Below are 144,179 nucleotides of genomic sequence, written 5' to 3'. Positions count from 1 at the left end.
GCTGTTCCCTGTCTATCAAAACACCCAGGCTGGGGCTCATATACACAATGTAACAGTATGGGAAAACAGGGCTTTTAGGAAAATTAATGGACCAGATCAAATATAAGAATATTGAGTGAAGTGTTGAGAGTATGGCAGGAAGGTGTGTTTATATATACATGTTTATAACATAGCAAATGATGAAAAATAGGAGCTATAGTGTATTCCTGCAGAGGCAGCAGTATGTTAAGTAGGTTGATCTAAATGTAAACCTGGCCGTGCAAGAAGAAAGATTGCAGCGTCCCTTGTAAGGCAATAAGGATAGTTTTGGATGAGCTATGCTTGTATCCAGTAACCAAGTTGAACAGTATATAAAGGTGCCTGCTTGCCATCAGTCTGCAGGAGCCGGCCACGGAAGAAGGACAGAATGCTGGTTGGGGTGGCAGAGTCCTTTGCCCCCCACCCTCAAGATTAAAGTTTGTTATCCTTGCAAGATAAAGACTCTTGGCCTTAATTTCCTAGAGGGGTGCATTTACTATGGTGTGAGCGTGATCAGGGGTACCCCAATATATTTATGAGGTACCCCTGTAAATTGGCGTTCACTTTCAGTGGTGACTTTCACAATGTGATCTTAGTTTGCCCCAATACTTTGCGAAGCCCCAGGCCAGTCAGCTACACCCATCTATAGTGACCGGTCCCCTAAATCAAAACAAAAACAAAAGCCATTTTAAAAGAAATCCTCTCCGCACTGAAGCAGGGTATGGCTCCAGAAAGATAGGCATGGGGACTTCATAACGGAAGAAAGAACTCAAGTGAACAACGCCTACATGAGTAGACTCTTGCAAGTGATAACAAAATGGGAACATGTATGAATGATATTATGGTGATATGAACAAAATATTTGGTGATGTGAAATATACTATGGTCAGGTCAATGGAATAGATGGAATAGGACTTTTTGGTGATGTATTATGGAATAGGACTTTTTGGTGATAAGGAATAGATTGGATAAGATAGATTGGATTTGATTTCAGGTGATGTGTTAAGGAATAGAGTGGATAGGAGGTGGGTTATGTATTGTGTAAAAAGCTGAAGCATGCAATAGGGTGTACGTGAAGTATTAGGGACGCGCACAACATTATGGAGAAAGAAACTCCAATAAAACACATGCATAGGGTTCTGCCACTGTATTGGGACAGAATAAATAAACAATTGATAGTAGAAACAAAGGAAGGGGAGACGTCCTGCTCCGGGCCAGAGCAGGGCTCCCATAACAGAAACATGCTAGAAAAAATGTCCATCTTTGTAGCAACAAAATATAATGGGAACTCGTCCAGAAAAAGAAAAGAGATTCTAGATCTCTGGCAATAGTTGAGGATATGGAAGATCAGGAAGGTGGAAAAGAGATCCAATGTAAGGGGATATACCCTGTAACGCCTAAACTTGCAGTAGGGTATAAAAACCCAGGCTAGGAGCCTCCAGTGGTAGAGAGAGTGTCACTGGATTATCAGGATTAGCAACTAAGGGGGGAGTCAAGAGCTTTTGCACCTCCATATAACCCACCCACAAGCGCTAATATGTCTGTAGCATTGGTGTACCCACAGGGTCCACAAGTAGACATAGACAACGAGTTAAGAGCATTGCAGGAAAGGTTGGTCAGGTAACAAGAACCTGAAGAAGTATCTCCAGAAATAAGTGTTCCGGTACAGACAATAGTAGATTGAAAGTCAGGGGATTTTTTGTTTAGATTCAACCCAGGGGCAATAAGAAATGTTTGTGTTGAAAAAGATAATGGGTATAGGGTATGGATGGCCCTGGGACAAGAAGTAGAACAAACAAGGAAAAATGGAGGGGAAGGTCAAGGTGGTAGAAATAATGAAAAGGCAGGGCAAGGAGGAGATCAAGGAGAAGAGGTGGCGAGAAACCCTTCCCTGCCACAAGAGGCAGTAGGGAGGGACAGACCAAGAAATAGACCAGATGTAATCATGGTAGTTCAAGATCAGAATATTAAAGGGGTAGAAAACAACAGCTATGCAGATGCCTCTAATAAATAAAGGAGTAGGGATAACGCAGTATGTGCCATGCGCTAAAATGGACAAGAATACTTTGATTAAAGCTCTCCCCCAGCTTATAGGCACAGCTAGTAAATGGATCGATGAATTTGAAAAACAAACAGCAGGGGTAGCCTTAGCACTAGGAGATTTTAAGAGTCTACTGGTCACCATAGTTGGGGACCAGGCTGGGGACATATGGGCAAGGGCTGGGGTAAGTCTTGCAGATAATGAACATGATGGAGCAGCCTTTGATGAGGTAAGGGCAAGGGTATGGGCTGCCCTATGAAGGATGTACCCAGATACCCCTGACTTAAATTCTTTAATGCAGTGCACAATGGGTGATGATGAGGACCCAGTTATGTTTATTCCTAAGTTACAGGAAATGTGGAGAGTTGAGACAGTACCATTTTTCTATTTTATTGGGGGGACTACCAAAAGAGGTCCAGAAGGCACTAGAAATAATTGTGGGAATTGAAGCCAAAGGGTGGGCAGAGGTACAAAGTATAATAGTCCACAATTGTAAGAGAATCAAGGAGCGGGGCTGGGAGACAGCCCAGAAGCAGAAACCAGATGAGGCAAAACTAGTGGAATAGAAACTAAATAAGGTTGTCGTCCAAACACCGGTGAGGGCATTGGCACAGGGGGAAAGGACAAGAGATAGAAACAAATTGGGAATGCCACAATTGCGGCACTATGGGGTGAAGGAGGACAGGGACAATGGGGTGGGGGGACCGTACCCCAACTCACAGTGGCAGTATGAAAAAGCACCAAGGGGAAAAGAAGGATTTCAAGGAGCAAGAGCAGGAGGCTTTGGGAGGATAGGGTTCCCGGAGAGGAGGATTGGGAACATCACAGTGCTGGTGTTGCAGGAAATGGGGGCATTTCCCAAGGGAATGTAGGAACATGCCTGGGATGAGATTTAATTATGGGCATCACATCCAGGGCAGGGATTCCAAGAGTCTCAAGGAAGGAGACAACAGCAAATTGGGTGAGGGGGTCACAATCAGATCCCTTATGGGGCTGACAACAAGGGCAACGTGGGCAACAAATACAGCAGGGTGAGGGAAAACAGTTTACAGGATAGCTGGGGGAACAGGCGCCCCATTCCAAGGAGTTACAATGACGGGGGTGGCTCTGTTCCATTCCCCAGGACAAATACATATTCTGATTAGGACAGCCCACAGAAAGCACTTGCATGTCGAATCTTATTGATAACCGCACGCCCTGAAGAGGAGCCCTTGGTGGAGGTGGAGGTGGTGGTGGAAATAGGAAACAGGCAATTTATTTTTATGGTGGATTCAGGTGCCACCAAATCATGCATCATGGAGGGGAACTTTCCATTATCGGGTAAAACACTTGGCATGCAAGGATTCTCTGGGGCTATTTCTACAGTTCCATACACTGAGGAGCTGAATATAAAAGTGGGGGCGGGGGTAGTAAGAGCCCCCTAGTTATATTCAGAGAGTTACCCTGTGAACTTGTTGGGTAGGGATCTGCTCAGTACAATACATATAACTATATCAATATTATGCATAGACCCGATAGTACAATTAAAGAAAATGACTGATGAGTTATTTGAGGACAGTAGGCAAAATGGGGAGATTGTTTGGGAAATCCTGCATCCCCTGTGATATCATGATGCAGTATAGGGAGGTACATTGCCCCCTGATGGCAGTGGTGACACAGTCGTTTTATTCTTTGAGGAGGACTTGCGATATACGTGCCAGCATAATTATGGACTGTTAATCCACATGATGTTGGGTTACTGAGAGATGTGACCCCGGTACAGATTACATTAAAGTCAGGTGCTTAGCACAGTCATCCAGTATGTGGATGATTGGTTGGTATGCAATGAAAATGAACATCAGTGCAGGAGGGGTTCTGTTGCATTATTGTAATTGCTGGCTCACAAAGGGTACAAGGCAGAGAAAAAGAAGCTATAATACAGCCAACAGGAGGTACTATACTTGGGTGTTACTCACCGGAATGGAGAGTACGTAAACAGGCCGGACCTCTATTGCTGGGGAGTTGCTTGAAGGAGCAAGGGTTGGAGCCTCCACCCAAGCCTCCTCTCTGTGAGGGAATGAACTCTTTAAACCGATATGACCACCTGCTGAACTGTACAGACAAGGGGACCGATCGATCAAAAGAGCGGGGAGAACAGACCGTCTCAAACCCAGGCTGTAAAGGAAAGGATAACAAGTTAAACAATCTGCCAATACTGAATCTGGTTTTCCCAAGACTATTCCCCTTCAGTAGTACCTGGTTTAATCTCCCCTTAAGCCAAAAGAACCGGACCAACCTATAAAGTAAAGAGGCTTTATTATATGGCTAAAGGTGTAACTCTTTAGTATTGAAAACCAAGAAAACTATACTTTACCCCTGATGGAAATAGGATTGATGTAAAGAGTCCTGGGAAACAACGAAAGTATAAAATAAAAAAAAGGGAGGTTAGTAAGGCAGCTATCCCCGAGCGGAACGAGGGTCGCACTGGTTTCTGGATGGTGCACCACAGCAAAGCGTTCAAAAAGATGCACTTAGGAATGAAGCCAAAATCCACAGAAAATGGGATTCCAATTGGAGTCGTTCTTACCGGAGTAGTTACTATCCCAGAGTCCAGGAAGCAGGCAAGGGGTCTGTTACACGGGCGGTCAAGAAACACAGCAGAATCAGTGTCCAAGAGTTCAGGAAGCAGGCAAGGGGTCTGGTACACGGGCGGTCAGAAACACAGCAGAATCAGTGTCCAAGAGTTCAGGAAGCAGGCAAGGGGTCTGGTACACGGGTGGTCAGAAAACAGTTCAATCGAGGATTCAGAAGAAGGAGTCCGTGTGCAGGCAGGGTTGGTACACGGGAAAAACAAGGACTTCACAATTCAAGATACAGGGAGAGCACTTCGGAAAGTATGCCGGTTGTAACTTTAAACAGAAGCAGCGTTCTGTATGCCGCTGTGGAATAAGTAACAACAAAGAGGCGTACCGTTTGAAAAAGAGGCTTCCATCTCAACGCCGAGAACTACAACTCTTAACAGGTTTTCTGGATACTGTAGTTCGTGTAGCAATTTTCCACGGCAGCTGCCAGCGCGATAAGAAGGGCGCATGCCGGCGCCGTAACCCTTTATGAAGGGCGATCACTTTCCTGTCCCTTATTCTGGTGTTACCTGGAATTCCCCAATTGTTCTTGCGTATACGAGAGCAACGAGGCAGAACCCGGGGAACGTGGTGTGGCTGAGGGCGAGGTGTAACATTGGGACAATTCATTTTTACAATGGAGAAAAACTATTACCAGATAGGGCGTCAGATGTAGGGACCACCCCTAGGCCCAGTACTGTGAAGATAATGTAGCAGTTTTTTGGGATTTTATAATTATTTTAGGGCATGGATCCTAGACTACGCAGTCTACACAAGGCCACTGTTACAAAGTCTCAGGGAAGGACAGAGGACTTAAAAGTACATTTTAATGGACTGACAAAATGACTAGACAATTTGAGGACTTAAGCTATTTGCACGGCCCCTGTTTTCGCAACTCCGGATTATATACAGGAGTTTTATTTATTTTCCCACTCTGATGAAGGAGACATATTATATGTTGATGGGTCATAAATAATTGACCAGGGTACGGGACAGAAGCACACAGGGATGGTAGTGGCGTGCGGCAAAGGGGGGGGGGAGAAATAGTGACCACCCCTGTAGAAAGTGAGACCACAGTTCCATACACAGCATTGCCCATATTACAACTGGACCATAATTACCTGGGGAACTGATCAGCCCCAGGTTTAAAGGTCCATATGAGTGGTGTTCTGTACTCCTCTCGCTGTCCGCATGAAGGAGATAGATATTGGGTGCATCTCTCGAATGTCCGAAGAGCACCTGAGACAAGGCAAAGTCTAGTAAGGACATAGTAATGGAAGAGACATTTTTGAGGAGCCATGCCATACAACAGTCCCTAGAGATAAGGGCTCAATGCTAAATTCTATATTTAATGTCAAGGTCAAATTTTGGCTGCACAGAGTGAATGATCTGTTATTTATTTTTTATTTTTTAATTTGGCTTTATTGGTTTTAACAAAGAAACAAACAAGATGGAATACCTGTTAGACATAAGACCATTGTAAGCATATGATTGTATGAGAAAGACAATATACATTATATCAAAAGATATTCGCAACATATGTCGTTATGCTTATATCAGGCTATGTCCATCACGACATATGATACCCCGCCCTCCTCCCCCCCCTCCCTTCCTTGATTGAGCACTCATCTTTTTATTAGTACGCTTCCTTAGAGTGCGCTTCCGGTATTCCTTTTCAGAATTTTAAATCAAACAAAGAAACATCTTTGATCCATTATACACATCTTTGTTTTTTTATTTCCTTTCAAACAGAATTATTTTCTTCAAATAATTATATCCATTCAGTCTCTCAACACGTGTTTCTCCACGTTTAACACACGTGGTTCATCAGGAGAGTTTTCTATTTACAAAACAAAACAAGACAAAAAACACATTTTTTTCTCCTTAGCTATATAAACTACAGTGTATTGTTTGTATACAACAAATTTGGTGGTCGAGGCCAGCCACCAATATACATTTATCATACTCACCAATTATTTCAATTTTTTCTTTCCCTTTAGTTTAATAAACAATTGTCCATTCTTAATATCCAGAACAATTTTATGGGATTCCTATGAAAACCAGGAGTAAATACAATTTTTTAGGCTAGGGTAAAGTTTAGGTAATCCCTATCTTTTCGGTGACATACAGTATCCCTTAGTTTACTCGCCTCACCTTATTTATCCCGGTACGATTGCCTTCAGTCCTTCTCAATCCATGCTACAATGAAAAGTGTTTTGAGTCCTCTTATATACAACCAATAATTCATTTCATTATCTGAATTTAGTCCTGTATTGCAAGTATACAGAATACAAATCCATTTTGCTTCCCTTCTTCTCAATTGTAATTCTCTGTTACCTCCTCTTTCCATGCTTCAATTTTTTCTATGCCCAAAAACTTGATACCCTTAATATCCGTTGCTTTATGTTCTTGGTCAAAATGGGTTGCCATGGGATATCTTGTGTCCTTATTTTTGATGGCTCTAATATGTTCTTGTAATCTAATTTTCAATACTCTAATAGTACTTCCGACATATTTTTTATTGCATATACATGTGATTGTATAAATCACATATTTAGTGTTACAATTGATAAATTGCTTCAATTTGTGAATTTTTCCATTTGGTAGCCTTATCTCTTTTACACCACTTTCCATTTGGTCACAGATTCCACAACTCCCACACTTATGGGTTCCTATTGGTGCTGGTACTTGTAAAAATTGACTTAGCACTTCGATTTTTTCTTCTTTCATGTGACTTGGACTGATTTTTTGCTTTATTGTCGGTGCCCTTCTGTAAATTATCCTAGGTTTTGCTTCAATGTACTCTTTCAACATTTCATCACTTTGCAAAATGTTCCAATGTTTTTTCAATGATTTTTTCAAAAGGTGAGCTTCACTATTAAAAGTCGTTATGACGTTTTTTGCTTTATTGTCGGTGCCCTTCTGTAAATTATCCTAGGTTTTGCTTCTATGTACTCTTTCAACATTTCATCACTTTGCAAAATGTTCCAATGTTTTGTCAATGATTTTTTCAAAAGGTGAGCTTCACTATTAAAAGTCGTTATGACGTCTACCTTTTTTTCATTTTTCTTCACCATTCTTAATTTGTCTTTTAGTAATTCAGTTCTAGGTACTTTTTCTGCTTTATAGAAAGCTTTGTCTACATCTTGATCTTTGTAACCTCTCTGAATGAATTTTTCTTTAAGCAATTTGACATGATCCTCGTTTTTTTCTTTTGAACTACAATTACGTTTTGTTCTCAGAATTTCACCATATGGTATATTTTTAATTATATGCTTGGCGTGATTGCTTTCAGCATGTAGAACTTTATTGACTGAAGTTGGCTTTATATATAAATCTGTTAGGATCTTTTCCCCATCTGTGTAAATTAACAAATCCAAAAATTCAATTTTCTCAGAGCTTATTTTTTCAGTGAATTTGATATTATATTCATTCACATTTAGATATCTAATGTAATCAAAAAGTTCTTTTTTGTCTCCATTCCATATCATAGGAATATCATCGATATATCTTCCCCAATAGGTTATGTATCCATTAATGAATGCTGTATGTTGCCATGCATGATTGATTTCAAAATGTCCCATAAATAAATTAGCATATGCCGGTGCTAACTTGGCCCCCATTGCTGTGCCTCGTTCTTGTCTATAGATTTGTTTGTTGAACAAAAAGATGTTGTTTGTTAAAGCAAAATTCAACATTTCTAAAATCATTAAATTTTGTTGAAAAAACGAAATTTATCTTGTTTTCAAAAAGAACTCTGTTGTTTCAAGCCCTTTCAGATGTTCAATACTAGTGTATAATGATACCACGTCCATGGTTACAAAAAGAAAATTTTCTTCCCAAGGTATTTCTTCTAGTTGTTGGATGACATGTTTACTGTCTCTCAAGTATGATGACAAATTGGTGGTGAGAGGTTGAAGATGTAGATCTATATATTGGGAAACTCTTTCTGTTAATGAACCTATGCCATTGATAATTGGTCTACATGTTGGAAATTGTTCAAATGTTTTATGAATCTTTGGCAAAAAGTATATAATTGGCATAATTGGATGAGTGTTATTCAGATAGTGATATTCATCTTCAGAGAGTAAGCCGATTTCTTCCCAATTTTTTATCATACTGTGCCATTCCGACTGTAAGTCCATCATTGGATTCTTCTGTAGCGGACAGTAGCAATTCCTATCATTCAGTTGTCTGTTACCTTCTTTAATATAATCTTTTCTTTGCATCAAAACAATATTGCCTCCTTTATCTGCACTCTTAATTATCCATTGTGTATTTTTTGATAGGGACTCAATAGCCAACGATTCTTTTCGTGAAAGATTGTGTTTCATTTTTGTTTGTTTATTTTTGAGATAGTTGTGTCTTAGATCTGCACTCACCATTTTTTGAAAGACATCAATTGCGTTGTTTTCTGCCATTTTTGGAATGAACTTAGATTTTAGTTTTAAGTTTGATTCTTCTGATAGACAAGGATCAATGTTTTGTTCATCTAGGAACATTTCTGTCATATAATTATCTTCTGTAAGATTCATAATATGTATTGCCTTTTCCACAATTTCTACTGACAATGGTGAAATATCCTGAATCATCTTCTTTTGTTTCTCAAATATTGACTCGGCAAAGTATTTTTTCAATTTTAATTTTCTGCAAAATTTGAATAGATCTACATTAGTGTGGAAGTAATCTGCTTTGTTTGATGGACTGAAATTTAGTCCTTTATTTAGTACTTTTTTAGTTGTTAAATCGACTTCTTGTCCAGTTAGATTCACGACTAAATTTACTTCATCCTCTTGTCTTGAGATCTGGTTTGCATTCCCCCTTGTCCGCTTCCTTTGTTTTTGCGTTCCTCCTCTTTTTCCTCTCTTGTTTTTGATGTGTTGATTAATATACCTTTGTTTATGCCAGGTCTTATGTCCCTTGTGTTGATGGTACTTTGTTGATAATTCGATTTCGTGATCGACTTGTGCCTTCGAAATTCTGCTAAAAAATCGAATTCTCGTGTTTTATCTGATGTACTTGGTTCTATTTCTCTTTCTACTTCACTAACCGTTTCTGTATCAGAAGATTGAGTAGTTGAAGATGGTATGTTCACATTTTTTGCCTTAGAATAAGATTTAGAGATGGGAGTAGTTCTTCCTTTAATGTCATACTTTCTCTGATATGTGTATACTCTTCCAATTTTATAATCAATTTCGTCTCTTAGAAATGCTTTTTGTTTTTTGGATTTCAATTCCTCAGTGAATTTATTTAAATAATCATCTAATATTTGATAATTTTTAAACGTTATCTCAGGTAAGTTTAATTTCTCAATTGCTTCTTTTAATATCTAAATTTCTTCCAATGCTTTCTCATGGGCTATCGCTGAATGATTAATTATTCTGACCATCATATCTTTAGAAGTTTTTGTGAGGAGAGCCTCCCAATTTTTCAAATCTTCTATGTCTTCATCTTCGAAGGAAGGGAAAATACATATTCTTAGTCCTCGTGGAATTCTTTCCATATCCATATACATTCTCAGAGTTTTCATTTCCCACCACTTGGCTAACTCTTTTTTCGAAACCATTTCCAATCTTTCAAATAAATTTCTCAATGACGTCGATGTCTGAGATGAACGTACATCTCCAGGTGTCTGTCTATGTCTCAAGAAAAGTTCTTCAGCTTCTGCCTCTCTTTTTTCGAATATATCCGACATCTTTACTTTTTTTATCCTTTTTTAATTTGTTCTAATTTACTCTTGGGTTCAATTGATTCTATGCACGAAGTCTGCCTATTGGAAAGCCTATGAACAAGATTTTTGTATAGAATTTTTGCAGTCCTTTGCGGCTTTGGTTTCCTAAATTGGCGATTTCTAACTGTGCAGTAATAAATGATTTGTTTGTTACCTGGATGCTGCACCTGTTGAAGTGTATATTGTGGCTGCTGCAATATAGAACAAACTATTCTTTTTATTAGTATGCTTCCTTAGAGTGCGCTTCCGGTATTCCTTTTCAGAATTTTAAATCAAACAAAGAAACATCTTTGATCCATTATACACATCTTTGTTTTTTTATTTCCTTTTAAACAGAATTATTTTCTTCAAATAATTATATCCATTCAGTCTCTCAACACGTGTTTCTCCACGTTTAACGCACGTGGTTCATCAGGAGAGTTTTCTATTTACAAAACAAAACAAGACAAAAAACACATTTTTTTCTCCTTAGCTCTATAAACTACAGTGTATTGTTTGTATACAACAAATTTGGTGGTCGAGGCCAGCCACCAATATACATTTATCATACTCACCAATTATTTCAATTTTTTCTTTCCCTTTAGTTTAATAAACAATTGTCCATTCTTAATATCCAGAACAATTTTATGGGATTCCTATGAAAACCAGGAGTAAATACAATTTTTTAGGCTAGGGTAAAGTTTAGGTAATCCCTATCTTTTCGGTGACATACAGTATCCCTTAGTTTACTCGCCTCACCTTATTTATCCCGGTACGATTGCCTTCAGTCCTTCTCAATCCATGCTACAATGAAAAGTGTTTTGAGTCCTCTTATTTGTACTTGCGGGCCCGCTACGCGTGACATCATCACACCGTGCAACGCGATAACGTCATGCGTTACGTTGCGTAATGATGTCACATGTTTCCTACACGATCGGAGATCATCTTGTTGGTCGAAAAAACTATGTTTTTTACTTAATTTCAAACAGACTAATTTAAGATCTTAGCACTTTATCACAAATGAATTCCAATTTTACTTTTCACCATACCTGCAATTATTATAGATTTAAATAAACATTCACAGAATTTCAAAAAAAACAAAAAAACAAATCATTACAACCAATAATTCATTTCATTATCTGAATTTAGTCCTGTATTGCAAGTATACAGAATACAAATCCATTTTGCTTCCCTTCTTCTCAATTGTAATTCTCTGTTACCTCCTCTTTCCATGCTTCAATTTTTTCTATGCCCAAAAACTTGATACCCTTAATATCCGTTGCTTTATGTTCTTGGTCAAAATGAGTTGCCATGGGATATCTTGTGTCCTTATTTTTGATGGCTCTAATATGTTCTTGTAATCTAATTTTCAATACTCTAATAGTACTTCCGACATATTTTTTATTGCATATACATGTGATTGTATAAATCACATATTTAGTGTTACAATTGATAAATTGCTTCAATTTGTGAATTTTTCCATTTGGTAGCCTTATCTCTTTTACACCACTTTCCATTTGGTCACAGATTCCACAACTCCCACACTTATGGGTTCCTATTGGTGCTGGTACTTGTAAAAATTGACTTAGCACTTCGATTTTTTCTTCTTTCATGTGACTTGGACTGATTTTTTGCTTTATTGTCGGTGCCCTTCTGTAAATTATCCTAGGTTTTGCTTCAATGTACTCTTTCAACATTTCATCACTTTGCAAAATGTTCCAATGTTTTTTCAATGATTTTTTCAAAAGGTGAGCTTCACTATTAAAAGTCGTTATGACGTTTTTTGCTTTATTGTCGGTGCCCTTCTGTAAATTATCCTAGGTTTTGCTTCTATGTACTCTTTCAACATTTCATCACTTTGCAAAATGTTCCAATGTTTTGTCAATGATTTTTTCAAAAGGTGAGCTTCACTATTAAAAGTCGTTATGACGTCTACCTTTTTTTCATTTTTCTTCACCATTCTTAATTTGTCTTTTAGTAATTCAGTTCTAGGTACTTTTTCTGCTTTATAGAAAGCTTTGTCTACATCTTGATCTTTGTAACCTCTCTGAATGAATTTTTCTTTAAGCAATTTGACATGATCCTCGTTTTTTTCTTTTGAACTACAATTACGTTTTGTTCTCAGAATTTCACCATATGGTATATTTTTAATTATATGCTTGGCGTGATTGCTTTCAGCATGTAGAACTTTATTGACTGAAGTTGGCTTTATATATAAATCTGTTAGGATCTTTTCCCCATCTGTGTAAATTAACAAATCCAAAAATTCAATTTTCTCAGAGCTTATTTTTTCAGTGAATTTGATATTATATTCATTCACATTTAGATATCTAATGTAATCAAAAAGTTCTTTTTTGTCTCCATTCCATATCATAGGAATATCATTGATATATCTTCCCCAATAGGTTATGTATCCATTAATGAATGCTGTATGTTGCCATGCATGATTGATTTCAAAATGTCCCATAAATAAATTAGCATATGCCGGTGCTAACTTGGCCCCCATTGCTGTGCCTCGTTCTTGTCTATAGATTTGTTTGTTGAACAAAAAGATGTTGTTTGTTAAAGCAAAATTCAACATTTCTAAAATCATTAAATTTTGTTGAAAAAACGAAATTTATCTTGTTTTCAAAAAGAACTCTGTTGTTTCAAGCCCTTTCAGATGTTCAATACTAGTGTATAATGATACCACGTCCATGGTTACAAAAAGAAAATGTTCTTCCCAAGGTATTTCTTCTAGTTGTTGGATGACATGTTTACTGTCTCTCAAGTATGATGACAAATTGGTGGTGAGAGGTTGAAGATGTAGATCTATATATTGGGAAACTCTTTCTGTTAATGAACCTATGCCATTGATAATTGGTCTACATGTTGGAAATTGTTCAAATGTTTTATGAATCTTTGGCAAAAAGTATATAATTGGCATAATTGGATGAGTGTTATTCAGATAGTGATATTCATCTTCAGAGAGTAAGCCGATTTCTTCCCAATTTTTTATCATACTGTGCCATTCCGACTGTAAGTCCATCATTGGATTCTTCTGTAGCGGACAGTAGCAATTCCTATCATTCAGTTGTCTGTTACCTTCTTTAATATAATCTTTTCTTTGCATCAGAACAATATTGCCTCCTTTATCTGCACTCTTAATTATCCATTGTGTATTTTTTGATAGGGACTCAATAGCCAACGATTCTTTTCGTGAAAGATTGTGTTTCATTTTTGTTTGTTTATTTTTGAGATAGTTGTGTCTTAGATCTGCACTCACCATTTTTTGAAAGACATCAATTGCGTTGTTTTCTGCCATTTTTGGAATGAACTTAGATTTTAGTTTTAAGTTTTATTCTTCTGATAGACAAGGATCAATGTTTTGTTCATCTAGGAACATTTCTGTCATATAATTATCTTCTGTAAGATTCATAATATGTATTGCCTTTTCCACAATTTCTACTGACAATGGTGAAATATCCTGAATCATCTTCTTTTGTTTCTCAAATATTGACTCGGCAAAGTATTTTTTCAATTTTAATTTTCTGCAAAATTTGAATAGATCTACATTAGTGTGGAAGTAATCTGCTTTGTTTGATGGACTGAAATTTAGTCCTTTATTTAGTACTTTTTTAGTTGTTAAATCGACTTCTTGTCCAGTTAGATTCATGACTAAATTTACTTCATCCTCTTGTCTTGAGATCTGGTTTGCATTCCCCCTTGTCCGCTTCCTTTGTTTTTGCGTTCCTCCTCTTTTTCCTCTCTTGTTTTTGATGTGTTGATTAATATACCTTTGTTTATGCCAGGTCTTATGTCCCTTGTGTTGATGGTACTTTGTTGATAATTCGATTTCGTGATCGACTTGTGCCTTCGAAATTCTGCTAAAAAATCGAATTCTCGTGTTTTATCTGATGTACTTGGTTCTATTTCTCTTTCTACTTCACTAACCGTTTCTGTATCAGAAGATTGAGTAGTTGAAGATGGTATGTTCACATTTTTTGCCTTAGAATAAGATTTAGAGATGGGAGTAGTTCTTCCTTTAATGTCATACTTTCTCTGATATGTGTATACTCTTCCAATTTTATAATCAATTTCGTCTCTTAGAAATGCTTTTTGTTTTTTGGATTTCAATTCCTCAGTGAATTTATTTAAATAATCATCTAATATTTGATAATTTTTAAACGTTATCTCAGGTAAGTTTAATTTCTCAATTGCTTCTTTTAATATCTAAATTTCTTCCAATGCTTTCTCATGGGCTATCGCTGAATGATTAATTATTCTGACCATCATATCTTTAGAAGTTTTTGTGAGGAGAGCCTCCCAATTTTTCAAATCTTCTATGTCTTCATCTTCGAAGGAAGGGAAAATACATATTCTTAGTCCTCGTGGAATTCTTTCCATATCCATATACATTCTCAGAGTTTTCATTTCCCACCACTTGGCTAACTCTTTTTTCGAAACCATTTCCAATCTTTCAAATAAATTTCTCAATGACGTCGATGTCTGAGACGAACGTACATCTCCAGGTGTCTGTCTATGTCTCAACAAAAGTTCTTCAGCTTCTGCCTCTCTTTTTTCGAATATATCCGACATCTTTACTTTTTTTATCCTTTTTTAATTTGTTCTAATTTACTCTTGGGTTCAATTGATTCTATGCACGAAGTCTGCCTATTGGAAAGCCTATGAACAAGATTTTTGTATAGAATTTGTGCAGTCCTTTGCGGCTTTGGTTTCCTAAATTGGCGATTTCTAACTGTGCAGTAATAAATGATTTGTTTGTTACCTGGATGCTGCACCTGTTGAAGTGTATATTGTGGCTGCTGCAATATAGAACAAACTATTCTTTTTATTAGTATGCTTCCTTAGAGTGCGCTTCCGGTATTCCTTTTCAGAATTTTAAATCAAACAAAGAAACATCTTTGATCCATTATACACATCTTTGTTTTTTTATTTCCTTTCAAACAGAATTATTTTCTTCAAATAATTATATCCATTCAGTCTCTCAACACGTGTTTCTCCACGTTTAACGCACGTGGTTCATCAGGAGAGTTTTCTATTTACAAAACAAAACAAGACAAAAAACACATTTTTTTCTCCTTAGCTATATAAACTACAGTGTATTGTTTGTATACAACAAATTTGGTGGTCGAGGCCAGCCACCAATATACATTTATCATACTCACCAATTATTTCAATTTTTTCTTTCCCTTTAGTTTAATAAACAATTGTCCATTCTTAATATCCAGAACAATTTTATGGGATTCCTATGAAAACCAGGAGTAAATAAAATTTTTTAGGCTAGGGTAAAGTTTAGGTAATCCCTATCTTTTCGGTGACATACAGTATCCCTTAGTTTACTCTCCTCACCTTATTTATCCCGGTACGATTGCCTTCAGTCCTTCTCAATCCATGCTACAATGAAAAGTGTTTTGAGTCCTCTTATTGGTACTTGCGGGCCCGCTACGCGTGACATCATCACACCGCGCAACGCGATAACGTCATGCGTTACGTTGCGTAATGATGTCACGTGTTTCCTACACGATCGGAGATCATCTTGTTGGTCGAAAAAACTATGTTTTTTACTTAATTTCAAACAGACTAATTTAAGATCTTAGCACTTTATCACAAATGAATTCCAATTTTACTTTTCACCATACCTGCAATTATTATAGATTTAAATAAACATTCACAGAATTTCAAAAAAAACAAAAAAACAAATCATTACAACCAATAATTCATTTCATTATCTGAATTTAGTCCTGTATTGCAAGTATCCAGAATACAAATCCATTTCGCTTCCCTTCTTCTCAATTGTAATTCTCTGTTACCTCCTCTTTCCATGCTTTCAATTTTTTCTATGCCCAAAAACTTGATACCCTTAATTTCCGTTGCTTTATGTTCTTGGTCAAAATGAGTTGCCATGGGATATCTTGTGTCCTTATTTTTGATGGCTCTAATATGTTCTTGTAATCTAATTTTCAATACTCTAATAGTACTTCCAACATATTTTTTATTGCATATGCATGTGATTGTATAAATCACATATTTAGTGTTACAATTGATAAATTGCTTCAATTTGTGAATTTTTCCATTTGGTAGCCTTATCTCTTTTACACCACTTTCCATTTGGTCACAGATTCCTATTGGTGCTGGTACTTGTAGAAATTGACTTAGCACTTCGATTTTTTCTTCTTTCATGTGACTTGGACTGATTTTTTGCTTTATTGTCGGTGCCCTTCTGTAAATTATCCTAGGTTTTGCTTCTATGTACTCTTTTAAACATTTCATCACTTTGCAAAATGTTCCAATGTTTTGTGAATGATTTTTTCAAAAGGTGAGCTTCACTATTAAAAGTCGTTATGACGTCTACCTTTTTTTCATTTTTCTTCACCATTCTTAATTTGTCTTTTAGTTATTCAGTTCTAGGTACTTTTTCTGCTTTATAGATAGCTTTGTCTACATCTTGATCTTTGTAACCTCTCTGAATTAATTTTTCTTTAAGCAATTTGACATGATCCTCGAATTTTTCTTTTGAACTACAGTTACGTTTTGTTCTCAGAATTTCACCATATGGTATATTTTTAATTATATGCTTGGCGTGATTGCTTTCAGCATGTAGAACTTTATTGACTGAAGTTGGCTTTATATATAAATCTGTTAGGATCTTTTCCCCATCTGTGTAAATTAACAAATCCAAAAATTCAATTTTCTCAGAGCTTATTTTTTCAGTGAATTTGATATTATATTCATTCACATTTAGATATCTAATGTAATCAAAAAGTTATTTTTTGTCTCCATTCCATATCATAAGAATATCATCGATATATCTTCCCCAATAGGTTATGTATCCATTAATGAATGCTGTATGTTGCCATGCATGATTGATTTCAAAATGTCCCATAAATAAATTAGCATATGACGGTGCAAACTTGGCCCCCATTGCTGAGCACTCATCTGTTGAATGTTATAAAAGCGTAGGGACTTCAAAAGTATTTTATTCACATTTCAATTGAGTGATTGGTCTGGAGCCACCTATTGCGAGATCTTCTTCCAACGGTTTCCATCAAGGATGCCTTTTCATCATGACCCGGCAGAGTCGTCCGCTCGGGACTCTGAGTCTGTTGTGAGATGTTTATTTTTAAAGTCCATCCATAGGGCTTCACATTGTGAGGCTTTGCCATGAAGAGAGGCGGTTATTGTCTCCATTAGGTAGATGTTTGTGGCCAGATTGATCCATTCTTTTTTACCGTCGTAGACTTCCACTTAATCACCAGAAGAGCCCTGGCCACTAGGAGTTGGTGGGGGGCCAAGCCCTTCACTCTGGTCCAGTCATCATCGTCTCTTTCCAGGCCAAAGAGTATCAAGTAGGGATCAGCGTCTCTTTGAATCCCCTCTATCTCCTTAATCCACCCCAGGACCTCATTCCAGAATATCTTGATGCGCTGGCAGCCCCACCACATGTGCCAATAGTTGGCTATTTCCCCGCATTTCCTCCAGCATGTTGGGCTCATTGTTTGGGACATTTTGGAAAGTCGGAAGGGGTCATATTGCCATTTGTGTAGGAGTTTGATGGCATGGAGCTTGTATTGGCTGGATATAGATGTTGTGGAAGCCGCTCTACACATTGTTTCCCATAGGTCGGGATGTATCTCTTCCCCAAAGTCTTTTTCCCACCTTGTTCGTAGGGCTTCCGTTGAGCCATCACCCGCCGCTATTAATTCCTGATACATTGCAGATATGAGGCCTTTCATCTCAGATTTAGAGTCCAGGAGTTTCTCAAATGGGGTAAGGTCTCTATTCAATTTGTCTCTCCATTTTGCCTGCATTAAGACCCCTTTCAGTTGGATGTACTGGAATGTGGATAGGGTGCCTATACCCAAGGCGTCTGTCAGATATGGTAGCGTAATAAACAAGTCTTTCTTCTGGAGCTGTCCCACTCTCTCCAGGCCCGCTTCATACCATGCCTGAAACCTATCCACGTTAGGCATATGGTTGTTCATGCCGGGTGACCATAGGTGACTGTGCGGGGATGGCCAGGTAGTGATTTTGCACATTTCCTTTCCTGTGCACCATATGCTCCATATAGTGATCAAGATAGGGTGGACTTTGATTTTTCGTTGTACCCTTTTGTGTGGGGTCCATAGCCATTCCGATACCGTAGCTGGAGAGAGATAGTGATTGTCCATTTGGACCCATTGGAGGTTTTTCTGGTCCCTAAGGTGTGGGATCAGGACGCGCAGCTGGGCGGCTTTATAGTAAGTCCACAGATCAGGGAGTCCAACCCCTCCTTTGTCTTTGGGGAGCGTTAGCGTATCGTATGGAATTCTTGCTTTCTTCTTCTGCCATATGAATCTCACGATACCTTTTTAGCTTTATTAAAGTACTCTTTTGGTATCTCCACCGGGAGCATTTGGAAGGGATACAAAAAACGGGGTAGGCATACCATCTTAACTGCATTAACTTGGCCGAGCCATGAGATTGTGAGTTTTTCCCATTTTTTAGGATCGGCCGCGAACCGCTGGTGGAGTGTGGGAAAGTTGGCTTCAAAGAGGTCACTCAGGGTTTTAGTGATTTTTATGCCCAGGTATTGTAATGTGGCATGTTCGAGCTTAAGGCCCAGCGGAAGAAACCTGGCGTCATTCACCTCTACAGTACCTTGAAGGGGGAACAAGATGGACTTGGTCCTATTCACTTTAAAGCCAGAGAATTGGCCATATTCATCCATTAGCTTCAGCGCTTGAGGGACGGACTCTGAGGGGTTAGTTAGGTGGAGGAGGATGTCATCTGCATAGAGAGCTACCTTGTATTCTGTTGGCCTTAGTTTCATCCCCTCTATCAGGGGGTCCTCTCTCATCTTTTGTGCCAGGGGTTCTAACAAAAGTGCAAACAGGATTGCAGAGAGGGGGCATCCCTGTCTAGTCCCACGTTTCAGTTCAAACCATCTGGAGTATTCTCCATTGACAAATACTGATGCTTTAGGGGACGAATATATTGCTCGTATTGCCTTTCTAGTTCTTGGGCCTATTCCAACCTTCTGCAAGACTGCTCCCAGAAAATCCCACTCAACTCTATCAAAGGCCTTCTCTGCATCTATTGACAATAGAACAGGGTTGTTGGGGAGGTTATGGGCTGCATGGATGAGGTGTAATGTTTTACGCATGGAGTCAGATCCCTGTCTCCCCAGTATAAACCCGACCTGGTCTGGGTAGATTAGGCGGGGCATTCATGTTTCCATTCTGGCAGCTAGTACCCTAGCGTAGATTTTGGCATCAATGTTGAGGAGGGATATAGGGCGGTACGATCCACAACACTTAGGGTCTCTCCCCTCCTTAGGGATTACTGTTATCAGTGCTTTTTTAAAGGAGTCTGGTGCTACGCCTGTCTTCATTATTTCATTAAATAGTTCCGTTAGGAAGGGTGTCAATTGTTTAGCAAAGGTTTTATAGAACCCAGCAGTGTAACCATCCTCCCCGGGGACTTGCCCAGTGTCAACCTTTTAATTGCCTCCTGGATCTCATGTTCAATATTTGGGTAATCGAGGAGCTCGGATTCTGCATGGGTTATAGTAGGCATGAGGATCGGGGCTAAGTAAGAGTTTATATCTAACTGGCCAGAGATTATTTCAGAGGTATATAGATTTTCATAAAAGCTGGCAAAGGATTCGGGGTTGGTACAGGAGGTTGGGGCAGAAGGGACAGAATCTTGACGTATTTCGTTAACCTTGCGCTCTGCTCTTTGTTCTCTGAGCCTAGCTGCTAATAGGGCATCAGCCTCCTTTTTCGTATAATTTCTGTTTTAGAAACTGCAGTTTGCGTACTACTTGGTCACGTTCCAGCAACCGTAGTTCTTCCCGTTTGAGTTGGGCTATTTTCGTTCTGTCCAGGTCTACCTCTGGGTCTTTCGTTATCTCCGCCTCGAAATGACATATTTCGGTCCGTAACCTTTGTTCTATGATCTTCCGTTCCCTTTTCTTGAACGACCCCTCTCTTATCAAAATACCCCTCCATGTGGCCTTCCCCGCCTCCCAGATTATTTGTTTATAGACCTCACCATCGTTATTCATTTTGAAATATTCGTCAATTTCTGTCTCCATGGTAGTTTTGAAAACCAGGTAATTCCAAAGAGTCTTGTTACACCGCCACTTCCCTCTGTGAACAGGTAGGTCAGCCCAGTTGATATCGACCAGCACCATGTCGTGGTCGGACCAAGTTATCGTGATGATGTTTGAATGATGTGTAGTGGTAGTGAGATCACTTGTGAGGTATATGTAATCAATACGCGTGAATGTTTGGTGAGGGTTTGAATAGAAGGTATAACCACTTTCGGTGGGGTGCATAATTCTCCACACATCCTTCATGTCATAGAGTTCCATCATTGTAGCCAGTTCAGTGCGTTCGCTCGTGTATTGGTGTTTCGTTCCAGGCCTGCCCAGTTTCCAATCTTTATTCGAGTCGGACCATTGATTGAAATCTCCCCCCAGGATGACATGTCCTGTGGCTTCTTACATTATCTTGGGGATCACCTTCTCAAAGAATGCGACCTGTCCAGTGTTAGGAGCATATAGAGTGGCAATGGTTACCTGTAGTTTTGCTATTTTCCCGGTTATGAGGAGAGTACGGCCTCCAACGATAACCATGTATTATCTACTTCAAATTTGATTCCTTTCCTGATTAGGATTCCAACACCACCCCTCCTGAGCGGACCCGAACCCCAGAACTCCAGTCCTCCTCTTTTCCCTAGGATGCTCCGCTCTTCGCCCTTAGCATATTTGGTCTTCTGAAGGAGGAGTATGTCAATGTTGGATCTGCGAAATTCTCTGAGGACCAAGGATCTTTTGGTTTGTGAGTTCAAGCATTTCACATTAATAGTCCCAACCCTGAGCGAGACCCCTGGGCCGTGGTGATCAGGGGTTGCCATGGTTGGGTATATTTGGTGGGTCGCTCACTTCGGATGGCCAGACCAATATTCGATTTTTTTGTCCTCCGCTGTCTATGATATTGTAAATTCGTTCAGATGTTAGTGCTACTATTTTTGAGATTCTCATTCCACTTACCCCCCTTGTCCCCTCTCCCTGAGTCGGTGGTGTTCAAGCGAACCCAAGAACTGAAGGTGTGCCATTTTCAGCACCTTGATGGCGTCCGATCCGGACTTGGTGGAAATGTTCAGTCCAGTACCAGACCACCAGCGGAGACCATTAACTCATGGTCCCATTCGCATATACTATCGTAACATATAAATGAGCCCCTCTTTCCTGTTCCCCCTTTCCCCCCAATATCATATATTGCAACATTAATCATAAAGAGAAAACAAAGGTGTAACGTTACGTGCGCCCTCCGGCCCTTTCTTCGGATGTTCGTTTCCCCCCTCCTTCAGGAGGGGATTTTGCAGCCGGGAGCTGTCATCATGCCAATGATCCTATCGCCCTGCGGCCGTGAGTACCTATTCTCGGACTCCTCAGGCGCAGGTTTCAATCAATTGGTCTGCAAGGTTTGTAAGGGATTCATTCATTTTCCTTTTTCAGGCGTGTTGTTTGGTCGTCTATATTTTCTTGATCCTTTCACCCGTCTTCTTTTAGGGCCCTGGAGCTCCCACTGCATTCCCGCCTGTTCAGAGTCGTTTCCGTCACCCCCTTCTGGGGCCACTCCGAGAATGTCAGCGATGCAATCGTTGATCTCTTGCTCAGACCGGAGGATTATCTTTGTGCTGCCATGTTCAAATGTGAGGGAAAAGGGATATCCCCACCTGTATCTTGTGCCCTGTTGCTTCAGCCACTTAGTCAGGGGGCTGCAAAGGCGCCTCAGCGCCAGCGTGAGCGAGGATAGATCCTGGAAGATAGTGATTTGGGCATCTCCTTATGTGAGTCTTCAGACCTGGCCTTGGCCAGGATCCTGTTCCTATCCTGGTATCGGTGGAATCTTGCGAGGACAGAGCGCGGTCCACCAGGAGGCCCACCCGCCCTGTGGATCCGCTCCGTTTTGGGTTTGTCTATCTCCTCATCTGCCATTAGGATTTTTTATAATGTTGTGTATTGTTTGTTTGTTTTGTTTGTTTGTTTTTATTACTTATATTGCGCACCAGACCCAGGGGTAACCGGGCGCATTTTATAAGACAGCTCAAAACTTAGTTACAAGATCACAAGGCAAATAGAGCAACTATTTAGAATAATATACAACAAAGTATACAGGGATATACATCAAGTAGAAAGTGTAAAAGCATGTATTTATAGTTCTGAAACAGAGATTCCTAGGCTTGAATAAAATCCAGGCAGTAGATGATCTATAGTGTGGCTGCATTTTTGATCCACGTTGTAAGGTTGTGTCGGAAGGTGAGGTAGGGTTGGTCAGTCTTCAAGGTGGATGGTAGGGAGTTCCAGAGTTGAGCTGCTTTCACCTGAAAGCTGCAGCCACCGACTTTAGTCAGTTTGACTCTGGGTTTTAGTCTAGTGAATCTAGCGGATAGGTACTGTGGTGCGGTGTTGTTAAGGCATTTGTGGACCAAAGAGGCAGCTTTTAGTTGGATTTTCTCCTGAGTAGAGAGCCAGTTGTTAGCTCGTCTGAGTGCGGTGATGTGAGCTCTCCTGGGGATGCACAGTGCTGCTCTAAGCGCGTTGATCTGCAGAGTTTGAATTCTTTTGATGACTTCCTTGGTAGCCCCAATATAGAGCGCATTGCAATAGTCCAGTTTTGATAACACTAGCGCTCTAGCGAGTGTGATGCAGCTATCGTTAGATAGGAAATGTTTGCCTGCTCTTATCAATTTACAGGTGTAGGCGGTTGCCGAAGCCATCGCATTGACCTGCTTGTTGAAAGAAAGGGTGGAGTCCAGGTAGAAGCCCAGAGTTTTGACCGCGTGGGCAGTTGTGATTTGGTTGTTGTCGATGTTAAAGGAGGAGTAGTTGGGGCCCAGTTTTTTGAGGGTGGGGGGAGTGCCCAAGATGATGATTTCAGTTTTGTCATCATTCAGGCATAGACCGTGTGTGGCCATCCATGCCTGGATGATGAGATACACTCTGTTCACCAAGGCCAAATCCTTGTCGTAATCACTGGTAAGTGGTAGGAGAATCTGGGTATCATCTGCATAATTAGTGTAGGTGATACCGAGAAGGTCTAGATCATCGAAAAGGGGCTTAGTAAAGATGTTGTAGAGTGTAGACGAGACACAAGATCCTTGTGGCACACCACATGTGATGGGGATGGCGTCTGCTGCCGCGGTGGTGGAGAAGACTCTCATTGTCCTGTTGTTGAGGAACGATTGGATCAATTTTGTGGCTTCTTCTGAGAAGTGCGCGGTTATATCCAGGTGCCTGCAAAAGACCTTGTGGTCAACAAGGTCAAATGCGGCAGATAGGTCCAGGAGGAGGAGTAAGGCTGGTTTGCCTTGATCCCTTAGCTCATCAATTTGCGCCTTAAGGTCTAAAAGGGCAGTTTCGGTTCCATGCTGAGGACGGAAGCCGGACTGCCGTACTCCTAGTAAATTGTTGTTTTCAAGGTGTTTCTGAATGTGTGAGTATGCCACTTTATCTATGATTTTTAAGAGAAATGGCACAGTGGTGATTGGGTGGTAGTTCGTGGGTATGGCAGGGTCTAGCGTTTGTTTTTTAAGCAAAGGGAGTACCCAAGATTCTTTTAGGTTACTCGGTATGGACCCTGTAGCGAATGAGGCGTTAATGAGTTTAGAGATAAAGGGAGCCAGGTCTCTAGCTGCGTCCTTTATCAGTTGGGGTGGACATTGATCCCCCTGGCAGTTAGATGGTTTGAGTGACAATATGATTTTATTTTTCTGTCTCAATAATAGATTCTTTAGAGAATTTGAAGCGAGGGAAGTTGCTGTTGTTTTTAGGAGGGTTGCTGTTGTTTTTAGGAGGGGTGGTAGCTGTTTTGGGCTTGGTGTCGAGATTGAGCGAGGATTTTTTCATGGCAATTTTAGATTGGAGAGTTGTTACTTTATTAGCTAGGGCTTGCTGAATGTTGGTGCACCATATTTTATCTTTGACACAGTTGTCAGGCACTGGAATGGGGGATTCTATTTCCTTAAGGATAATGAAGAGTTCTTTCATGCTAGAGTTGGCTTGGGCTATTCTAGTGTTGTAGGTTTCCCGTTTAGCTGACAGTATTTCCTTTTTGTAGAGGGTAGATATATCTCTCAGGGTGCTCTTATTTTCTTCCGATGGTTGTAGTTTCCATGCGACCTCACATTGTCTTTTTTTGGTGCAAAGAGTTTTTAGATGGGGGTGTACCAGGAGTTGAGGTGGGCTTCGGGTTTGCTACGTCTCACTTTTAGAGGTGCAATTAAGTCCAAGGCAGAGGACATAACTTTGTTGTACTCGTTCACTAGTGTTTCAGGGTCCAAGTTGTCAGGTAGTGAGTTAAGTGTGGGGAGGATGAGTGGGAGAAGGTTATCTGGGGTGATGTTTTTCTTGTTTCTGGTAGGGATGGATGGTGCTGGCTGGACTGAGGTGGTGATAGGTCTGATCATTTCAAGAGCAAATGTTATAAGGAGATGGTCTGTCCAAATTAGTGGGGAGATCGATTGGATGGAGGCATTGCAGTTATGGTCTGCCACCCAATCGAGTATTCTACCTTTGTTGTGGGTCGGGTGGAGTACTTTTTGTGTGAAGCCTAGTTCAGAGAGTAGGTTGGCTACTCTGCTTGCCTGTGGGTCATTTTGGTCATTGAAGCCTAGGTTAAGATCCCCTAGCAGGATGACTTGTGATGATTGTTTTAGGTTATGCGATAGGATGGTAGAGATGTCCTCCTCAAAGGTTCCAATAGGGCCTGGAGGACTATAAATAAGGTGGATAGTAAGGGTTTGGGAGTTGTTAATAGCTAGTTTAGCTGTTAGGCTTTCGCATGATGTAGTGTCATTTGAGGGCGCTAGCCTGATGGATAGGTTGGATTTGAAAATAAGGGCTATGCCCCCTCCGCGGGCTTCGCCTCTGTCTGCCCTTAGGATGGTGTAGCCGTTAGGGATTGCTAGCATGATGGCTGGTCCTGTAGCCAGGATTCTGTGATGGCCAGGAAGTCAAAGTTTTCGGTCTGGATAAGATCAGCAATCTCAATGGCATGAGCAATCACGGACCTAGCATTAACTAGTGCACCTTTTAGAAGTGGGCGGGTGGGTGGGGGTGAGCATGTCTTTTCCTGGGTTGTGGAAGAAGTGTGCATACGTGCATTCTGTGTCTGTGGGTATAGGCTGTGTGGTTTTTCTATGCCCTTATTGGGTGTGGGTTTGCTGCGGTTGGATGCGGTCAGTGTTCTGGCGCGTGGTTCATATAGTTTTGCAAGTCTGGCTCGGAGTGTAGCATTTCTAGATATGGCATTGCATGGTTTAGATGCAAAGGTTCTATGTTGTTGAGGTTCTTCAGTTTGGTCATTGCGCCTCTTTAATGGTTGGGGTAGAGTCTATGTCATGGCAGGGGAGTGGGCTGAGCGTTGGCGGGTGGTGTATTCAGTGGTGGGGGTGGGTCTAGGTATGTGGACTAGGAGTGTAGTTAAAGTGAGAAGGGCTGATGTAGCATATAAGGTTTGCATCTTGTGACGTCACCGTGGGGGGTGGCAGATTGAATTTTGAATAAAGCTGTGTAATCCGGCCTGATCAGGGTTGGGCATGTAGGGATAAGGCAGATAGCTCAGGTATAGTAGATGACGTCTAGGTTTGGGACGGTGGCAGTTGACTAAAAATGCAATTGGCAGTACAGTTGACTCCGAGGCAGTAGGCTGCATAAATGAGTCAAGTGGCTCAGAGCAATGGGCAGTTAACTTAGATGGGACAACTGCGTATGATGTTGTAGCAATAGACTAAGAGTGAATGCAGCTGTCATGGGCAGGCTAATACAGTTATCATAGGTAGGCTAGATGCAACTTTCAAAAGGCAGCTTACAAAGGCAGGCTAAATGTAGCTATCATAGGCTGGGTGCAGATTATCATAGGTAGGCATTCAAAAATACAATTTTCAATAGGCAGGCTAGATGCAGCTAACATGGGCTGGCTGAATGCAACATAATATCGAAGGTGGACTGAGTTCAGCATTCAAAAAATACAGTTTTCAATAGGCAGGCTAGATGCAGCTAACATGGGCTGGCTGAATGCAACATAATATCAGAGGTGTGCTGAGTTCAGCATTCAAAGTGCAGCTTTCAATGTTCAGGCTAAATGCTGATATAATAGTTGGGCAGATGCAGTGTTCGACATACAACTTAAAGAGGACATGTTGAGTGTAGCTATCATAGGCCGGCTGGATGCTGTTGTCAAAATATAGAATATTAAATGGCAAGCTGATGCAACATTCAAGGCAGTATACTTTAACGTTTCAGTTCAGCTATTCTAAGTGCAGATTGCAGATTGCAGAGAGCAGTGTGCAAGTAGGTGGGGACAGCACTAGGGGGGCAACAGGGGGGCGCAAGGGCTCGGAGCGGGACACCGGCTTCGGCGCGCTCCCACGGGGAGGGCCTACGAACCCACCCAGATGCGGCCTGGGCCCGACGGGGAACTGAGGTCTGGTGTCGCTCCACCTCTCACCTTTTATGATCCCTTGCTCGTCTGTGGCTGTGGGGAGGCGGGCGGGTGGCCCAGAGCAGGCCGTGCTGGTGCGCGGGTCACTGCGTACAGTCCTGTGGCCGGGCCTCTCGTCGCTCCGCCGGACACCGCAACTCTTCTTCTTCCCGCGTGTGTCGTGGCGGGGGGAGGCACCGAACGGCGGACCGTTCTCAATGAAGGACTGTCCGTTTTTCCCCAGAATTTTGCTTAGCCAGTGGGGGGCCGTGTTATGCTGCTGTGCATCAGTCTTTTCACCCTGGGGGGGCCTCAAACCGCTTCTTTGGGACCGTGAGACAGGAGCTCACACGGAAGAGTTCCGCATCAGAGCGCCCCCTGGTGGCCAGTAATGATCTGTTATTTATATAGTGCTTTACCAAATCACTGTGCATAGAACATATTTATGTATGATTATCACCCAACCGAGGCAGTGGTTGAAGTTTACAAAAATAAGTGGTGGAAATATGGTCCCAGCTCGTCTGCCCTGGCTCCCCTCAAACCCCATTGCCATGCCCCCTCTGACCCCCCCCCCCCCCAAACACATGTGCCTGCTGTTTAAGGGAACTTTCAATGCAGTGCACTAAAGTGCAAGTTTCAACTTCTTCCTACACTTTTATTTTAAAAACAAAATCATTCCGGAATGGTTTCTTTTTAAAATCAAAATATAGTAACTCAAAAACTTAACCCAACCGCTCTCACCCACTTTGACCACTGAACTAAGGTTGTTACTCATTTATCAACTTCGAAAGGATGAAAAGCTGAGTTGGCCTTGCCGGGTTTCGTACCTGCTAACTGAAGATCATGCACAGATTGCAGCAGCAAGCACTCAACCTGCTGAGTTATCTTGCTGACTAGCATCCTTCAGACGTAGGTAAACTGACTATGGACTGAGGTATAATAATCACATTGCTTAGCAGTTGGACAAACCATGCATGAAGCGCTACATACAAAAGTTAAATACCTATCTGGATTATCACTACAGAGACAGGTTTTGCTGTGTTTCTATTTCAATTACAAATGTTAACAGTTTCATTTCAGAGTTTGGTTTTGAACGTTTTAACTGTGGTCTTGAACATTTGAAAGAGGGTGTGACCCCCGTGATCGAGTACTCTGATGCCACTGACCATTTATAGTAATTTACCCATTGACTGCAAGTTAAGGTTGAATGGATGTAACTAGGCATTGAATACTTATCAGTGCCCGCTTAAGGTTTTGGGGTGGGCGTATTTTGCATACTGTTTTTATGGTGTAAATTAAATGATCAGAGTACAAATAATTTGCCCCTGCAAGAGTCTAAAAAGTATGCAACGGTCAACCAACACACAACAGAACTTGAAAATGAATAGGGCCCATTAGAAACAAAACAACTGTTCAGTAACAATGTCTGGTGTCAAACAATGTATAACCTTTGTAGAAAGCCTTCTCCGGCACAATTATGTGCAATGAACACACCATATAGATGCATCTTGATGATAAATGCACACAGCACATGAATTCTGAAAAATACTTTTATGCAATACAGGTTTGATTTCACTGAAAAAACCAATTTGTTCCACAAGATCATTCTCAATTGTAACCCAGTTTTCCATCTTATTAATCATATGATCCTAAAGTGCGAGGAAAATAAATGTGCATGTCACATTTATTTGCTCTGAGAGCATCTTGACACAAAACACATCAGAAGCTGAACAGAAATAAACAATTCCTTATGTCTTTGTCGATACATGGTTAATAACAACAGGTGTGGTCTCCTGGTGCTGTTAGATCTGTCAGCAGCATTCAAAGGGTTGGACCACAACATCATCCTCCAATCACTTGAAAATGTTCGCAGATGCTCACATAAGGCAAAATAATGGATCCACTCCTTTTTAGCTGATAGGTCCTCCACCTTGCACTGGGGCGATTACCACTCCACTCCAGTCACCATCGGCTGTGGGGTCCCCCAGGGACCCTGCCTGTCACTGGCACTTTTCGACATGTGCACCAGCCCACTGTGTGATTTACTGGTTGAGACAAGTGCTCAATACTCAAATTACGCAGATGATACCCAATTCTTACTGACCGTGGATGGCAACTACGACCATGGCTCCTCCAAATTAAATACCATCGATCACAAGGTCAAGGAATGGGTGACCACACATTTGATGTGTTTGAATAACGAAAAGACCAAGCTCCTGCTTTTTTGGCCCCCAACATGCCAGATCCAAACTAGACACGTGTTACGCCAACTTTAAGAATGACAACTGCACCATTCCTGACATGAGTAAGGTTAAAACCTTGGGGATCCATCTAGATTCCTCTTTGAGCTCCGACTCCCAGGTTAATCACATGGTGAAGACCTAAAGTTATTATCTAAACATTGTGAAACTTTGGCTAGAGAAACCATCCTCTGCGATCTCGACTATTGCAATGCACTCCCGGCGGGTGCTACCAAAGGCAATATTGCAAAACTACATATAGTGCAGAACAATGCAATTCGCATCATCAAAAATGTGAGCCATGGCGCACATATCATGGAACATAGGAAAATCCTCCACAGGCTCCCAGTAAACTCAAGACTCCACTTTAAAACTCGTACCATGATACACAAGAGTATTCATGGCCGAGCCCACTCATACTTAAAGGAGAAACTCGAAAACTACTGCCCCCAACTAAAGACTACCTTATTTGAGTAGGAGTAGTCCCCTCTTTCTATTTTCACTGCCCTGTGTCTTTGTTGTCTCCATGAGTTCTTGTCCCACACCGTGAAGCAGGTTCGTAATAAATAAACAAATGAATAGACTGTGTTCTGTTTCTTTCTGAAAGGCTTTGGAAAAAGATATGTCTGTTCCAGAAACTTTTCTCCATGGCTTGAAATGACATCCATATAGGTAAAAATCAAAAAAGCGTTCTGGTTTCTGTCAAGTAACCTAACCTTTGCACTGTCCTCTGCTCTATACCTGTGTGTGAATGTATGTAGGAAAATAATAAAGCTGTCGTACTTACATGATTTGAATGTGTAAAAAAGGCCCGGTACGGTGCTCTTAGAACAAAAACTGGTAACTGCAAACAAGATAAGAGAAGACCCACAGTCTCGGGTAAAATATTAACAGCAGTTTATTTGCTTCAAGCGGATTCAGGTTCATCTGCAACATAGTCCAGTCATAGTGAAGGGAGCAATTTGCTACAAGATCTCTTCACCTCTTCTACACTTGACTTGCTAAGGTTATCATTTCCCAGACAGTTTATGGTTTCCTGCAAATTACTACGAAAACACACACAAACATACATTACTCAACAGTATTGTAATTGCATACTGTAACCTTCTCAGAGTTCAGGCTGTTCCCAGCGCCAGGACACATTGTCACCCACCTAATCTGTTTGCCCGACCAAAGGTCACTGTGCATCTGTGCTTCTGCAGTTTGTTTAGTATACCTTTTTCCTGGTATGCACAGAACGTCTCCTGCATTGTTAATCATTGGCACATAGATCTTGAAACCCACACAATTAGCAGACAGAGATGGGGAAGGCATATATTATCTCCTATCTCACTTGGGCCTGGCTTTTCAAGGTTCAAGGCTGAACAAACACTCAGCTAAGCATTTATGTGCCATCACATCATTCTCACGCCGCAAACATATTTAGTTTAAGGAGAAAATATAGGAGACACAAAATGGAGTCTGTTTTGTGGACAAAATGGAGGGCTTAGGCTAACTAAAATTGGACGCAGTTTCACAAACCCTACTTTTAGCCTAAGCTGAGCCAAGTTGTGCTAACATCATCGTAATCATGTATATTAATGGCCATATATTTCTGGATCTCCATATCCTGCATAATCAGTGCATTAGTCACATTGGCAGGGTACCAGCGCTCAGGCTGTAGCTTTTCCAGAGACCTAGAACAACATTACACAGCATGTACCCCAAAACTGGCAGACACTGTATGCAGCAACATCAGAATAAAATAATTCCAACAAATATTACAGGTGCAGAGAAGATTTTTAAACCCCAGGCTGTAAACGCATTCGAAGCCCAGGTCCCAAAGCCCCAACTACCCTCATCAACATGCAGTATTAGTATGATCAGCAGAACAATTCATTCATGTAACAGTATAACTGACTGTCCCAGGGGCCTTAATCACCCATTCACCCTCTTCTGTGCATTGTACAAACTGATATAAAGACTATTGCAGCAGCTAGAAGTCAGATTGAAGGATAAGCGCTTTTCCTTTCAGAACCTAAAAAGAGTCTCCATGTCCTTTGGTAACTAACCTAGGTAGCCTGGGTTGTTTATTTCTCCTTACCAGTGTGTCCTATGCAAGTGTTAATGTTCACAACCTGTATAGCCAATAGAAAAAAGGGCAGCTGCAGTCTACCATCAGTGGCAACCAATCTGCCAGTGACCGGTCAAAAAAAAGTATTTTTTTAAAATTATTTATTTATTTATTTGTATACAGTATTGAAACGTTTACAAACATTCAAATGTCACATTAAAATACTACAAGAATTATTATAATACAAATAAAATCACAAATAATATATTCGATAAGCTGCCTTATGTGCCCCAGAAGATAACTTGCTCTTGATCGCAGGAGCGCCATGGAATTAGCTTGGCAGGGCTGTTCTTTGTCTTGTCAGGTGGCCATAACACAGGGGTTTAACGCATGAAAGGTTGGATTCCCCTGTCGCTGAGTTATGGCGGCTCTGCTATTCTTGAGGTGTTTTCTTCAGATTTAAACTGGTTCTTAACCTGCCAATGGGCCCGTATGATGAATGTAGGCCGGCTCTCGAGGTAGGGTTAGGTACAATGAATGACCCCACAGAGGCAGTTCGGGTCCAGAGGAGCGAGTGGCAGCTATAATCCCCAGCTTGCTTTTGAAGCAGGACTCCTATACGTGGAAGTATTTCTTGACTCTTCTCGGGCAGCAAGGTTGCACCTCGGTTAACAATCCCAGTGTGAAGGGCCCACAGGAGGTTAATACTGGGCACCGATTATTTATTTAGCAATAGGCTTACAAGGCTGTGACAAAGTAAAATCTGGTGGCAGGGATGATATATAGGGTATGACTCATTTTTTTTCACAACACAGGAGTGTCTGGAAAAGGAGGATTCGCCCATTCTCTGTCGACCGCTACTATATTACACAATGCTTTATAACTCCTTCCTAAATAAAACACCAACAAGTGAACTATAAAAGACTGTCACATGTTATTTTACTTGAGTTCATAGAAAGATAACATCCCCTCTGGGTTCATTTGCCATAAATATATTACTGAGCGCAAGCCAGGAGAACATTACCACCAGGCCCGGCCTTAGGGGGGTGAGCCGGGCGACCGTCCGGGGCCCCGTGCCCCCCAGGACGCCATTAGCCCCCGCCACACCAGCCCGGGGAATCTTTCAAGGGCTCCGCTGAGCTGGCGTAGTGTGAGAAGGCGCAGCAGGCGGGAGCATTCAATGTCAATTGGGTGCTCACCAAATACACCCCTCCGCCGCGAGCACCTTCACCAACAAAAGGCACCGTTAGATTGTCACCAAATACACCCCTTCGCCGCAAGCACCTTCACCAACAAAAGGCACCGTTGGACCCCCACCACGCCAGTTCGGGGGAGTCTTTCAAGGGCTCCCCCGAGCTGGCATAGTGGTGGCAGGCGCCTCATTGTTAGTCAATGCGCCCACGGCAGCGGAGTGCATTTAGGAACAATAGGGCGCTGATGCACCTTATTCATAGAATTACCTCCTCGCCAGAGTTTAAAAAAAAAAAAAGTGACACTCCGTGGCCACGCCCCCTGTTGACCAGGGGCACGCGGGGAAGGGGGTGCCAATTCGTCCAGGGCGCTGCTGCCCCTAAGGCCGGCCCTGATTACCACTGACCTACCTCGGATTATAAACGTAGACTGAAGTAAGAAATGCGAGCCCAGAGCTCACACTCGGACATCCTAATCAAAAGATGCTCTGGATTTACTCCACATGACCACTGCAAGTCTTTAGAGTTTCTTTATTTCAGCTTTTCTTATATTCGCTTGTTTAACTTCTGGCTAGTGCTTTCAAGTACTGACAAACTACCCTCAGCACAACTGATAAGTAGGGCATTCATGCCCCCGCGGGTTAATTATTTTAAAGACAGACAGATTAAACTTGGCTCCCAGGCAGAAGTATGTTATGTCTGCAGTTTTCACTCTGAGGTCATTTTCCAGGTAGTCACCCATATCGGACATGCATACATTGAAAAGACAGGGTGCCAACACACAGCCTTGTCTCAGGCCTGTAAAAGTTGTCATATCTTTGGTAGCGGTGCGCTCTAAATTCAATCTTATGCATGTTTTAGTCTCTTTGTGGATTGCCGTCAATACTTCTACATGCATGCCAACATTCTTTTGCGCATGGGAGGGAGAAGTACTTAAAGAAAGTGGCAGGACTGAATTTTCACATTGGATAGTATTGGGCTTATAATTATTTTAGGAGGGAGAAAGAAAAAAAGTGCAAAATTTTTGAGAGAAAAGTTGGTAGTCACCCGCCTAAATCGGGAGGGTTTGCATGTATGTCCCTAGCAATCCTTCAGGTATTTGCCATTTTCTCAATTTATGCCACATTTTCATCAGATTCACAGTATGAAATGCTGGCGACATGTATATATACATCCTATAATGGGGAGAGGGGGGTATTTCCCCCCATGCTGTTTGTATTAAGGCGCCGATCAAGAAACCGTTCAATGTGGTCCATGTTATTTTTCAATAGCGTGTGCGCATGCGCGAGCCTCGTTCAGGCCCACGCATGCGCGTGTTTAATAAACGCGTCCCGAACGGCAGTTGCCGCCGGGACTTCATGAGCACCAGACGCGTCTCTGCGTATCTTTGTATGTGAGTGTGTATGCGTGTGAGTGAGGCAGCCTGAGGCACAGGCCCACACCCAACATATGCGACAAGGGCGGCTGCCAGGAGAAGGCTCATAGTTGAGCGCGAGTGCAACTACCACATGTCCTTCCTCCGACGCACCTGGACCCGACACGATAACGGGCGGCCATTTTGAATTCGGCTTGTGGCGCAGTTGCGGCCCGCGTGGGTGCTCGTGCGCTGCCTACGGGCTAGAAAAAAAAGACTAATTTTTGGAACCCTTGTGGTTCTCCAGTCTGGAGAGACGCGATTTTGGCCTGTAAGACCTATTCTTCTCTGCATAATGGAGAGCCAACATCCCAAGCCCAAGGGCCCGACTATGTTGATTCACTGAAGGTGGAGCCTGCTGGATAACAAAGTCTACGCGCCCAGGTCAGTGGTTCACAACGAGGGACACTCGTAAAGAACAGGTTTGCGGCCTCAATCTTGTAGTGAGGTGCCTGTGCGACCTGTGAATAGGGGTGACAGCGATGGTGAGACTGCAGCATCGGCGATAGTGGCACAGGTGACAGCATGGCTCGTGGTGCCTATGCAGATGGTCGACACATCTGGCCCACCCTCTAAGTTGGGGACAAGTGGCTCATATGGATTAATAAGCTGGACATGTTCTTCAGAGCGACAGGGGAGGATGATGATGATGCGAAGGTCGCTACGCTGCTATACTCCGCAGGTACGGAGGTGTTGCGCATCTATGAGTCTCTGAACATTCAGGTGGTGACTTATGCTGCCGTCAAAACTGCGCTCCAGATTCATTTTATCCCACTGTCGAATGTAGACTTTGACAGGTTTGTGATGTGTGGGGAAAAAACAACACAATGACGAGTCTCTGGACCAGCTCTGCGCACGACTGCATCAACTGTCGAGCACGTGCAGGTGGGACAATGAGGAGGTGATGGTCAGGAACCAGTAGATACAAGGATGTAGCTCCAGCAAGTTAAATAGGCAAATCCTGCGAGAGCCAGGCATGACATTAGCACAAATGTTGGTCAATGGCAGGGTATACGAGCTTGCTGAAGGCAGGGGAGCGAAAATTGATGCGGCTGTATGCCCGAGCAAAGGGGAAGAAGCATTCACCATAGGGAAATCTACCCCATCGAAAGCCCGCTGGAGCCAGAAGCAACAGGATGCACCTCCTACACAGGGTTCTCCAGCGGTATGCCAATACTGCTGGTACGATCTGCCACACGCTGAAGACTGCCGGGCGAAGTCAAGGGTATGTGGGAGGTGCAACACACCAGGCCACTACGCAAGGATGTGCCGTGCGGTGGCTCCCGTGACGACACACAGGGGACCCGCAAGGGCGAGTGGGAGCAATTCCAGGAGGCCGCGGAGCATAGCCACACTGGAACAGGAAGCACAGAGACTAAACATTGCGGAGGAGGAGGAAGATGATGAAGAGATCTTCTTTATTTCAAACATTGCCACGGGAGCCAAGAGAAGGAGGCAACCCACATGTGTCATGGACATTAAGGGCGCCCCTACACCAGTACTTATTGACACAGGGGCCTCAGTGTGTGGAATGGCCATTGAGCACTACATGGCAATCCCGGGCCCACCGCAGCTAGACCAATCCAAGGCGAGAATTTACACATTCGGTGGCGACACATCCTTGCAAATACAAGGAGTATTCGTCGCACCAGTGACACACGGCCCAAATGCAATCAAGGCTCGTTTCTACATGACCGACGTAAGTCCCCACTCGCTTCTGAGCTGCGCCGCATCGGAGGCCCTTAACATTGTACATTTTACGCTGGCAGTGTATCAGGCGGACATTGAACAGCTCCTGAGCAGGTTTGCAAACATTTTTCAAGGGGTGGGCAAACTCAAAGCGGCTCTGGTTCGCCTACATATTGATGAGATGATAAGGCCTACCGCGCTCAAACACCGGAGGATACCCTTTCACCTCAGACCGCAAGTGGAGAAAGAGCTGCAGACACTAATCGAGATGGACATCATCGAGAAAGTCGAGGGGCCCATGCCCTGGATATCGCCCATCATAGTAGCGCCCAAGCCAAAGCAACTAGGAGCTGTCCGCATCTGTGTGGACAGCGGCTCCCTAATGCCGCCATAAAGGGAGAACGCCACATCACGCGTACATTGGACAATATTGTAAGCGAGTTGCAGGGGGCCAAGGTCTTTTCAAAGCTAGACCTGCGGTCCGGGTACCATCAACTCGAGCTCCACCCGGACTCGCGGTACATAACCACGTTCACCACCCACGAAGGACTCTATCAATTCAAGCGACTCAGCTTTGGCGTGTCTTCTGCCGCCGAAGTGTTTCAGAACACGATAAGAGGTGCGCTTGCAGGCCTTAGGGGAGTGCTCAACATGAGCAATGACATTCTGGTGTTTGCGTCGTCGCAAATGGAACATATGAAGCGGCTGGAACTGACCCTGCAGAGACTGAACGAGCTAGACCTAACACTACATTGCGGCAAGAGCAAGTTCTTTCGGGATCGCATTGAATTTTTTGGATTCATCTTTCATGCAAAAGGGATATTTCCGGACCCGGAAAAAGTCTGCGACATTCGGGAGGCCTCTGCGCCCAAATCACCTGCAGAGGTGCGCAGCTTCCTCGGAATGGTGAACTACTGCGAATGTTTCATAAAAGGCCTTGCTTCACTCTCAGAACTGCACGCGCTTGACAAAGAATGATGTGCCGTGTACGCGGGGCAAAAAGGAACAAGTGGCGTTCCAGGACACATAGCTCTCAACTCACCCGCTTTTGGCGGGTGTCACCCGCCTTGAAAGCTGATGAATCACCCGCCAAGCCCCTCCTACGCCCATTCACTTCTATGGGCCTCTCACCCGCCAAAAAGAAAATCGTGTGTTTTCACCCGCCTTAGTGACACAAAAGGTTGGGAGCTATGAGCACATCAAGAAGGCGCTGTCAGATCAGGACACCATGGCATATTTCGATCCCACAGCGGAATCTGAGATAGTTGTGGATGCCAGCCCGGTGGGGCTAGGGGCTGTACTGATGCAGGCGGATGCCAGGGAAAGCATGCGCCCAATCGCATATGCAAGTAAGGCCCTGACAGATACTGAAAGACGTTATTCCCAAATCGAAAGGGAGGCACTTGCAATATTGTGGGGCTGCCGGAACTTTCGCCTCTACATCCTAGGGAAACCGGTGGTTGTATTAACCGACCACAAACCGCTGATACCAATCCTGGCTGGAGTGTCATCGAAGCCCCCTCTACTCTAACGCTGGATGCTCTCCCTCATTGAGTATGGGGTGAAACTGGTGTACAGGCCGGGGACTAACAACCCCGCAGACTACCTGTCCCGCCACCCGACCAGCAGAAGGGATCAAGGTCAAGGGGAGATTGTGGCGTGTCAAGAGATCATTCATAATATTGTGGAAGTGGCCATGCCGGTGGCACTGTCAAGGGAGGTTGTCGCCAGGGAGGAAATCTTCAAAGTAATTCAGTCGGCCATACGGAGTGGTGAATGGAAGGAGGTCCTGAATAACAACACAAGGCGAGAGGAGAGAGCGCAGAGAGATCTGCAGACATTGTGGAAGGTGAGAGATGAACTCTCGATCTCAGAAGAGGGCCTACTCCTCCGAGGACGACAAATAGTCATTCCACGTGCACTGGTACCCCGAGTACCGGAACTGGCGCACACTGGTCATCAGGGAGTCGCGAAAAACGAAAGCGCGGTTGAGACCAAAGGTGTGGTTTCCCGACCTCGAGGACCAGGTGGAAGGGCATGTGCGAAGAAGTTTGCTGTGTCAAGCGGCAAGCCTGGCAGAAAGGGCACCTCCCATAAAGTCCATGGATAGGAGCGAACTCCCATGGGGAACAGTCCACGCGGACTAACACCGCTATGGCCCAGGGCGAATGGAGAAGCGGAGAGATTCATGAGAACATTGAATAAAATATCCGCATCTCAGTGAACGGGGGGGGGTGAACTGAGAAGAAACCTGTTTGAGTTCTTACGAGAGTATAGAACCGCTCCCCACCAATCAACGGGAGTCGCCCCAGCTGAAGCCTTGTTTGGACATTGCCCGAAGGGGCTACTTCCAAAAATAGAGGGACGTGCGCCGGGCGTGATGGACGATGCCAGGGCTCGGCAAGAGAGAGCGGCCAGGAACGTGAAGGAGAGTGAGAGGAGAGGCCTACTGGAAAAGGAGGTATCTGTGGTGGACTCAGTGCTGGTCAAGAACCGCAGTCCGGAGGGGAAACTGTCACTCACGTAAGAGCCGCAACCCTGGACAGTCACCCACGTAAAAGGAGCGATGGTAACAGCGGCCAGTGAAAGAGGAACGGTAACCCGAAACAAATCCTTCTTCAAGAAAGTGGATGTGAGTCCCAGGGAGAGAGTGCCAGATGAGACTTCAAGACCAGAGGCGAGTGCAGACATCCCAGAAGCGGACATGCCGGCGGACATCCCGCCAAACGACGTCGTACTGCTGCAGACCCAAGGGAGCAGCAGACGGTACCCGGCGAGACAGGGGCGTCAACCCGCAGTGCGGTTCAAGGACTACATCATGGTCTCAGGAGACTGAGCCGATACCACACCCTGATGAATGACTCACGTTGAGTCCTGTTTGAGTTAATTTGTTATTAATTGTTTCTGTTTAAAGAAAAGGAGGGATGTTACGTGCCTCGTTCGGGCCCACGCATGCGCGTGTTGAATAAACGCGTCCCGAACGGCAGTTGCCGCCAGGACTTCATGTGCACCAGATGCGTCTCTGTGTATCTCTGTATGCGAGTGTGTATGCGTGTGAGGCGGCCCGAGGCACAGGCCCACACCCAACAGTCCACACCCCCTTCCTAAAGCCAGTCTGGCATTTGGAAAGTCGGTTATTACAGAGGCACAATTTTCCAATTTTCAGGATTAATGTTGTAGTGTCCCAATGATGCAAAGATGTTACTGTCTGCATCTAATCATGCAGTGGCCTTATAAATGGACATTCTTTTGTCTGCTTTTTTTTTAATATATAGGTATAATGTGTGCCAATGTCCAACTATCTGGGATTGTTTTTCTCCATGAAATTCGTAAAGTTGATATGTGATGTGGTGGAACACACTTCTGTGGCTTTCTAAAAGCAATGTTGCTGAGTCCATTGGGTCCCGCGCCCTTTGATTTCGAATGTTTCTTGATAACTGTGTCTATTGATGTTTATTGTGGAACGTGTAGCTCTTTTTAGTGCGCATGCGCTGCTGAACAGTGTCTCCTGTTCTGCGCAGCCTCAGTGCAGCGCCGGGATCCGTGATCACGCGGGGAGCGGAAGGGTGTGCTTCCGGTTCCGGGCACTTCCGCCCTCACCATTGTTCTGAATCGTCGGTGGAGAGAGGAGTCACCTGCAACATCCCTGCGGAGAAATCTACCCCACGATCGCTGTGGAAAGATCCACCAATGATCACTGGAGAGAAATACGTCAAAGATCAGGAGCATGAACCCCCTTAATATCCCTGGAGTGACGTCTACCCGCGAGCCCTGGGAGGAAATGCCCGGACAGGCCCCAGATGAGGTGAGTGGCCCCTGGTGAGGGATCCCGTGCCATGCCCCCCCCTGCAGCCTTGCCTGACCTTCTAGCCAAGAACGCATTGGATTCTGGGAATTTAAATTTTACGTGTCCCATCAAATATGGCCTGTAAGGGCTGCTAGAGGTAAATGGGGCAAGTTGGCAACAATGCTGCGCTTTTATAACAGAAATACTGTAGCTAAGTAACCATAGCGGAGCAATGCCTTAACAAGGCGCTTTATATTTTTAGTGAATAGTGAGCAGGAAATTGCTCCCACTCTCATCCCCAATTCCCCACAACTACTTCTCTCCACGTCAGACTCTCCTCTATTCCCATCCCTGACCCCTTCATCTCTCTGCGCCCTTTAATCCTGTTGATCACCCCACGTGCACTGCCGACATGCCCCAGGGCCCCCAACTCCACCCCCTTCCCATGCTGTCAATCCCTCCCACCCTCCTACATGCCCCCACTCCACACCCTGCCCATGCATTCCATCGCTCCCACTCTCACCCCACCCTCCTACATGCCCCCACTCCACACCCTGCCCATGCATTCCATCGCTCCCACTCTCACCCCACCCGCCTACATGCCCCCACTCCACACCCTCCACATGCTGTCAATCCCTCCACCCTCCCATACCCACTCTCACCCCACCCTCCTACATGCCCCACTCCACACCCTGCCCATCCCACTCTCACCCTCCTACATGCCCCCACTCTACACCTTGCCCATGCTTTCCATCCCTCCACCCGCACACATGCCCCCACTCCACACCCTCCACATGCTGTCAATCCCTCCACCCTCCCATACCCACTCTCACCCCACCCTCCTACATGCCCCCACTCCACACCCTGCCCATGCTGTCCATCCCACTCACCCTCCTACATGCCCCTACTCCACACCCTTCCCATGCTGTCCATCCCTCCCACTCTAACCCCACCCTCCTACATGCCCCTACTTCACACCCTTCCCATGCTGTCCATCCCTCCCACTCTCACCCCACCCTCCAACATGCCCCCACTCCACACCCTCCTCATGCTTTCCACCCCCCCTCCCAATCTCAACCCACCCTCCTACATGCCCCCACTCCACACCCGCTCCATGCTGTCAATCCCTCCCCCACCCACTCCACACCCTCCCCATGCTGCACACACTCTCTAACGGGGACCTCTGAGGCTCTGCCCATGCATGGCTGGATCTCCTCCTACCTCTGACTGGATGGGAACACCAGCAGCTCCACCCCTCTCCCAGTGGGGGTTTCCACGGGATCTGTTTTAGTGGAGTGGTAGATTAGGTGTGGACTAACTTTGCATCTGTACTGTGGGCTGATCTTGGCAGTCACGTCAGTAGAGGGGTTCTATGTGGTTTTGCTGGTGAAATACTTTGAGAGAATACATTGTGGAATGTTTTCTGTCCTTTATTGGGAGGGGGAGGTCCCCCCATGCTTCCCTAGCCAAGCCTGCCTGCCCGCCCTATCTGTGGCCAGGTGTTCTGGCGTGCTTTACTCCTGATCTCACCTGGTTCTTTATCAAGGTCTTCAGTATCTGTAGAAGCAGAGTCACAGTCCTTTTTCTTGCTCTTCTTCCTGGCAAGTGAGCTCTTCTTTGACGAAAAATGGGCGCCACCGTGCCAGCCTACTGGGGGAAAAGGCGGCTGCCGGAAAAACCCCAAGCAGAGAGGTGGAATCCGGACTGTGCTGGTATTTCGTATCCTGTGTTTTCAATGAATCCAATGAAGTTGTAATGCAGATAATTCTGTGGTGTGAGGCAGCAATAGCGTTTGGAAGCTGAAGCGAAAGCAGAACAAAAGAGCTGGAAGATATAAAAGGAGCAGTGAAGCTGGCCTCGTAAATGGGGGGGGGGGAGAATGAAAACTGGAGGGGGAGCAATGGCAGAATAAAGAGTCGTAGCAGAAGTGGGAAGCAACTTGCACCAGTGTCGGTACCCGTGGAAAACAGCTTGGTTGCAACGCAGCGAGTGCTGGGGCTTCCACCAATGTGAGGGAAGACTAGAGCGCTACAGGCGCTAGTTTCCTGAACGTGCTGGTACTGTTGAGTGTATCCATCTCCACCTCTGCCTTATCGAATAGCGCAGTGTTATGACACCAGGAGGATAGCTCAGGGGCAACACGCTTGTCTTGGAAGCAAGACGACTAAGAGCAACACATGTTCGAACCCCGTGACCACGTGCTTAAAAACCTCTTTAATTAATTGTGTTGTAAAAAAATTATTAGGATATAATAATCTCTTCACACACCCTGTACCCTATACCCATAAAGGTAGAACTACCTTTTTTTTTTTTTTAACCACTACAGGGTAACTTTGGAAAAGTAAATTACTGCAATGCAATTTACTTTGGTGAAAAGCAGTGTACACAATAGAGATCTTGAATGGATGAAACTGTTTAGACACAAAAAATAACCCTGGGTTGCGAGACATGGGAGAGGATGGGGGAATGATGTTGGTGAGTGCTGGATGAGTGAGGGTTTTGCGTGGGGAGATGCCTTAGAGGAGTTAAGCTTTAGGCACTAAAGTGCTAGTCAGTGACGGGTGGCAGTCAGACAGGTATACAGGGCTCACATAAAACCTTAAGAGGCGTTTACCACTCCCCAGAGTACCCCTTCACCTGCTTTGCCTTTTGACCAATTTCATAAGTAGCCCGGCGCAAGCAAATATTTTTCTGGCTACGATTGCATAGCTCTTAAGAACGAATTTGTCACAGGGCAACATTGTGTGACTGAGAATGTCGAGAAATGTGAATCGAGTTTACACTTGTGTGATCAAGGGTATTTCTTTGAGTTGTCAGTTACTTCAACGTTAGGGTAGGATAAAGGCCTAAGTGAAGGGGTAAATCAATAAAGAACATCTGCTTGAAATAGTGTCAAGAATGGGAACACAATTAGTAGGCTTCTTCTGGGAAATCTCCTCCAGGAAGTGCTCACAATGCTGACCTCTCCAAGGTCTGTCATTTCTCAGAACAGACATGCTCTTTATCTTCTGCAGGGTCCCCATCTTCTCCAGACCTTCCCACGGCCTGTCATCATTTCTCAGAACAGTGGGTTTCAAGGAGGGAAGGTTTTTGACACCATATATTTTAAATGTTGGGGGTTAGATGCAGGGTCAAGGATTGGGATGAATCTTGTTATTTTCCAGACTCAGGCTGCAAGTCGGGTCACTTCTAGGGCAGTGATGTACTGCGGAAGATAAACGATACAGTGTTTGTTCTGATACTTGTTAGTGTCTGGTTGCTCATGAGAACGGGCCTTCAGCGGATCTGCCATGGGGTGGAGGCGCGGGGGGGAAGTGCATAGCTCCCTATGCGCAGTGAGTGGGGGCACAGCTACAGTTTTCGCATGCAGGCTATTCCGCTTGGGCTCTGGTCGGTACATCTAAAATGGAGTCTTGGTGTCTATGATATGTTACGGGGCGTGTCGTGTGGCCCTGTGTGTCGATCACCCGGGCCTGGGTGCATGGGGGGCCGCTGATGAGTCACGAACCTTACGAGGTGGGGAATGTGGGGGAGGGGGTCCTACAGACCTATCCTCCCATACAACATCAACATGGTCTTTATCTTCTCCAGGCTTTTCCATGGTCTCTAATCACCCCATATATCATTCTCTTCTCCAGACCACCCCAAGGTGTCATTTCTCGGAACAGCTCCATGTTCTTCAGCTTCTCCAAGGTCTCTCCTCTTCTTCTCTAGACGTCTCCATGGTCTTTATCTTCTCCTGGCTTCCCAAGGTCTGTCATTTCCCAGAACAGCTCCATGGTCTTCATCTTCTCCAGACGCCTCCACAGTCTTTCTTGTCTCCAACCCTCTCACGACGAGGAGTAGTGATCCATAACTCAGTGACTGACATGACAGGAAGATGAGGTGGAAGGAGTCATAGTAGTCAGTTTGGAAAGAGGTGTTGTTGTAGAATAATTGGGTATTTTGTAGGCCGAGGGTTCTAGTAATAAGGGGCAAGGTTTAAGAAGAGGTAGGAAGGAGGGTTGCTGCTAGTATGCGTTGAGGGGCAATGAGTAGGTTATGGGAGTTGAATTGGACTAAGTGCCTTTTGTAAGTGTGTAGAAGTATTTCAATGGGGTCAGAGGGTGGATAGGGATGGGCAACTCAGAGAACCATATATAAGAGTATATGTAATTCTAAATCAAACGTTGGAGAGAGAGAGAGAGCAGTGAGGAGTATGGTATAAATGTGAAGTCGAATTATAATGGAATGCCCGTAACTAGTGCAGCTTTGGGGCCGGTTGTGACCAACTCCAAGGTCTTTCTTTTCCCTAGACCTTTCAATCGCCTTTCCCTTCATCTGGGTCTCTCGTTGCTCTGTTACTTTTCTGGACCTTTCCGTGGATTTTCTCTTTTGCCATGTGTCACCAGTGTTACTCTTTTCCAGACCTTTCCATGGTCTCTCTTCTTAAAGGTCTATGTAGGGACTGTCTCCTTCCCATTTCTTTCCACACACTTTCCATTTCGCCTGATCACTCCAATGTTTTTCTCCTCTTCAGACCTTTCTACTTCTTCCAGACCAACTTCCAGTACTGCAACCCAGCTGAGGGCTCTACCTCCAGCCCATTTCTGTTCCTCTCATCTTATTTTATGCTGTATATCTAGCAGAGCTTCTGCTGTTTGGCTGTCAGCAGATGGGCTGCCAGATTACAGGTCTGCCTGTTTACCTATGGAGCAGTGAGTAGCATCTCTGCTTCCTTTCCGTCTGCACCCTTAACTGCCTTTTCCCCCCAGAGTGAGGGAACTGGGGGGTTGCAAGCTTGTTTGGGATTAGTTTTGATATTGGGTGATTTCTTGGGTTCCCTGATTTTGTCCCTCTTCCATTGTCTCCCTCCCTTATGCAGTTATTGTTATCCCCTTATGCAGTTATTGTTATCCCCTTCATATTGTGTAAGATGTGAATTAGTCTTCTTATTTTCGGTTGTCAGTTCTGCGACTTTAAGTATTCCCACTGACATCAGCGCCATATTGAATTTCTTTTGTGTCTTTGTGGCTCCATGGTGGTCCGCTTTTTTCTGGCTTCTCCGGCTGAGTGGGGACATGGCCTCACTGGACCGGGTGGTCTGAAATCTATGCTCTTCAAAATGTGGGTATACAGGCTCTATTAAGCACTTGTGGCTTAGGACTGAGCTCAGTGATCTATTCTGGTCCAGGACAGTGGCTGCTGATTCCATCGCTGTCTTGAGGTGTTGGTGTCCGCAAAGTCTTACTGCATCTCGGAGGGGGTGATGAGCGCAGGGAATCCTGCTTCATCCACCCTCTGTAAGGTACATCAGGTAGCAGACAGACCAAAGGATGGAGAGTGCCTCTAACTTCACACAGGGACATCATTGATTTTCCCGGTGGCACTGCATGCACATGCAATAAACATGAGAATACCATGATGGTGGCGATGGATGTATCCAGTGCTGTAAACTGGGATGTCTGCATGGCCAACAACAGCTTTCACGCTTTAAAAGAAGCTTTTGCCAATTTGGTCTTTGAAAGGTAGGGTTGGTTGCCTGCAGTATGAGTCACCCTTCTACAGAAAGGTAGCTGTATATAAGGAACAAAGGGACCAGAAGTAATATTTCAATTTATTAAGGAAGAGCTCTGTATGTAAAGTTTGGCAAAATATCCTTCAATTGGTTGCCCATTCATTAAAGTGGGAATGGGAGGCTGCGAATAAATGTCTTTATTGATCCAAATTTGAAGAAACAATGTATTGTTTCCCGATTTAATGCCCCTTGTACAATGACAGGGCTTATCGACCGCAAATTACATAATAGACTGGCGGTGACCAACAAATTTATCACTGGTGACTTCCGACCAGGTAATTAAGTTCAGCAGGATGGTAGCAGCTCAAACATTTAAATAATAGGGGGCAGCAACCAAACCAATAAAAGGCTTGTAGTGGGTAAATAATTAAATACAGGCAGGTAGCAAGCCACAATCCAGCACAGTAGGCCAGTAGAAATCAAAAAAAGAACAGGGTCAAAGTGACCAAAAACTAAATGAGCAGCCGTTACCGAGCATTCAGATTGGGTGGTGATCAAAGTTTGCAGTATTTCAGGTGGAAGGTGGTGGTCAGGGATTGTAGTAGTGTTTGGCCAACCTACTGGGCCCTTGCTCAGTGTTGTGGGGGAATCCCCAGCGATGGTCCATGAGTCCCTGGCCTCCCCCCGCATCAGAGACTCACATTGGCGACATGCGTCAGGCTCGGGCTCCCCGGTCGCACTGCCGCGGCCAGGAATGCCCCTTTTATTTATAGTGCACGCGGCTGAGTGCAACGCCACTCCACCGCGTGCTGATCCCTTAAAGGGGCAGCACCACACTCCTCCTTTTTCATAAGGACAACAAATAACAAAATACAACTTGGTATAACTACAGTTAACCCTCGCAGCACACTAATACTCTAACCCAAACCACACGTACCCAATGAGCCCCTTTATTCACAGCCACCCACTGGCCACCCCACGCCTAGCAGACCCGTCTGGGGTTGAGCCCATCATGGCTACAAAACGTAGTCACTGAAACAAGCAGGTTTCCCTCGCCCTGTCCTCAGTGGGTACCTCCTGCTCTCCTCAGGGATGCAAGTTCCACTGTCGGCCGGCGTGCTCCCAGGAGACCGAGGGAGGGGTTCCGAGCCCCCACCCTCATCGGGTATGTCCACAGCATCTGGATCCAGGGGGGGCTCAGTCCTGGGCTCCCCCAGCTTCTTGAAGCAACTGCCGTTCCTTGTGACCGAGGCAGTCACCATGGACCTCTTGACTGCTATCACGTCCAGCGGCTCCGGTTCATATGTTAACGAAAGCTTCCCGCAGGGTTGCCTGTTTCTTATTGGCACCTCGTCCCTGGGCACAAGTTGTTGAAGCCGGAGGCCTCTCCTCGCATTCTCCTGCTCAATCCGGAGTCGCCGTTCCTGCTCCACCTGTTGGTCATTGATGACTTTGTCTCTTTTTCACCAACATCCGGCAACAGCCCTCTTGGGCACCGCTTGAGCAGGGCTTCCGCCGGGGCCACCCCCCTCGTGGTTTGCAGGGTTGTCCGGTAGACCCACAAGAACTGATAGAGATCCCTCTCCAAGCACTGTCCTTGACCTTGCGCAATACGGAAGACTTTGTTCAACATGCGCATCAACCTCTCGGTCTCTCCATTGGCCCATGGCCAGAGCGGGGTGATCCTCCTATGTTGCACCCCATAGTTGTCCATCAGGCAGCGAACCGCTCACCCTAGAAGGGAGCCCCACTGTCATAGCAGAGTGTTGTGGGTAGGCCATGAGCAGCGAACACCTCCACCACCACGCGTTCGAAGGCCACCGACTGGATGAACACCACCTCCAGGTACCTCGAATACTCAGCCACCACCACCAGGAAGTGAGTTCCTTGCGATGTGGACCCAAAGTCACAACCGCGTGGACAACCTCCCAGGGATGCGTGCCGCGGGGCATGACTTCAATGTCGGGCTCCCTCTGGGCTGCGAGGCTGCCTGGCACCACACATGAGGCTACGTATTCGTCCACACGTCTCTCTAGTTCGGGGAACCACACTTTTGGCGTAGTCGGGCTTTGGTCTTTGCAGCGCCCTGATGACCTTGATGGGCTAGGCCAATCACCTCCTGGACTTTGGCCTGCGGGACCACAATCCGATCGCCTCTTTTTCTGAGAATGACAGTTCTTCCTGTACCCGCCACAGCTGCTCGAGCACCACCTTCGCCTCCTGCGTGCGCCCTGTAAACGACTCCAGTACACTCTTCCACGACCCTTGTTGTAATGCTGCTCTGAGGATGCAGAAACACTTGTCATGTTCAGCTGCCACCTCCAGTTCTTGGAGAGTCAGGGCATTTGGGGTGGCCGCCTCAACCACCAACTGTATTTGATCGTTGGCCTCCTCCGCGCAGGCATCAGCCGCGCCGTCTTGGTGACCACCCGGATGGCGAGAGAGGTAGTCGGCGGCGTTGTTGGCTCCAGGCCGATAAACCAGTGAGACACCATATTTTCGAGAAGAGCCAGCATCCACCTCTCGATCCTCGCCAGTGGTTTTGAGGAGGATCCGGCTAAGACAGGCAGCAGGGGCTTGGGGTCTGTCACTACGGTCACCGGCCTCCCCAAGATGTACAGCCGGAAGTGCATGCACCCCCAGAGAATGGCCAGCACCTCTCACTCTATCTGAGAGTAATGCTGCTCTGTCTCGGACAGAGCCTGGCTGGCAGGGTCAAAAAAGGCCATGGTGTCTTCCTCAGTGAGGGCACTTTTAATGTCCTCGAATGCTGCCTGCTCCAACGGTCCCTACTGCACACTGTCTCTTTCTTAGTGAGGGCCCGTAAGGGCTCAGACCTGGACGCCAGATTTTTGATGAAGCAGCCACAATATGTGACCATGCCCAGGAAGCTTCGAATTTCAGACACATTCTCGGGAGGTCTTGGGTCCTTAATGTCTTTTACTTTCCTGGGGTCTGGCGGCACTCCTCCCTCGTTGAATCCGAAGAACTCGATGTTCGTCCTTAGGAACTCACATTTTTCATGGTGGAGCATCATGCCTAATGATTGAAGTCTCTCCAATGTCTTGGCAAGTCTCTGCAGGTGGTCGACCTCTGATCTGGCGAACACAAGGATGTTGTCGCTGATGTTCAGCACGTCCTCTGGGTCTGCCAGTGCACCCCTGATGATGTTCTGAAAGACCTCAGCCGCGGAGGACACTCAGAAGCTGAGTCGCTTGTACTGGTACAGACCCCCAGTGAGTCGTTAATGTTGTAATAAATCTCAATTCTGGGTGCAAGAGGACTTGGTGATATCCAGCCCTGAGATAAAGCTTCGAAAAGATGCGAGCCCCTTGCAGCTCTGCAATGATGTCATCAATAGTTGGTATGAGATGGCACTCCCTCCTGATTGCCTTGTTGGGGAGCCCCATGTCTACACAGATTCTTACCGAATCTGGTTGCTTGGGTGTCCTGGGGACCACAATTGGGGACACCCAGTTTGCCGGACCTTCCACCTTCTCGATGATGTCGAGGTTTTTCAAATTGTCCAACTACTTGTCCACCAATTCCCTCAGGTGGAAGGGCACCCTGCGGTGCTTGAGGGCAATGGGGTGCACAGACTCATCGATGTGCAGCCTCACCGGGTCACCAGCCATGTGTCCAATTCCTTGGAATAGTCTTGCAGTTTGTATGTCCTCCACATACACGGAGTATGCAAAACTCACTAGTCCGAGGGCTTCAGCCGCCGCGCAGCTTAGTATGGTGTTGGTGCTGATGAGCGTCACATAAAACGTGCTTTGATCTTTGAGCTTCCATGCCCCACATGAGCTACAAATGCACCGTCCATGAGAATAGGATGTGAGCCCCCAAATGTGAAAATGCGAGCCTTCGGGGGTGATAATTTGGGAGGCAGGGCATGGCGTCATAATGTTCACAGGCCATGACATTGACTGATGCCCCCGTATCCACCAGCACCGACACAGGAGAGTCATTGACTGCCACGATGCACTTCGGCTGTCTTCGGCCCTTGGACTGGAGGGCGTCAATACTGGACAAGAAGATGTTTTCCTCCACCTCCCCATCTGGTTGGGTGCCTTCCTCCCCTTGGTCTACCTGGGTGACATTGTGAGGGCGAGACTGTCTAAAGAACCCAGACTTCACTGTGCCCCTGGGCACCATTACCAGCCGGGAAGCTCTGCACACCCGAAGTGGTCTGCCAGGCTGCACCTCCCGCACGTTCTCCCTGCTGCTGGGCATAGGTGGGGCAGATCGTACCCACACTTTTGACATGCCTCTCCCGGCTTTCCAACCCTGTCGCAGAACTTGCCAGCCAGCCTCCTGGCACTCCTGCTGCCACACGCCACAGCGTAGACGACCTCCGATATGGTGGTGCGTGAGCCCGCCTCCATCCTTGATGCATGTACCTCGGATATCTCCTGGCAACGGCCCAGCTCCAAGATGCGAGGAAGGGGGATCCCTGGTTCTCTCAGCACCTGTCTCCTTATTTTTCCTGAGGAACACCCTTGGATGAGCTTATCGTTGGGGTTGTCCCATGCGCATGCCACTGACAGCCTCCTCAGACGGCCATAGAAAGTGTCCAGTGTTTCATCTTCTTTCTGTCGAGTGGATAGCATGACGAACCTCTCATAGTCCAAATTGGCCAGGGGAAGGAAGTAATTGTGCAGAGCGGTCTTCGATGCGGCATAGGTTCCATCTGCAGACTGGAGGGAGTCAAAAATCTCATGCGCGGCCGGCCCTGCAGCGCACAACAACAACGTGGCCAGTTTGCTGTCATCACTGGTTTCCATCATTGCCCGAAAGTACATGTCAAGGCGATCAACCCATCGCCGCCATCTAGGCCCCAGGCTGGATGGGGGGGCAGACACATCAAACTCTGGTATGGCTGCCGGGCCCTCATCTGGACCATTGCTGGAGGTGGGGGGCACTCCTTGCTGTTGTGCAGCTGCCAGGCTCCCCGTCCTGGTTCGCTGCACCACTCATGGGTCAAGAGCAAAGCACCCCTTCTGGATGGCACAGGGGCCGCAACTCACCCGGTTTGCTTCTTCTCCTCAAAGCCACCTTGATCTTCCAGCTTCCACACCAGGACCACAGCCTTGCAGGCCTCATTGATCTTCACAAATCCCCATCAGTGCCCACCAGAAATTTCAGTGAGGTTATTTGTCCAGTGACAAGTCACCAAGCTTGCCAGTCCAATGAGGAGTGTCCAAAAATTGAGCCAGGGAGGCCCAGGGTAGATGTCTCAGAATAGCCAGTCTCCCCCCAGTGCCTCAGTGATTTATACCTCAGAATTGCAAAAATATGTAACTTCCAGGTATGTCCATGAAGGAGCAGCAGTCAGCTACTCCGGTGTCCAAAGATTCTGCCTGGATGGCATTCACGGGTCCCTCCACAGCGCTGTGAAAATTTGCGTGATGAGGGACAAAATGACGGCCTCAGTGTTGGCCGCACCCTCCCCCAAGCGTGGAACGAGAGGATTCCTTCCATTGTTCATGTGAAAAATGTGAATAATCAATTCGAAAGGCGTTGGATGCTTATATGGATGAGCGTAACCATGGGCTACCCCAACAATTAACGAAGTCAACCACTGATATTTCATCAAAATCAGTATCTTGGTCTTCTCCGGTGGCTCAACAAGCAAAATCAACAAATTTTGCGACCCACGATGCAACGCACGTCCCTATACGCCCTTCGTGCCTGACTCCCTTGACTTCAAAATACATCCCGGAACGCCATACACATACACGCTTTGCTAATGGCTTGAAGCCCAATAAAAATATCCTTTCAAGGCACTCGATCTCTAAGGCCTCTACTTGTCATACCCTGATTTTGCAGTGCCGTGAAGGTGATTATCCAATCTACAATCTAAACAGACAAAGTGTACTTAATATCTTTAGTGATGTCCGAGAATTAGAAGACTTGACATCCCAGGACATCGCTCAAGTGGAATATTTGAATGACGAAACCACAGCTATTGTAAGGCTTTGGATTCCTTCAGGCATTGTTTTGAACACGATTTGGCTAGCCAAGAGGACCCTTTTTAACATGGGATTCTTATTGGCGCAAGACCCAGCCCGTTTAAAAAAAATGTGTTGAGGATCCTTCACACCACTTACCACAAATACATCACAGTCCTGGTGATGACCTTCAATCTCCTACTTATTAACCACCAACTGTACCCCAATCTCATGTCATCAAAATAGCCTCTTGGAATACCCGAGGCCACACTCATTTACACATTTCTGTACAATCCTTGTCAGACTATGCTATAATTGCACTGCAGGAGACCTGGTATCTGGTCCCCCCTACATGGGACAACTTTGATGTTATTTTGTTACCAGCAAAGATGGGACTACGTGGTCGCCCTTCATCGGGCTTAATGGTTGCAGTCAATAAAAAACTTGGCCTTAAAATTGAGGCGTGGTCAAATGTTAATATTTTTTTGCAATTAGTAAAGATCACCCATTGTGACCACACCATAGCCCTTATTAACATCTATCGTAATCCGGCAGGTTTATCTGACATAGCCTTCTTTGCGGGGTTAATGGTCTTGCTAGATGAAATTTCAGCAACTCCTGGTAGCATCGACACTCTGATTATGGGCGATTTAAATATGGACTGCTTATCCCCTGGTAACCAAAACCAGACAAGGGCCTTATCTACATGGCAACGGGGTCAGAGTCAAAGTATCATTGATTACATGTACATTGACCAGTCTATGTTCAGTAGTGTTATTTCATTTGAAATAATTGCACAAGCTGCAAGTGATCATCAGTTTTTTTCTTTACATCTTAATTGGGCAGGCACCCCCCCCATTAAACAATGGACGACCCAACATCTAACGGTTAACAACGCAAAAAAACGCCTAAAATGGTCTGAGAAAACCCTTACACAGTTCTCAAATGCACTATTTGCAATTGATAACTCAAAGGATTTAATTGAGTATACCGATCTTCTAGAACCATATCGGAATACAATTGTACCAAATCCAACGATAAAAAAACATAAACACCTTTATGATCCGGTAATTAAAGCACGCAGGGCCGAATATCGCAAAGAAAGGAGACTCATTTTGAAGTTAAACTATACTGACACTCATAGTGCATTAAGATCTGCTGAGTGTAAATATTCGAATTGGATTTGCGGACGTCGAGCATGGATGTTTCAACAAGATAGCGAAGCCATGCTGCGCTCAATCGAGTCCAAGAACTCGGCCGAAACATGGCGCCTTCTTAATTCGAATTCTAACCCATCACAGGCATATTCCCAAACTGGTGTGGTTACCGAAGCTGCTTGGATCGCACACTTCTCAGTTTTATACTGTGATCCGCTTTTTGATCATAATGCATATAAGCCTCAACCTAAAGCTCAGTGGAATCTAACCTGCTCCCCGGCACTACTGGAAGAGCTGATCATAAAGCTGAACTCTTCTCGTGCCGCTGGACCTGACGGCCTACACAATGCCATCTTGAAAGAAAACCCGAGGCTCTGGGCAAAAAACCTTCATGCTATTTTTTACGAAATCATGAAACATCGTATTTTGCCAACTTCGTGGCTATGCTCGGTCATAGTCCCGATTTATAAGAAGGGTGATCGAGCTGACCCTTGTAATTACCGCCCTATTGCCCTTCTGGACGTCCCGGGCAAACTTTTTGCTAAATTGGTTCTAAATGAATTTAATCTCTGGACAGACCTCGCTGCCAAGCGAGATCGGCAACAAACGGGATTTGTAGCAGGTATGGGTACCTGTATAAATTTGTTAACTCTAAATGTAATAAAAGCCCATAGTCAGTTCCACAAACAATCCATTTACTTTGCATTTATTGATCTACATGCTGCCTTTGACTCCGTCTCACGTGCCCTGCTTATGAAGAAACTAACAAGAGACAATTGCCCCCCAGATCTTCATGACATTATCCACGCATTTCATGCAGCCACTTCGATTCGTGTAAGGCTCACTTTAGATGGCTTGTTGTCTGCCCCAATTAAGACAGCCCGGGGCCTAAAGCAAGGCTGCTTATTAGCTGCAGCAATTTTTAACTATTTCATCCATGACCTAACTTCAATTTTTCAACAGATCGCCTCCGATGCTCCTGTCCTTAAAGGACAAAAAGTTACTAACTTAAACTATGCGGATGATATAGTCCTCATCTCAAAAACGCCTCGGGGCTTACAGAACCTCATTGATGCCTTAAATGTGTATCTAATTGAGCATCAACTGATAATCAACACTAAAAAAACCCAGATTGTAGTTTACAAGGCAAATCGACTACATAAATTCAATCCCGGGTGGTCATTTAACTGTACTCCTTTAGAAATCGTGCAGTCATATACATATCTGGGTTGTGAATTTAGTGGCTCGGCCAAACCGCACCAACATATTATTCGCATGGAGGCAAAATTGGTTTCAGCAATTTCGCAATCTAAAATCATCCTGCACAAATTCGGTAAATTTACAATTCAACCAGTAATAACTTACTGGTCAATGAAAGCAATCCCTTCTATTCTGTATGGTGCTGAAACCCTAATGAATTTCAACCGTGTGAGCCTGGGGAGCTTTGAGGGAAAGTTTTGGAGGGCTGTGCTCAACCTCCCGCATTGTGTTCCAAGTGCTTGGTTGCGATATGAAGTAGGTCTTGTCTCCATACACGCGATCTATACTTGGCGATGTTGTATGTTATTTCGTAAATGTCTTATGGCAAATCAAAAAATGAATATGTTATCTGTAATAGGTGCCTATATGCTAACAACCGATAAGAACTTTGTAAAATTGTGGATTAATCTGTGTTTGGAAGCATTAGCATCTGCTAACATTTCAATTTACAAATTGATAGCCAATCCTGTAGGTTCCAAAACAGCATTTTACCATCTAGATTGGTCAAACACCATCGATAATTGTCAAAAGTATCGTCAACCATGTAAGTTTCGCTTTTGGCCCAAAGCTATGAAATGCCCCGAATCTTATCTTCTAAAATTCCCTTCTGTTAAACTAAGAGCAGGCTTCTTGAGAGCGCGATTCGATTTATGGCCTACTTACCAGGTTCAGGCAAGGCGAAACCTCCGATCGCGAGCTCTGCAAGCATGTCGATTCTGTATGCAAAATAACACAATCGAATCATTGGAACACTTAGTTTGTCACTGTCCCAAATTGAATGCTCGAAGGTCAATACATTTTTTGAAAGTTTTGCCTTGCATAGAAACTGTTAATCAAGATATGAGATGGACCTTTTTACTATGCTCTAATATTTATCTAGTGCAGATTGCACTAACCAACTTTTTACTATCTTTATGCTTAGAAAAGAGTTAAATGAGATGTAATTAAAGTCTCAAGCAGCTTGAAATCTAAAAGTTAAGGAAACAAGGACATTCCTCCTTTCCTTTTTAATTTATTTTATGATGTCAATGAAGTATTCATCTCTGAAGTATATCTAATCTGTTTGAATTTGTTTGAATTTTTATTTTATTAGGTACTAGTTAAATGTCTGTATATTTGTTAGATGATGGGCAACAACAGTTGTGCTGCTTGAGTCTGTACATCCTATCATGAAATTTTCTAAAATTGAGTAATTTTTTTATGACTTTAAATCAAATTTTATGTTTGTGTATTGAAAAGTTGTTTCAACAGCTAAATCAATAAAAAAAAAAAAAAGAATAACCGATTCACTGCCGGGTCCGGGCATGTCCTTGGCCTCGTCGCCACTGCTGTCGGGGAATCCCTGACCCCCTCACCCCACAGCGATGGTCTGTGAGCCCCCGGCCTCCCCACGCATCAGCGACTCACAGCAGAGACATGCGTCAGGCTCGGGCTCCCCGGTCGCACTGCCGCGGCTGGGAACGCCCCTTTTTATTCATAGTGCATGCAGCGGAGTGAACGTCACTCTGCCGCGTGCTGATCCCTTAAAGGGGCAGCACCACACTCAGGGAGGGGTGTCTCACATGTATTCTCATCTTCTGGTCCAGATATTTCACCGTCTGGTCAGGTCGCATTTCTCAGCCCTTGTGCAGGGAGAGAGTCTTGCAGGTCTTCTAGGTCTCCACGTTTCCTCCATACTCGGCTAAGAGTTCGCCTAGCTTCGAGCAATCACAGTGAAGCAAACTTTTACCGCACTGGAACTCTTGAATCTCACCTTACAATTAATTAAGGGTGCGTTTACTTGAATATTGAACATGATTACTAGTCAATCATTAAATTCTGATGCAGAACCAAAAATACCAACGTGATAACAAATCTGTGTGATATAATCTTTGATCATAAGCAAATTGAACTTTATTTTCACCTATGTGGAACAACAAAGTTAAACTCTAACAGAATGTAAAAATCACAAAAACAAACCAGTCAAGTAGTCAATTACCCTCCTGAGGAACCAATACAAAGCCATTGGAGAAACACATGTCGAGGGAATTAGGGAATAAGGACCTTACTATGAAGTAATACTAAGGATCCCAACCCTGAGGATACAAGTAGCAACAAGGACCCCTTCTTTTGAAGCAATACTAAGGACTTTACTCTTTGCTCAAGCAATTAAAGCCGACTCAACCGAGCACAATCCTTATTTGGTCTATGGATGTTAGCATTCTTCCCATTCCCACTGAGCCCTATGGGGGCTCAAATGGGAATGGGGACGTACCGTGTCTGGGTTCTTTGAATGGGGAAATACCGGGCCCGGTATCCGGTATGGGGCTACCTCCATACTTGTAATGAGGAGAGAATGAAATCCCAAGTGTCACCTGCTCATCTCTCAGAGGGGCCATCTAAGTAAAGCTGCCCTCTTCCTAAGCCGCTGTATTATCCTTTTCTGATGATAATGAGGCTGACTAGGAACTGTGCAGCCAGAGCAAAGACACATACCGAGCACGAGCCGCAGGTTCAGAGACAGCCAATCACTGCTGCAGCACCCCAGCCCAAAGGAAATATTGCTCTCACTCTGCCAGCAGCTCGTGCATTGCAGAGGCGTGAAGACTCCGAAACACGCAATGAGCGTACAGGTGGGACAAATTACAGACCAAGAGAAAGCTCTACAGCGCTCAGCCAATGCAAAGCCTTGTTAGGAAAACAGAATCACACCGCAGCCTACACAAAGTGGGAAGAAAACATACCAAGTGTGTCAATTAAAATGTACTGGAGGAGAGGCCGAGCAGAAGAGGTCCAGGAGGGTTGAGATGCCCAACAGAGACAAGAGAGCTGAGACAATGTAGATGTCTAAAAGAGCATGCAACTGCGAAATCTGAGTCGGAGAGCTGAACAAGCTGAGAATCTGGAGAGAGCAGATAACTGAGAAAGCACAGCTGAGGAGTGTTAGAGGGCTGGAAGAGCTGGACAAGCGGAGAGAGCGGTGGGAAGAGAGGGAGAGAAACGGAGAGAGAGGGGGCCAAGAAACCCAAGGGGAGCTTAGAGTCTGGATGCAGCAGAACACTGCAATGATTGAGAAAGCTGCACAAGCTGAGCAAGCAGAGAGGCATGAGAGAGCAGAGAGGCTGGAGCCAGCAGAGAACAAAGGAAGCTGAGGGGACAGAGAGAGATGGGGAGATTAACAAGCTAAGAATGCTGAGAGAGCTGCCAAGACTGGGGAGACCAGACAAGAAACGTGGGAGACCTGTAAGACCTGCAAGACCCTCTCCCTGCACAAGGGCTGAGAAATGCGACCTGACCAGCATAACATCAGGAAACAATACATTGTTTCTTCAAATTTGGATCAATAAAAACATTTGTTTGCAGCCTCCCATTCCCATTTTGCTGAATTGGCAGCCAATGGAAGGAAATTTTGACAAAATTATACACAGAGATTTTCCTTAAATAAATTGACATATTTCTTCTGGTCCCTCAGTTTCCTTATATACAGATACCTTTCTGTAGAAGGGTGATTACCGCAGGCAACCCTATCTTTCAATGACCAAATTGGCAAAGGCCTCTTTTAAAGTGTGAAAGCTGTCGCTTTCCAGTTTACGGCACTGGACACATCTATTGCCACCATCATGGTCTTCGCGTGTTAATTGCATGTGCATGCAGTGCCATGGGAAAAATCAATGATGTAACTGTGTGAAGTTAGTGGAACATTCCATCCATTGCTAGGAGGGGGCCGAGCCCCAGGTGTGGCCGCTACTTGATGTGCCTCCTTAAGAGGGTGGATGAAGCAGGATTCTTTGCGCTCATCGAGCGCTTAATAGAACCTGTATACCCACATTTTGAAGAGCATAGATTTCAGACCACCCGGTCCAGTGAGGACATGTCCCCATTCACCCTGAGAAGCCAGAAAAAAGCGGAACACCATGGAGACACACAAGAAATTCAATATGGTGCTGATGTCAGTGGGAATACTTAAAGTCGCAGAACTGACAACCGAAAATAAGAAGACTAATTTACATCTTACACAATATGAAGGGGAGAACAATAACTGCATAAGGGAGGGAGACAATGGAAGAGGGACAAAATCAGGGAACCCAAGAAATCACCCAATATCAAAACTAATCCCAAACAAGCTTGCAACCCCCACCCCCCGTCCCCTCACTCTAGGGGAAAAAGGCAGTTAAGGGTGCAGACTGAAAAGAAGCAGAGATGCTACTCACTGCTCCATAGGTAAACAGGCAGACCTGTAATCTGGCAGCCCATCTGCTGACGGCCAAACAGCAGATATAGCAAAATATAAGATGAGAGGAACAGAAGTGGGCTGGATGTAGAGTCCTCAGCTGGGTTGCAGTACTGGAAGTTGTTCTGGAAGAAGTAGAAAGGTCTGAAGAAGAGAAAAACATTGGAGTGATCAGGCAAAAGTGAGTGTGTGGAAAGAAATGGGAAGGACACAGACCCTACATAGACCTTTAAGAAGAGAGACCATGGAAAGGTCTGGAAAAGAGAAACACTGGTGACACACGGCAAAAGAGAAAATCCAATGAAAGGTCCAGAAAAGTGACAGACCAACGAGAGACCCAGATGAAGGGAAAGGCGATGGAAAGGTCTAGGGAAAAAGACCTTGGAGTTGGTCACAACCGGCCCCGAAGCTGCACTAGTTACGGCCATTCCATTATAATTCAACTTCATATTTACACCATACCCCTCACCGCTCTCTCTCTCTAATTTTTGATTTAGAATTACATACACTCTCATATATGGTTCTCGCCAACATCCTTTCCCCATCCTCCTCTCCCATCTACCATGTCTCGCAACCCAGGGTTACTTTTTGTGTCTGCAAACATAGTTTCATCAAGTCAAGATCTCTATTGTGTACACTGCTTTTCATCAAAGTAAATCGCATTGCAGTGATTTAGTTTTCCAAAGTTACCTTTTGGTGGGAAAAAAGGTATGTCTATCTTTATGGATATAGGATAGAGGTTGTATGAAGAACATGTGTTGCTCTTCGTCGTCTTGCTTCCAACGAGTGTGTTGCCCCTGAGCTATCCTCCTGGTGTCATGACACTGCGCTATTCGATAAGGCAGAGGTGGATATGGATACACTCAACAGTGCCAGCACGGTCAGGAAACGAGTGTCTGAAGCGCTCTAGTCTTCCCTCAAGATGGTGGACAGTACTTTAGGCTACAAGCCACAGCACTCTCCTGCACTCCCTGCGTTGCAACCCAGCTGCTTTCCACGGTTACCGACACTAGTGTAAGTTGCTTCCCACTTTTGCTACAACTCTTTCTTCTGCAATTGCTCCCCCCTCCAGTTTTCATTATGTTCCTCCCCCATCTATGAGGCCAGCTTCAGGGCTCCTTTTATATCTTCCTGCTCTTTTGTTCTGCTTTCACTTCAGCTTTCGAACGCTATTACTGCCTCACACCGCAGAATTATCTGCATTACAACTTCATTGGGTTCATTGAAAACACAGGCTGCAAAATACCAGCACAGTCCGGATTCCACCTCTCCGCTTGGGGTTTTTCCAGCAGTGCCTTTTCCCCAAGTAACGGACGTTCCTTTCTGCAGCCACCAGTGCAGGCTGGTAACAGTAGGCTGGCGTGGTGGCTGTAGAGAGGGGCACCCATTTTTCGTCAAGGAGAGCTCACTTGCCAGGAAGAAGAGCAAGAAAAAGGACTGACTCTGCTTCTACAGATCCTGAAGACCTTGATAAGGATTGTCCCAGGTCTGCTCGACCTGGGGAAGGCAAAGGGACAAAACGGCCAAAGGACAGAACAAAGGCCCTCGTGGCCTGGCCATTGTCCTGGACCGAACGCGGTTAATGTGGTTTGGACTATAGAAAAGAGTAAAAAATGCTTTAAAAGTAACCGCTGCCACCAGCTTCGTCCTGGGGACACTTGTACGTTCACCAAAAATTCTTTGAGGGTGTTTAGGGCCTTACAAATGAAAGAGAACCCAGTGCTCTGTACTGGAAGGTAAAGTGTGCACTGATAAAAAGTTGCCAAGAAATTGCAACAAAGTGAAAGAGTAGGGGGGAACAAAGTCTCCCAGTATGGACAGTCTGAAGGGCATGTCGGTTTCCCCTAAACAAGATGAGCAAAAGCCGAGCGTAGTACAGCAGAAGGCTGGACTCCACTGGTAAAAGTCAGGCTAGGAGGTTCAGACAAAAGCACAACATTGGGGGGCTCACAACTGGAGGGAAAATTACACATACATGGAAATCCTTCCTAACAGTGACCTGGACCGACATCAAGAGCCATCTCCACCCCAGTGCTGAGCGCGGCCATCAAACTCTGACACACTCAGGCACTGAGCAATGGACTGAATATTATGAGATCCCAAACAGCCACACAGAGGGCCTCATTGGGAGGCTGGCGGAATAGGTTTAATGGCGGCGGTAATGGTGCCGGGGCCATTAAACCCATTCCGCCCTATTACGAGGTTCCCTTGCGGGACCCGCTCTGGACAGACCAGACGTCCTTTGCGGGTCCCGCAAGGGGGCCAGGGAGTGACCAACGGGCCTGTTGTTAGCTCCCTCCCCATTCCAGTTGAGCCCCATAGGGGCTGAAATGGGAATGGGGATGGTCTGGGTCCGGGTTCCCTGAATGGGGAAATACCGGGCCTTCCAAAGTCGGAATGGCCTGGTATTTCCCCATTCAGGGAACCCAGACCTGAGTTTGGAGGCAGCCATGCCCTTAGCAAGGGCATGGCTGCCTCCAAACTCGGAATGAGGCCCAGAGTGTAACCTGCAATAGTGGCATGACCCTGTCGACCCCCAATTATCCGCTGGTTGCATAAAGGTGTATACTCACTACCCTCTCTGTCGTTGGTCTCTGTGAGTGCAGATTGATAGGGGGTGTCCTCTTCCCTGACTCCGCTAGGACCCAGGACCTGTCTAGTTCTGCCACTCATGAGGCTAGGGTTGGAGTGACCCCCTCCTCATGCAAACCCTCCATGGCCAGCATCTCCTGTGGGTTGCGGCCCGTGGTCCCCAGGGTGTCCAGAGTTTATCACAGACCTCCAGTTCTATGGAGCTCATCTTCCTGGTCAGCTGTGGCATGTCTTTGGAGCTCATCTTCCTGGGCAGCAGTGGCATGTCTATGGAGATCATTCCCATCTGGCGAGCTGCAGGTAAGTGCTGACTTTGTGGCTGTACCGTGCCCTGATTAGCCTTTTTTAAAAAAAAAATTCTTTTGGAGGCCCCGGCGTCCTTCCTTGCCCCCACGCTGCCTGTGTTGCTTCCTGTCCCTTCCCCTCCCTGCTCCCGCCTCTCAAACCCACCCTCCTCCCCTGATTGGTCCTCCATCTGCAGGCCATTGGCTTCTGGTCTAGCAACCCGCTATCTGGCACCTGCTTCTTTCCCACCTAACGAAGCAGTTGAGTGGAGCCCTTGCCCCTGCTCCTCCATTAGAGGCTATTCTATAGAAAATTTCAGGCCAAGCCCACCCCTCTGATTGGCAGACTGACCTGGTCTTAACTGACTATCCCAGGGCAGCTCTCTGCCCAACAGCCCCTTCGGCTAAGGGCCTGAGGCAAAGGGCAGCTCCAACCGAGGTGGCCCTAGAAAGTGTCAGCAGGTGTCTGCAGGGGAAGCCAGTGAAGTCAGCAACCTGCAGCAACCAAAAAAGTAAGTGTGGCATGGGTGGGGAGTAGAACGATTACTCCTACTTCGGAAAACCCTGCCACTCACCAGTACCTTACCGCAGAATTGTGAATGTCACCAATGCCGCACTTAGTTACAACTTGAATATTAGCTTGAATGGTAGCATGTTCCAAACATAGGTAGAATTGTGATTGGTGCATCACAATGGTAGCATGATGAATAGTAGCATGTAACCCACTTAAACATCAGGGATTCCTTCCTTTCGCCTGCATTGCTTCTAGATAGGATTGTGAATGTTAGCAATACCACACTTGGTCATAACTGTGAATATTAGACTATGCCGACCCTGACAGGATTGTGAATGTTAGCAATGCCACACTTGGCTAGAATTATGAACACTAGCTTGCATCGCATCTAGATACAATTATGAATGTTAGCAATACCACACTACGTTAGAACTGTGAATATTAGACTATGCCAGACCCAGACAGGATTGTGAATGTTAGAACTGCCACACTTGGTTAGAATTATGAACACTAGCCTGCGTCGCATCTAAATAGGATTGTGAGTATGCACAATGCCACACTTGGTTGGAGTTTCCATCTTCTCTGGACCTACAGGATGCTTATTTCCATGTTCCAATCTCCTGTCGCTGTAAACCCAGTCCCTGTGTCTGTGTGTTGCTCTGTTCCCTGCCATCCTGTTCACGTGCTTGGTCTCGGGCGCTCTAAAGATAACCATCATATCACACCACTACGCTTACTCTCTATAATACACAGTCTTTCAACTAGAACACAGCTATACCCCTGTTAATTTGGCCTAGCTGTTCACATACAAATACGACCCCACTAACACCTCATCACCCTAATAAACGCCGCTAGCCGAGCACATTCCGGCCCTGTTGCTCATATAGGCGTCGCTGCTAACGCAGCCAGAGCCCAGTCTTGGTGTCTACCCACCAAGACTGCACACGTCCAACTGATATCTTCAGCACCACACCTAACACTAGGATGCAGCTACCATCCGGCAATTACATTAGCTGCATGCAAATCTGGTGCACACACGCCCCCTACGACTCTATCTCTCTACTGACCAGAACTACGGTTCCCGAGGGCGTTAACCTACCAGCTCTTTGAGGTCATACCAATAATTTATAAAGCGCTATATAAATGCCAAGTAACATAACATCATCTTCCTGGGAAACTGTGGCATGTCTATGGAGCTCCTCTTCCTGGGCAGCTGTGGCATGTCTTTTCAGAAAGTTGACATTTGTCCAGAGACACCTCTGTCGATGTTCGATTGTAAGAGTTCATAGCTGTAGGGCCAAAAAACACAGCGGAATGCAGTGGTTGGTTCCCTTGTTCCACACTATCCACATTAGCCGTGCATGGTGAGTAAGTAACTGGAAGTGGTGGCCTGGGTGATAATACTTTAGGCCTCCTACTACTCACTTGATGGCTAAGCATTTCAGCTCAATTTTTCCATAGTTCACTTTTCTAGGAAATTGCTTAATGCTGATATAAAGCATGGGGTTTTCCCTACCCTCCCAGTCTTGTGAACGCACCCACATAGCTAGCTAGTGCTTGTGGGATCTTTTGTGCCGAGCTGCATGTTTTGGGGGGTAAGGCAGGGAGATGTTCCACTGAGGACGGAGCTACACGTGAACACTCCAGGTCACAGGAGTGTACAGATTCAAAATAGTGGACCAAGTACCCAATGCTACAGTCTGTGGCTCTGCAGGGAAAGACCTTCCCAGTTGAATCTAGTGGGCAGGTAAGCTGCTCAGAACCTCTGACCCATTCAAACCGCACATGAAAGCTATGACTGGATTAGAGACCTTGTTACTGGCCTCACTTGAGTACAAAAGGGGGAGGGAAAACTCTCTCAATGTGGGAGATTGGAGAGGGAGCAGGACAACGTTTGGGGCAAGTTGCAGAACAGAGAATAAGCAGAGGGAAAAGTTGGAGGAAGGAGCAAAGGAGATGTGGAGGAAAAGTTTGGAGGAAGCAGGTATAGAAATAGAGGAGGGGAGGAGGAACACCAGCATTGGTAAGTAGGAGATGAAAAGAAACCAAGTAAAAGAGTTGGGGAACATGAATATTTGGGAGGAAGAGTTGAACATAATTGAAGGGTCAAAGAGGAGGAGGAAGAACACAGGTTTTGTGAAGGAGGAAGAAAATGGAGGGGAGGAACATCAGTGTCAGGAAGGAGCGGCAACGAGCTACAGAGAGGAGTGATGGTGGAACACCAGAGAATGTACAGAAGAAGAGCAAGTTGGAGAAAGGGCTCTGTCAGGGCTCCAGGAAATGGAGAGAATGAGTAGGGTGTACTCTCAGTCAAACAACAATTAGTCTGGGAATGGTGGAGCCAAGAGCATTTGGAGAAGCATTAGGAGGTGCAGGAGGGGGATCAGAGGAAACGGGAGTGATACGGACAGGTCCCCTAAGTAATGAGCACATTGCAGACATCGAAGAGAGGGAAAGTAGTGTGATTGGCAGTTGCACCAATACTCTAAAATGGAGGTGGTGAGAGCCAAAGACAAACAATGAAAGCTCTGAGGTCTCCTTTGTGTGCTGGACACTCCTTTTGCTAAGAACCCATGTGGCAGCACACAGCTGCTACCAGTCAGGACTTGAGCAGGGGTCCTGCTTCATACTCCATCAACAAAAGACCATCCAGGAACAATCTAGATCTGCACCAGGCCATGGCCCATAGAGACTGGGGCCCATTTTGCAAGTTTGTCAGTGAGGTATAACTTGGCAGTAGTTCTGTTACTGACACTTTTGTGGATGTAATGAACGTACGTCCACTTTTCATGCACCTCAAAATTATACATTTGTCTATGAAGTGGTGGCAGATTTGCGGCCAAAAATCAGCAGAATTACCGCTCATGGAAGAGAATCAAAGTCTTCAGGACTCCAAAAATGGGGATTAACGGTGCCTCGCCACTACTCCTAATCCTGTGGCCAAGCCACAGGATGAAGTGATGGTAGCGGCAAACGGGTTTTGAAATAATTCTACAAAACTGAATCGGCTGGTAAGACGTTCCTTAGTTGTAAAGACGCTTTGACTACAGCACCGAACATTATCAACCACCGGCTGTTATTCTAAAGCCTGCCCTAGCACTTGCTCACCGCCCATAATGTCAATGCCGCACCCACACCTTGCCTCACACGCATACGATCATTTCACTCGTTTAAATATAACCATGCGTACCAGTTACTGAATGTTCCTCCTCTGCAGCACCTCTTGAATCAAAAACATCTCTAACCTTCCCCAATGGTATACACTTAGAGCTACTAGTGTACGTTACTACAAATGAACCGTAGCATATAACGCCTAAACTGTATGATATAACTGTTGTTACCCAGCAGGTCACAATTTTTAAATTATGTTATAACTAAACAGTAACTATTGTGCATTATATTGACAAACTGAAACTTGGCTACTATGCCGTAATTGCATTATACTATATGATTCACTGTGCATTATCACCAGAAAACGAACTAGCCTACAGTGCCTGGCTGCTTTGTACTCCTGGCTTATTGTGCTCTATGTTTGAAAACTGTAACTAGTTCACTGTACATCAATTGCCTACACACTATTGCTTAGTATGTGTATGACCTTTAGAAACTGAAACTAGCCTATAAAGCCTAGCTGCTTTATACTTTCTGCTTACTGTGCACTATCTTGAAACATCGCATCCAGCCTACTGCACTGCATTATTCTGCATCATTGTGCATCATCTCCAGAAATTCAGAATCCAGTCTACAATGGTTCAACTGCACTATATTCCAATGCGCACTGTGCATCAGTTAAAAACCAAATCTAGCCTTTTGTGCTTCTTGTCGTAGCATACCTCTCCTGTTTTCTAGCCGCCTGTGCCTTACTCCAAACATGACTAAGAGAAACACCCTTCAAACTTCTCTAGCAATTACTACTATAATAATTATCCACCAGACCATCACTAACTGCCTCACAACAGGTCCCTTATCTGCGACCATGGCCAGCATCAGATCCTTACCTTGGCCAGTCATAGAAAAGAACAAACAAACTTCAAGCTAGGTTACCACGACTCCATGAACCACGAGCGGGATTCTACTTAACCAGGACCACTATCCAAACAATAGCCGATCCAAATCCTATCTTGATAAACTAGCCCCAACTACAACACAGAAACTAGCCAAAACTAAATCCAGCCGACCTAAATCTACAAACACCAGCACCATTGTCGACCTTAACATGGCCCTAATCAACGCCAGATCTATGGTAGCGCATGCTACAGACATAGCCGGCCTAATCACCTTAAATAACCTCAACCTCTTAGCAGTCACTGAGTCATGTCTACATGACGCAGCAGGCCCTGCCCTTGCTCTAGCGGTCCCGGAAAACTACCAAATACTCAGCGCAGACAGAACTAATGCGAGAGGAGGAGGTATCGCCATCATTGTCAAAACACATCTTCGCAATTAGACTTATACCACCACCTCCAATCACATCCTTTGAAATTCTCATAGCGAAAATACCAATATCTAATTCTAAGACACTAACAATCTATCTAGTGTACAGGCCTCCAGGACCCATTGGATCCTTCGAGCATGACATCTCAAGTATCCTCTCAGATAATACTAAAGAAACTTCTCAGGTACTCCTACTGGGGGATTTCAACCTTGGTTTCAATGACCACAGACAGCGACGCCAAAGTTATCGCCAATATGATCCTAGAACAAGGACTCACCCAAAAAGTGAATCATCCAACGCACACCAAAGGCAGAACCTTCGACTGGGTGGCTGACCTAAATTGTAACCTCTCCATTAACTCTACCTCGCCACTACCCTGGACAGATCACCATCTGATTGTCTTGACTATGGTAATAAACAAACAGATACAAACTAATACGATCATAGCCCCTCCTCAACCTCAACCCACGTTTAAAAGTACTTAGGCAAAACAAAGAAAACTGGAAGCCTTATGGCGCCACACCCCATCAGTAGAAAATAAAACGAAAATGACCAAATTTGCCGACCATTACACAAAAGAAATAATCAGTACTAAGAAAGACCTTTACAATGACAGGATTGCTAAGGCTAGCTCCAACACAAAGGAGATCTTTACTATACTACGAGAAATGGAGGCCCCTATCCTTCCAGCTGACAACATAACTAAAGACGCAAAGGGCCTCATCACGACTTGGGCGGTAACGCCGGCGCTATTAGCGCCAGTGCTATCTGCCCTACTGCCGAAGCCCCCCCCCGGCGCTAATAGCGCCGGATCACGAGTTCGGCGGTAATGGTATTCCCCATTGGGCCCAATGGGGAAATTTCGCGCTCATGCTGCCGGTGGATTTCCTGCCAGCGGTATGAGTGCAAATTTTCGGCGGATTTCCCCCCAGCTCAGAGCTGGGGTGAAATCCGCCGAAGCCCTGATTTGGCGGACCCTTAAATCCGGCGGTAATAGCGCTACTGCCGGATTTAAGGGTTACCCCCAAAGTCATGATGAGGCCCATAGTCTGGTGTACCAACATACAGAGTGCCTTAGCCAATAAAATTGTACTCCTTCAAGGAAAGATTGCGAACAAGAAATCCCCTCTCACCAAACAAGATGCTCTCACCCTGACGCCCACAATACCAACTAACAAACAAGATCGATTCAAATTCTCAAAAGCCTCTATCCTTGAAGTGGAGAAAATCATCTACTCCCTGAAACAGTCTAGTTGCCAGGGCGACAACTGCCCAGCGCAATTAATCAAAGAAGGCAGCCAGAGAACTGTCACCATTTATCTCCAAACTCATTAATGCATCATTTTCAACTAATACTGTCCCAAGTAACCTGAAAGAATCCTGGGTTTTACCGTTACTGAAAAAACAAACATTAGATCAAGCCATTCCAACTAACTACAGTCCCATTACAACTGTGCCTTTCCTTCTGAAGATACTTGACAGAGTAGCGTACCTTCAGATACAATTATTCCTGGAAACAAATCATCTCCTCGGGATCCGCCAATCAGGTTTCAGGCCACAACATGGCACTGAAACTGCACTGATTGATCTAAAACCCCAAATTGAGGCACTTACAAAGGCAAAACTGCCATGCTACTCCTCCTTGACCCGTCAGCCGCCTTTGACTTGGTGTGCCACGAAGTCCTTTGTAAGCAACTTGCCTCGGCGGCTCACTTCTCTAAGGATGCAGTAGCATGGGTACAATCTTTCCTTAACAATAGAACCATGCAAATATATTTTTGTTTTTATTATTTTTTATTGTTTTATTTTTATATAGTTCATTACAAACTTTAAAAAAAGCAAATATATATCTCACTTCACATAATATTCAATTTCATTCTCCTAAAAGGGCCAAAAGAGTTACAAATATTTCTGAATAACATTACATGTCAATTAGTCCCCGAGTAACATGTTCAATGTTTGGTAATTCCACAACCATTTATCTGTTCTCTAACTTAGTTGCATTTTGCTCTCTAATTTTTCCAGGAAAGATATTAGGGCGAAAGTTAATTTCAATTCAGCTCCCTCTGTGAATGCAAGCCACCACTCTTCACCATTACGCGAGGATCGTTTTATTATTTCTGATCCTAAATGCAGAGTCCTTTCTTCTCGCAATTCTTTGCAGTATAACACTAGGGGGTCGATTCATGGAACCAACATGCACTGAAAAAAGTAGCGCAAGCTGGCGCAAGCGTGAAAAAACAGGCGCACGCGCATGCGTGCGATTCATGGAAGTCCCTGCGCGTGTTTTCCTAAGATGGGCGCCAAACCTGTGCATGGTGCACACGTCACTGCAACATCCCGAACAGCGTGCGCGCCGCGCCACAGTGAAAGCACACAACCTTGGCGCACACACCAAAAAGGGGGCGGAACACGGGGCGTAACGCGCGGAATGGGGAACAACGTGCGAAAATAAGGGGGTAACTGGGATGTACTGCTGGGAAGCAGACGGAACGCCCACACGCACGCGAACCACACGTATTCATGGAATCAAATAGGGCAAAGACACGCACAGCCAAAGACACGCACAGGCCTAAACACGTCCGCCACAGGAAGGCAGGCGTAGCGTCCCTGCACATTACAAAAGTGCCAATATACAGCAATGTTGAATGTCCCATACTGCCATTGTGCCTGGGGGAGCGGGCTACGTGTATTTCAGGGGTTCGCGTGAAGTTATTCATGTGGTCGGGCCTGGGGGAGCGGGCTACGTGTATTTCAGGGGTTTGCGTGAAGTTTTCACGCGATCGGGCCTGGGGGAGCAGGGTACCACTCACCGTCTGCCTTGCGTGTAGAAGAACGCGTAGCCAACACCCGCTGTGAAATAATAGCGTGTGAACCCCAACGGCTGGAAAACAGACGCACCGCACCCCACGAAAAGCACATACAGAGCAATGTAAAGGCACGCGGGATCTCCAAGCCCTGCCAGGGCAACGCCCGTGCGCGAAACGTCACAGACGCGCTTACGCTGTAAGGGCCTTTGGTCCAATGAAATCGCGTATGCGTGTTGACGCGCTTACGCGCTAAGGGCCTTTCCTCGAATTACACGCAGACGTGCAAGATTTTCACGTGCCAAATCACTCCGTATCAAGCTGGCCACGCGTAAGCACACGGAAGACCACGCTCCTGCCCAGAAGGCCAAATTACTGCCCTGAGCAGCCTCCCACGTGTCATCTGCTGCTGCCTGCCTGCTGCCACCGTGCCCTGCCATTTGGTGCCTGCACATCAGCCATCTGCAGGGGACCATTTGCTGTGTCCACCCTTGCTGGAACAGAAGACTCCCGACTGGGATAACATCGCTCCACAGCCCAGCCCCAGGACCCAGTTGTCCACCCACTCCTGCCTCTGGGGTTGCCATGTCGGGCACTGCACCATCTGGCACCAGTGGCAACCCCCGGCCAGAGAGGCAGAGGGGTACCAGCTTCACTGCCAGGGAAGTTGGTTTCCTGGTGGAGCAAGTCCTGGGGCAGTATGATGCCCTCTTCGGATCGTCCCACGCCAACAAGGAAGGACAGGAGAGGATCTGGGACGACTGTGTGGTTGCCATCGACGCGCAGAGGGTGGCAACCCGCAACATCCAGAAGGTCAAGAAGCACTGGGAGAACTTGAGGTCCAGGACCCTCGTGAAGGCCCAGCACCTCATGGAGGGGTGCCGGGGCCGCATGAGTTCCATTCAGATGAGGGCCCTGGAACGCGTACACCCAGTGCTCCACGCCCAGGTCCTAGAGAGGGAGACCCGTCTGGAGTTGAGCGGTAAGTGGCAAAGCATTGCTGTGTGAGACAGGGCATGTTGCAGTGTGCTGTTTGTCTGATACTTGCCTGTATGTGTGACATAGGCCATGTACGCATGTATGTGTGCAGGGACATCATGGTAATGCATGAGCGATCAGTAATGTGTGAACCACACGGTTGTTGCATGTGTTTAAATGCGACATGGGGAGCCCTATGCAGATTGTACACATGAGAGCATGGCAGTCTCTGTTCCCGGACATGGGTGGGGGTGAGGGATGGGTGCTGATGCCAGGTACATATATAGTAGCCATGTCTGTGTGCCTGACCTGCGTGTCTGTGACTTGTGAATGCCATGGATGCATGACACATGTCTGTGACAATGTACAGATTCACTGATGCAGCCTAGTTATCCTTGTATCCACTGTGATGGGGGTGTATGAGGCCAGATGGATGTGACTGAGGTGAAGTGTGTGCATGTGATAGGCATGACCCATGATGCATGTGAGTTCCATAACGTATGTTTCAAGAGTCCATTGGACATGTATGGAAATGTCCATGGCATGCACCATGCCTGTTGCTGTGTGTGTTTTGCCTGGACTGACCCATGTGTTGTGGAGGGACATGATGGAAGTGTACTTTGACAGTGGCACTCATCTGCTATTGCTTCCTGTCTAGGGGACCATTGTAGGGTACCCTGATGCTTGTGTTCTATGTCTCCCTCTACGCAGCGGCTAGTGAAGAAGAGGGCGGAGATGGCGCTGTGGAGCAAGGCGGCGGGGATGCCCCCACGGCTGCAGTGGAAGGGGTGGGTGAGCCCCCACAGGGGCCTGCTACGGCGGAAGACGGCAAGGAGCCATCCAGGTTGGTGGTTTCCACAGAGGAGGAGGAGGAGGAGGCCGCCACTGAGGCGCACATGGGGCCTGGTGGGGGCATCCCTGCTGGTGCAAGTGGTGCAGTCCAGGGGCAGGAGGCAGCACAGGTCCCCGTGGAGGGGCCTGTGCATGTCTCTGTCCCTGAACCTGTGAGTGCACCACCATGCACCAGCAGGGATGCCCCATCCCAGGCCCGTCCGTAGGTAGAGAGGATGTCCATGTCATCTGACTCCCCTCCACCTGCGGACGAGGAGTCCCCTGGCCGGATGGAGAAGGTCCTGATTGGGGTCACGTTGCGCACGGGTGTCACTCGTGATGTCGTGCGTGCTTCCCAGGAGGAGCACGCACGTCATCACGAAGAGCGCCGTGCCGACGTGGCCCAGTTGGGATCATCCATGATCGGGGTTTTCCTGCATGTGTCGGCCAATCTGGCGGCCCTCTCCTCCTCTGTGGAGACTATACGCCAGTTGTTCTCCTTGCCATCTTTCGGCCCAGATGCCACCAGGGCCCCCTGTTGACCTGCCCTGACCAATGCAGCCAGCTCGGTGGGGATCCCATCCCTGCCACAGTCGGGAGTCGGAGGTCCAGCAGGGGTGGACACCACAGCAACTGTACCCCAGCAGATGGAGGATGTGCCGGCATCATCGGGCAGGGCACGTGCAGGACGGCGTCGGTGGTTTCCATAAGCCTGGATGCCGTCGTGCTGGCAGAGGCAGTTGCATCGGAGGCAGCAGCTTCAACGTGGGAGGCATCATGGCTCGGGGCCATCTACACCGGAGGGGCAGGCATCGGCCGGAGGGCAGGAGGACCCTGGACGGGAAGTGTCTTCCGTGTGGCAGCGGTTGGGCCATGCGATAGGTGCGGAACGGCGGCGGGCGGAAGAGGCGCGGCTCACGATGGTCAGAGCGGATGGAGGGCCCTGAGGCGGGCCGAGTGCCTCGAGGCAATCCGCAGGGAGTTGGAGGAGAGCATGTCGTCATCCCTGTGGACCCTCGAGGCCATGGAACAGGACCGCCTCCGGGACATCGATCGGGAGTTCGATGATGCCCTGGCCCGGAACAACACAGAGTGAGCCGCTGGACTTGCCCGCCGCCATTGTATATAGTTATGTAGTTAGTGTTAGGTTTCCTTTCTTTTTTGCTTTTTTTTTGGTTGCGATTGAACAATGCGCCACATTTTTGTATATAGTTCAGTTTTTAGTTAGTTGTCATAGTTAGGTTTCATTTGGTTGGGCTCATGGACCCGGGATTACCTTGTAAATAGTTCTTCAATGGATTTTAATATTTTTTGGATTTTTTTTGTCGCCATGGAGAAATGGTTTTTGTTTATCATTTACACCTGGATTGCTTTTCTGACTGTGACTTTGGACACCATTTATTTTGATTGTGCTGTGTGTTTTTAATTTTTTTCATGGACATTCATCTTCTTTTGGTTGTTTTGCTTTGTGGTTTTTCTCATTTCATTTCCATTCAAGTTGATTTTTAATTTTTATTTTCATCCTTCAATGTGTAGTATCATCTCATTGCTTTCATGCATGTCATGTTGGGTGTTTTAACATTCACTTGCAATCATTGTGTGTGACAGACGTGTGTTCATTTGCATTATTTACATTGGGTGTGTAACATGTAATTGCCTTTGATATGTGGGTGGATGTGATAGTTGGTTGGCCCTTTTGGCAGGGGAGGTTGGCCATTACGGACATGATTGGGGTTTGGTGGGACCCAGGTGCAGGGGGGCATGGATGGGACATGGGCGAGGGCCTGGTGGAGGGTGCCCCATGACTGCTGGGGGGTGGGGGTGATGGGAGACATGAGTGGGGGCCTGCTGGCAGGTGCCCCACAGTGCTGGGGGGTAGGGGTGCTGGGAGACATGGGTGGGGGTGGGGGCCTGCTGGCAGGTGCCCCACAGTGCTGAGGGGTAGGGGTGCTGGGAGACATGAGTGGGGGCCTGCTGGCAGGTGCCCCACAGTGCTGGGGGGTAGGGGTGCTGGGAGACATGAGTGGGACATGGGTGGGGGCCTGCTGGCAGGTGCCCCACAGTGCTGGGGGGTAGGGCTGCTGGGAGACATGAGTGGGACATGGATGGGGGCCTGCTGGCAGGTGCCCCACCGTGCTGGGGGGTGGGTAGGGGTGCTGGGAGACATGGGTGGGGGCCTGCTGGCAGGTGCCCCACAGTGCTGGGGGGGGGTAGGGGTGCTGGGAGACATGAGTGGGGGCCTGCTGGCAGGTGCCCCACAGTGCTGGGGGGTAGGGGTGCTGGGAGACATGGGTTGGGGTGGGGGCCTGCTGGCAGGTGCCCCACAGTGCTGAGGGGTAGGGGTGCTGGGAGACATGAGTGGGGGCCTGCTGGAAGGTGCCCCACAGTGCTGGGGGGGTAGGGGTGCTGGGAGACATGAGTGGGACCTGGGTGGGGGCCTGCTGGCAGGTGCCTCACAGTGCTGGGGGGTAGGGGTGCTGGGAGACATGAGTGGGACATGGGTGGGGGCCTGGTGGAGGGTGCCCCGCAGTGCTGGGGGGTGGGGGTCCAGGGGGACATGAGTGGGGGCCTGGTGGAGGGAGCCCCATGACTGCTGGGGGGTGGGGGACACCCCGCGCACCCCTGAAATACACGTACCCAGGTCCTTGGCATCACAAATCCCTGTGCCCTGTTCTCATGAATTTATCCTTCAAAGGGCACATGCCTACCTTCCCTTCCTGGATATAACATTCCATTCCCAGAGCCTTCGAGCTCTGCAGCTGGATACAATTAGATTTTATCTGTGCAGTGCGGGTGCCTCTGAACTCAGCAGCCTCTCTCTTGGGGGATCGAAGGGGGATTTGTTTTGGGACTGACCTATACACAGCCACAGCTCCACATCGGGGCCTGCATTTGTTCCTCGTGTAACAGGGCTTGAAATCTAACATGGCTGCACTATTGCTATCTCATCTGACAGACCACACTTTTAACACAACACCTCTCTGACTCCATCTTCTCCTTCCACCTACTGCAGTTCCCTTCGGACATCACTCAAAGTATAACTTTGTGTACTATCTCTAAATACAGGGCCTATTATACATTGCCCATCTATAACCTCTGTAACCGCAACATTAATCAATTGTTGCTTTTTCTGTGTAGCTATATGGTGTTTCTAATATGTGTCAAAACTAACTACAACTGATACATATTCTGCCGTGCCAATCACAAACCTCACACACTGAGACGCTTGCTAATAGGCTTTCCACATCCTGAACCTCTTTGCCTGAATGGGACATTACACTTGCATCCAACAGACCTGAGCACTTGAATGTCCTTCTACTATACTCTCCTTGACTTTTGTTGATAATCCTTCTCCTTCATGTATCTGTTTCACCAAGAGTCTGTCTTCTCTCTCCTCACTTTGTATGAGTTTCTCGTAACTTGTCTCCTCACTGGGATCTATGTAATGTACCCAATGACCATTTGTACCCTTCTTATGGTTTATCCATTCACTGGGATGAGTAGGCTGAACCCAGGACGATTTTTCACTCTTCTTATGACTTTCTACTTCATTGGGATTTGTTGGCTGAGCCCAGGGAGCGATCCCACTCTTCTTAGGGTTTTGCCTTTCACTGGAATGGGTTGGCTGAGCCCTGGAAGGGTTATCACTCTTCTTAGGGTCATGCCTCTCACTGGGATGATTGGGCTTGCAACAATCATATTTGGTTTTCCTGATGCATTGACTATAATCAAGCAACTTGTTACATGTGCTGTGTTCCCCATGTCTTCCTCTCTCCGTTACCTGTGGCGTAATAGGTCCGCATCACCAGGTCGGCATTCCCCTTTTCTGCTTCTTTGTAGATTGTCAGAATGGCTTGTGTCCTTGCTTCTGCGGACATGCTTCAGTGTCGTACTCTCCATGTGGCATTACTTTGTTGAGCAGCGGCCGCTCCCTTTTCTTCTGGGCTGCCACTTCTTTGTTGTGGTTCTCTCTTGGAGCCTGTGTTGGGTTGGCCGGTTTTACCCATGGGTAGCTGTAGCTCGGGCAGGTCCCTTTTGTAGCTTCTGTCCAGTTTTCCTTGCACATCCCTTCTGGGACTGTGATAGGGTTGGCAGACTCTCTCAGCTCTGCCCGATGAATACTGCAACTCTGCACTTCCTTCATCCAGCTGCTTACCGGTGTGCAAAGCAGTGTTCACTGTGGGCCATCACCTTCCCTGCTCCAGCTGATTTGAAACTTCCACGTCTCTCTGATTTTCTGGCTCCTTCCATTTTTATGACCCAGCTTTGTGGTTTCCCTAATTCCTCACGATAGTCCTTTCTTTGTGTAGGAGCTGTACTCTTCATAACCCCTTTGGGTTGCTACGTCCTAGTGGTTAATAGAAACCTATTCGTCATTGCTCCACTTTTCATATCTATTGTATAGCGGGCACACCTCGCTAGCCTCACAAGGAAAGGCTCCCCTCTGGGGTACAGTGACTGAATCCCACGATTCGCCACACCTATTTGGAATTTCTTTCTTTTTTAATGCCTTTTAATTTATCACCTTTAACTAATGAAACCCCCAAACTGACACACACACATTTTATAAAATAGAAAATGTGTCTATGCAATATTGTAAATCATTTTTATTTTAGGGGAAAAGTAAATGAAATGTTGTATGATATGTATTGTGATTAAATATATGTATATTCTTTTGCTTTGTCTTTTTGAACATGTATAAACCAAATATTCAATAAAAAGGCATGTATACCATTGTATTCTACCAAGTATGTTTGTCCTTTTCACTTTCTTGGTTTGTGAAGGCTTAGAAAGCTTTAATTTATTATAATTATTGGGGATTGGACTATGTAAAACAAGAATGAACAGTTCTGCATTAGATGTTTTGATTTGTAGTTTGTACGTTGACATGAAATAATACAAAGAGCCTTTGCTTCTTTCTACAGAGAATGAGTAGCCGTCAGATGGTCCATGCTGGGGAGAAGTCCTACAAGTGCACAGAATGTGATAAATGCTTTAATTTGGCATCACATCTGAAAAGACATTGGGCTTCCCACATGGGGGAACGTCCGTACCAGTGTACAGAGTGTGAGAAAAGCTTCAGTCGGAGCTCAGATCTGAACCGGCATCAGAAGATCCATTCTGTGGAGCGACCATACCAGTGTACAGAGTGTGAAAAAAGCTTCAGGCAGAGCTCACATCTGCAGATGCATCAGAAGATCCATACTGGGGAGCGACCATACCAGTGTACAGTGTGTGAGAAAAGCTTCACTCGGAGCTCAGATCTGCACCTGCATCAGAAGATTCATACTGGTGAGCGACCATACCAGTGCACAGAGTGTGAGAAAAGCTACATTTGGAGCTCAAGTCTGTACCTGCATCAGAAGATTCATACTGGCGAGCGACCCTACCAGTGCACAGAGTGTGAGAAAAGCTTCAGGCAGAGCTCAGATCTGCACCAGCATCAGAATATCCATACTGGGGTGCGACCATACAAGTGTACAGTGTGTGAGAAAAGCTTCAGTCGGAAGTTAAGTCTGTACCAGCATCAGAATATCCATACTGGGGAGCGCCCCTACCAGTGTACAGTGTGTGAGAAAAGCTTCAGGCAGAGCTCAGATCTGCACCAGCATCAGAAGATTCATACTGGGGTGCGACCATACCAGTGCACAGAGTGTGAGAAAAGCTTCAGGCAGAGCTCAGATCTGCACCAGCATCAGAATATCCATACTGGGGAGCGGCCCTACCAGTGTACAGTGTGTGAGAAAAGCTTCAGTCAGAAGTTAGGCCTGTACCGGCATCAGAAGATTCATACTGGGGAGCGACCATACCAGTGTATAGAATGTGAGAAAAGCTTCACTTGTAGCTCAAATCTGTACCAGCATCAGACGATCCATACTGTGGAGCGACCATACCAGTGTACAGAGTGTGAGAGAAGCTTCACTAGGCGCTCAGAACTGCAGCAGCATCAGTGGATCCATACTGGCGAGAGACCCTACCAGTGTACAGAGTGTGGTAAAAGCTACATTCGGAAGTCACACCTGAACCGGCATCAGAGGATCCATACTGGGAGGTGACCATAACAGTGTACAGAGTGTTAGAGAAGCTTCACTCATAGGACAAGTCTGTACCACCACCATCAGAAGAGCCATACAGCAGAGTGACATCCCTGTGTACAGTGTGTGAGAGAAGCTTCACGCTGAGCTCAAATTTGAACTAGCATCAGAGGAGCCATACTGTAGAGCGACCATATCCAGTCGTTGAAGTGCAACAAAAAAAAGGAGTGGGGCTGTGCAATTAGTGGGAAAAGATGTGCTGGGTGGTAGGGGTGTGGCTAGATCATGCAGAAATGTCTTTTTGGACAATTTATTTTCTTTGCCTTTCATCGAATTACAACTAATATAGGAAATGTGTAGGTAACCACCCAACATGCATATATAGCAATTACGGCTCAATTTCGCCTGTTAATGGTGGCCCAGCTCTATAGAAAGCATGTAGGTTTTAGAGCCAATCAAATACATTAATGGGCAGAAGCTTTTAACTTCAATTTCAGACAGTCAGTAGATCAAACAAGATTGCTAATGTGACCTCACTCAGCATACACTGAGCCGAGGTGCTGAGCACTTTCCGCTGACCAATTATGGCCTGTGTCGCGTGGATATCGCGTCAATAGGGGGCACGTGACCAGTAAGGATGATGCGATATGCAGTCCCAAATCCATGCGTCGGTCACAAGCAGAACCTTTGCGGCCCGTAACAAAATCGATGGTAACTATTAGGAATTTAAAATTGTATTAAACTGATGCCTGCTAGTGATATCAACATAAAAAGGCAATTATTTCCTAAAATAGTAAATCGCGCCAGTCGGCAAGCATGCACTGTTGCTAATCAAAAGGTGGCATTTTAAATTAAAACAGCAGCCAATTTCAGACAGTCAGTAGATCAAACAAGATTGCTAACGTGACCTCACTCAGCATACAGAGCCGAGGTGTGAAAAACTAGCTCTGGGAATGAGTGAAATACCACAGAAACTAATGAACTGAAGACCAGAAAACACACTTTGAAAGGAAAAATAAGGCCTTGTAGGAGCAACAAGTAGTGCAGCATTTCAACCAGGCCAGGAATTTCATCGGCAACTCAAGACTTATATTGCAGGTGTGTTCCAATATGTATACATGATGATGGTGGTATTGCAGCCAGTGTTGGTGTGAGGCACTGGGGTGAACTAAAGAAGGGGTGACTAGGGATTTAGCGTTGCTTAGCATAGTGTATTTGTGGCATAGGGACCAACAAACATAACACTGCTAATCCCCTAACCTATTAATAATTCACCCTAACATACTAAAATGATCAGTGTTTAGAGTGGTGCAAATCATGGCACAAAATGGGGCTTCAGGCCCGTTACACTGAGATGCTGGTTTGGAGAACAAAATGCACATAGTAAAACTGTTTTACAGTGTAGAAGTGAGGCGCTCGGCGAGAATGTGCAAATTAATTTTGCTTAAAGCAGCCCAACTTTAGAGTGCAGGAAACTGGAAGGGAAATGTTTCAAATATGCATTCGGATTGGGGAAGCAACGCCGAGCTGAACTATGTATAAGGTTGACTGGAAGAGGAATAGAGAGCCTTCTGGAAACTTCCAAAGAAGGCTTTGTCATGCTAGAAGAGATGCCTGATTGATGGATGACATCACTGCTGGACATGAATTCCCAGATAGAATGGAGAAATCTTGGTGTATGGCACAGTAATTTCAACTTGGGTACCTCAGGGAACAACACAATGAGGAAATCCCAGAGTGGCAATAAAATACAGAAACCACCCAGTCTGGCTTTGGGAGAAGCATCAAGCGGGAGGCATTGTTTTCTTTTTTTTTTCTTTTCTATTCGAATCAGTGGAAGCCTGTGGAAAAAAATGAGCAAACAGTCACACGTAGTGGCAGGACCGACTTTGAAATACCGGACGAGGTACTCTTAGAATCTTCAGTTATGCTGGTAAAGGATACCCATAACACATTGGTCAATACCAAAAGTTATAAATTGCATTTATAAAGGGATGAATACCACATCCAACCTAAAGTCTTTAGGGGGGGGGCGAGGGGGCTAGTAAAGAAAAGAGGCCGTTGAAACAAGAAGCCACATCTATGTCCATAACATTACAAGAGGAACCTGAGACCCGACTAGTTCCAGACAAGTCCTTAGAAGCTTGGGAAAATAAAGAATTTTACTTAGAAGTTGACACTATCACCCTTTATGAAACTCTATGAAACACTGGACAAAACCATCAAGGATCACTCCACAATGCTGGCGATGGTGAACTCCAAAATTATATTCGTGGAAGGTTTCATCATGGCTAGCCAGAAAAACTTAGATAACAGCTTTGCAGGGGTGACCCAACTATTACATGACATCTTGGACCCTATTATAAGGGAAAAAACAGAAGGGTATCGAGGTTATCAACTGGGCCGGGTTTTTTTAGGCAAGAAGTGGATAGAGGTCTGGATCCCTTTGATGAGGATTCTACAAACACGACCCAATGGAGGGCAGACAATCAACTGATACCAACCACTTTAAGCCCGCCACAACCAGGCCAAAATGAAAACAACACTTTGCAACAAGTGAAAAATAGAAATAAAGATAAGGGTAAACCAAAGAAAGACAATGCGTACACTCAAATACAAGGGAAAGGCCAGGGCAGGAGCCAGGCCTAATGAGCGAGGTGTTGTCAACAGAAAAGTAAGATCTAGCTGAAGTGACTACACATAGTAGTACCAAGGATGTAGGGAGACACAAATCAAATTTAGGTACGGCTTCTAATATGCAAAATGAATTAGGGGGCGAGGTACCTACTGACGATAATAATCAAGTGCGGAAAATTTGTAAAATCTTTACAAAAAACTCACAAGGGATGGGAATCCCGAGCTTGGGTAGGACAGGCATAGAAAAGAAATCTGAAGTAGCCCAAAGGAATAAGACCACTCCTAAAAAGACAGTGTCAGTGAAGAAATTAAAAAATCAAATTAACCCACCTAAACAAAAATCGAACAGCAGTTGATCATTTATTAAAAACCTTTTGAATCCTAGCTTGGCCACAGGGGCAGACAACAAGTTCAACAAGCAGATAAAAACATCAATCACGGGAAAACGTATGATTGGAACAAGAAAGGTATTGGAAAAGAGAAGCAGCAAGGATGCTGATGAGATTGACTTGATGAACATGTCAACTTACAGCATTTCGGAAGAAGAGAATAGTCAGTTGGAGAACAGAGTAGTACCAATGGAATAGAGTGTGGAGGACACAGAAGAGGAGGTCTCGGACACAGATGAGGATAGTTTGAACGACCGGGCTCAACTGGCGTTTTTTTCGCGAGAGGAGGCTTTAAAAAGAGAGCGAATTCAGAAGAAAGACACAGTGCGGATGGTATGATTTAAGAAACAAGCTACGGTGTGGGAATCTGTGAGAAATCAGTCCCAGGCAGGAATAATCTTAAAATTGAAAGAACGAGCCGGGCAGCCGACAACAAAACAGTGGCCAAAATATAACGGCTCCAATGATGGGCCAAATGGTGAAAAGGAATAAGAGCAAATTGAAGTTGAACCAAAGATAAGTCTGCTTGAACCTCCCACCTAAAATAAGAACAAAGAATGGCCAAGGTTGGGAAAATAGAGACAAAAACGACCTGGTCAAAAGGATGATGCAACTCTATGCCTAGAGAGAATCCTGTATTGTGATGACGGTTTAATAATGAATAGAGCCAATGTAATAAGGCTGCTTCATTACGTTGAAACACTTAGATTGGTGTCAACTAAAGATATTAAATTAGTGGCGTTCCCGGAGGAGCGAGAGACTGACAAAGTGATACTGTGATACTCCATTTAGCCTCCAAGTTGGTCAAACAACACCCCCCTGGATGAAACCCATCACTTACGGCCCATAGGGTTTGATTTGAGAGAAATAATATCTCGAGGAGAGTAGTAAACAATTTGAAGACAAGACTATGGGAAACAACGATGCACCAAAAGCTAAATATGGCGGAAGAGGGAAGAAGGATGGAAGATTATGGGAAGAAACGACTAAAAAGCCTAATAATAACAACCTGGTAACTGGTGGAGATTAAGCTAATTGGAGATGGCTAGCGGGGCTATTAGCAGAAAAAAAGCTAAAACAATAGTTTCAAATCAATATAAGAAGAACAGAATGGGTATTGAGCTGGAACACCAGAGGCTCGACCCATCTATTTCAAGAGAGTGAAGACCTAACCATAGAAGCTGACATAATATGCTTCCAAGAAGTATGGTTGCTCGAAGCCCCTCTAATGGTGGGATACAGGGTGATTTTAAACCCGGCTTTTAAAAAATCTGCTGGGACGCCCAATGTGTGGGCTGTTAGTAGTGATGAAAAACAATCTAGAATGGGTTGTACTGTACAAGCTCCATCCCACGCCTTTTATGCAGCTTATTGAAATAAAAAAAAAACCAAAGGATCAGTTGGCGAAGTGTAGAACTCTGATAATTATGAACATTTATTGGAACCCTATAGATGTAAGAACATGCCAGAAGACGTAGCGCTCTTGATTGATGAAGAAAGAATAAAGTGGCAGGATCCGCTAGTAATAATTGTAAGGGATCTGAATTACGCATGCGTAGGTGGAAGCAATAAACCAATTATACAAGAAGTACCAACATCTTCCAACAATGAAAAAAGAGGGATTGCATGGAGGAGGGTCTTGCAATCCAGACACTGTGTAATTCTGAACGGGATAATGAAAGGATATATCCCTAGGAAAGCCACCTGGAATGTTTCCCAGAGTGAATATATTTTGGACTACATTTGCGCCTCTTCAAATATGACCGGGCTGATTGAGAGCATGGAGGTATGCAAAACTATAAAGAGTGATCAAAACCAATTAAAAATGATCTGCCATAATATCAACAAGGAATCTCCATAGAGATTTGAACCAAATCTGAGGATAAACCTGGCTTGAAATAGATTAGCTATTCATGGAAAAGATATGCCAAATCTGATTGAATAATTAACTCAATCAAAGTCTCCATGGATGGAAAAAACAAGAATTGTATAAATTATACTCCTTTCTTCTAGGAATGTATAACTCAACATCGAGGAGGCGGCCGGAAGCCAATATTGAAACACAAGCAGCACTTCTGATTAATGCTTTAGATAATCTTGCACTAATGACTAAAAGTCAAATTAGACACCGCTAGAGGAAAAGCCCTCTCTTCTCCGATCATTGGAGACCAAATGTATTTTTCTGTACGAAGATAGATACTTGTAGAAAAAGGTGGGTTTACTGCATTGCCAAAGCAGTAGTTGTATCTCAAGGTTGTTTGTAAAAGAGTGTGCTCTGCCAAGCTTCCAGAAATAGAGGCCTGCTTCGCTGGGCGCGTAGGAGAGCTTTTTGCCTGGTGTGAAAGAAGGCAGGGAAGTGATTCTGAAATAGCTGTGAATTTAAACGCATTATATTAACAGGTGGTGAAGCCCTATCATCTGCGGACCTGCAATATGTCATTGTCCAAGGCTTTACCTGCATCCAGTGAATGCACATTGTGATATTGCTCTGTGTGTGTTTTATCATGACCTGCAGAAAACATATAGAGTGAATTACAGAATCACAAAAGCTGTGCATGGTTACCTATTGAGTGGTCTGTGTAGTCTTACTATGCTAGAGGTAGAGTGTGGGGTCATTTGATACTGCGTGCAGTAAAATCAGTGTGCACCACCCTACACAAAGTCTAACAATTGTATTCATAGAGGACCTGAATAAAAGACTAAGATTGCAAGCTGATTCCCCATGTTTAGAGGCATGCTTTAGCAAACACAGGATAGGAACATGGTTGCATGTGATTGCAGTTGGCGGTAGCAATCCAGAGGTTTACAAATCCTACTTATTTTTGGTGCATTGGCCGAGAATCGAACCCAGGCCTTCCGCATGGCAGGCGAGAATTCTACCACTGAACCAGCAATGCTAAGCCACACCCACACTGTCTGCAATACCATCATCATTTGTACATTGGCACACACCTTCAATAGATGAAATTATTGGCCTGCTTGAAATGCTGCACTACATGTTGCTCCTACAGCCCTGACCACAAACACAGACTATTGATTCATCTCTTAATGTTTTATTATTAACTCTCACATGACAGCACAAGAGCATGGGCTCCTGTGTAACTCTGTTATTCTGAAGATGAACCCCTGCAACACCGAGCCTTCCTACCAGTGGCAGCTAGACAGCTACCAGGCCCGGACTCGCCTGTACATGTGTTTACCCACGCATATTTACATCACATGTATTTAGAATGTAATGTTAATATCAGCATGTTCCTGGAGGGATACAACATAATTTTCATTACCTATGTCCCGCTACCCTCAAATACACCTATCCATCTCCTACTGCATTTGTACTCGTGGTGTTCACTTTTCATTTACACCTACCAGTGCGAGGCAGGTGCCAATCACACAAACACATAGAATGGCCTTGTTCCTATATTGCAGAACTGGAACTGAGCATCTACATATCTAGCTTGATGTTACTTTTCAGATCGCTGCCACCTGTTAAAGATGAAATAACCACAACATGTGGCGTGTTGTGGCACTCATGCACGGCTTTGTTAATCAGCTTTGGACCTATAGTCGTGAGTCTGCTTTACAGTGTTTAGCGTTCACTTTCCAATGCCTTTGCCTCATTCCCTATTTCCGCACTTTCTGATATTAATATTTGTATTAGTGTAACGTTTGCAAAGTTTTATCAATTTCATTAGTAGGTTGATTCATGAATAGGCTGAGAAAATGTGCTTTACAAAAATGTTATATACCCTTTTCACTTCAGGGTGGATCATGACATTTAAGTGTATTTGCATCTAACTTGTCTGTTACTCTATGTATTTAATCAATGCAATTTATCCTAATTAAACTGTGACAATTACGAACTGCTGACACACCTGCACAGCAGGCTGCACTTAGTCACAGTGGCAGAGGCTTCCACGCTACAGCCACCAATCTGCTGAAACTATCTGCAGCCCAGCACACGTAACAAAACACCTGTCACGCTCCCATTATCTGGAACCAGTCTTTGTGGGCTAAGGTCGGAGGGCAGGGTTCACACAACACAAAGCCTGTCCTATCCGAGGTAAGGTCAGGAGTGAGAGCGGCAAGGACTAAGGAGTCCTACTGGGATCCTCTTGGCAGGCAGCAGTGAAGTGACTCTGCATGTGATGTCTGCTGCTTCACCTGTGCACGGTGTACACTGTGCTAAAACTGTGTCCCAAGTAACGTGACATTGCACGTGATGTTACACTTTCAGTCAAACATTTCTAAACTCCACAGCTGCCACAGTGGGCGAATGGAATGTGGTCAGCACTTCAGTCTGGTATCAGTCCTGTGACGACATCAAAGATCACAAACAAGGTGTTTGACCAAAGTGGTTTCAACTGTACTGAGTATTATAAGGAGGACGCACAGAGATTGCAGGTAAAGGAAACATATAGATGTATTACTCTCTGCATAGAGTATGTATGTATACTAATGTACCTGTAACAGAGACACCTCACGGTCGCATGTTAACCACTTAATCTAAAACTCTACAAAGTCTCATGTAACAGCGCCTTGATGCATCTGGGCTGCAAGTGCGCTATACAAATGCAAATAAATAAATAAATAAATAGATCAAGGTTAAAGCAGTCCTAACCTGCTGCTACTTAACAAACCCTCTCTTTTTCATAAGTCAACCTTCCAAAGCCCCCTTGGTTCTGTAATGGAATAAGCTGTTCTGTCCATATCCATTCTGACAACAGTACGATGCTGGGCATCGGCATGATCTGTATCCCTGGTTATTGTGTATATACATATAACACACCTCCTTCCCTTCTGTGAGGACAACTTGAGGTTACCTATACCCCACACATCACCACTCCTGCCTTGCTCCACTTCTCACCATTGCTCAACAACACTTTATTCACTAGATCCTTCACCACATACTTGATACATCCTTTCTAGACTCTCCTTCCATTCTTTATCTTCACCTTTACACCCTCTCGCATCTAAAGTTGCCCTGCTGATGCACCACATCAGGTATGAGGGCCAGAGAATTTTGAGACTCTGATGCAGGTCCCTAGTGATGGTGACGGCGACGCTGCAAATGATCTTGAAAATGCTTCTGCTAGGTTAGACCTGCACTTCAACCCCAAAACTAGTACGATATTGGAGCGCTTCAATTTTTGCATGAGGTTGCAGGAGCCTGGAGAATCAGTAGATGAGTATGTCACAGCCCTTCGCCAATTAGCTGCATCGTGCAAATTCCAAGGTGCCTATGACAAACACTTACGGGACCAGTTTATGACCCACTGTAATTCGGATTGGATGTGAAGAACTATGGCTGAAAGAGAGCCTACCCTGGAAGAGGTTCTGAACATTGCCCGCAGAGTAGAACACTCTTTGGCCTGTATTGCCAAACTGCCAAGAAAAGAGTCATGCAATGTAAAGCCAGAGGTTTGGTTTGCGAATGAGTCAAAAGCCAAGACGAAAATAAGAGAAAAAGAGAGACAAATGCCCTGTGGTGGAACTGAAAGGAAAAGTAGCAAACAAAAGAATGAAAAGGGGGAAAGAGAAGAATGCTTGTGCTATCGATGTGCTAGTAACACACATTTCGCCGCGTCAGTGATATGTCCTGGGAGGAAGACAACATGCTCAAAGGGTAGAAGGAAAGGGCATTTTGCCAGCTGCTTCAAGAACTACCAATTTAACCAGAAGAGGGTGTCAATGAGGAAGAGGAACAAAAACCATCAGATGAGGAAGCGGATTATGCAGTGGAAAACATTACTGTTAATACCATTAATGTAGTGTTTGAGGGTGATGACGAACGTGAGCATCCTTATGCGTTTGTTAAGGTCAATGGAAAGGAGGTCCGGATGATGGCAGACTCTGGGTCAATGATTACCTGATGTCCTTGGGGGTGTTTGAGAGGAGTGTAAGAGGTGATTGTTATGACTGCTTGTTAGTCATCAAGATACAAAAAGGATACTGTGGCAGGTACACTTAATAGATACTTTATTCAGTTCTTCAGTTACAAATCAGGTCCATAAGGAGATAGAAGGAAATCATGAGGGAAACCCACTTTCTCCCACCACCCAGGCTATCATTGCTCAACTGCCTGGATTAGAACTCATTCATACACAAACACTCCAAGCTTACCTCATACATTCCACAAATGACATCACCACATACATACAGCATTCACAGGAGAAACTAGAGGAGAGAAGGCTAATCCTAACACCTCCTTCCCTTACAATCACAAACACACCGTGACCTACAACCAGCATCACACCTACCATCACAAGGCCCTCAGGCACCTACAACACCTCCTTCCCTACTGTCACAAACTCACCCGAGGACATACATTCTCCAAGGAGAAATGCAAATTTAGTGTTGCCAACGTGGAATACTTAGGTCACAAAATATCTGAAAATGGAGTCAGACCTAAGGATAGCTTAGTGGATGCTATCAAGGAGATCAAGAACCCTGAAGTCGAGGTGCAGTTAAGGTCGTTTTTAGGAATGATAGAATTTTATCAGAAATGTTACACAATTATGCAAGTAAAGTGGTTCAGAGTTTAAAGAAAACTACTGAAGAGAGGATGTGAGTTTGTATGGTCACCAAAATGTGAAGCGGAATTTGTGAGATTGAAGGATGAGATGGATCTAGCCCGTCCCCTGGGGTATTTTGATACCAGGCAGCTGAGCAAGATTACGGTTGATGCATCGGAGAGAGGTATTGGAGCAGTTTTGTCGCAGGTGGAAGATGGGGGAACAGAGATTATTATTGCGCATGCTTCTCGTGGTTTGAGGGTGTAAGAGGATTCAATTCAACACTACAGCTAAGTCAATGCCTAGTCTGGGATACTGAATGGAAACCCTTATTGATATATCTTTACGTCCAGTTCATGAGTTCTGGATGACTACCCCTATATAACACCCCTCTCTTGGAATCCCCCTGACCTCACTGAGCCACAAAGTAGTTCTGTTTTCCAAGTTTAAAAGGTTTATTTGATAATTTAAACTATATATATATATATATATATATATATCACACTTTATAATAAATTAATAATTGAATATCACACTTAATCTGAGCAGTAATCAATAATGGATAGTCCGGCACTAGCACACTTCTTTATAATCAATGATGAGTGGTTATAGGATGGATACGATAGCAACAATACTTTTATGGTTTCAAATGGATGCAATGTGGAATGAAAATGCAATACAGAAAATACTCAATATGATTTCAACAACACAATGTAATCACTTTTCTCTGGCAATCCGCTCCCCCCCTTTATGCAATGCAAGGAAATGGAAGGAAAGCACACAGTTCTCAGAAATGCAATCAAATGTAATTCAGTTCACCCCAGAAAGCTTAGACTACAGGTATGAGTTTGAAATACAGGCAAAAGTGCTTTGATATGTGCTGGCAATGAAGTGAGGAATATGCTGAAAATGGTTTTAATTCCCTTTAGGAGGTTCAGGGTGAGTGAAATATACCTGGGATGAGTTCAGGCTCACTTTAGCAAGGATCTAGGAGTAACTAGCAGGTTAAACGAATTTTTGGCAAAGGAAAGCAAGGAAGCTGCTGTTTTCACACGTGGCTGGATTTTTAACCAAATCGCAAATTGCGGTAAAATTCGCGAGTGCGAGAATCGTGATTATGGAGAAAGTATAAGGAAGTCGGTTCTAGGCTTGTTGGAAAGGTAAGATTCTAAGCTTTCAGAGGAAAGTTAAACCAAGTTCCTAGCCCAAACGGTTACGGACGATTAAATAAAGGTAGTTTTTCGGATTTGAAATTTTAAAAGTTCAAAGCAACAGGTTACAGCTTGCAGCTAGAAAATGACAGGTGACAGCTTTGCAAAATGACAAGTGACAACTTCTAGGAGGCAGTTGTGGTTAGATTAAAATAGTTTGAATTATATTATTTTAACTAAGAGATTGGTTCTGCACAGTTTTGGCGGATACTCACTCCTAATTTTTAGAAGGACTGGGCCTCGTCACGATCTGGTCAGCGGGTTTTCTTCACTCGCCACGGACGGTCTCTGCACACAGCGTCTGGGTCAGCTCTACTCTGCTGGTCTGGTCTGGGTCTCTGGTTTTGATCAGGTCTGTGGGTCCGGATACAGCGGTCTCCGGTTCAGCTGGTCTCTCTCTGGATACAACACTGCTTTCTGGCAAATGGCAAGAGTTCTTGCAAAGAATTCAAACAGCTCACCTGGCTGTGAATAGTTGCAATGATTTGAGGCCTGCTAAAGAGGGATTTAGCTTGTAGTTGACCTCTCTGCTACAAATTCTGAAGTAAAGTCTTGGTCTCTGAAGGTGGATAGATTGAAGTCTCTGTGTTGGCTCTCTGGAGGATGATGGAGCTAAAGTATGGATTTTCCCGGCAGAGCGTCCCGCAGCAGATGGAATAGAATCCATCTATCTGTCCTGACTGTCTGCTTTTATGTGTTTTGAAAGTGGGTGGAGAGGCTAGCTTTCTAGGCCCTACCCCTCTCCACTTGTCATTGGCCACTTCCTCCTCTTCCCCTTGATTGGGGGAATGAAATGAAGTGTCATCATGATGAGGTCTGTTTATGATACAGAGAACCCACCCCTGTCAACTTTACACACAATCTATATCTGATCCAAATACATACTTCCCCCGATAGACAGTTGTTTGGCATTGCATACACACATCATGCATTTACTGATGGTAGCCCATGTTCCAATTCTGTCGTTTCTAGGAGCTTGGGTTAAAAAATGGCAAAATATTTCACTTTTTGGTCGGGTTACCAATATTGGATTTGTCCCCGCATTTACACAAATGTTCGCAAAGCATGTGGATACTAGGTGGTGGAGTGTCAGATTTTTAACATGCATACATTTAGAGTAATATCCTCTTTTCTGCTAAAACCCCCCCTGAACATACCACCGACTCCTGTCAGGGGTAGCAAATTCCCTCTCTTTTTAAGCCAGGCCTCAGCTAAATGTCTCTTTGGCTGCCAGTTTTCCTGTCCAAATCAAACTTCCAATTTTTACGCATGCAGCTAGAATGCTGATTCTAAGTTTAAAACTATGACATTTAAACAATTGCAACCTATGTGACACTCAAAAGTAGGTCACTCATTTCTTTTAAACATTAAGATTTTTAGTGTCTTTCAGTCCAAATTTACTTAAACTGCTGAAATCCACAGCTTAGCCAGTTTTGCTATGAACATTATTTTAGGCTCATCCTCTTTCCAGATTTTGTATGCCCACACGACTTTATTCTGTCAAATGTCTGCTGGTGTTCAGTGAGATTGTTGGATATTCTGCAATGTTTGAAATGGGCATTCTGAGCTTGCCTTCAGAGAAGCAAAGGGTGATTTTTAAAGTGCTTTCTAGCGAACAGGCACTGCTGTTTTTCTCTTTGGCACCCCATTTCACTCATGGCTCTTCTGACCCAGCACACCCACACCGGGGGGTGGCAAGTCAGGCAACCATTTTGGTGTGCGCACAAACTGCGCGGTTTTCATAGATTCTGGCGCACATGTGGGCTTTTTCGGCCATCTTGGATTTCCTAAGCCCACAGCACCAAATGTTGTAGCATAATAGTCCAAACGTGGGTCAGAACACCCAACAAACCCCCCCCGCCCGACTGCACTTGGATTGAGTCGAGAGGATGTCGGGTGCTAAGGATGTTGACCCACGTGCTGGGAGGTCCGCATCATCTTCTTCCAATTCCGCAGATGACAAAGTTCAGCATCCTTTCCTCCATCAGGGGTGGATCAGTCGGTTCTCCTTGCCGGTCCTGATGGGAGTATTGGGCGGTACACTGGGTCCCTTGCGTCTCTGCTCCCGGTCTCCGGATCGTCCTCCTTGGCCAGTCTCCAGGTTTTCTTTCTCCTAGGACGACAAAGGAAGAGCGGCAATACCTATTCATGGACATTTCTCCCCCACCATTGATATAGTGGGGTGGCATATATATTTTAGAACTCAACAGATATGAACATGCACATTTTTTTTAAATTAAGAGACAGGAACACATAAACCTGAGAAACACAGAATTTGATAGGCTATATGTAGGATCTTTTAGGGTTGGAATTGAATTACTCTGGAGCGGTACCCTCTGGGATTACCGAGGACTCCTCCAGTTGCTGCAAAGTGTGCCTGGGATGGCAACACTTCAACTGGTTTATATGGACCCACTTGTCTTCCCCCTCTGCCAAACCACCTTTGGGTATGCGGATTTTATAAGCTACAGGGGAGATCTTGTCTATAATTTCAAACGGTCCCTTCCATGTAGGCAAAAATTTTCGCTGTTTGGCCTGGTTCCTTTGGAAATTGTATAGATAGACCCGGTCACCCACCTGATATTCCTTCCTGGAAGTTTTCAGGTCATAGTGGGTCTTCATGCTATCAGCTGATCTTTAAAGATTCCGCTGAGCATAGGCAAACGCATGTTGAAGGTGTTTCCTTAAATTCTCCACATACTTCTGAGTTGTGGAGGCATTTATCAATGTCTGCTCTTGGGTCCTATAGAGCAAATGCTGAGGAAGCACCATCTTGCGCCCCGTCATCAACTCAAATGGTGACATTTTGGTTGCAGATGAAGGGGTAGATCTGATGGCCATTAGGACCAGAGGTAATCTGATATCCCAACTTGGCCCAGAATCTGCCACAAACTTTTTTAGGATGCTCACAATGGTCCGGTTGTAGCGTTCCACTGATCCAGAAGAAGCTGGCCTGTAAGCCATATGTAGCTTTCTTTTGACCCCCAGTATCTCCCACATCTTTGTCATTACTTCACTGGTGAAGTGACTACCTCTGTCTGACTCAATCCTTTGAGGTAGACCAAAACGGGAAAAGATGTGGTTAATCATCAGGGCAGCTGCAGTTTCTCCCTTGCAATTTGGGGCTGGGAGACATTCCACCTACTTGGTAAATAAGCATGTGACCGTCAACATGTACTTATTCCCCCGAGAGGAGCGAATCACAGGGCCTACGAAGTCGATTTGTAAATCTGACCATGGCAGTGTCATCCCCCTCTTTTGGAGAGGCGCCCGGTGTGTGAGGGATGTTGGCTGAAATTGTGCACACACAAGACAACCCTTCAAGTATTGGTTGAGGTCCTGGCCCATGTGTGGCCAGTATGCAACCTCTCTTAATATTTCCAGTGTTGGGTGAAACCCCCTATGACCGGCGGTGGCCACATCATGGGGGTGACTTAACATCAGGCTTCGGAATGAGGTAGGAACCACCCACTGATCATGGCCAGCTTTCGATTTCCTTACCAACAAACCGTCTTGGATTCGGAACATTTTTGGACATTTCATCAGCACTCTTAGGTCCTCGTTCCCAATGTAATCGGTATCCGTCAGGGGAAAGTTCTCAGGGTCCTCAATGTGCTGGTAAAACTTACCAATTATTGGATCCCCCTTCTGAGCTGTAATTAAATCAGCATCAGGGGTCTCCTTACTCCATTGTGCAGTGAATAGATCATTGTGAGCATTTGTCTGGGACCCTAGTGATAACAGTGACCTGGAGTTCCCCCAACAGGGACTCTGTTTCTATTAGATCCCCTTGGATGGCCCCGGTTTTGGCCAGCTGATCAGCTAAGTCATTCCCAGATTTGTCTGGTCTCTCTACTTTGGAATGACCCTTGATCTTTTTCCAATAGATGGTCATCCCATTCAAGGTGACCAGCTCATCAATGTTTTGGATTAACTTCCCATGTTTCAATGGTTTGTTATTAGCACATAACATGACTCTGGTTTTCCAATTAACCAGGTGCTCCACGAACCCGTTCCGGACATAATCCGAATCTGTGATTATGACCAGTTCGTGGAGTTGATGTTGGACAGCGGTGAGGATGGCTTGATGCACAGCCATCAACTCTGCCACCTGACTACTTCGGGGACCAATTTTGTACCCAGCGGAGGGTTCTGGGAACTCCTTCACCCATGCATTCCCTACGCCGGCCACCAGTTCTTTTTCCCCGTTGTTGTCAACATGGTAAGAGCATCCATCCACATACACAATGGGCATTCCCTCACACTTGTCTTCTTCAAAGACTTTGTGGGGGGAATTAAGGTATGCCTCCATGTTGTCCTTTATTTTTAGACTTTCGTCCTCGAGACAGTTTTCTCTGGCACAATCATGCAAGTCAGCCAGACCTTGCGCGAGGGGACTCTTCTTGTTTTGGCCATATCTGACCTCCACAGGAAAGCCTTGCATTGACAGAATCCAGGAAGTAATTCGGGAATTACTCACATTTCCGGCCCGGATTCTGTCACTTTGGAGATATTGCAGAGGCTGGTGTGGGGTCTCCACTATGATGTGTTCCCCCTGGATAAACGGGCGGTAATTCTTCAATGCCCACACCGTTGCTAGGAGTGCCTTCTCACAATCGTTGAATTTTTCCTCCACAGAGGATAAAGTTTTGCTCGCATAGGAGATTACTTTATTGACCTTGTCATGCTTTTGGTATAATACTGCCGTCAAGCATGTATTAGAGAACCCTGTCTCCAGGAAGAACTCCTTGTTTCTGACAGGGTAAGATAGGCAGGGCGCTTGTGAGAGGCTTCTTTTGAGTTTCCCGATGGCCTCTGCCCTACATTGACCAAGGGCTGGCCCAGATCCAGGGGTCACAGGTATTCACTGCAATAGACCTGACCAATGGATACTGGACTGTGCCTGTCAGTAGGGAGGACCAATACAAGCTGGCTTTTACCTTTGGGGGCCAGCAGTACACATGGACCCGGACTCCCTTCGGATACCTCAACTCCGGCAATGAATTCAACATTTTCCTACACAAGGACATGCCCGACCTGGGTACAAGGGGTAACCTGGCTTATGTAGATGATGTCCTCATCAAAAGTTCATCTGTGGAGGAACACATAGCGGAGATCCGTTATGTTCTGACCCAGTTGAGGGCCGCCGGATCAAAACTTTCCTTTCAGAAAGCACAGTGGTGTAGAACCCGTGTTAATTTCTTGGGGCATGAGATTACTCCTCAGGGTCTCTGTCCCCAGGAAAAGAAAGTGGAAGCACTTCAGAAACTGAAAGACCCCACAACTCTGCGGGAACTAAGGCGCCTCCTTGGACTGACTAATTACAGCAGAAAGTTCATTGAGGTCTACGCAGAGATCACCAGACCCCTGATTCATCTCCTGAAGGGGGGGTCAAGTGGGAATGGGGTCCAGAACAAGCAGAGGCAGTAAGACACCGTTTGTTGAGCTCCCTGAGGTCGGCGCAGAATCTCCACTGGCCGTTTGGCTTCAATATTCCCAGCACCGGATTATTGAAAGTGCTGTGGACTGGACGGATTATTCCCCGGGACTCAAGGTTCTTAATTATTTCAGTAAGGGACTCCATGGATGCGAGAGGCAAGCGATATTGCTTCACAAACACTGGAGTCATTCCAGGGTCCGTGGGGATTGTTGTTGTGTGGATGTCGGTGCGGCCACAGTCATATGAGTCTACCGCAAAGAGATCTTGGAAATCCAAGAAAACTTGTTTCAACTTTTGCTTCTGTTCCAGAGTCACACAGGCATCAGCTAGGTTGACTCTCTCTCCCACCATCTGCCTGAAGCCTGGAAAGACTTCTGGTTTGGCTATCTCAGCGGCCTCCTCCAGCTGGATGGAGAAGTCCCTGGTCAGAGTGCTGATTTGGACTGGGGGCTTCAGGTGGGAAAGGCAGCCCTCATGGACTTGGAAAATCACCTCATCCCTCCTGAAGTCACAAGTCACATCTTCCTTACCATAGGGGCAGGAAGTGTACACCAGGAAGTTCCCCCCATGCCGGGTAAAAATCCTGTCTGGTGTTGTATTGTCATCACTGTCACTGTCAAAACAGTCCTTGGGTATTGGTCCTAACAGTTCATTTCCTAAATCGATGGAAAAATGTCGGTCATCAACCGCCATTCCAATAATGGTGCCTGCGGCTAGAGTAATACTCTTTAAGTCACTGTTATCCACCTCTATTAGAATGGTGTCATGTTCTATGTTGACTAATGGAGTTGGGTTTACCCCCAACCCTTGCTGTTGGAGAGAAGCGTTTAGATGTATGTAAGCATCAGGGTTTTTCAAATGTTGTCCTCTTTTAGCTTTCACTTCCAGGGAGAATTGTCGGGTCCTTTCTGGGATGGTGACTTCCTCTTTGATCTGAATTTCAACTGCATAAGGTAGCAATTGAGCTGACCTAAATGCTTTTTCTGGATCATCAAATCCCATGGGATTATTCGCTAATCGGGACCAAGCTTTGAAGTTTATTAGGTCCAAACTAATGGCAAAGCGATTGAGAATGTCACTGCCTAAGTAAAAAGCGGCAGTGACGTCTCGCACGACCCAACAATTGTGGACTATGCTCTTGTTGCCAATGGAGATTTTGAGCATACACCTGCTTGGCAGGAGATGTTTGGAATTAGGTGCTTCCAGGTCCATTTCCCATTTGTCTATCAGTTTGAATGTGGGAATGGCTGGATCTTTTGGGAGTTGGCGGAACATGGCTTCGCTGATGAAGCTCTTACCATTGTTCACGCACACTCGAGCGAGAACAGAGTCCTTCCCATCATTTAACTGAACAGGGATGAACAACTGCTCTCCAATTTGCTGAATATCAGCCAGGCTCTGAGTTGATTTCACATCTTTCTGGACTATAGGAGTGAGAGTTTCTGATTGTGGATTAGTAAAGAATTTCAGGGTGTTTCCTTCCAGTGTGGAATACCACCTTAAACTGGAAGGAAGGTTGATTTTCAGAAATAGAGAGGACCCCCCATCACCAGTCTGTTGTCCTACTGCTATTACTGTCACGTCTGGAATTTGGTTGTTCTGGAAGTGAAATTGTACTTGGTCAGATTTTTGTTCAACCATGTGGCAGGTGCCGTTTAAACTAACATGGTTGACACTCTGTTTTAATTTTATCGGTCGGCTAGCCTGGGTCCAGAGGACCTTGTTTACACAATCTATTAGGAGTGACAACCTTCTCAGGAGGTCATTCCCTAGTAAACAAGGGGTGCCCTCTGGAGTCATTACTATGACCGGGTGTTTCACCTTGTGTCGCCCAATTTTAATGTCCAAGTCTGCAGTCCCCTCAACGGGAATTTCCTTCCCGTTAAAGTTCTGCAGTTGTCCAGGAAGAGAGGTGAGAGGAATTCTGTAATTCTCCCCCCTTCCTGCGTTTAGTTCCTCAAAGGCCCTTTTAGACAGAAGGGTAGCTTGGGATCCAGTGTCCACCAGTGCCAAAATTGTACCCTGCCCCTGTACTTGTACCGGGGCATAGTATCTTCCCTCCTTCTCCTCAAGGGGGCACAGATAATGCACATTTTTGGACAACTGGTGGGCTAACTTTCTGGTTTTGGACATGGCGAGAGAAGAGATTTGGGCAGAATTCTGTGGAGAGCCTTGGGAATCTGAAAGAAAAAGTTGGCAACTGGAGATCAGAGCCATTGTGGGTTCCCCTGGTTCCGGTTCTGGGCCGCCCCACCCTTTTTGGAGGCAGTCATCAGGATGGGTTTGAACCAGGGGATTTTGGTATTGTGGGTTCTGGGATGAGATGATGGGCGGCGGTAGCTCAGTCTCCATATCTCCCCAGTCTGGATTGGAATCCCTTGGGACCCATTTTTCTTTGGGAGGAGTTCCCCCATCTCTGAAGGAGAAGGTCCTTTCCCCAGGATCCTCTGAGGATCCTTCTCCCTCAAATTGGAATATCTGTACCTCCTCCACAAAGTGGGTCTGTTTGGGTCCTTTGTTTCTCCTACCCCCCCTCTGCTCCTTGGGAGGCAGGCTTTCAGGGGTAGGAGATTTTGTTTCCGGTTCCTGGTTTTCCAGGGGCTGTTTACAAGTTGGTAAGGAAGCTTCCTCCAAGGTTTTACACCCCCCTTCCCCTTGTGCCTCCTCCATGGGAGCCGGTGTGTTATCGGGGTGCTGCCCCCGTCATTGTTCTGGAGTGCCAGGTCCAGAGTTTGGGGCATTCTGCGGTGGCACGCTCATCTGAGGGTTCTGTTGAGCCCTCAGTATGTGACCCAGATCCCGTGCCATATTTTGGACCTGGCGCTCCAACTGGGAAACCCGCTCAGGCTGATACGGGGCTATATTGTCTCCCCTGGGCTGATCCCGGGAAGGGTAGCTATCCCTTCTCTGGTAGTACCCCTGGTTGGGAAGATTTTGGTACCCCTCCACCCTTGGCCTCCCCTCTCCCGGATTAGGTTGTCTGGGCTCAGGGAATTGGGGAAAGAAGGATGGATGATTTTGGGGCTGGAAATTGGGCGGATACCTGGGGAAAAAGTTCTGCCCAGGATTTGGAAAATTTCTGCCCTCCTGTGGGAAGTTGGGAGGGAAGTTCCCTGGGTTAGGTGCTTGGCCGGATCTTCCCCCTTGGGCTGGAGGAGTCCACACATAACCCAGGATTGGTCGGTTTCCCTCATAGCGGGGACTTACATAGTCAGGGGAGCGGGGGACCCCATTTGTGGGACTACCTCCTCGACTCCCTGTCTGTGACTGGCCCGAGGGCATCCTGGGCTGTGAATTATTAGGTGCAGGTAGGTTTTTAGGCCCCCCCATCTCCAAATCCAAAACGGGGGTGACCTTTACCTCTGCCACCTTGGCAGCAGCAGGGGTGCTGTTGGTTTTGGGATTTTTCTGGGTATTGCTTTTATTTTCTATGGGCTTCTGCACCTCATAGATCTGGGTAGCCTGTTCAATGACCCAGTCTAAAGATCTTTTCTCATGAAAATCTCTCACGAGCTGGGTCATTATATTTTTGGGCAGGGCATGGAAAAATGTATTGACAAATTCTCTGCTGTCTGTGCGCACCCTTCTGGTGGTCTGCGCAAAGGCACGTTTCAGTTCTTGCACACATTCTTGTGGGGCCTGATCCTCCCCACATTGCAAATTGTAGGCTGCCTTGCGTGCCTCTTGAGGATTTCTGTGAACAGAAAAATGTTTCAAGATGGCCGCCTTATAGGTGGACCATCTTAAATGATTTTGGTCCTCCAGCCCCGCAAAGAAACTGAAGTATTCTGGTGAGAAGGTCCACTTTACATATTGAATACAGCTTTGGCTGTCCTTCAAATGGAAAGTCTCCATCATTTGCTCGTAGAGCTCCAAGTGTTCCCAAACAGAGTAATTGGCGTTCTTATGATAAGGCGTGATGACACTCCTGACTGCCTTAATCTGTTTCAATGGGTCCTTAAGCAAGGCCCTTTTTGCCTTATTGGCCTTTTTGGTTCGGGTAACCCTGGTCCATTCATCCTCTGATTCAGAGGCACTGCTCCCAGAGGTTCTTGTCTGATCTTCCAGGTTTTCCCGGATTCTGCGAGCCTGGGAGTGGCTGGCAGAATGTGGGGACCTGGTCTCCTGTGTCCTGTACCGCTCAGAGGAGTCTTCAGATCCCTCCTCGCTGCCAGGATTTGATGGGTACCCACCCCACTGACCTAACTGGGCAGAGGTTTTCAGGATGCCCTTAATGGGCCTATTCTCCTGGGGTTCCCCACTAAATTGCACTGTGCTTGGGTGCCCATACCCAGATGCCTGCCCCTCCATACCTGGGTGGTACTGGCCTATGAGCCCCATGCTTCTGGCTGGATAGTAATCTGCCATCCCTGTGGCCCGGTGCTCATGTGCGCCAGGGGACATGGGGGTGGCAGAGTCCAGGGACTGAGAGAGATAAAGGCCTCTGGTACTAGGGCTCCTGAGGTTATGCTCAGGAGTTTCCGTTTCCCAGCGAACCTGGTCTCTATCCGCCTCTGCTCCCTGTTGCAATGCAAGAGCCTGCGTTTTCAGTTCCTCAGTTAAGGCCTTACTAGACTATCAGTCGCTCCTGCATCGCTACCTGTTGTTGGAGCCTATCATTGTGCTGACAGAGAGCCTTATTTTCTCTATGTGCCTCCTGATTGGTCCTGGAGTACTGGGCCAGTCTCTGCTGCAGGAGGGTTACCTCCTGAGCTGTGTCCCTATTGGCCTGCTCCTTTCTTGCCAGGGCATCCTCCACCCTCCTGGTGTGCTCTAACAAGTTCTGGTGTTCTTTTTGGAGGTCACCCAGTCCCTGGAGGGCCAGGTGATTTTCTTCCATTTTTCTTCTTAAGTGGCAGACTTCCTGGCCTAAGGTGTCCCTTTCCTGACCAAGAGCTTGAATTTGTGACGCCAGGTCGTCCCTTTGCCTTTGGAAGGCACCAGCTTTCTGGCGCTCCTGATCAAACTCTGCCTGGGTATCCAGGTCTTTCAGGATCAGTTTATTGCTCTCCTCTTTCTCTCTGTCTAGTTGGATTTGCAGGGTGGCTACCTGCTCTGTGCATGCCCTGTTGAAATTGATCTGTTGCTCCAGCTTTTTCTGGCTCTGCAGTAGGGAGTCCAAACTGTCTTGGCGTTCCTTCTGCAAAGCCAGAATTCTGGTATCCTGGTCTGTCTTTTCCTGTTGCAGTATATCCATGTCTTCTTTTATTTTAATGATATACTGCCTACTATCATTTTCTGACTCCTGGCTCACCTGCAGCCTCTGCTCAGAAGAGACCAGGTCAGATTGGACCTTCTCTAACGCCATCTGTCGCTTATTCGCCAGATCTTGGCTTTCAGTACATTTATCCTGCATGTCTCCCATATATAGGTACAGGTATGCCGCTATCCTAACCATCTTGTCTTGTTCATCCTTAGCTTTAGGAGCCATGTATAGTTCACTCAGGGCCACATGTAAGGGACCCTGATCTCTCCATATATCTGACCCTGTTTCAGTGACCTGTTGCGTGATGGCCTGCAACCAGACCATGCGGTCCTGGTGAGTCCACTCACCTCTCACAAATAACTTATGTAAGAAGTGCTCTCTGGCTATTTTCATGTCTACTAAGGTCGTCATTCTAGAGATTGGTCTCTGTCCTGACTTACAGAAGTTTGTATTTTATTTTTGCAAAACAGACCTTTTCCTTAGAGCGTTCCTTTGAGGAGTGCTTTACAGCGTAACACAGCGTGGTGATCCGACCGGATATGTGTATCTGGTCAGCTGGCACGCTGTATTAATCTGCACAAGTGATAGATCTAACCCAAACGTCCGGCTCGAGCCCCCAATTTGTAAGAGGATTCAATTCAACACTACAGCTAAGTCAATGCCTAGTCTGGGATACTGAATGAAACCCTTATTGATATATCTTTACGTCCAGTTCATGTGTTCTGGATGACTACCCCTATATAACACCCCTCTCTTGGAATCCCCCTGACCCCACTGAGCCAAGAAGTAGTTTAAAAGGTTTATTTGATAATTTAAACAATATATATATATATCACACTTTATAATAAATTAATAATTGAATATCACACTTAATCTGAGCAGTAATCAATAATGGATAGTCCGGCACTAGCACACTTCTTTATAATCAATGATGAGTGGTTATAGGATGGATACGATAGCAACAATACTTTTATGGTTTCAAATGGATGCAATGTGGAATGAAAATGCAATACAGAAAATACTGAATATGATTTCAACAACACAATGTAATCACTTTTCTCTGGCAATCCACTCCCCCCCTTTATGCAATGCAAGGAAAGCACACAGTTCTCAGAAATGCAATCAAATGTAATTCAGTTCACCCCAGCAAGCTTAGACTACAGGTATGAGTTTGAAATACAGGCAAAAGTGCTTTGATATGTGCTGGCAATGAAGTGAGGAATATGCTGAAAATGGTTTTAATTCCCTTTAGGAGGTTCAGGGTGAGTGAAATATACCTGGGATGAGTTCAGGCTCACTTTAGCAAGGATCTAGGAGTAACTAGCAGGTTAAACGAATTTTTGGCAAAGGAAAGCAAGGAAGCTGCTGTTTTCACACGTGGCTGGATTTTTAACCAAATCACAAATTGCGGTAAAATTCGCGAGTGCGAGAATCGTGATTACGGAGAAAGTATAAGGAAGTCGGTTCTAAGCTTTCAGAGGAAAGTTAAACCAAGTTCCTAGCCCAAACGATTACGGAGTTACGGACGATTAAATAAAGGTAGTTTTTCGGATTTGAAATTTTAAAAGTTCAAAGCAACAGGTTACAGCTTGCAGCTAGAAAATGACAGGTGACAGCTTTGCAAAATGACAAGTGACAACTTCTAGGAGGCAGTTGTGGTTCGATTAAAATAGTTTGAATTATATTATTTTAACTAAGAGATTGGTTCTGCACAGTTTTGGCGGATACTCACTCCTAATTTTTAGAAGGACTGGGCCTCGTCACAATCTGGTCAGCGGGTTTTCCTCACTCGCCACGGACGGTCTCTGCACACAGCGTCTGGGTCAGCTCTACTCTGCTGGTCTGGGTCTCTGGTTCTGATCAGGTCTGTGGGTCCGGATACAGCGGTCTCCGGTTCAGCTGGTCTCTCTCTGGATACAACACTGCTTTCTGGCAAATGGCAAGAGTTCTTGCAAAGAATTCAAACAGCTCGCCTGGCTGTGAATAGTTGCAATGATTTGAGGCCTGCTAAAGAGGGATTTAGCTTGTAGTTGACCTCTCTGCTACAAATTCTGAAGTAAAGTCTTGGTCTCTGAAGGTGGATACATTGAAGTCTCTGTGTTGGCTTTCTGGAGGTTGATGGAGGTAAAGTATGGATTTTCCCAGCAGAGCGTCCCGCAGCAGATGGAATAGAATCCCTCTATCTGTCCTGACTGTCTGCTTTTATGTGTTTTGAAAGTGGGTGGAGAGGCTAGCTTTCTAGGCCCTACCCCTCTCCACTTGTCATTGGCCACTTCCTCCTCTTCCCCTTGATTGGGGGAATGAAATGAAGTGTCATCATGATGAGGTCTGTTTATGATACAGAGAACCCACCCCTGTCAACTTTACACACAATCTATATCTGATCCAAATACATACTTCCCCGATAGACAGTTGTTTGGCATTGCATACACACATCATGCATTTACTGATGGTAGCCCCTGTTCCAATTCTGTCATTTCTAGGAGCTTGGATTCAAAAATGGCAATATTTCATTTTTTGGTCGGGTTACCAATATTGGATTTGTCCCCGCATTTACACAAATGTTCGCAAAGCATGTGGGCATTAGATGGTGGAGTGTCAGATTTTTAACATACACACATTTAGAGTAATATCCTCTTTTCCGCTAAAAACCCCCCTGAACATACCACCGACTCCTGTCGGGGGTAGCTGGTGGGCAAAATTCCCTCTCTTTTTAAGCCAGGCCTCAGCTAAATGTCTCTTTGGCTGCCAGTTTTCGTGTCCAAATCAAACTTCCAATTTTTACGCATGCAGCTAGAATGCTGATTCTAAGTTTAAAACTATGACATTTGCAACCTATGTGACACTCAAAAGTAGGTCACTCATTTCTTTTAAACATTTAGATTTTTAGTGTCTTTCAGTCCAAATTTACTTAAACTGCTGAAATCCACAGCTCAGCCAGTTTTGCTATGAACATTATTTTAGGCTCATCCTCTTTCCAGATTTTGTATGCCCACAAGACTTTATCCTGTCAAATGTCTGCTAGTGTTCAGTGAGATTGTTGGATATTCTGAAATGTTTGAAATGGACATTCTGAGCTTGCCTTCAGAGAAACAAATGGTGATTTTTAAAGTGCTTTCTAGCGAACAGGCACTGCTGTTTTTCTCTTTGGCACCCCATTTCACTCATGGCTCTTCTGACCCAGCACACCAGCACCGGGGGGTGGCAAGTCAGGCGACCATTTTGGTGTGCGCACAAACTGCGCGGTTTTCATAGATTCTGGCGCACATGTGGGCTTTTTCGGCCATCTTGGATTTCCTAAGCCCACAGCACCAAATGTTGTAGCATAATAGTCCAAACGTGGGTCAGAACACCCAACAAGGGATGCCACATCCCGTTATTCAGTGTCGGAGAAGGAGGCTCGGGCGTGCTACTGGGCAATGGAAAAGTTTAGGAATTTCATTTGGGGGACGGATTTTATCATTTGTACTGATCATAGGCCTCTGAAGGAAATTTTGGAGAATAAGGGATTGGATAAAGTGTCGAGAAGGGTTGCAGGATGGATCACTCACATGCAGTGTCATCGTTTTGTTGTTGAAATTGTCCCCGGCAAGGAAAACATTCTGGTTGACAGTTTGTCTAGATTGAGAGGGAGGATTGATACCAAATTGGAAGATGAGAGTATGGAAAATGGTATTTGTCAATACCGAAGGAATAGTATCAAAGGAAGAGTGGTTGGAGGAAGCTTGCAAGGATGTTACCCTAATGCGAGTTATGCCATATGTGGAGTCGGTAGTATGGCCAAGAAAGGTGGATGTTCAGCAGGAGGTGTTGCCCTTTTGGGATGTGAAGAATGAGTTGAGTGTGTCAAGCGGTGTGCTAATCAGGTGGGAGTGGGCCGTTGTCCCCAAAGGTTTACGTGATAGAGTTATTGACTTAGCTCATGGAGGGCATATTGGGATTACTAAAACTAAAGGCATCTTACGGAATGACTACTGGTGGCCTAGCTTTGACAAAGATATAGAGAGGAGGTTGTTGGATTGTCAGTTGTGCACCAAATCGGGAAAAGGAGAGGAAGCAAGAAAGCAACCTCTAGTGGAAGTTGAAGTGCCAGCAGGGGTCTGGAAGGATCTAGCTATGGATATTGTGGGCCCGGTAGACCTGGGTTATGGGAGAGGAAAATATATCGTGGACATTATGGATCAGTTCTCTCGATGGTGTGAATTCGGCATTGTGAGGGAGATTACGGAGAGAGGTCCAGAAAGTTTGCTAGGGAGGGGGGCCCGAAAGCATTCTGACAAACAATGGGCCTCAATTTACAGGAGTCTGTTTTGGCAAGTATTTAAACAAGTTTGGGGTGAGGCATAAGAAAACGGCTCTGTATCACCCCGACATGAAGGGATGTGTTGAAAGGATGAATAGATGCATAATGGAAAGCATACGATTGGCTGAGGGAAGTGGGTGTGACACAAAGTTGGTGATTCAGGAAAGATTGTTCGCAATGCGGATGGCGCCGCATGCAACCACAGGCATAAGCCCATTTGAATTGATGAGGGGGCGAAAGCCCAGCACCACAGTTAGTCCACCATGGTTGGGTAGAAGCAGGGAGACAGCACCCAACAGCCAGGTGGTTTCTCCCGCATAACATGCCATGTACCCAGGCAATGTGGAGCTCCACAAAACCATTGAGTCATGTGTCGACCCCAGGAAGCATGCACAACAATGCTTGATTAGTAGTTGTGCATCACCGACCATCTGCACGATGAGGGAGTGAAATTGCTTCTGATTTCGATAGACTGCCTCAATTTCATGCCTGACAGTCAACTCCACACGCGTGCAGTCTATTGCCCCACTGCAATTGGGCATGGAAAGCCATTTTGGTGGCATTGATCTGTGCAGGTGTTGGGGGTAGGGCAATGTTGTCTGACACATGGCGCAGCAGCACATCAAGTACCTGGAAGAGTAACCTTGAAAAACACGGTTGTGACAACCCATGCAGCTCCCCTACACTGTGCTGATATGATCCAGTTGCAAGGAAGTGCAGTACCGAGACTACCTTCAGCAATGGCGGAATTGCAGTCCGGATGTTGATTATGCTGCTGATGTCTTTGTTGATGAGTGTGACAATTGACAATATTGTGGCACTGTCAAGCTGGTATAATGTGTGGATTTGACTTGGGGTCAGGTTCCAGGGTGTGGCCCTGATGCATGGTATTGGTGGGTGCTGGCGGGGTGGTACTTGCTGTACATTGATGTTTGGGATGGCCACAGGGCCCGGCAATGGAATTAGAAGCAGCACTGAGGCAGAATCCTCTGCCTCAGTGCTGCTTCTAACTCCATTGCTGCTTGCAGGTTCCCCATCCCAATTGGTGCTAAGCCGACTGCCAGCATGGTTGTGTTGGAAGGTGGGTTGGGTGTGGCCCTTTTGTAGGTTCCCAGTGGCCAATGATGTGCAGCTGGCCTAATTTTACACACCTGGGGGCTTGTTGCTGCTCACCTGGAACTGTTTTACGCCTGGTCCACAGTGGCAGTAATACAGGTGTGGTGTTCACGGTGCTAATGCCATATTTATGGCAGTGTTTGCGTGTACGCCGTACTCGTAATGTTCCCGGTATACCGGCATGCCAGTAATTCAGGGACATCCGGTGAAAAGACCTTCTGTTTGCAGTCACGGGACTACCGGGTGCGGTAGCACTGTGGGGGTCACTTTGTGGTCATGGTGTTTCCGCCATCGCATGTCAGAATGTGCTGGTCCAGAAAACAGAGCTGGTACAGTTCTACCGGCTCAGTTGATTCCGGACCGGCAGACTTGTAATGAGGCCCATTATGTTAAAACCAACCAACATTTTCAAAGCCAAGGGGAGGCAATTAAGAAAGAATCAAGGTGTTTATAGACCCTATTGTTCAAGGAAGAAAAACACCATATGGGGATCTGACCTAAATAACTATTGCCTATACCAAAGAAGAGCAGGAGTAAGAGTAAACCATTGTCAACACTTGGTTAATACAGGAGGGGAAAACAAAGTGGCAGGATGGCTGCCCTTCTGTCAGAAGGCGTACAGAATCTGAGGAGCATAACCCACATTGTGTGTGGCAATTAAGAGTGAGGAATAAACAGCACCAATGTGACTTTTGGTTTCCCCGAAGCAGTAGTCAAATTTAATATTGTGAAGAGTCCAAATACTTTATAAGTTGTGTGAAGAAGAACTGTGCCGCAGAAGTACTTGCAGTAGTGTTGAAAGGTTTAACATCCTGGCAGGGGGGGGACACCAGGACAAATGGACTTTGTAGTGTAGACCTGGAAGGTGAGTGGACCAGGCAGAAGATTCTGAAATATTGTGGCGTGGGTAAAAGTATTAAGACCACAAAAGCTGATGGCGAATTGGTGTGGTATCATCCTGACAAATTAACATAGTTGATCGAAGTATTGTGTGAGCTGTTGTAGCGTTATACCGACAGAAGTATTTTTATTGATATTGATGAACTTTGGAAGTACATTTATTTTCTGTGACGCAGTTCTCTGGAACTCTCTATTATCAGTGGAGCAATCAAAGACATTAAACATTCTGAACTGTTGGTTAAGCCCAATAGAGAGAATGACGGGCAGAAGAGGAATCTCGTTGCAAGACGCAATTTCATTATTGATTTGAGCTGCTGATTGAGATCCTGATTGAATCTGGGGAAGGGGAACTCACCCAGGTTACAAGGATGAATTGCCATCTACACTTAGTGATGCACTAGATCATGCTAGCATATACGAAGAGCAGGGTACATACAAAGCTGATTTGAGTTATAACAGGTATTCACAGGAACTACAGGGGCATTATTTGGCTGTAAGCAAAGAGCCACAGGGAAAGCAAAGACAAGGAAATATACTAGGCAACACAGATTGATCAGAATAAAGGGTGTACTGGAATATGGTAAGGGGTCTACAGAGATTAGGGGAAGCCTGTGGGATCGGTACCAGCAGATTACTCTCAACAATTGCCAGCAGCATCATGAGCAGCATCATGAGTTAGGCATGCTGAAGGGACTGTTGCACTCAGTGAAAGGGTGAAACTGGATACCATATACTGAGGAAGGTAAGCCTTCAACAGACTAGGTGAAGGCAACAGAAGTCTTTCCCTTATCTGATCTGAACGGAGACCAACCCAGGGGGGTCATACTGTAAATGGATACAGAGCGGAGTCACAACAGTGGACCAAGATGTACTACAGACGGAAAGCAGTGTTGAAAGAAGTAACTAGTTACAGGATAGGATAGAGAAACAAAGTACAACGCAGAGACTGGAATATAGGAAAACACATTTATGTGAGGGTTTGTCAGTTTCTGCATGCAGTCTCCAATGCTGAGTCTTCTGAAAGCTCACTCATGCTTGTGATAATACAGCTTACAGCTGACACTGCGGAGCGGCCATGGAGTGGCGAATGAGTGGCAGTCTCAGGTAGTCACCACCTCCATTCCAGTCTGTTTCCAGTGTCTATAGCATTGAAGGAGGAGCAACCCGTAAAACCCACCTGACATCGTAGAGCGGCCGCGGAGTGGCAGTCTCAGGCAGTCACCACCTCCATTCCAGTCTGTTTCCAGTGTCTACAGCATTGAAGGAGGAGCAACCCATAAAACCTACCTGACACAGCGGAGCGGCCGCAAAGTGGCGAATGAGTGGCAGTCTCAGGCAGTCACCACCTCCATTCCAGTCTGTTTTCAGTGTCTACAGCATTGAAGGAGGAGCAACCCATAAAACCTACCTGACACGGCGCAGCGGTCAAGGAGCAGCCGCGGAGTGGCAAATGAGTGGCAGTCTCAGGCAGCCACCACCTCCATTCCAGTCTGTTTCCAGTGTCTACAGCATTGAAAGAGGAGCAACCCATAAAACCTACCTGACACTGCGGCACAGCCACGGAGTGGCGAATGAGTGGCAGTCTCAGGCAGTCTGTGGATGCTAGGGATGTTGGGGGTGTTGACCACCCGGCTGCGCTTGCAACTGCTGGTGCTGGTGTGATCCAGGATGAGGACCGCCGCCGCCTTCGAAGTTTTCGGCAGAGGAATGAAGACGACTCCGAAAACTGAATTCCTCCAATTGGATTGAAGAGCTCCGCTCCATCCACATGGAGGCCCACGTCAGAATCTACTCTTTTGGGAGCTATGCCCTGCACTGCTGTTCCCCTAAGTAAGGTCAACTTTGTAAGTGTGGCCGAGAAGGACATCTGCCTGTTGAAATCCACAAATCACTTACAAGGTTCACTGGGAACTAGACATCTCGACGGTGAAGACAGTGCCTCCCCACCTCGGGGGAAAAACATCCCTTTGCCCATTAACACCTCGGAGGAAGAGCCTCCTATAAATGACTTTCCTGCACAGGCACGGCTCACTGCCGTACCATCAACTCCTATGTCTCCAGACCCCCCGGCCCCCTCCCTTGTCCATGTCAATGTGCAATCCCCAAATGACTTACCCAAAAGCAGCGAGGAGTCCCTGTCCCTCGGAGGTGGGACGGGCTCAGCCGCCAGGGGTGGGTCTTTGGTGGCTAGCCTGGCGACTCCACCTCAGGAGGGCGGCTTGGTGAGAGCCATGGTGGACAAGACTCGGGCGGTCAAGGCTTCCATCCACCTCGACCAAAGGAAGGTCGGTACATGGCTGGCTTTCCTCGAGGTTAAGCCCGGGGGCTTGAGAGACCCTGAGCCCAATGCTGAGGCAGCTCGATCCACAAAGGGGGCGGGCATTCTGGATCCAACTCCAGTCTCTCGATTGCTGGTGCGCGTGCACGCGATGATCCACAGGTCTCCTGCTGGAGATACACTATCGGCGGTGCCTTGGAAGGACACAAATGAAGCCGCCTGCAAGCAGGAACACCGTAGGTAGAGGCAGCTTCAACGCATGCCGGACAAAACGCCAGAGAGACAATTACACTTGCCAGGACGCAACACACGAGAATTAAACGCTCTACAAAATAAAAAAAATTAAAAAACATGTAAAAATCACCAGGGCAGAATAGCCAGCGAAAGCAACACTCAAAACCAGACACACAAAACAAGCACCAAGTCTCAAAAAAGAAGGCGACCGCCGGCAACCTCAGAAAAACTTGGGTCAGTCACGCCAAATTAGTAAATTGACATCTACAAAGCGCGCCCTCCCGAAAACCATCCTGGGCCCTCCCTTAGTTGAAAACACTTTGAAAGACTTTTTAAAAAACAATGCAAGTGCAAATTTGACAGCTTGGGAGAGGTCTCAGACGCTGAAATGATGGAGGCTGTCCTGGACCCCCAAGCGTCATCTAAAATGCACAAAACGGACAGCAGAGTAAGTTTACCAGCAGAAAGCTCACTGAAAACACCCAGAGGGCACTTTGGGAAGTCCACAGAGTTGCACTCTACTCTTGGCTGACACCTGACAATGGAAGCCCAGACCCCCACGACCAATGCCTCACAATCTACTAGTGACAAACATGTGGCCACTGACCCCACGCCTTATCAAAATGCAATGATCCCAGATGGCCTTGAAACTTCTTCTCAGGAGTTAGCCCTCCTTCATGACCTTCAAATTACAAACAAGGCTACTCCAGTAGAAAGTCCTTTGGCCCACTTAAACCTGGCCGCTGCCCAAAAGCCCAGCTGTGAACATGTGGCCCTACAGCCTTCATCATTGATCATCGGCAGACAGCCAAGTGCTGAACGCTCTTTTAATACTAAAGGGTAAAAAATCAGCCCTACCGGAACTCTTGGACTTGTCTAACCCAACAGTCAACATATCACAAAAAGACCTGCAATCTAGAAGGGGGTCCCTTCCACCATTTCCATCTCCACCCCTCAGGAGCAGAAGACAGATCAACATGTTCCACAGTTGCCCAAAAGAGACCCCGGCTAAAAAACTGGATATCTTCTCAGTAATGTCATCGGTTACCATAGCCCTGGCCCCTTCTGCAAATTTTACGAGTCCATAAATGACACCCTCAAAAACCACACATCGATCTTTGCTATGATGCACACGAAACTCATATTTCTGGAAGGTTACATCAACGCCATGGAACGTAGACACAGTGCCAAGTCTACTTTTGAGTGTGGTAGCGTCTTTTACTCAGCCATTGAAAAACCTTCTGCTGCCCCACAACCATCAGTTTTGACATCCACCAAGAAGGGCACACAGACATTTAATACAGTCATAGAACCGTTGGCCAAGTCAAGTTGCAACCATCAAACAGGCAACCTTGAACACCAAACTCAAACGGCTCAGGGTTCAACTAAAGGATCATCTACCTCACGAACGACAGCATCAAAGGATCAGTACTCTGACAAGACACCCGAGACATGAAAAAAGGAACAAGAGCAGTGTGAACCAACATCATCACTGGCGAGGAAGTAATCCTCATTGAAGACAGTGAAAACAATAAAACGTTGAGAAACCCGAGCCAGGACCCTCTCGAGAAAGACTTCCACATCTTCGACCACTCCAACTTTCCATCAAAGTCAAGTTCAGCAACAAAAAAACAGCTAGTTCTTTGCGTTAACCCTGCGCCCACTATCGCAGCAGCAGACACCTCAACAGAAACCACCACCTTACCAATGAACACTGGCCATTGGACGAGTCATCAAAAGAAAAAAAAAAGTAGCTACTTCCATCCCGACAAATCATCCAGCAGTCCATTTAAAAAAATTAAAATCACCAAGATCAGTCAAAGACTTCCTAGAATCAAGCAACCTAATGGAGCTTAGCCAACACCATGGAGGCCCTCAGGAACCTTCTCCTTTGGAACAAGGATGGCCAACAAGTTCCCTACCTGCAAGGGAACAAATGGTTTAAGTTGACCCAGCAAACCTTCTTACTTTAAACGGACGATTCAAAAACTTAACCTCCATCAAGACTAAGGGACTTAGGGCCATATCACCACACGACCTGCCCAAGATAAACAAACAAAATAAGCCACTTACCGATCACGGGCAAGAATTCACCTAGACACCGTACTCCGACGAGAGAAACTAGAACTGGCACATATGCTGTTACTAAATCAACAGCAAGATCTCCAAGCAGTCGGTGTGTACCTTCCAAAGAAAGTGTACAAAACCCGCTTCCGAGATCAGAGCCTACCCAACTTCCCAGCAGGGTCAAAACTCACTATGGAGCACAGACTAGAATGAAAAATGTACCCACTTTTAAACTAAGACAACGTATGGACAACAGAAACTATATCATCCTGAAAAGACATGCGGTCCTGAAACTACTTCAACGCCTCTCATCCCTCCGCTCATTAAAACCTGAGGACTTTAAAATCATAGAGCCATGCCACGAAGGAAAGAAAGCAATCTCCCATCTGTATACAACCTCTAATATAGTGGACGACATGCTAAGAGGCTCAGCAGATAATCTTCGAAGACAAGATTTTGAGCTGACAGAATTCAAAAGATATGACGATTCCTCATCACGTATGGAATTGAAAACCACTACAAGAAGTGAAAACTGCCCAACCAGCCACATGGAACCCTTGGTCCAGTGTGACTCAGGCTGTCAATCCGACCCTAGTGCCTCTTTGAAAAAAAAGGTGACTTACAACTAAATTGCCCAGCGAAATCAGAATCGACGACCCGACCAAGCTTCCGGAAATAAGACACCCTATACGCTCCAGGGCAAAAAGCTCTCCATCGCTCTCAAATCAGCGTGACTCAGACAGACGCCCGAGTGGACCATTGTCAGCAGTAAAAATAACCATCACTCAGGTCGTGGGTGCAAGAACTGCACTTGCAGACGAGATGCCTAAACCATTTCCAAAAGTCCATCTTTGGGCATGGCTTCCTAAAGTCTTATCGGAGCGGCTCCCAAAGTAGCAATTCGTCAACTCGCCTAATCACCACTCCAGCCCGCCCTTGTCGTCACTGTCCCTAGGCTCCTGGAACACTAGGGGCTTTTTGCACCTGACGGCCCCAGGAGCGATTGACCTGGGGTCCTTCGACATACTGGCCCTCATTATGAGCATGGCGGTCTGGGAAGTACGGTACCGGTAAGCATGCCGGTACCGTAGTTCCCTGACCGCCATACTACGAGCTCTGCTCGCGGGTGCCGTTTCACCTGCCAGGTTTTTCCTGGCAGGTGTTACGGTACCCGTGAGCAGAGCACGTCGGATGCACCGGCACAACTCTGAATGTGCCGGTGCATCCGACGTCCCCATCCCCAGTCAGCCCTATTGGGCTGAATGGGGATGGGGAGGCCCTTGATTCTGGCACCCGAAAATGGGCAATTACCGGGTCTGCCGAACTTGGCATGACCTGGTTCTTGCCCATTCAGGGGTGCCGGAAAAAATGCGACTCCGGCGGCAGCCGTGCCAGTTTTACCGGCCTGGCTACCGCCAGAGTTATAATGAGGTCCACTGTGTTTACAGGAAACCTGGTTGACTGATAAACCAACTCTCGATGGATTCACCTCAGCCTTTTCATCGGCCAGAAAAGGAGAGAAAGGACGACCTTCTTCCGGCCTATTGACGGTGATATGCTCTGGCTGTGGCCTACAGATAGAATGAGTAGTGATGTCCAACCACTCACTCTTGACTGTTTTACTCTCTGGTTACACACAGAAAAGGCCACGGGTGAGCCCCTTTCGATGCCAGCTTTGATTATCAATATCTACTGGAACCCGCAGGGGATACAAACTGAAACACTATTGGAGATGGTAGCAAATCAAATTGACAGTGCTTACCTGGACTACCAAGACGTTCACTTGCTCATCTGCAATGACTTAAACACCATCTGCAGACCCTCAGCCTCATGCAACAAAGAGGCGACCAATGTTCACCAAGCAGAGGAACGAGGCAAAGCCTGGCTTAAACTAATGGACTCAATACTCCTCCTCGACACAGCAACCATAATAAGTGTAACCAACAACATCCCCACATGGGAGAGAGGACCCCCAAAGGCAATAATTGATTACATTTTTGTATCACAGTCGCTAATTCCTGACTTGACATCCGTCAACATCATCAAAACAACAGAGAGCGACCATAACTTGCTGAGCATCAAATGGTCCTCAGCGTATTTTACAAAGTCTCACTTTTCGGCAAACCTGGAGCCCAAAATTAAAGATAACAACTTGAAACTGACCGCTCAAAACATCTCGGAGTAGACAAATTCCTATAAAGGAGCCAAAGAATCTGGCTATGTAACTGGGACCCTTGCCCAAGTTGACTACATACCGCTTTTGGAAATCTACAGGATGCGCCCACAAAAAATAACAACAAAGTTGAAGAGGGGAGGAAGCACATTCATACATTTGACCCCCTCCTGGCGACCAAACGAAGAGAAGTGCGCAAAGCCAGAAGACTAGCAGCTCGTCACAAAACTGCAATTAATACAGAAGCAGCCTTGTAAACATCAAAGAAATACAAGTCCTGGCTAAAGACTCATCGCCTGGCATTATATCAACTTGACTCAGAAGAATGTTGAAGCAAGTTAATAATCGTAACTCCCGTGACTTTTGGACATTAATCAGATCAATGGGAAGATCTATAAACAACACGCTAACAAACAGTATTCCAGAGCATACTTGGGTGACTTTTTATTCAAACCTCTTCCAATCCCCTTCACCACCGCCTCGGGGTCAGCACGCAGAACTAGCCTCACCTTGGGTCGATCTCCATGACAATGAGTCCATCAGGTTATCAATTCGTAAGCTAAAAAACTCGAGAGCACCCGGGCCAGACGGGATCACCAACATCGACTTAAAGGCACCGCCTGACGAATGGGCATCCTTTACAAGCCTTGTATTCAAAAGATATGCTGAACTCAGGAAAATTCCTACATCTTGGACTTCGTCGATTATAGTCCCGATGTTTAAAAAGGGCCGCAGGGACGATCCTAGGAATTTTTGAACCGTCGCCTAACTAGACGTAATTGGAAAGGTCTATGGATCCTTGCTTTTGAGCAAATGCCAAGCCTGGGCAAGTCATGCGCCATGTGCTGACCCCCTACAGTTGGGCTTTGAGAAGATCACAAGTGCAAACATCATGCTTCTGAGCATCCTAAAAGCCAAAATCTTCGAAGGGGGCCCTTGAGTATTCTTGGCTTTTATAGACCTTACCCAAGCATTTGACCTAGTCAATAGAGTCAAACTGTGGCAGAAGTTAGCAGATTGAAATTGCCCGTCGGAAAATTGCCCGTCGGAAATTCTAGGGCCGCTGAAAGCCCTACACACCAACACCAGTGTACAAGTACGGCTAAACCCACAAGGCCTACTTTCAGCCGGGATTCCAACCACCTGGGGGGTAAAACAAGGATGTCCACTTGCTCCAGCCCTTTTTTTGGCATAATTTGGTGATTACAAGTACGCAAATGCCTTGACAAGATCCTTTCCTCCGTCCATTGGCCTAGAAAAGGTGCCCAGACTGCTGTACACCGATGAGTTGATTCAGCTCGATCAAACAGCTATCGAGCTACAACGGCAGCTGGACAACCTCTCTAAGTACATATCTTCAAACGACCTAGAAATTAATGACTCAAAAACCAAGATCATGACTCTAGAAAAATGTACTAAGAAAAGAGAAAACCTGAAATGGTATTTGGATGGGAGTGCCATTGAAAAGGTAACTGAGTTTAAATACCTAGGAGTAATGTTGGACAGCTCCAAAACGGAAAGATCAATGCACCAAAAAATAAGAAACTTGACTTCACAAGCTAAAGTTGTGGATAGAAAATATGGGCGTTTTTCACATCAACCAATAATCAACTTTTACAGGACTAAATTTGTCCCAACTATTACATATGGTGCGGAAGCTATTCCCTATATACCGAAATCCATTTGGTCCACCCTGGAAAGTTTCTTTTGGAGATCTGTTTTAAACCTCCTGAAATCAACTCCAATCGCCCTAATAAGACGGGAATTGAACCTGTCCTCGCTCGAGGCAATAGTGTATCGAAATACCATCACGCTCTACAGAAAAATCGTTGATCCAACTAGCCCACTGGTATTTGCACTTATAAACACAGAGATCAGAAATGACCGCTGCAAAATGCTCAACGCTCAACCAGTAGGATAATGCCTGTAAGAAAAACTTGCAGCGATTGGAAGCTCAGCTGATGAACTGATCCAAAACCCCACCAAAATAAAAAAGAAGTTGGATGAAACAGATTGGATCCTTACTCTGGATAAAGCTTTAAAATATAAGCTTGTATCACATCTTCCGCCGGTAGCAAGAAAATTAAATGAAACCCAGGCCTTTTTGAAGAAACATCCAAATAGAAGATTACAGAAAATTCTCTTAAGGTCACGGCTAAATTTCCTTCCTTCAGAGGAAATCATGATGATCAGAGGTCTTTCACAGACCAATATTTGCAGATTTTGCGGCAATCCGTCTGATATCGAATCAATACAACATCTCCTGCTCACATATCATGGCACAAGCAGCTTCAGAACTCCATACTTGATAAAACATCTGGCTGCAACAGGAATCCACGAAGAGGAGCTTTGGTAGGCGTGCTTGATTGGGGGGAGAGGACCTTATTGGCAATAGCAACAGCCAAAATCTTAGAACAGATCTTTCTTTCAGAAAAAACAGCCAACTCAACACGTTCTTCCACCACCACCTAGGCTCTTCTACACATGTTAGTCGGAAGACAATCCTTTCGAGTGGAGCTTCTCAACTTTTTTTTTCTTTTCATTGGGCCAGTATATTGTCAAAATTTCTAAGGCGATTAAATCTCGTAAATACATATTTTATAAAAAAAGAATACACAAGGCAATGGACTCAGGCAAGATAGGTCTCTGCCAACACAGCGGATATGAGGGATTCAGGAAACTCAGAGTACCTAAGAACAGGCACTAGAACTGTGGACTAAAGTCTAGTAATATCACAGGCAGGGAACAAACAGGAGAACCTCAAGGGACTGGAATTGCAGAGGGTAGGAGAGAAAAGCTGGGCAGGAACAGGACAAGTCAGTGAAGCAGAAATATTTACAGAAAACAGGGTGTTTGCAGAAAGTTAGAAAGGCAGCAGAAAGGTCAAAAACAGAACTGTATGCATTTAATAGCGAAACAGGACAGGTGTTGCAATACAGCAGCAAAGGCAGGCAGGGTTTCAGAAGTCAAAAGCTGGAAAAACAAGAGAAGGTTCAAAAACAGACAGATGGCAAATGCAGACTGGAAAGGGTGCTGCAAGGCAGAAACAAGAAACAGGATTCAAAAGCCAACAATCAGGATATTAAGAAAAGGTTCAAAAGTACAAACTCCCAGTGTAAGCAGTTGACTGAACAACTGCTTCTGTTCAAAGTGAGCTTATGAAGGCCCTCCCAGCCAACAGTCCAACAGGGTGGAGTTGATTGCAGTCTCGGGAATCTGTGTTCAATTAAACCCAGCCCTGGCTTCAGTTGCCTGCAACAGTGGATTGCAATTAAAGTTTCTTTAGCTCTCAGCTCTTAGTAGCTTGCTGCAAACAAGTGTAATTTGTATACCTCCTCCAGCCCTCTGCCTCTTGGACAGCATACATGTACCAGAATGCATCTGCCAGTTTAACCCAAAACCCAGAATGGAACATGTAAATGAATGCAGACACAGTTTGTAGGTTTTAATTTTGCAAGTATGCCATGAACAGAACCTCTGAATGTGTGCATGTAGTGGTGCTTGGTGGCATGTGGGCAGGATCTCGTGACACCAAGTGTACAAGTAGAACTGCCACATATACAACACATTGTCTGTCAATGGGTAGAATCTGAAAAATAATTTAGGAAATTGGCTTTTAAATTGGCATTTTTTTGGTTAATCAATATCCCTGAAAGATCAATATCTGTTCATCGGTGCAAGAATAAGCATGTATGCACCAGCCAGCCACATTGGGCATGTATTGGTATGACAGACCGCAATAACCCTTGCAACCAAACATGACCATTATATAGCTCCCAGAACCGTACACAGTGGTGGCACTAAATAAACATGTTTCAATTTAGGAATCGTGTTTCCAGAAACACAGGGACATTCAATGATTCCGCTCCTCCATTGAAGGGGGCATTAGCATAATGTTGTTACATATGCCTTAAGGGGGACAGCCAAACAGCCCTATGAAGGAATAGAGAAGACCGTTACATGTGTAACTTACCCTGTGCTTAGGCCACACAGAAAAGTGTGAAACTGAGCCTTTGTAAATGCACTGCAAAACATGCAGGTGCATCCTATGTTACATGCACAGTTGCTAGAACATGTAGAACCTAGAATGTTTACCTATCTGATGCTGAAACCTCTGCAAAGCACAGAAATGTACAAGGGTTTAATATATACCGTGCTACTTTTGAAGACTATCAACTCCTCTGTTTCAATTTATGTTTTTCTCTTAGGAGAAACTACAGCAAACTGTAACAGCATGAAGATGCATTTAAAATGTGCATATGCTAATGATCGTGTCTTTATGTATTTTCTTCCTCTCTGAACCCGAGCCAAGGGGAGACGGTAAACACCATCATCTGCAACGCAGACCATAGTCAATCTTACAGCCATCCAACAAAGGATATGTAAGTATTGGACAGTTCAAATTTAGAGGTGGTAAGAGGGCCATTTTAATCTGGCACAGTATAAAATTCACAGAATGCAAGCAGCAGTGAAAGTAACCATCCCTATGAGACAAGTAGGATGTTGCACAATGTGCAAAAGTGTAGTGTAATAGGAAACGCCTATCCAAAAGCAATATGTCTGCTAGACACACACAGATGTGTGTAAACAGAGTCAATGTTTACAAATGCAGCAGCAAACAGCAGACAGGCAAACATCTCCAACCATTAAGCCAGTGGTTTACAAGGAACACCCCATCCTCATGTCTAGAAACAGCTCGAACAGATCCACGAGACAATGCTTCCCAATAGTGAGACAGGAAACCAGTGTTCTGTAATTATGTACCAGCAGCAAAGTCAAATTCTGACATTTTGTATTTTGCACCACTCTTAGACACAATTTGTGTACATTGTGATGATTCACCGGGTCTCGTCACTTCTCCCCAGGGAGTAGCCCTTCCTTATGAGGCTGGGTAGGGGAGGCCACAACCCAGTATTGCCCCTAGGGGTGGTAATATGCAGGTATACCTCATAGGGAGGACCTCCCCTCTTGGGGATATGCACGTACTCCTGGGGGAAAAAACTCCCTTGTACCCTACACAAAAGTACCTCACCCTAGTAGTCTACTCCCTTGTCCCAATATGACAGTAGTACCGTGCCTTATGCCAAACTCCCTGCTGTCCCAAGTGTTGAGAATACTGGGATGAGGAAGAATGGAAGAAGCATGTGGATTGACCAGATGCAGACTCCATTAAATACTGTGACCAGGTGGCTTCCTGGAGTCATAAAGAAGATGCACCTGTCAAGTATTGAGAAGAGGAGGCACCAGGAAGGCCTAGAAAATAGCAGTCAGACCCGGTGTGACCCGAGATTTCACCTTGTATCCATCAATCCACCCCATCATGTTCATATGTCCAGCACTCACCCAGTCAATCCAAGACGCATTCTCTCTCTTTTTATATTCCCTGAACCTTTTAAGGTATTGGGTAGGTGCCTTGCCAAACTTGGTAGTTATAGCAGATTTCATGCACTCATACTTACTCCTTTCTTCCACACTCAGTTTCAGAATACAGTCATAACCAGTCAGAGGCACTCTACTTAACAAACACGTAGCCCAATCTCTTTTATCAACATCATGGATTCCACACGCCATTTCAAACACGTCAATCCATTGGAGGATATCAGAACACTTCACATACACACCAACCACATCTTTCATAAACTTGGTGGCAGGGGACTTGACGCTCTCGAGTGGTTTTGCTGAAGTCTCCACTCTTTCTTTCCCTAGCTGAATTCTCTGACATTCAGTATCATTGATTTTAAGTTCAAGATCCCTATCTTTGATCCATATCCTATCACTTGCTGTGCCAACTCCTCCTTCTTTAGTTCAGCTTCAGTTTCCAACTTATTATATTCAACATCCTCAATAATTCAAGTTCCAAGGTATTCCCTGAATAAACAATGCTGGTTTTCGGAATGGAGGTGACAGGAGAGGTGGCATTCCCAGTCTCCGAGAAACAGATTCAGTAACACCACCAGGGGTAGGGTCCTCAGTGGTTCACCCCCCCTAACCACTTCATTAAGAGCATCAAAAATCAGTCTGGTAGTCCACCAGGGCAGCTATCAGCTCAGCCCTAGACTTATCTTCAAAGTCTAACTCCCTGGCTTCATAAGCACTCCGGAGAGCCTCTAAGCTCATCCTAGTGAATTTACTATTTGCAATAGATTCCATTGCTTGTAGTGAAGTTATCCTAGTACAAGACTAAAACCTAAAATTAACAAAGTGTGAATATTTTGTAGGTGGCAAGGTTACACAATGATTCTTAAAACCATTAGCATCCCACCGCTGCCACCAGTGTAAAGACTGGAGGGGGGTATCTGTACTCCTACCCTCTATATGGCTGAGTAGAATCTCAGAGCACCCCAGCCAAGGTTCTCTATTTGGTAGCTTGGTCGAGCAACCAAGGCTTAAGCTCTCAGGAGGTGATACAGGCTGGTTCGTAAGTATAGTGTAGTCCCCAAGTCCCCCACAAAGGAATGTCCACACACTATGTTATGTGATAACACAGTTGTTTATATAAATAAGGTTCAAAATGTATACATCAATTATAAGGGAGTACAGGACAAGGAAATGGGGGCCCTGTCCCTTCAATGCATTTCCAGCATCATACCCTTCCATCATATTCAATACACTAATCATAGCTACCAATTCTGCTGCCTGTGCCGAGTAGTGTGATGGTAACCCCTGCTGACTCGTTACTATATGTTCCCCATTTCTGTAACACACTACTGCTGCTCCATCTTGCCTCCTCCCAGTATCAGGGTCTATGCTTGATGGCCCATCAATATAAACCATGTCTGCCCCTTCTACTTCTCCTTTAACCTGTATGTTCCCTTCCATTCTATCAATGTGTGCTGCACAATCATGCATGTAATCCCCTCCCTCTGCAGGTTCAGCTATGTAGGTAGCTGGGTTTACTACACAGCACCTCACCACCTCAATGGTCGTGTTTGTCAGTATCACCTTGTACCCTGATGCCCTTTGTGTTAGTGTGCTTTTTGATTTTTCCAAAATGGCAAATAGTGAGTGCTCTCCGTACAGTACTATGGTACACCCCATGGTAATTGTTGCTGCCTTCTCTATGGCAAACACTGCAGCCGCAAGCGCATGTTCGCAAGGGAAGTGTCCCTGCATCACTGGGTCTAAAATACCACTGTAATATACCAATGGCTTGCCCCTGTGCCTTCTTTTCTGTGAGGACCGCTGTCATCACTGAACCATCTGAGTGTGAGAACAAGTCGAATTTCTCTCTGTAGTTTGTGTTGGCCTGCACTGGCGCGTGGGCTAGGGCTTCTTTTAGCTCTGTGAAACTCTCATTCATTCCAGGTGTCCATTTTAATGTCCTCTTCTCTTTTTGTGCATCCTTAAGGGCCTGCAATAAGGGTTTCATTAATGTGGAGTAATAGAATACCTATGTCTGTAGTAGTTGCATAGGCGCAGGAACGTCTGCATTTCTTTCACTGTGCATGGGTGTGCTGTGGCGTGAACTGCCGGTACCCTTTCTGGTGTTATCCTGTGTCCTTCAAAAGATATTATCTGTCCCAGGTACACAACCTCTTCCTGGTAATATTGCAATTTTGATTTGACCACCTTCTATCCTTTCTCTGCTAGTAGTGTCAGAGGTGCACTGAATCTGCCCTACATTCTTCCTCCGTCTCACTGCATATCAGAAAATCGTCAACATACTGGATCACTGTGCTTGTGATTTGTAAATTGCTCAGGTTCATTTGGATCATCCTGTTGAAGATGATAGGAGACTTACCCTTGTGGCAACCTACTGTGCTAAAATCTGTTTCTGTGATACTTAAACGTGGTCAGGTATCCCAAAATCTGGGTGTAGCGGAGTAGAAAAGAAGGCATTCTTCAAGTCAATGACTCAAGAACTTTTCCTTTGTTGGGATGTTGCACAATATTGTAGCAGAGTTCGTTAACAAGGGAAATTCTTCCTCAACCACATTGTTTAGAGGGCATAAATCCTGTATGAATCTATATGACCCACCCTTTGATTTCTTTATCGGGGATATAGCCATTTTGAATGGTGATGTGGATGTCTGTATGATGCCCTGCTGCCATAATGCATGTCAAGAATATTCCCTCACATGCTTCTAAAGACACAGGGTATTGTTTCGCACAGGGCTACAATGCCGCTTCTTTTATTTTTATTTTCACCCCCCCCCACTCCTTTCATTACCCCTACATTGTGGCGTCCCTTGGTCCATAACTTCTCTGGCATCTTTCTTAGATCTTCCTCTCTGTGTGTATTCCCTTTTTTCACTAACTGTGTGAGGATTGGTACAGTTTTTCCATTACTGGACAAGGTATCTGTAGCTGGAATGCCATCTCTCCCTCCTCCTCCTCATTGAAGAACAATTGTTCATCCGATACTCCTGTTATTGTTAGTGTTGGGTTGATTCATAACACTGTACGTCATTCCATGCCCTCATTGTCTGTCACACATAGGATTAACATGTCATTGCGGACCACCACCTTCTCTACCTGTAGCACGGGTGTGGTTCCCTTCATATCGTCATTCTGGCACTGTGGTCTGAACAGAAATTCTGATGCCAGTCGGAACACCTTCCCTTGTATTCCCAGGACCCATCTCTGGTCTCACAATGTTTAAGGATTTGTTCAGTGTCTCATATATATTCATCTATACATGAATAATACTTTTTAATCAAATTGTGATTGTAGAGAGCGTAGTCCTAGTTCATATGTGAGACAAGCTATTGTATTGTATTGTTTATTTATAAAGTGCCTGTACACAGGCAAGTGTTTCAAAGCACTATTTGTAGAGACATAGGGACTCACAAGGCTTTTTCCATAAGCAACCTTCTAAGAAGGCCCAGTTGAAATTGCGGGCACTGGGATTGATTTCCATCCAATACAAAATTGCAGGGGTCACTTTCCCTTTGTAAAATATTAACAAAGGTAAGATTGAAAATATACATAATCACTTTTTTAATTGGCTTATGCATTGTGTGGTCTTACTCTCTAATTCATCAGTCAGATCTTTAAACGACTGGGTTGTACTAAGATTGAAGCCTAGATATGTTTTTCTTACTACCAGTAGGGTGTAGTTGTTCATACACCATTTAGGGAGCTTCTTCCTTTTTGACTGTTGTCCGAAGATCATTATGTTGGATTTTGTGGGGTTCATTACTAGATCATTTGTAATGGAATATTGTTCCATGGCTTTTATTAGATGTTGTAGTCCAATGGAAGTGTGATCTAGCAAAGCGATATCATCGGCATATGCCAATAAATGAACTGGACTTTTTCCTACATTAGGGCAGACAAGTGTATGTGTGAGCAAGAAATGTGCAAGATCTGCAAGGTAGATGTTAAAAGGGAAAGCAGCCAGGGTACAACCCTGCCTCAGTCCATTTGCATTATATATGTCAGGAGAGAGTTCTCCTTTTAAGTTTAATCTCACTTGAATGGGGGTATGCTGGTGGAGGGCTATTAGAATGGCAAGCAAGCCTTGAGGGATGTTCCATGTCTTTAGTTTTGCCCATAATTTGGCCCTGGTGACTAATTCACAGTTCTAACAATGTTCTCCAGCTACCTGCCTCACACCTTTCACCTCAGGTGGAGGGTAATATCCGTGCTCGCTCCAACAGGACCGCCCACTATTGTCTGCCTCACACCTCCTTAACTTCAGGTGGAGGGTAAGGTCCTCGCCGACAATTGCAGAACCTCCCACCATTTTCTAAAGCAACGTTGCTCACCTCCTGCTTTACTAAGGGATGTGTACTCTTCACTTACCAATTATTTATTGTGGCACCATGGCTCCTGGCTACAGGAGCCCTCCTCTTATATGTCTACTTAGAATAAAAAAAACAAAAACTATTGGCGAAAACAAATCGCATCACACACATCAGCATCCACTCTTCTTCCCCATGTATACCTCCCAGGTCCAACTTGGGTCCTTCCTACCATCGTCTTCCTCTCTACCTGTGGTGTTCCCCCAGGGGTCTAACCTTTCACCCTGGCTTTTCAACCAATACCTGGTGACTCTCGCCCACTGCATTTCCATTTTTTGCTGAAATTTCTAGTGCTACGCTGACAACACTCAACTCATTTTCAGGCTGCCCTCGGCCACCTCCTCTCGCTCTCTCATTTCTGATTGCCTAACTGCCATTCAAGATTGGTGTGCTGCCAAGGATCTTTGTCTGAATGCCAGCAAGACAGAGATCCTCCTCATCGGCACACCTTCACCATCCTTTCCCCTCACTCTCTAGCCGGCCTCCTTTGGCCCTCCTCCTACCCCCACCTGCGAGGCTAAGAACCTTGGGGTCTTCTTTGACTCCACATTTTCCTTCTCCGCCCACATCTCTGATGTCTCTAAAAAGTCAAACTTGCTACTGCACCTCCTCCAAGGTACTCTGCCTTTCCTCGCCTTCCCCCAAACGCTCACTGTCTCCCAAGCTCTGGTTCTCTCTAGGTTGGATTTTTGTAACAGCCTCTTTCTAAATCTAGCTGCCTCTACTCTCTGCCCTCTGAAACTAATCCAGAACAGGACTGCAAGACTTGTCCTTGGCCTCAAGCCCTGGGATCGTATCTCTCCAGCTATGAAATCTCTCCATTGGCTCCTAGTGGCTGCAAGGATTAAATTCAAACCCTCTGCATTGTCCACAAGGCTTTCTGGCGCCTGGGACCAAAATACCTTCAGCTATCCCTCCGCAAATACCTCCCCTCTCGAGCTCTTCGCTCCTCTACCTCTAACTCCCTCCGAGTCATTCGTTTTTCAAAGAAACGAGCTGGGGGTAGATCTCTGTCTTGGCTGGGGCCGACCTCTGGAACGGCCTCCCTGCCAATCTAAAACTTGAGGAGAACCAGCTCCGGTTCCGGAAGCACCTCAAGATCTTCCTCTTTGTTTCTGCCTTCGACACCCCTTCCCTTCTGATCTATTTTCTCTTGGCACCGTGCACCTGGCCACCCTCTGTCTTCCGGGCCCAGGTACCTGCTCACCATGATACCCTCCTGCATGGCCTCCAGGCCACCCCGTGCACTGGGGTCTGTATCTGTACCCATACAGCACCCCCTTTTCTTCCTGCACTTATCAGACCTACCCTGTCTGCTGCCTTAAACCCAGCACTTGCTGGCTGCATTACCACTGTTTGTTGCCTTTATTATTTATTTATTTATTTATTATTATTTATCTTTTTCTCCTTTGCTCCACTCTTTCCACTTCTCCCCCCCTTCCATGCACTTTTCCCCTCCCCCTCCTCCATGCACTTGCACCTTATCAATGTTACTGGGCCTAGTAAGATCATTGCTTTGTTCTCCCCTGTTCCCCTCCCTTGCCTTGTCGCGCTCTGAAACACTTGTGTACAAGCACGATAGACATAAAATATTAAATCAATTCAATGTATAGTCACTCTCTCTGTAGTGCTTGTATCTTGTGTACTGACCACATGCTCCTAGTTAATGCTATGATATAAGTAATATTTGTTCATGTATGGTCTGTCTTCACAAGTTGTCTTTTATTAATGCAGCATTTACGTGGAAATGTTTGTGCTTTCACTATTTCTTAAAAGGACTGAGCTGTGAGTAATGGTTTCTGCATAACAATTTGCTCGCAAAAGAGAGCTCTGCACATCCTTATTTAGCCCACAGGTAGCTGTGTGGTACTGTAGTCCATCTATCTCTATCAACATGTCTGGTGACCTTCATTCCTTCATTGCTTCTAGCTCAAGAACACAATTGTTATATTTCATCTAAAATATGGCTGTGTGAACTTGATAAGTTTGCCTCATCGTGGCCAAGCAGTCTACCATGTCCTGTCTACGCCTGTGTCGTTTTGTAACTCTTTTTTAAAGTTGCGTTTATATAGCGCACTGTTGAAAGCTAAACATCTGTGGGAAAAGGCTGTGCTACTTAATCCTTCTTGTGCTGCCCATTTCTGCGTGACATTAGGCTTTTCTCAGTGCAATGCTGCAAAATCTGGAATGAACTGTCTGATATTCTGCTCTTAGAGAAGGATTTCGTGCTTTGAGAAGAGTTGACTAAATTCTGGCCTATGTTGCATTTAGCTAAAGTAAAATAATGAACACTTTTCCTATAGACATTTCCAAATAAAGGGAAAATATGCTAATCTAGCCAATAAGCACAATATTATATTTTGTTTGTAATATATAATGTGTGTGTGCTTCCATAAGAGACTGCCTGCTATCGTATGCTCAGAAGTGGGTGAGGCTTTCTCTTTGAAAGAAAAATGCTGACTGCAAATGTGTCCTCATGTGATTTGTTTGGCTGATGTAACTGGTGGCACTCCGGAACTTCATCACTCTGATCACCTTTTTATATATTTCTAAAAATAATGCAAAGTGCTGATATGCTGGGTTAAAAGCACATGGATGTTTGGCTATAAAAGAGATGTTACAGCTAAATAAAATATGCAGCTGTCAATTCTTGTTGTGCCTACATGCAATGCAAGTCACTGAATGGGCTTGTTTGTTGTTTTTCTCTTTTCTTCTGTGTCTATTTTAGAGGGGTTTTCACAGGTTGTATTTTCGTGCAGGTTTAGAGTGCTGGAGAGATGTGCCCATATTTGCATATTCCTGCACAGACATGTGTTTGAAGCCCATGATTAGAGTATTGATGTAAATTGATTTTATAATAGAGAGGAAACTTGCTACTCAACAAACAAAGGTGTTTGGATTAGTGAAATTGGAGAGTTGTTTGAAGATGACAAATATGTTGGAACACTGTGTTGATTTAGAGAGATTGCATTAAAGATTTTTATGTGTAAATAAATCCTTTTATAACATTGATCATTATTAACTCTGAGACGGTGGTACAGTGAAATGCTAATTAACAATACTGTGTTATGCAATGTATACTATGCCTCTCTCCCTGAAGACTTTGGGCCTCATTCCGGGTTTGGAGCTAACCATGGAGTAATTAGCTACATGGTTGCCTCCGAAACCGTCCCAAATCCGGCATGGTGAATGGAGTAATTACCGGTCCATTCCAGGGTTGGTCCAGGGTTGGAGGGACCGGTAATTCCCCATTCACCTTTTGCCCTTCCCCATTCCCATTTCTGCCCCATAGGGCTCAATGGGAATGGGGAAGGAGGTAATTACGGCACTGTAAATTACGGTACCTTAATTACCTCCGAGGTACCTTTGCGGGTCCCGTACTTAACTCCTACTAAAAGCAGGCGGTAAGGAAGGACCCGCAAAGGGAACTCGGAATACGGAGGTAAGGGATTACCGGCATCGGCACCCTTACCGGTGCCGGTAATTCCTTACCTCCAACCTCGTAATGACCCCCAAATCTGTTTTGTCAAACCTCTCTATCCCATATGTGCATTAGGAGTGACAAGAACTGTGGTGGATGTGTTGCAAAACCTGTGAGTAAATTATCAGGTTTGAGGGTTGTACATTAACAGAGCTGTGTAATTGAGTTGGTAATGGAAATTCATTTTGAGACCCCAAGCCCAATTTTGAAACACTGTAGCAAAAGCATGACATTGGTACTGAATAAGACAAGGGGAGACGTCTTCTGGTAGCTTCCCTGTCACGTAAGAAGAGCATTAGACTGCATCTAAGACGAGGGCTGGGGATTAGCCCCCTTAAAGTCAGAACTCCTACTAGCCGGGCTTATCCCAAACGGACATGACACCACCTTCCATGTGTGTCATTACGATCTGCAGCTGCATGTTTTCACTCCCCTGCCTCACAGTCTGAACAGTTTGTTTTCTGTCGTTTCCCCACAATCTGGAACTTGAAAGATTGCATTGCGGGACTTGTAGTCCATAGTCAAGAACATGATCCATGGACCGACAACGTAGTCATTTTTCAAGAAGGTTGTTTGTGAAACTGTGTGCAGGCCTTTATTCAAGAAAAGGAGGTTTGCTCAGAAAGAGTGTGTAGTTTCCTTGATTAACCTGAAGCAATGACACAAAGAAAAGAGCACAGCGCAGTGTTGGCCCAAGGTTTCATATGCTGTATTCACTGGGTTTCTCTTCGTATTGAGTGGTTTCTCAGAGTTTGCCCTGGATACCCAAGGCAGGCACTTGACTTAAAGCATCCAGTTACTGATCTGCAATACAGCTGGCACTTTCCCCTTGCAGATCCCATGGACCCCTCTGCCAATTCCAGGTGCTGCACAATATTCTTGCCTTTTCACAACCTGAAAACACAGGGGGAACTTCAACCTCTCCTAAGTATTTCCCACCTTCCACCTTGAGTGTGATGCTCACCTCTCTGACCGCTCATTCATCTCACTGCACAATCTACAAACCCACTGCCAAGATATGTCTCCCAACCTTTGTTTACTCTCCCTCTCCCTGCCCACTCTTAATCTTACTATTGACCGCTACCCTTCTGACCACTATATCCTCCACGTCTGTACTGTTGACCCCTTCTCCTCTCTCCTATCTCTCAATGCAAATTCAAGGCTGGCGCTCTGGCCGCTTGCCCAGCTGCAGTCCAGCCCTCTGTAATCTCCCAATAATGCCACTCAGATCCCAAATAGCACCAAAGTCTCCCAGCTCATACAAGCAAACAGTTGCTGATTGTAAAATCTAGGGGGGTAGAATGTGACCCCTAAGTTATTCAAGGAGGGAAAGCAGAGATGCCCCCAGGGTGGTCTGCCCAATGTCCCCATAGCATACCTGCCTACATTTGAAGATCAAAAACTCCTGAGATATATGCCCCACCCACAGCCACTTAAGACTCCACCCCTTTGCACACGGCCCCGACCAAACACGCCAAAAAGGTAAACTCGGTTGTTGTAGCTGTCATTAGAAACACGTTTGCAGTTTCCACTTTTCAGTGGAATGCAATATTTTCATTAAATTGGCTATTCATAGCCACCCAAATTGCATAGGACGAGTGGCACACGCCTGCCATAAAATCAATACACACACAAAATCAAGAGAGGATATTTTCCTCAAATAGCTTTTTTGAAAACATAAAAAATGTGTGCATGGCAAACTGGCTAGCCAAAAAGAATGAAAGCTGAAAAAATAAGAAATGCTCAATACTGCTTTCAATCCGGTGTCATTAATGACACCGGATTGAAAGCAGTATTGGCGCATTTGTTTTGCTTTAGCTTTCATTCTTTTTGGCCCATTTGGAAAACTGGCCAAAAAGAATGAAAGCTTAAGCAAAATAAAAGCAGTAATACTGCTTTCAATCCGGCAGTATTACTGTGTTTATTTTGCTCCAGTCTGCATTCTTCTTGCTCCTGCCTGGGTCCCGCCCTCACCTCCTGCCAATTAGCTACCGGCAGCGTTCGTTTGTAGCCAATCAGATGGAGGATTGGACAGGACCCAGAGACTCCGGTGTCTTCCCCGGAGACCCGGAGAAGAGGCTACAAACCCAGATTCTCCAGGGAAAACCCGGAGGTTAGGCAGGTATGCCCCATAGCTGTCACCTTGCCAAATAAATCTGGATTGAAAGTGTATCGCTACTGGATTTTCGCAAACATTTAAATTCTCTTTAAATGCAGAAACTCCAATTGTACTCAGTGGATTGCATTTGGCTTCCTTTTGGCTTAATACACCCAAAATATGTTAATTAGCAATCCTCAGTGGAATGCAATCCCTAAACAATCCAATCAATCCAATCCCCAAACAATCCAGTAAAAATCCCAAAATGAATCCAATCCCCAAACAATCCAGTAAAAATCCAAAAACAATGCAATCCCCAAACAATCCAGGAAAAATCCCAACACAATCAAATCCCCAAACAATCCACTAAAAATCCAAAAGCAATCCAATCCCCAAACAATCCACTAAAAATCCTAAAACAATCCAATCCCCAAACAATCCTATACAAATCCCAAAGCAATCCAATCCCCAAACAATCCAGTAAAAATCCAAAAGCAATCCAATCCCCAAACAATCCAGTAAAAATCCTAAAACAATCCAATCCCCAAACAATCCTATACAAATCCCAAAGCAATCCAATCCCCAAACAATCCAGTAAAAATCCAAAAGCAATCCAATCCCCAAACAATCCAGTAAAAATCCTAAAACAATCCAATCCCCAAACAATCCTATACAAATCCCAAAGCAATCCAATCCCCAAACAATCCAGTAAAAATCCAAAAGCAATCCAATCCCCAAACAATCCAGTAAAAATCCCAAAATGAATCCAATCCCCAAAGAATGCAGGAAAAATCTTAAAACAATCCAATCCCCAAACAATCCTATAAAAAACCAAAAGCAATCCAATCACCTAACAATTCACTAAAAATCCAAAAGCAATCCAATCCCTAAACAATCCAGTAAAAATCCCAAAACGTTCCAATCCCAAAAGCAATGGATTGTATTTGGCTTCCTTTTGGCTTAATGCACCCGAAATATGTCAATTAGAAATCCTCCCCGGTAGAAGCGATACAATCGGAAAACAATCCTATAAAAATCCCAAAACAATGGGCCTCGTTACGAGGCAGGCGGCCCATAATGAACAGTGCCGGTAAGAGACCGGCACCGTTCATTACGGGCCACCACATTAATGGTCTGCTCGCGGATGGAGGTAAGGACGTCTGGTTCAGACCAGACGTCCTTACCGGCACCCGCGAACAGACCAGGATGCTAACAACGAGCCCGTCATTAATGGGCCCATTGTTAGCATCCTCCCTATTCCCATTGAGCCCTATTGGGGATCAATGGGAATGGGGATGTACCGGGTCCGGGTCCCGGGAAAGGGAATTACTGGGCCCTCCAAGGTCGGAATGGCCCGGTAATTCCATATTCCTGGAACCCAGACCCGGTACCCGGTATGGGGGCAGCCATGCCACTAAAAGCGGCATGGCTACCGCCATACTTGTAATGAGGCCCAATGTTAACTATAACCCTGAAAAAAAGTGATTATACGCATTGGGTCTTAGTAGTCATTTGGGTACAATGACAGGAACGTTGAGCAAGGTTAATGGGATATTACATATTACAAAATAAAGAAAAAACAAATGAAACACCTGCTTTTTAATCAATTGTATTTATTACAAAAGAGGCACAATGAGGTTCAACCTGAAAGTGTACAAGCATACAAGCATGACTGTAGCAATCCCAGACCTGGGTGCTTTACAATTAGTGGACATGCATGGATTTAAAAAACAATACCAGCCAGGGAGTAAAATGTGGACCCAGGCTAAGCACAGGGAGCAAGGGAACCAGGTGGGGTCCCAGCCCAGTGAGCAAGGGTGGAGGCTGGGGACCCAACTCAGGGAGCAATTGCGAAGGAGGTACCCAGACACAACCCAGCTACTAAGGATGTCCAGTGGGGACCCAGAACCAGCCAATAAGTCAAATGGAGACCCAGGGCAAGCCCACAGAGCAAGGCAGTCAGGTGGAGACCCAGCCCAGGGAGCAAGGGTGAAGGAGGGACCTAGAACCAGCCCATGCAGCCAGATGGGTACCGAGACCCAGCCCAGGGGAGTCAGGTGGATAACCAGCCCATGGGGCAAGGGAGGGGGGTGGACACAAACCCAGCCCAACGAGGTGATGGTTCATGACCCATCCCAGGGAGCAAGGGGGGAGGTGGGGACACAGACCCAGCCCAGCAAGATAAGGAGATGGTGATGCAGACCCATCACAGGGAGCACGACACGTAGCGAGCCAGGATTAGCCCAGGGAGCAGAGGAGTCAGGTGGATAACCAGCCGATGGAGCAAGGGAGTCAGGTGGGGTGCCAGCCAAGTGAGCAAGGGAGGAGGCTGGGGACCCAACTCAGGGAGCAATTGTGAAGGAGGTACCTAAACACAGCCCAGCTACCAAGGAAGTCCAGTGGGGACCCAGAACCAGCCAATAAGTCAAATGGAGACCCAGGGCAAGCCCAGAGAGCAAGGGGGTCAGGTGGAGACCCAGCCAAGGGAGCAAGGGTGAAGGAGGGACCCAGAACCAGCCCAGGCAGCCAGATGGGTAACGAGACCCAGCCCAGGGATCAGGGGAGAGTGGGGCACAGACCCAGCCCAACGAGGTGGGGGTGCATGACCGGGGACACAGACCCAGCCCAGCAAGTAAAGGAGATGGTGACGCAGACCCATCACAGGCAGCAAGACAGTGAGGGAGTGACCTAGGATTAGCCCAGGGAGCAGAGGAGGTTAGACACAGACCCAGTACAGGGTGCAAAGCAGAGGGATACCGGCCCATGGAGCAAGAGAGTCAGAGAGGGGAGAACACAAAAGCATGCGTGGTAGAAAGGGAGAAGAGGGTACCGAGCAGGGAGCAAGAGGGCCCAGGCCGCAAGGGAATTTCTACATTCAATGTCCAGCAGTTTGTCCAACAGGTGGTGTGCCAAGTTAATTGTCTGTCTTTTTTGCCATCATCACAATTTCCCTTGGTTTCAGAGGGTTCGCAAAGAAGTCTAACACAAAGAATGTTCCTCTGTGCATATAAGAAATTAAAAATTATTAGGTTTCTCAAAACTGAAATTCTATATCAAGATATGTACAGTGTTCAGAATTCTATATGTAATAAAGCCACATCCACAAGAATATTCTCTCTTTATGGTGGTCTGTTTATCTTGTTTCCTTACTGCTTTTCTAGTTTTCTGCCTAACTGGTTATTTATTCACATTGTATCATGATTTGGCGAAACAGCTTTGTAAGCACAATACGCAACATCATAGGGCTGTAGGCTTAGGCATATAGTCGATTGCCAATTGTACAAGGGTATCAACCTGAAAATGTCTTCACGGAAAGGCCGGGGGGAGAGGGGAGAGATGAGGCAGGAGGAAGACTGTTTTCATTTGCATATTGACAGAGAAAATTAAGCATTTATTTTAATAGGGGCGTTAACCAAATTCCTTTTTACTCAAGCGGTGCTTACTTCTGATGCTATTGCCAGACCAGGACCGGGATCAGATTAAAACACTTGAGTGGTTCTGCTCCCCCTCTCCCCCTTTTTTCCACTAGCCAGTTCCAGGCAGTGTTCGATGGCTAGCTTCTGATGCACATCCATTCTATCCCAGTACACTGTCATAGAAGCACAAACATTAATATTACACATTCGAATAGCAACAAATGGCACTTCTTACTGGGCAATGAAAGTCAGCAAAAAAAACGGTACCGGTAAGCATGACGGTACCGTAGTTCGCGGACCACCATACTACGAGCTCTGCTCGCAGTTGCCGTTTCATCTGTGTTAGGCAGAAACCTGTGCAGTTCTCTCTGGGACCACTGCAAAAGATTTAAGACTACAGGTGTTTGGCAGTAAACCCACTTGGTAGCAGTCTGTACCACACAGATTCACTTTGTCGCTGTGGCTGAGCAGTCAGACTTCCCTCAAGAAGAGTTAGGCAGTATACAGAGTATTCACAATAGGTCAAAAGAACATAGTAGAACAAGTAAACACTGACCAGGGCTTGGTGTAAAAGAGATATAATTATTTATTTAAAACCACATCTAGTAAAACACACAGGCACTAAGGTTAAGCAGTTCAAAAACACGGTCACTAAAAGATATACACTCCCTTAAAAGAATATTAGACAATTCTTAAGTAAAGCCCCACTTATTTTCAGACAGCGGTGAGCGCTTAACACAGATGGTACTCTAATAATTCGTTTTAAAAAGGGAGAGAAAAGCAGAGTATAATTTGAAATAGATCCCAGCAGTTTCACAAAACACAACAAGAGAGGAAGGCAAGGTAAAACCGTGAAGTTAGAGTTTAGAAGGCCGGATCCACTTTAAGGGGATCAGAACGAAATGTGTCCAAGGTCACACGGTTGAAGTGCACAAAAAAGTCTTGAAAAGGTTCAGAAAGAGTTGGAACAAAGAAAGGGACCAGTTAGATGGTCAAGGCAGCCAGCCCAGTCCAGAAGGTTAAGGGATTATTATTACCTTGTAGCAATCTTTAGAAAGGGAGGCCTGCCGGACACGGTACCTTAAAGTGGTGAGAATACTCCAGCGGGTGCAGTTGTTCCTGGCAGCGGATGCAAGTCGGTGCTTCGTCCGGGGGAAGAGCGGATCTCGTCGGGGAGGAAGACAGATGTCCGTTGCACTGCCAGGGAAGAAACCAGCCGCTGAGTTCTCAGGTAAAAGGAGCGGTCCTTTTATTCGCGGTCCAGTGGTAAGTGGCTATCCGGTTGCCGGGGTGCTTGGCACTGGCAATTCGACCACAAGACGTCCTGGGATGCGAGGAAAAGAAGGAAAACTGGTTGTGCCCACCAGTCAGGGGAAGAAGCCTCCAGCCGGGAGATCTTCTCTGTCGTTGGGAAGTGGTGAGTCGGTTCTGCAGGGCTCCACCGGTGGTGTCGTCGTGGTAGGTTGGCTCAGCTTCTCCCTCGTCGGATTCTCAGGTCCTGTGGCGACCTCTGAAGTTCCAGTCCCCAAAGCCCTGCTTTTATGCAGCACAACCCCATTCACTCAGCCTAGCTGTCATTCAAACATGCTAAGTAGTGAGCCGGCCAGCTCACCACTTGGGCCAATCACACAAGAGTGCGACTTCAGTTACCAAGGTAACTCTGTCCAGGGTCCCTAAACCCCCTCCAACACCCCCTGTGGTACCCAGACAGAGTAGCACTACTTTTGGAGGCTTCTGTGGAGAAGCCCGCCAAAAAGTGGAACAAAGGGCTCGACTTGGGTTGGAGTCACAGAAGAGAACACAAACGCCATTTTAGAATCGAGTCCTGGCAAAAAATATCAACCGTCGAATTAATATTAAATAAATAAACCGGCGGTATGTTCGAGGCTATGAGAATTAAATAATTAAAGTTGGTAGCCTCAAACAATGGGAAAATTCCATAGGGATATAGTCGTGGTCGAATATAAAAAGTAGTATCCACTGCCACCAGCCAAAACTCGATCAGGGGGGACGAAGACGTGCCCCCTCGACTAACAGATCCCAGGGCAATTCAATTGCCCCGACCAGTATGTCCACAATATGATGGTTTGTGCTGGTTTCTGTTAACAATTTGGGACTAGTAAAGCCAATGGTGACTTTACATGCCCTGGGAGACAGTAGTCAGTCCCAGGGTATGGAGTCCATGGTGGGGTGTCACTATGACACCCCTGTGTCACTGCACGGAGGGTGCTGTGTAACACACATAGTAAAAACACATGAGGCCCTATGGAGTAAAGGACCACATAGCCCATAAAACACATAAACAGTCAAAGGAACACCATAAATCATGTCCAAGAGTGGGAGAAAAAGAGTCTCACTCTTGGCAGGAGAAAAAAACAAACTCCAGAAAACCAGCAAAGCTGCTGGAGGACTCACTAGGTTAGGAAATTCAGCCTAAAGAGAGAATTCTCCCTAACAATCCGCCAGGTCTGATCTGGTGGGTGAAACGGCACCCGCAAGCAGAGCATTTCAGGCGGTGCTGGTGCCTCCAACCTCCGCATTCCCATTCATCCATATGGGGCCGAATGGGGATGCGGAGTCCCTTATTGCCACCACGCGCAAATGGGGAATTACAGGGTACAGCGAACTCGGCATGACCCGGTTCTTGCCCATTCGGTTTTGCCGACACAGCTACCGACGTCAAATGTAAACATCCAACGTCTTTGCGCATCTTGCTCATTAATTGGTGGGTCAATTGTCATCGTTGGTGTAGAATAAGCAAAGAGTGTGATGATGACACACAAGACGAGTGATGATGAACGTAAAGATTGTATTAAAGAGTTATTAACAAAACAGATCACACGCTCAAGAGAATGGATTCACATAGTGTATGCAGTAGTCTCTATCAGTATCAGATGGGACAATTATATGATGTATCATCTTAATAGTAAAGATGTTATTTTAAAGATATTAAATGACTCTATCAAATTGTTAAGTGTATTGTAAACCTGCATATTATGGAGGTACCAGATGCTTGAAGAATTGGTGATTAAATCTATTATGTAATATAATTTTAGCCAGTTCCAGTATGAAGTTTTTGTCAGCTCTGCAATGAGTCTCTTGTAAGAGTGCCCACTCTAAGGGTTCAAGGCCCTTGTCATGGGGGATTGACATATAAATCTTATATACATCTGACATCATCACGCTCACGCGTCAGAGCGTCTATTAACATGTCTTTCAGGTCCGCGGTTTTTTCTTACCCAGGCCGCGTCTCAGTACCGAAGTAAATTCAGATGACGATACAGTTAAGGTATGTGTAAATCGGAGTCACCATTCTTAGACTCTTTGATCTTAGTAACATTAAAACGGCTTTTCAGACGATTCATCACAATGTTTTCCTTTAGACGGGACATCCGCGGAGTTGGCCTCCTTCTGACCTGACACTAACATCCCTTTTGTTACGATTGTTGAAACTTGAAGCAGAGGTAAGCCATGCTTGTCTCTCCTTCGTTTTACAATTATCACACCATGTACGATTTTAAGTAACCGGCCGTATAGTTACTTTGCGCATTTACCTCTCCCAGGAGGACTACTATGTGAATGGCAACTTCAACCACTGGGAATATTTTCTTATCAATATTTGAATTTCATCGTGTGCACTGTTAAGGTAATACAAAATGGCTACTTTTGTCATGATGCCTACCCCCGGGAATCCAGACCAAATCCATCAACCCCGGAAGCAGGCATCAAGTTATCCCAAGCAAGCCCAACAACCCCTGTTAGGGGCTATTTGGGTGCAGTCCTGGCGTCTATGGTGCCAGGCTCATATGAAGAGTCAGTCCTGGCGCCATAGGCGCCAGGCTCATGGATTAAAACTTACCTGATGCAGACCATGCTGCAAACTTACCTGATGCAGACCATGCTGCAGAGCTCCAAGCCAAAAGAGGCTTGGAAGGGACTACTTTACCTAGGGACTATTTTTTACTCGGGCAGGGTGGGGGAGGAATACTTACCTGGAACTACTTTGGAGGCTATTTAAATCACGCCCGAAGAGCAGCACACTCTTCGCTTTATTCTGCATCCTGCAGCGTAACGCTCATCGTGCCTGCAAGTCAGCATCCAGTTTTCTGCCACGCCCGCCTCGAGTCTGGAGCTCCTAGAAAAAGGGGGGAAAGAAGGAGTAAAGGTTAGAACAAGAATAATACCTTTATTCCTTACCTGAATTTCGGATCCACTGCGCCTTCGAACTGGAAGAAAGAAGTTATTTTATGCGCACCGCCTCACCTGCTGCAGCGCCACGCTGAACTCACCGGCCTTAGCAGCATCTCCACGATCCACCTTATTCTTCTTCATGTTCTCGCCGCACTCCGGCACCTAAGAGGGACACAAGAACATCAAGGTGAGCCAAGGGAAACAAACGGAGGCAATATTAGTTACTCCCCATAGATTTACCTGATTTTACCGCCGGGGTACTATTCATCTTCACGGGTCGGCGCAGCCTCCATCTCATCTTTGCCAAACTCCAACACCTGGGGAAACAAAAGGACAGCAAGGTGAGCCAAAGGGACAAATAAGGGGAATCCTTTTCACCATAATAGACGTACCTGATTTTACCGCCGGAGGCATTATTCCCGAGACTTCATCATTTCTCTCTGCACCTGAATAAGGGAGAAAGCAATAGATTACATACTGGCCTTCTTTTATCGAACTGTGTTGGATAATACAGACCCTTACCTGAATGTTACCGGCTGCCACGAGGAAATCTTCTCTTGGGTCAAGCTGCAGTCTACAAGGAATCGGACAAGAGTGAAAGTCAGACATTTGAACTCTTACGAAATATATACTTACGGCGCTTCGCCGGAAACCTCAGAGTCTTATTGTTCTGGAACTCTCCAATTCCTTCGAACCAGTGAAGCAACTGGTTATCCACGCGCCCCTGCGATCGATGCAGGATGGAGAGCTCATCTTTCCAAACCATAAGGTGAGACTATAAGAGGGGACATCGGAGGTGATCAGTGGGGATAACAGTGGAGGTGGGGGTTAACTCTCAATTCCACGGGTGGTTAATTCCCTTTCTCCACTTTCAGAAGAATACTTCTACGGGCCAAGCAGACGAAGTTAGGTGGGCCGGTCCAGTCTGTCATCTCAGCACTACGCATCACGTTGGTGGAGACCGCAGCTGTCCAGTTTCGATCAACGCCCCTGTGGGAGCAAGGTAACAACTTTTTCTTAACATTTCGATTTTGCAATGCCTAGCAATGCTATGAATTCTAAGCACTGCAATACTTTTTACAGATCGGTTTCACTTCAGTGGAATATGGTTTTTATACGTGGATTAATTAATATCTCGGCATCTATGCCACACAAACATCTCAGTTGAAGATCAGCATCCCTTGAGGAGGTAGGCATTGATTATCCTTTTAATGATACATTACCTGCATACATTTTTGCGAGACGCTTGTCTAAGTTTTGCCATGTTCTCCACAGAGCCTTTGCATCCAATTAGGACGGCTTTTGACTGTGAAGTGCAATCCCATTTTGAGCATCATTTGCCGTTCTCAATACCGAGCCGTGACCTACACCACTCCAGGAGGTAGCTGGCATACCTATCAGGATACACTTATTATTGATACTCTATGACCTGATTGCAACCCAAAGTCAATTTCTACGCATTTTAACATTTCAGGTGACCTACTTTTGATAATCAGCATTTGCTGTCACTAAAACTACATTTTCTTGGAAATATCCTTAAGCTGATTTGAGCTGGGGCACCAATGAGAGGTAGGGTCCTTTCTAAAACATGCATTACAGTGACATTTTGAGAGCAGTGATACAATCATTGATACATATCCATTCGTATTATATCTAACAGGTTCCCAACACTGATTTACAGAATATTGGAACTGGTGAAATTGGTTTTTCTAGAATTAATATATAATTACTCCCGATGAAGGAAACTTGATTTCCGAAACGCGTTGAGTTTATTTTGGAACAACCTTTGGATATCCACAGATCATTATAAGTAGAACCTTGTAACAAAATTAAGGGAATATTGTAACTATGATTGTAACTATGTTTGTGGATCCTTTAAGAAGTTCTATTGTTGTAACATTTGATTGATAACATTATATTTTATTACTGAAGTTGTGTATTAACATTTAATGTTGGAAACTTTATACAATCATGACTGAATAGTTATTGGAAGAACAACTATCTAGGATAATTTGATGGTCTTCCTTTGAACTAAAATCTGTTAAATTTCATCTTGAACTCATTCTAAATGATTAATTGAACATAATTGACCTTAACATAATTCATGGGAACAAGATTTAATTGTTGGTCTTTGTACAATAACCCGAGTGTGAAGGGGATGTGAGTGATCCACAGCCCGTGGACACTTTTTGTTTTTTATATTTTCTAATATGGCTCCAATGGTTTTTGCACTAGGACAAACATTGCCCTAGTGTTAATACCGTGTAACATTGCACTTGTACCGGTGAAACGTTTCTGTAATCTGACCCATGGTGGGAATGGATGGCTGTTCAGCATGCCCACCAAGGACTCTAGTTTCCTGTGCCATGAGTGAGAACAGTCTCTGGGACTTTTACTCTTACATTTACAATGGGATACATAAAACTACAAATCCCAGACTTCAAAGGAATACACAGGACTGGGTGGCCTCGGGCATGGCAGGAGGGACTTGAGATACACGTTTGTGACTCTGCTATAACGTACACACATATACACATGTAAATCATTACTTTTTCTGGAGTAACAACCCTGGTAAAAACGATGTCAATCGCACCCCATTGAGTTTTCGGACTCCAATCGATGGTTTAGGATTCCTGTGTTTAAGGGGCACTGCGTCTTTCCACATCCCACGTTACAAGGAGAAGCCATAAAGTGTTCTGATGGTACTAAAACCTAGAAGGCCTAAATGACAAGACACAGAACAGCCTTGTACATATTATCTTCCTATTGCAAAAAGTCTGGAAATGATTTGTCACATACAACTTGTATGGGAGGGTATGTCAATAGGACCCCCCTCACCTACATCTCCTACCTATGTGGAGACTCATGATTCGTCAGCGGCCCACCTGCCCCAGGGCCCAGGCGGCGGGGCGGCTGCGGATCGACACGTGAGGCTGCACAACCACATTATGTGGCATAATATAGACACCATCTTGTATTAGACAACTCCATGTTGTTAAAAGCGCTTAGATCTGACACAGGCAGGGCAACTTGCACACACAGAAAGCTGCAGCCTGACCCCCACTTGACCGCGCTCGCAGAGGCCCACACTTCCTCCAGCCTCCACCTCATGGCAGATCCGCTGAAGACTTGTTCTCACGCGCAACCAGACACAAACAAACAACAAAATAAACACTGTATAGTTTAACCTTCCGCAGTACATCGCTGCCCCTGGCATGACCGGGCTCATTAGGAAGTAACTGAAACCAGCCCAAACCTGCATGCACTGACCCGGTACCAAGCCCCCAAAGTTGGACTGAGTGGCATCCCTCACCCCCACCCACCCTCGAGGCATCTTGTATCGTGTGATAATCATTTTTGTAATATATGTCATGTTGACTAATGTTTGCTGCTAATATGGAGAAGATTGGGTAAAGAGTAATATGCATCAGCTACTGTTTATAATGTGACAACGCACATTCGAAATGCATGTAAACCGGTTAAGATACTAGAGCCAGAATGTATCAGAGGCAGAGGTATATGGTATAGACCTGACTCCAGCAGAATCTCAAATGCAGGTGTATATGGTATAGGCCTGACTCCAGCAGAGCCTCAGATGCAGGTGTATATGGTATAGACCTGACTTCAGCAGAGCCTCAGATGCAGGTGTATATGGTATAGACCTGACTCCAGCAGAGCCTCAGATGCAGGTGTCTATGGTATAGACCTGACTCTAGCAGAGCCTCAGATGCAGGTGTATATGGTATAGACCTGACTCCAGCAGAGCCTCAGATGCAGGTGTATTTTGTGTAGACCTGACTCCAGCAGAGCATCAGATGCAGGTGTATATGGTATAGACCTGACTCCAGCAGAGCCTCAGATGCAGGTTGATATGGTATAGACCTGGCGTCAGCAGAGCTTCAGATTCAGGTGTATATGGTATAGACCTTTCTCCAGGAAAGCCTCAGATGCAAGTGTATATGGTATAGACCTGACTCCAGCAGAGCTTCTGCTGCAGGTGAATATGGTATAGACCTGACTCCAGCAGAGCTTCACATGCAGGTGTATATGGCATAGAACTGACTCCAGCAGAGCCTCAGAGGCAGAAGTATATGGTATAGACCCGACTCTAGCAGAGCTTCAGATGCAGGTGTATATGGTATAGACCTGACTCCAGCAGAGCTTCAGATGCAGGTGCATATGGTATAGACCTGACTCCAGCTTAGCTTCACATGCAGGTGTATATGGTATAGACCTGACTCCAGTAGAGCTTCAGATGCAGTTGTATATGGTATAGACCTGACTCCAGCAGAGCCTCAGAGGTAGAAGTATATGGTATAGACCTGACTCCAGCTTAGCTTCACATGCAGGTGTATATGGTATAGACCTGACTCCAGCAGAGCTTCACATGCAGGTGTATATGGTATAGACCTGACTCCAGTAGAGCTTCAGATGCAGGTGTATATGGTATAGACCTGACTCCAGCAGAGCTTCAGAGGCAGAAGTATAGGGTATAGACCTGACTCCAGCTTAGCTTCACATGCAGGTGTATATGGTATAGACCTGACTCCAGTAGAGATTCACATGCAGGTGTATATGTGTCACGACTCGCTCCCTTTGCTCCCGTTCCCGCCACTTGGGGGCATGTTTTGGGGTTTCTTCCCTACTGGACATTTCCTCCGAACCTTATGCTACAGTGTCCTGATGAATTGGGAGCGCTAAAACCTTATTTCCCAAATTACTTCCCTTCCGGATCCATTCCAGGTTTTTGGCAGCCAGCATGCTACTGCTGCTTTAATCAAATGACTATGCTTCCCAGAATGCCTGGCTCACTGCCTCACCTCCTCCCTTGCAGGACAAGGCTGGGTGGAGGATAGGCAACACCTGTGGCTGCAGGTGCAGCAGGCGATACGCCTGAGGGGTGTGCTCGTTAAGCAGCTTTAAAAGCCTCAGTCTGCTTCAGTCCAGCGCTGGTCATTGTTGCAGCGTTCCTGTCTTGACTGGTCCCTTGTTCCTGGTTCCTAGTTTTTGTGCCCAGTTTCTAGTTAGAGTTTCTTGTTCCTTGTCCTGGATTTCGTATTTGTATGCCTAATTGATTTCTGCCTTTTGGAAATCCCTTTCTCCCTTTCTCTGTCTGCAGGCAGCCTTTCTCTGAGCTTTCCTTTTGCTGCAGCCCTATTGCCTGTGTTCACTGTTTCCTAGAAATTGTCCTTTGCTACTGAAAGACTTGATGCATTAATCTTTCCTTTACAGGTTTAGTTTCCTGCCTTTTCACCTTGGATGGGTGGGAAAGTTTCCCTTTTGAAATCGTTTTCACTGCTCCTGATCCTTGCCTTCTATTTGGATCCATGCCATGTTTTCCTTTACACTTTTACATTTATTTCCTATTTTATTATTAGGTGTGGGAAGCTGTTGTAACTAGCTCCTGTGTGATTATCTTTTGTTTTCCACACTGTACTATTCCTTCTTGCCTCTTGACTTGGGTTTAGGTATTTAGTTATCCTCACTCTTTGCCTTTACTGCCTTCTGGGTTCTTGTTTGATTTACAGGGTTGTGGGTTAGTACTGACTTTTGAGTGGTCTTTCCGGTCCTCGTGAATACGGACATCCAAGTGGTCTTTTCGGTCCTCGTGAATACGGACATCCAAGTGGTCTTTCCGGTCTTCGTGAGTACTGGCATTCATGTGGTCATTCCGGTCCTTGTGAGTACTGTTTCCAAATTCTTTGTTCAGTACCGTCTAGATTGTCAGCTTACAGATTCTGTCCCTGCTTGCCCTCTACATGGGCTTAGCGCTGTCAGTATCTGTAATAGCATAGTGGGTAAGGAGTTTGCCGACTTTCCTTTCAGTCATAAGGAGGTTCTAAGTGCTTACCCTACATTCCTTTTCATATAGTGGTATACACGAGTCTTGGGTATTGAATGCACGTTGTTATATTCAAGGTTGTTTACTGTGTATTTTGTGCACATTTCCCCTGCCATATCCATCGCCTTCTTCCTTTCCTGACAGAATGACCAGCCGTTGTTCCCGTTTGAACATGGCCAGATTACGAAGGAAAGGCAGCAAGGCCTCTAACAAGTTTATACAGAAAGCTTCCCTTACAATTACCCGTGAAAATCGAATCTCTGCTCCTGATTTAAATGAACTCCTTGACACGAATGGGTATTTACGTGCTAAGTATTTTTCCCACTGGGTGGCCCATCCTACATTGCCTGATCCTAGCTCTGTCTTTAATTTTGATCCAGAGTCTATGTCCGCACAAGCCTTAGCAGTGGAAAACAACACACTGCTAGAATTTATACACACAAGTACCTCTGTTATTGAACCCCATGACTCCGGTTGTGCTTTACCTCAGATTGAACAGTTTCATGATTCAAACATGAAGAATGGAGGGGTTCCTTGCATAACTTCTGTTTTCTGCCCTCAGTCTACAGCTTACTCCTCTGCACAGATTCTTACTGTGGTCACTAATGCCAAGGGGTCTGATGCCAATAGTCTGCTTAAAAGAAACACAGACCACGTCGGTAAGAGAGAGTATAGATCACAAGACCTGCAAGCAGTAGATGACAATATACAATCAATGCACTTCCAGATGGCTAGGGCAGGATCCAGCCCTGATGCCACCATGCCTTCCCCTGTGCCTACTGATAGGGATGTACAGTTAATGCGGGACATGTGAAAAGCAGAATTTGAGGAGTTAAAACAAGAATACATTTCCTTAAAAGAGGAGAATAAGATGTTACAGTCTTTTCTGAATACACCTCCAACTTTATCCGTTGATGAAGTGAATACTGTTCAGTTCCTGAGTGCGGAGACTTGTGTAAATCATGATACTTGTCAATATGTAAGATCTATTGGGAGTGAAAGTCTTTTTTCAAGCACAGCGCTTATTCAGGACACAGGTTCTGACAACTGTCCTACCGTTTGTCAGGAATTGCTGTTAGCTGAAGATTCACAAGCCACTCCTTTTCCTGAAGCTTCCTGTGTAGCAGTTTGTCATAACTCTGAGCTTGAACACATACATGCTTCTGATTTCCAAACACAATCCACAATGGTGGCATACACAGAATCAGTCACAACTGTAGGCTTAGGTTCTGCCCTTGATCTAGCTGCTGAGACTGAAGTAGACATTCAAGCTGATGTGGAAAACGATGCTACCTCTGTGTTCGCTCTTCCTTCTGCCAATATCGGTCACTACGAGCAGTCAAAGACAGTGCAGAATTCATGTTTTGATGGACTCATTCCACAGATTACTGAACCAAAAACCCGGCAGGCGATCCCTGAACTGTTGATTGTTAATCAGCCACTTTCAGAAGCTAAGACAGAGGAATGGTCAATTGACGAAATCCTGATTAACAGAGACTTTACTATGGTGATTCCTCTGGTTGATTTTGACTTCTACAAAGGAAGAGACTCTGTGTCATCCACTAAGGAGAGGGACGGCAGGGGTACAGCTCAGACTTTGGTTACTGGTGCCAAGGGGTCAACTGCCTTAAAGGGGCTTTCCATTCCTGAACCACAAGTGTGTCTGTCGACTTCTGGGACTTCAGACTGTCCTACTACTACCATTGACTCTTCAATAATCCTGTCCACAGCCCTGCAGTCATCGTTGGCACATGTATCTTCGATCAATAAAAGAGTGCTATGTCTGCCAGTCACCCAAGAGCCTTCACCATGTACGCAGTCAGAGCCAAAGACCTTGACAAGTTTGTCGTCAGCTAACAAGACGGCTCCAGCTTGCATGCCCTCAGCCTCAGAATTTCCTCTGGCATGTTTGTCTCCGGCTACAGTGACTCATCCAGCAGATTATCCTTCAGCCATGGAGCCTCCGGTAGTACATTCTAAGTGCATGTCTTCGGTCCCAGAGCCTACTGCTAGTTTGGCTTCAGTTCATGAGAGACCTGTATCCTGCTCAGCCTCGCTGCCAATATCGGAGGTGTACCTGTCTACACTGTCAGATCCTGCAGCATATTCCTCTGCTCCAGAGATTCCTCCTGAATCCCAACCATTTACTGATGAACGTCCATCTTGTTCTTCTTATGCTTCAGGGGAATCACCAGAATGTCTGCCTTGTACACAAAACAATTCTCCTAACTACTTGACTGTAGCATCAGCGCCTCCCGAATATGCAACATCTGAGCCTGAGACTTCTGCCAGCTCTCTCTTCAGAAACATCAAGCCGGCTCACGACTCGGGAGGGCCTTACATGCGAGGCCGCTGGACTTACCAGGAGTATTACGAGAGAGAAACGGATGCCTTTCACCACGGCCCAGTCACCGAACGAGTAGCCGACCAGGATAGCGGGCTGGACGGTCCGCGTTTGGAGTCCGGTTTGCATCAACCGCTTGACAACCCTTTTGTTGCCGGATCCCACATGAGCCTGAGGGAAGGGACGGCCACGGCCCTCCAGCTGCAGCTCCAGTTGGGTGATAGTAGCCAAAGGAGGGGAATGTCTGCTGCAGTTCAAGATGTGCCTGTTTTTGCTCCCGCTGCTAGTATGCCTGATGTTCCGAGTACTGTGTCTAACACTCCTATCAGTATGCCAAACGTTCCTGCGGTTGTATCCCACGTGCAACAAGGTGGCTACTTGACTGGCTACATGACTGTCAATGGGAGTGCCAGCCTCGTACAACCCATTGGATCTCCAGACCTCCAAGGCAAGGAACTTATGCAGGCAAATCTTTGTCACTTTCAACCACAAACCTTTACCCAGATGGATGACAGAGTATCCGAACCTTTACCTCAGCCGCCACCTTCCTCTTCCGAACATAAACATTTCCTGAAACCTGCTGTTTCCTCACCTCCTGTGTGTCCACTCTCGGCAGTGAGGCTAACAGAACTTCTACCATTGTCTAAGGCATGTAGCACCAGCCTGCCTCTCTCCTCAAGGATGTATGCATATCCTCTTCCAGTGACTAAGCTTCCTGGACCTTCCAACTCTGCTTCGGGTCCTGCAAGTCCTTCATGCCTTTCTTCGACCCATGAGTCTCTTCCTCACCGAAAACCCACCTATGGCTCTTATAGACTGCGGCCTGATTCTATTCATTCCAGTCCTTCTGCATCTGCCCGTGGGTCATCGTTTCCGTCAGTGCCACTTCTGAAGACAAAACGCTCCTGTCATGGAAAGAAGATGTTTTGTGCAAGTAACGGCCGCCTGGAGTCGGCCGTGGAAGGGGGTATACTGTCACGACTCGCTCCCTTTGCTCCCGTTCCCGCCACTTGGGGGCATGTTTTGGGGTTTCTTCCCTACTGGACATTTCCTCCGAACCTTATGCTACAGTGTCCTGATGAATTGGGAGCGCTAAAACCTTATTTCCCAAATTACTTCCCTTCCGGATCCATTCCAGGTTTTTGGCAGCCAGCATGCTACTGCTGCTTTAATCAAATGACTATGCTTCCCAGAATGCCTGGCTCACTGCCTCACCTCCTCCCTTGCAGGACAAGGCTGGGTGGAGGATAGGCAACACCTGTGGCTGCAGGTGCAGCAGGCGACACGCCTGAGGGGTGTGCTCGTTAAGCAGCTTTAAAAGCCTCAGTCTGCTTCAGTCCAGCGCTGGTCATTGTTGCAGCGTTCCTGTCTTGACTGGTCCCTTGTTCCTGGTTCCTAGTTTTTGTGCCCAGTTTCTAGTTAGAGTTTCTTGTTCCTTGTCCTGGATTTCGTATTTGTATGCCTAATTGATTTCTGCCTTTTGGAAATCCCTTTCGCCCTTTCTCTGTCTGCAGGCAGCCTTTCTCTGAGCTTTCCTTTTGCTGCAGCCCTATTGCCTGTGTTCACTGTTTCCTAGAAATTGTCCTTTGCTACTGAAAGACTTGATGCATTAATCTTTCCTTTACAGGTTTAGTTTCCTGCCTTTTCACCTTGGATGGGTGGGAAAGTTTCCCTTTTGAAATCGTTTTCACTGCTCCTGATCCTTGCCTTCTATTGGGATCCATGCCATGTTTTCCTTTACACTTTTACATTTATTTCCTATTTTATTATTAGGTGTGGGAAGCTGTTGTAACTAGCTCCTGTGTGATTATCTTTTGTTTTCCACACTGTACTATTCCTTCTTGCCTCTTGACTTGGGTTTAGGTATTTAGTTATCCTCACTCTTTGCCTTTACTGCCTTCTGGGTTCTTGTTTGATTTACAGGGTTGTGGGTTAGTACTGACTTTTGAGTGGTCTTTCCGGTCCTCGTGAATACGGACATCCAAGTGGTCTTTTCGGTCCTCGTGAATACGGACATCCAAGTGGTCTTTCCGGTCTTCGTGAGTACTGGCATTCATGTGGTCATTCCGGTCCTTGTGAGTACTGTTTCCAAATTCTTTGTTCAGTACCGTCTAGAGTGTCAGCTTACAGATTCTGTCCCTGCTTGCCCTCTACGTGGGCTTAGCGCTGTCAGTATCTGTAATAGCATAGTGGGTAAGGAGTTTGCCGACTTTCCTTTCAGTCATAAGGAGGTTCTAAGTGCTTACCCTACATTCCTTTTCATATAGTGGTATACACGAGTCTTGGGTATTGAATGCACGTTGTTATATTCAAGGTTGTTTACTGTGTATTTTGTGCACATTTCCCCTGCCATATCCATCACCTTCTTCCTGTCCTGACAATATGGTATAGACCTGACTCCAGCAGAGCTTCAGATGCAGGTGTATATGGTATAGACCTGACTCCAGCAGAGCTTCAGATACAGGTGTATATGGTATAGACCTGACTCCAGTAGAGCTTCAGATGCAGGTGTATATGGTTTAGACCTGACTCCAGCAGAGCTTCAGACGCAGGTGTATATGGTATAGACCTGACTTCAGCAGAACCTCAGACGCAGGAGTATATGGTATAGACCTGACTCCAGCAGAGCTTCAGATGCAGGTGTATATGGTATAGACCTGACTCCAGCAGAGCTTCAGATGCAGGTGTATATGGTATAGACCTGACTCCAGCAGAGCCTCAGATGCAGGTGTATATGGTATAGATCTGACTCCAGCAGAGCTTCAGATGCAAGTGTATATGGTATAGACCTGACTCCAGCAGAGCCTCAGATGCAGTTGTATAT

General features: G+C 45.6%; 1 protein-coding gene across 1 annotated transcript; it reads left to right on the top strand.

The window, feature by feature from the left end:
• The first annotated feature begins 39,017 nt into the window (after positions 1 to 39,017).
• LOC138489419 (zinc finger protein 551-like) lies at positions 39,018 to 83,404 on the top strand. Its single transcript, XM_069617138.1, has 2 exons — positions 39,018 to 39,235; positions 74,662 to 83,404. Exons 1-2 carry the CDS (start codon positions 39,158 to 39,160, stop codon positions 75,790 to 75,792), a joined length of 1,209 nt encoding a protein of 402 aa, XP_069473239.1. The 5' UTR covers positions 39,018 to 39,157; the 3' UTR covers positions 75,793 to 83,404.
• The last annotated feature ends 60,775 nt before the right edge of the window (positions 83,405 to 144,179 follow it).

Source organism: Ambystoma mexicanum, chromosome 9 (genome assembly GCF_040938575.1).
Source record: "Ambystoma mexicanum isolate Mex_15411 chromosome 9, UKY_AmexF1_1, whole genome shotgun sequence".
NCBI lineage: Eukaryota > Metazoa > Chordata > Amphibia > Caudata > Ambystomatidae > Ambystoma > Ambystoma mexicanum.
Note: the sequence above shows the minus strand (reverse complement) of the source record. Positions and strands in the feature narration are given on the sequence as shown.

Coding starts and splice junctions, on each gene's coding strand:
- LOC138489419 (XM_069617138.1), top strand. CDS start 39,158: ATGAACCCCCTTAATATCCCTGGAGTGACGTCTACCCGCGAGCCCTGG. Junction 39,236..74,661: donor CCGGACAGGCCCCAGATGAG/GTGAGTGGCCCC, acceptor TTCTTTCTACAG/AGAATGAGTAGCCGTCAGAT.